This window comes from Macaca fascicularis, chromosome 1 (assembly GCF_037993035.2).
Source record: "Macaca fascicularis isolate 582-1 chromosome 1, T2T-MFA8v1.1".
NCBI lineage: Eukaryota > Metazoa > Chordata > Mammalia > Primates > Cercopithecidae > Macaca > Macaca fascicularis.
Window position 1 is genome coordinate 202,382,999 of NC_088375.1, and position 143,870 is coordinate 202,526,868.

At 45.1% G+C, this 143,870-nt stretch overlaps 2 protein-coding genes across 33 annotated transcripts in view; one reads left to right on the top strand and one right to left on the bottom strand.

Annotated features, from left to right (window-relative positions):
* The window catches only part of ZBTB8OS (zinc finger and BTB domain containing 8 opposite strand), a 46,506-nt gene extending 19,218 nt beyond the window's left edge, over positions 1-27,288 (top strand). For 3 of the 18 annotated variants that reach the window (XR_010582976.1, XR_012423240.1, XR_012423242.1), the window contains 7 exons: positions 581-702; positions 932-1,014; positions 2,793-2,845; positions 7,646-7,682; positions 13,890-14,007; positions 15,430-15,526; positions 26,455-27,288. Coding sequence is in view for 10 of the 18 variants with exons in the window: in XM_065534312.2 (XP_065390384.1) it covers positions 581-702; positions 932-1,014; positions 2,793-2,845; positions 7,646-7,682; positions 13,890-14,007; positions 15,430-15,452 (436 nt within the window). In the remaining 8 variants the exon portion in view is untranslated. Of the gene's footprint in view, positions 1-580; positions 703-931; positions 1,015-2,792; positions 2,846-7,645; positions 7,683-12,722; positions 13,831-13,889; positions 14,008-15,429; positions 15,713-16,196; positions 16,614-26,454 lie in introns of those variants that run through there. The other 15 variants (XM_045375579.3, XM_005544089.5, XM_045375587.3 and 12 more) reach the window with 11 other exon arrangements.
* Positions 27,289-34,184: 6,896 nt separating this feature from the next.
* On the bottom strand, positions 34,185-102,042 carry ZBTB8A (zinc finger and BTB domain containing 8A). 15 transcript variants are annotated; one of them, XM_045375522.3, is made up of 7 exons: positions 101,611-101,742; positions 88,664-88,745; positions 83,720-83,771; positions 47,503-47,559; positions 46,736-47,103; positions 41,693-41,862; positions 34,185-35,438 (listed from the first exon to the last, which is right to left on the bottom strand). In XM_045375522.3, exons 4-7 carry the CDS (start codon positions 47,556-47,558, stop codon positions 35,106-35,108), a joined length of 927 nt encoding a protein of 308 aa, XP_045231457.1. In that variant the 5' UTR covers position 47,559; positions 83,720-83,771; positions 88,664-88,745; positions 101,611-101,742; the 3' UTR covers positions 34,185-35,105. The 15 variants fall into 15 exon arrangements, with proteins under 15 accessions (XP_045231457.1, XP_065390354.1, XP_045231427.1 ...); XM_065534282.2 differs by having other exon boundaries at positions 83,656-83,771; XM_045375492.3 differs by lacking the exon at positions 83,720-83,771 and adding an exon at positions 101,971-102,042 and having other exon boundaries at positions 46,736-47,559; positions 101,611-101,711.
* Positions 102,043-143,870: the final 41,828 nt, after the last annotated feature.

Consider the following 143,870-nt stretch of genomic DNA (forward strand, 5'->3'; position numbering starts at 1 on the left):
CACAATATGAAAATCGTGGTTTAAAAGCACCCAGTTTTGCAGGGTTCAGTGGCTCAGTGAGCCAAGATCACACCACTGCACTCCAGCCTGGGTGACAGAGAGAGACCCCATCTCAAAAAATAAAAATAAGGCTGGGCACAGTGGCTCACGCCTATAATCCCAGCACTTTGGGAGGCTGAGGCAGACGGATCATGAGGTCAGGAGTTCGAGACCAGCCTGACCAACATGGTAAAACCCCGTCTCTACTAAAAATACAAAAATTAGCCAGGCGTGGTGGTGTGCGCCTGTAATCCCAGCTACTTGTGAGGCTGAGGCAGGAGAATCGCTTGAACCGAGGAGGCGGGGGTTGCAGTCACCCAAGATCGTACCACTGCACTCCAGCTTGGGCGACAGAGTGAGACTCAGTCTAAAAAACATAAATAAATAATAAAAATAAAAGCACCCAGTTGCAGTGCCATTAAATTGATTGAGGCCTTAAAATTTGTATTTATCATACTGAATTTATTTTGACTTTGCTTGCTATCAAGTTTTCTTTCTCACGGTGGATTATATTACACCGAGCATGAATATGCTTCTTTAGGTTACACGCGTGGGGAGATACTCTGGAGGAAGCATTCGAGCAATGTGCAATGGCCATGTTTGGTTACATGACAGATACTGGGACAGTGGAGCCCCTCCAAACAGTAGAAGTAGAAACCCAAGGTAAATGATTTATTCACAAGGAAGAAATTGTTATACAGTATTGTATACAATTGTGCAGTATTTTACATAATATGAGTATTATTTTCACAAAAAGAACCAGAAAATTAATGATGAGTCTTTTCTTTCTCTTTCAACTGACCTAGACATTTATTGCACTTTTAAATTCAAGTATGTTTTTAGAGACCAGAATTATTAAACATACTATTATGGCTGTTTTGATCCTGTGTAGGAGATGACTTACAGTCTCTTCTGTTTCACTTTTTGGATGAATGGCTTTATAAGTTCAGTGCTGATGAATTCTTCATACCCCGGGTAAGCAAAGGTTTTTCTTTTTTATTGAGCAAATGGATTCTTAGTTCATATTTTAAAATAGAACAGATGATTTAAAATAGGACATGTGAAACAAAACAAATCCATACAAATAAGACGATACTAATTTGCAGAAATCATAATGACCACGGGTACTTCCTGGTTAACCTGCATTTGCCTATGTGTGAACATTTTGTATTTAGATCTCATGTATTTGTCACTAATCAGGATTGTGTGATAAAAAGGTACCTACAGTTTTCATGCACGTTTTTTTCTGTTTTTGTTTTTGATAGAGACAGGGTGTTGCTATGTCACGGAGGCTGGTCTTGAACTCCTAGCCTCCAGCAATCCTCCTGTCTCAATTTTGCAAAGTGGTGGGACTACAGGTGTGAGCATTGCATGCAGCCTCATCCACACTTTTTATATGTCCCAAGTTTGAGCTATATTTATGTCCATCCATTGTTCCTTTTGTTCATTTGAAATGTAGTAGCCCTGTCACATTGGCCTAAGTTAAACAATTGCAGCTTTTAGTTTTCCTTAACATGAAAAAAGGAAAAGCCAAATGGAGATTGCTTGCTGCTGTCATCCTTTAGAAGGGAACACATCTGCAATGTCATTGTTATTTAACAGAGATGGCACTCTCTGCTTTTATAATTCCTCCATTCTCTGCTTTACCAGCTTCACTGCTTATACTCACTCTATCAACTGATTCACTCACCCTACAGAGTTCAAGTGCCTACCAGTATTTTATTAGGCTCAGAGTGATTGAAATCCTATGTCCTCCTCCACCATATATCTATTTTCCCCCAGCGTTAAACAACAGCTTTTATTGAAGTGGCAGTGTACAGCAGCAGTGGAGGTACTGCCCCCTGCAGAGCAGGGCTACCCTATAGGCAGTGTGTCCAGAGTAGTCCTCTAACATATATCTTGCAGAGAAATTCTTTTGACTCATATTTTTGGATCTTACATCCTTCTAGAATGCCTCCCTTGAATATGTAAGAAAAAACTTATTTCCTTGAAATATATTTAATACTCAGCTTGGGCAACATGGCGAAACTCCCTCTCTGAAAACAAACAAACAAACAATAATAATCTGGTGGCACATGCCTGTGGTCCCATCTACTCCAGAAGCTGAGGTGGGAGGATTGCTTGAGCTTGGGAGGTGAAGGTTGCAGTGAGCCAAGATCATGCCAGGGCATTCCAGCCTGGGCAACAGAGCGAAACCTTGTCTCAAAAAAAACAAAAACTAAAAAACCCATATACATATATATCTCATTTGTTATCCTATTTAAGCTAATATTTTAATTTTCTTTGCTTCACAGAAGTTGTATGCTATTGTTTTCTAGAAAAGGTTGTAAAGGCCAGGCGTGGTGGCTCACGCCTGTAATCGCAGCACTTTGGGAAGCTGAGGTGGGTGGATCACCTGAGGTCAGGAGTTCAAGACCAGTCTGACCAATAAGGTGAAACCCCATCTCTACTAAAAATACAAAAAAAATGGATTGGCCGGGCGTGGTGGCAAGCACCTGTAGTCCCAGCTACTTGGCGGGCTGAGACAGGAGAATTGCTTGAACCTGGGAGGCGGATGTTGTAGTGAGCCGAGATCATGCCACTGCACTCCAGCCTGGGCGACAGAGTAAGACTCCGTCTCAGAAAAAAAAAAAAAAAAAAAGAGTTGTACAGGTTTTTAGTAGATGGTCCAAAAAAACAAAACAAAACAAAAAGATTTTTAGTAGATGGTCTATTATGAGCTTTTTTAATTAAAATTTTTTTTTCCTCTCTAGGAAGTGAAAGTACTTAGTATTGATCAAAGAAATTTCAAATTACGATCAATTGGGTAAGTTTTGAAAATCTTTTAAGTACCAAGTTAAAGTTATATTCTTCATTGAATTCAATGGGCAAGGAAACAGAGGGCCACTTGCAGATTGAGTTTTGTGGGATGCCTAAGGACTTGGAAGGACCAGAAACTTATCAAAATAAAGTTGATTTTAATTGTTAAATCTGATTCCCAATTTGTTGATTTTTAGGGAGAGAATACAAATAATTGCTAAATGGCACAGCATAAAGCCCAGCTTAGTGGATGGGAAACACTGACACATTTTTTTCTCATACATTCTCACTTTTAGACCTATTTAAATCAGTTCTTTCTACTAACAAATCGTACTTTTCTTTTCCTGCCAGAGTTTGCAAACAATTAGGTCACTTTGACTGGACTTGTCTCTCAGGTTTCTTTAGTCACTTAATTATATTTTTTAGGTTTTTAAATTTTTTTTTTTTAGATAACGTCTTGTTCTGTCACCCAGGCTGGAATACAGTGGTGCGGTCACGGCTCACTGCAGCTTCAGCCTCCTGGGCTCAAGGGATCCTCCCACCTCAGCCTCCTGAATAGCTGGGACCACCAAGTGCACCACTACGCCTGGCTGACTCTTTTGTTTTCTGAAGAGATGGGGTCTCCCCATGTTGCCCAGGCTGGTCTCAAACTCCTGGGCTCAGACTGTCCCCTGGCCTCAGCCTCCCAAAGTGCTGAGATAACAGGCATGAGCCACTGTTCCTGGCCCTCCTAGGTTACTTTTACATACAACTTTTAAATTTTATTTTCATTTATTTTTTATTTATTTGGTTTTTTTTGAGACAGAGTCTTGCTCTGTTGCTCAGGCTAGAGTGCAGTGGCGTGATCTCAGCTCACTGTAACCTCCACCTCCTGGGTTCAAGTGATTCTTCTGCCTCAGCTTCCCGAGTAGCTGAGATTATAGGCGCCTGCCACCATGCCCAGCTAATTTTTTGTATTTTTAGTATAGACAGTGTTTCACCATGTTGGCCAGACTGGTCTCAAACTCTTGACCTCAGGTGATCTGTCCACCTCGGCCCTCCCGAAGTGCTGAGATTACAGGCCTGAGCCACTGCGCCCGCCCTCATTTATTTTTTTAGAAATGGGTTCTCATTCACTATGTTGCCCAGGCGTCCTCCAACTCCTGGGCTCAAGTGATCCTCCTGTCTTGGCTTCCTGAGTAGCTGGGACAACAGGTGCACACTACCACACCTGGCTCAATTTAATTTATTGATTTATTTGAGACAGGGTCTTGCCCTGGCCCCCAGGCTGGAGTGCAGTAGTGTAATCATGGCTCACTGCAGCTTTGAACTCCTGGGCTCAAGTGATCTCCTTCCTTAGCCTCCCAAGTACCTGAAATTACAGGTGCGCACTACCGTGCCCAGCTAATTTGTTGTTGTTGTTGAGACAGAGTCTTGCTCTGTTGCCCAGGCTGGAGTGCGGTGCTGCAGTCTTGGCTCGATGCAACCTCTGCCTCCAGAGTTCAAGCGATTCTCCTGCCTTAGCCTCCTGAGTAGCTGGGATTACAGGCGCCTGCCACCATGCCTGGCTAATCTCAGCTAATTTTTTATTTTTTATAGAGATGGGGTCTTGCTGTGTTGCTAGGCTGGTCTCTAACTCCTGTGGCCCCATTTTATATTGAATTTCATTCACTTCTTTTTTGTAAAGTGAGATCTTTTATTATCTTCACCTCTGTGTTGTTGTTGTTGTTTAATGAGTAAAGAAACAGACTTGCTGGGGCCGGGCGCGGTGGCTCACGCCTGTAATCCCAGCACTTTGGGAGGCCGAGGCGGGCGGATCACAAGGTCAGGAGATCGAGACCACGGTGAAACCCCGTCTCTACTAAAAATACAAAAAATTAGCCGGGCGCGGTTGTGGGCGCCTGTAGTCCCAGCTACTCAGGAGGCTGAGGCAGGAGAATGGCGTGAACCCGGGAGGCGGAGCTTGCAGTGAGCCGAGATCGCGCCACTGCACTCCAGCCTGGGCGACAGAGCGAGACTCCGTCTCAAAAAAAAAAAAAAAAAAAAAGAAACAGACTTGCTGGGTGCGGTGGCTCACGCCTATAATACCAGCCCTTTGGGAGGCCAAGGCGGACGGATCACGAGGTCAAGAGATTGAGGCCATCCTAGTCAACATGGTGGAACCCCATCCCTACTAAAAATACAAAAATTAGCCAGGCGTGGTGGTGGGCACCTGTGACCTGAACTACTCAAGAGGCTGAGGCAGGAGAATCGCTTGAACCCAGGAGGTGGAGGTTGCAGTGAGCCAAGATCGTGCCTCTGCACTCCAGCCTGGCAACAGAGCGAGACTCCGGCTCAAAAAAAAAAAAAAGAAACAAGCTTGTCCAAAAGTACTAGCTAATATGTGTTTGAACAGAATTTTAAAACTTTGCTCTTTCTACTACACCACGTTGTGATCTTCAGTCACATTAGTGTCAAAGGCAGAGAGGAGACTGATCCCAAGTTCTAAATTACTTTTCTAGGGCCTTCTATATACAGATCATGGATACTTTTAGAAAAGTTGTAAAGTGCAAACCAAGTTTGGAGCGTATTATAGAGTCTAGTATTTTGCCTTTGGTACTCAGACTTGCTTTCTGCAATGGGAGGTATTATTTAATTAGTTTTTTTTTTTCTTTTTTGTTTCGTTTTTGTTGTTTTTGTTTTGAGAGAGGGTTTTGCTTTGTCTCTCAGCCTGGAGTGCAGTGGCATGATCATGGCTCACTACAACCGTGACCTTTTGGGCTCAAGCAGCCCTCCTACTTCAACCTCCCATGTAGCTAGGACTACAGATATATGCCACCATGCCTGGCTAATTATTATTATTATTTTTTAAACATTTTTTGTAGAGACAGGGTCTCACTACATTTCCCAGGCTGGTCTCTAACTCCTGAGCTCAAGCTATCTTCCTACCTCAGTCTCCCAAAGTGCCGAAATTACAGGTGTGAGCCACTGCACCCAGCCTACTTTAGTTTCATAACTCTGAGGATAGTAAAAATTTTGAATATGTTACTACTCTGTTTTGAAACAATATTTATTAAACAATGTTTATTGAGATTCCACCATAGGTACACTATATTGGGGCACATTTATTTTGAGATCAACTATCAACCTTTTTTAAAGTTTTTTTTTTTTTTTTTTTTGAGACAGAGTCTTGCTCTGTCGCCCAGGCTGGGGTGCAGTGGCCAGATCTCAGCTCACTGCAAGCTCCGCCTCCCGGGTTTAGACCATTCTCCTGCCTCAGCCTCCCGAGTAGCTGGGACTACAGGCGCCCGCCACCTCGCCCGGCTAGTTTTTTGTATTTTTTAGTAGAGACGGGGTTTCACCGTGTTAGCCAGGATGGTCTCGATCTCCTGACCTCGTGATCCGCCCGTCTCGGCCTCCCAAAGTGCTGGGATTACAGGCTTGAGCCACCGCGCCCGGCCAAAGTTTTTTAAATTAATTTTTTTGTTTGTTTTTTAGACAGTCTCACTCTGTTGCCCAGGCTGGGAGTACAATGGCATGATCTTGGTTCACTGAAATGTCCGCCTCCCAGATTGAAACCATTCTTGTGCCTCAGCCTCCCGAGTAGGTGGGGCCACAGGCACATACCACCATGCCTGCCTAATTTTTGTATTTTTAGTAGAGACGAGGTCTCACCATGTTGGCCAGGCTGGTTTTGAACTCCTGGATTCACCTACCTCTGCCTCTCAAAGTGCTGGGATTACAGGTGGGAGCCACCATAATTAAATTTTTTTTTTTTTTGAGACAGAGTCTCGCTCTGTTGCCCAGGCTGGAGTGCAGTGGCATGATCTCAGCTCACTGCAATCTCTGCCTCCTGGGTTCAAGCGATTCTCTTGCCTCAGCTTCCTGAGTAGTTCAGATTACAGGTGCCCACTACCATGCCTGGCTAATTTTTGTATTTTTAGTAGAGACGGAGTTTCACCATGTTGGCCAGGCTGGTCTTGAACTCCTGACCTCAGGTGATCTTCCCGCCTTCGCCACCTAAAGTACTGGGATTACAGGTATGAGCCACAGTGTATGACCTTCTTCGTTTTGCTCTGTTGCCTAGGCTGGAGTACAGTGGCGTGATCTCAGCTCACTGCAACCTCTGCCTCTTGGGTTGAAGCGATTACCTGCCTCAGCCTCCCAAGTAGCTGGGATTACAGACATGTGCCACCACACCTGGCTAATTTTGTATTTTTAGTAGAGACAGGGTTTCTCCATGTTGGTCAGGCTGGTCTCGATCTCCGGACCTCAGGTGATCCACCCACCTCAGTCTCCCAAAGTGCTGGGATTACAGGCGTGAGCCACCATGCCCAGCCTGTAATTAAAAATTTCTTTTGAGGCAGAGTGTTGCCCTGACACCCAGCCTAGAGTGCAGTGGTGCAATCACAGCTCACTGCAGCCTTGACTTCTGGGCTCAAGCAATCTTCCTGCCTCCTCCTCTTGAGTGGCTAGGACCACAGGCATGTGTCACCACACCCAACCAATTTTTTTTTTTTTTTTAATTTTATGTACAGATGAGGTCTCCCTATGTTGCTCAGGCTGTTCTCAAACTCCTGGGCTCAAGCGATCCTCCCTTTGGCCTCCCAAAGTGCCAGGATTATAGGTGTGAGCCACCACGCCCGGCCTTAACTATCAACCTTGAGAGCAAATAATGACCACTGCGCACACGTCCCTCAACAGCTGTATCTTCTGACACATCAAAGTGAAACAACAGCTCCCTGACCCCACCTGTCTCTTTTGGCTTTCTAGCATGTTAACCACATTTACAAGGCTTATATATAAAGAGAGAACAAATCTTAATCATGTTTTAATTTGTATTCTCAAGGTGGGGAGAAGAATTTTCATTGTCCAAGCACCCTCAGGTATGTTTTAAAATCCAGTCATTAAGAACATGAAAAATTTCCTTACTATAAAGTTCATGTATGTGACAGTCAACTTCAGTTAGTTCTAACTGGTGTAAAGTGATAAGTTTTTCTCAAAGTTCTCTGACCTGTCTGGATGTATTTTGTTAAAATACTGTGATTATACACACCTGATTTAGTGGATGAGTAGTCAGCATTGGGTTCTAGGGTCAGGTTTGTTCAGATTATTGTGGGATTTGAAATTCCCTTTGCCTTTTTGACCTTTGATTTCTTCTCCTATAATAAAGATGTTGGACTAGATGTTCTTTATTGTACCTTATACTTTCTGTGTGTCTCTAGATTCTGTATTTGCCGACCTGTATGGCGTCACTCTATGATAGGAAATCTATTGGAATAGGAGTTGGCAGGTTTTTTTTTCTGTAAAATGAACAGAAAATGAATGTTTTAAGATTTGTGGGCCAAGAATGACAGAAGAGCAGCTACTCAGTGCTTCTGTTGTAGAACCAAAGCAGCCATAGATAATACTTAAATGAATGAGTTCACTTGTATTCTAGTAAAACTTTTTTATGCCCATTGAAATTTGAATTTCTTACCATTTTCAAATGTAACAAAATGTCATTGTTTTGATTTTCCCCCCCAACCATTTAAAAATGTAAAAATCAGACCAGGCACGGTGGCTCAGACCTGTAATCCCAGCACTTTGGGAGGCCAAGGCAGGCAGATCGCTTGTGGTCAGGAGTTTGAGACCAGCCTGGCCAATATAGTGAAACCTAGCCTCTACTAAAAATACAAAAATTAGCTGGGCGTGGTGGCACGCACCTGTAATCCTAGCTGCTCAGGAGGCTGAGGCAGGAGAATCACTTGAACCTGGGTGGCAGAGGTTGCAGTGAGCTGAGATCATGCCACTGCACTCCAGCCTGGGTGACAGAGCAAGACTGGTCTCAAAAAAATAAAATAAAAATAAATAAATACAGATATAAATATCACTCTTACTTTATGGGACTGTAGAAAAAGAGGCGATTTGGCCTGTGAGCTATATATATTTTGCTGACCCCTGTGTTTAGGCCAGATACAGTCATAGGTCACTTAACTACTGGGATACATTCTGAGAAATGCATCTTTAGGTGATTACGTCATTGTGCAAACATCATAGAGTGTACTTACACAAACCTAGATGGTATAACCTATGCTATATGGTATAGCCTATCGCTCCTAGGCTACGAACCTGTACAACATGTTACTATACTGAATACTATGGGCAGTTGTTACACATTGGTAAATATTTGTGTGTTTATATTTCTAAATACCAAAAAAAGGTATAGTAAAATACAGTATTATAGGCTGGGTGTGGTGGCTCACGCCTGTAATCCCAACACTTTGGGAGGCCGAGGTGTGAATCACCTGAGGTCAGGAGTTGGAGACTAGCCTGGCCAACTTGGTGAAACCCTGTCTCTACTAAAAATACAAAAATTAGCTGGGTGTGGTGGTGGGTGCCTGTAATCCCAGCTATGTGGGAGGCTGAGGCAGGAGATTGAACCTGGGAGGCGGAGGTTGCAGTGAGCGGAGATCATGCCCTAGCACTCCAGCCTGGGCAACAAGAGTGAAATACCGTCTCAAAAAAAAAAAAAAAAAGGTATTATAATCTTCTCAGACCACCATCATATATGCAGTTAATCATTAACCAAAATGTTGTTATGCAGCACAAAACTGTATTCTAAATTCACACTTGCCATTGGAAGTATTCAGAATGAATCATGAGCAAATTAATTTCATTTACTCCTAAGAGTTTTTGTTTATGTGAGACAGTGCCTTGCTATGTTGCCCAGGCTGATCTGAAACTCCTAGGCTCAAGCAATCCCCCCACTTCAGTCTCCTGAATAGCTGAGCTTATAGGTACATACCACCAATTCCAGCTTGGTACTCCTAACAGTTTTTTTTTTTTTTTTTTTTTTTGAGACGGAGTCTCATGCTATTGCCCAAGCTGGAGTGCAGTGGCACGATCTCGGCTCACTGCAACCTTTGCCTCCCAGGTTCAAGCAATTCTCCTGCCTCAGCTTCCCGAGTAGCTGGGATTACAGGCACATGCCACCATACCTGGATAAGTTTTTGTATTTTTAGTAGAGATGGGGTTTCACCATGTTGGCCAGGCTAGTCTCGAACTCCTGACCTCGGGTGATTCACCTGCCTCAGCCTCCCAAAGGAGGCATGAGCCATCACGCCCAGCCAACAGTTTTTATTATTTCTTTTTTTCGAGACAGTCTCACCCTGTCACCCAGGAGGGAGTGCAGTGACACAATCTCTGCTTACTTCACCCTCCCCCTCCTGGGTTCAAGGGCTTCTCGTGTCTCAGCCTCCCGAGTAGCTGGGATTACAGGCGCATGCAACTATGCCCGACTAATTTTTGTATTTTAGTAGAGATGGGGTTTCACCATGTTGGCCGGGCTGGTTTCAAACTCCCGACCTCAGGTGATCTACCCACCTCGGCCACCCAAAGTACTGGGATTATAGGCGTGAGCCACCGCACCTAGCTACTTCCTATTTTTTGAATGAATGAATAATCAAATAACTTTTTTTTGTGAGATAGAATCTCACTCTGTTGCCCAGGCTGGAGTGCAGTAGCGCAATCTCAGCTCACTGCAACCTCCGCCTGCCAGGTTCAAGTGATTCTCCTGTCTTAGCCTCCTGAATAGCTGGGATTACAGGTGCACGCCACCACGCCCTGCTAATTTTTGTATTTTTAGTAGAGGCGGGGTTTCACCATGTTGGTCAGGCTGGTCTCAAACACCTGACTTCAGGTGATCCGCCTGCCTTGGCCTCCCAAAGTGCTGGGATTACAGGCATGAGCCACTGTGCCCAGCCAATCAAACAACTTTTCAAAACCAAAAGGAATATTTTACAAATAGCTTATTAAAACATCTGGTTCCTGGAATATTTCTTGGTTTAAAAATACCTTCCTGGTTTTAATATTGTCTTTACCTTCTCTCCATGAATCCATATTCCATTCATCCATGAGTTTATGCATGCATTCAGCAAATGTTGAATCAAGTGCCTCTAGTGTTTCAGACATTTTTTTACGCACTCAAGGTAGAAATGTAATAGGATAAGTGAAGTCTCTGCCCTCACTGAGTTTAAAACGTAGTGGATGGAATAAGTGAGCCAGACAAACATGTAAACACATAATTTCAGATAGTGACCAGTGCCATCAGGATAAGGCAAGAGAGATAAGTGAGCATAAATATGGAAGAACTTTCCAGGTGAAGAAACAGGTGTAAAGGCCCTGAAATGAGATAGGTTGTGTTCACGGAACAGCAAGCTGGAGCTGAGAGTGAAGGTGTAATAGTAGCAGATAAGGTTGTAGAGATAGGGCCACAGCCTCTTTGGTAAAATTTGGTAAGGCGGGTATAGGATCGAATACTCATGTATAGAAGTTGGCCTTCTGATGGGAGCAGGGACAAGCCATTCATTGCAGCCAGGGAGGCTAAGGTGAGTACAGATACAGCATGATGGTAGATTTGGTGGTAGGAAGATGCGTCAGTTCTTACTGAGTTGCTCTTACTTTCTCTAGGAAGCACAATTGATTCAGAGTGAGAATGAGGGAGGAATGATCACTAGAGGAGAAGGGAAAGAATTGTCTCAGAGAGTGAAAAAGGGAATTTATTGGTAATTGTAAGATTTTACTGCAAGTGCTGAATTCCTGTTTGAGATGTGTAGACATACACTCAGGGTGATACCAATTAGCATGGTGTGTGCTGCCATAAGCAGACAGTTGAACTTGAATTAGGTTGTGGTTTTGCCAGGTGATTGTGGCAGAGGAGAAAAAGCAGCGGCACTGCCACTTATATCCTTCTGTGAAATCTTCCTTTTTTTGTGTGGTGTACAGCTAGCAAATGTCATTTACGTATTGCTGGATACATTTTATGGTGCACAGAATTACTGTAGATTCCTTTTGGAGCTGGAAAGAACCTAAGAGAACATCTAATTCTGTGGTCTTAAACTGGGGCAGGGTTGGGCAGTGTCATGTATCAGAGACGTGTGGAGAGCTTTTGACCTGGGAAAGTGTATCTTACTCTTCAGCTAGACTTGGAAAGAGAAGAGTCCCAAGAGGTGAAGTGAGTGTTGGCAGCTGAGGAAAAGAGAATAGGTTGAGTTCCTAAGGCCTAGGTCAGAGTATAAGGAGGTGGTTTGGGTTTCAGAAGGAGCCCCGAGCCAAATAGTAGAAAAGCTTGTGTTGTTTGATTCAACCCATTTTTTTTTTTTTAATCATCCTCAAAAGCTTTTTACTTTTTTTCTTTCCAACTTTTATTTTTAGGTTCATGGGGTGCACATGCAAGTTTGTTACATGGGTACATTGCATGTTGTGGAGGTTTAGTGTACAGATAATTTTTCACCCAGGTAATCAGCGTAATACCTGATAGGCAGTTTTTCAATCAGCAGACCCGGTGTCTTGTTTCCCTCTTTGTGTTCATGTGTACTCAATGTTTGTGTCCCTCTTAAATATATGGAAACGTGGTATTGGTTTTTTGTTCCTGCACGAATTCACTTAGGATTATGGCCTCCAGCTCCATCCATGTTGTTGCAAAGGACATGATCTCATTCTTTTTTATGGCTGTGTAGTATTCCATGGTGTATATGTATCACATTTTCTTTATCCAGTCTACCATTGATGGGCATGTGGGTTGATTCTATGTCTTTGCTATTGTGAATAGTACTGCAGTGAACATACCTATGGATGTGTCTTTATGTGATTTAACCCATTTTATCAATGAAAAACTGATGTCCAGATAGGCCAGACAATTTCTATACCCAGCTGGAAACAAAGCCAGGATTAGAGTTCCATGTCCCAACTCCGTTGTGCGTGTGTTGCCTCTCATTTTTCTTGGATCCCTGTATACTATGCTAATTTCATAACGAATTGTTTCATGTGAGTTTTTCATTTTCAAAATACCAAAATTTTTACTTTCTGCCGATTGTTGCTAGAATTAATGATTATGATTTCAATATCCTATTTTCCTATTTTTTTTTCTCTAACCCCAACTTTAGGGAACAGAAGTCAAAGCAATAACATATTCAGCAATGCAGGTGTATGACGAAGAGAAGCCAGAAGTTTTTGTGATCATTGACATTTAAGACACCAAAAAAGAAAAGACTCCTATGAATAACTGCTTTTTTTTTTCCTTTTGAGAAGACACTATGAATTAAATTCTACAGCGTCTTTTGATACGTGGAAATTTGTAGAACAGAAATGTTTTAGTTAAAATGTGACTTTCAGAAAGGGAAAATCAGGGTACAGCCTTAGTCTGTGTTCCCCAAATAATCAGACTTTAAAGAATTCTTCAATCCCCAAGGGACAGTTATGGTCCTTTGATTCTCTGCTGTGGCAGTAGGTGCCTCATGCCCTTTCAGTGCAATGCAAGCCCTCCAGCCTCACCCCCGCGAGGATGTCAGCAGCAGCCTGAGGCTAAATCCAGGTTGAAAAAAGAGTAACTTGAAAAAATATATTTGCACACACAGAATTTTGTTTTTCTTCCAAGTTGGTTAAGACATATATTTTCTTTCTTTCTTTCTTTTTTGTTTTTGAGTTGGTCTTGCTCTGTAGCCCAGGCTGAAGCGCAGTGGCATGATCTCGGCTCACTTCAAGCTCCGCCTCCTGAGTTCACGTCATTCTCCTGCCTCAGCCTTATAGGTAGCTGGGACTATAGGCGCCCGCCACCATGCCCAGCTAATTTTTGTATTTTTAGTAGAGACGGTTTCACCGTGTTAGCCAGGATGGTCTCCATCTCCTGACCTCATGATTCACCCCCCTTGGCCTCCCAAAGTGCTGAGATTACAGGCATAAGCCACTGCGCCTGGCTACAAGACATATATTTTCTATATGTACATCAAGGGAGGTTGTGTTTTAGGTTGCTATAGGACAGGTATCCTGTATTCCAGTTGGTTTTTATAGAGAAACAATTAGACTTCTCTAGATAGAGCCCTGATTTTCTCTTACGCTTTCACTTTTTTAAAAGCACTGATGATATTTCCTATTTTCTCATAAGAAAACGTCAATACTATGCCTTACAAAGAGGCTTTTCCTTCTAATGTAGAATTTTATTTGAAAGTGAGTATATGTGTATAACTAGAGAATAAAAGGAGAATTTTTGAAAAATTTATTTATTGTTGTTGTTTAACTACCTAAGTTATTCGTCCTTTTTTTTTTTGAGACAGGATCTTGTTCTGTCTCCCAGGCTGGAATGCAGTGGTGCAATCATAGCTTACTGTGACCTCAAACTGCTGGGCTCAAGCAGTCCTTCCAACTCAGCCTCCCAAATAGCTGGAACTACAGGTATGCACCACCATACCTGGCTAAGTTTTAAAATTTTTTTGTAGAGATGCGGTCTCACTATGTTGTCTTGAACTGGTCTTGAACTCCTGGGCTCAAGTGATCTACCTTGGCCTCCCAAAGTGCTGGGATTACAGGTGTGAGCCACTGCACCTGGCCTAACTATTTGTCTTTAAGGAGACATGAGGCCAGGAAAACAACCTTAAAATGATCTGAACTCTTAAAGTAGAAGACTTTTTATAAATGAAATTTAGTTTGATTCACAACTTTTTTCTTGTTTCTATTGATACAGGTACTATCTTTTGGGATCAAGAGTTTGCAAAATTGCTATTTATTCACAAGAACATAAAAAAATTGCCACTGGGTGGTGCTGAATATCCTCACAGTATGGCAAACTTGAACTAAAAGGAACGGATTAGCAACTATTTTTCTATGAGTGTTTAACAGAAAATAGGGTTAATGAAAGCCGGGCACAGTGTGGCTCACACCTGTAATCCCAGCACTTTGGGAGGCTGAGGCAGGTGGATCACCTGAGATCAGGAGTTCAGCCCAGCCTGGCCAACATGGCAAAACCCTATCTCTACTAAAAATACAAAATATTAGCCTGGTGTGGTGGCAGGCGCCTGTTATCCCAGCTACTTGAAAGCCTGAGGCAATGAGAATCGCTTGAACCCAGGAGGTGGAGGTTGCAGTGAGCTGAGATTGTGCCACTGAATTGCAGCTTAGGTGACAGGGTGAGACTCCATCTTAAAACAGAAAAAGAAAATAGGGTTAATGAAGAATAGGCCAAGAGCCTGTGGTTTGAAAAGCAGCTCTTCAAATGAATATATAGCAGGAACACTGGGTAGTGCTTTTTAACCTTCTTTGTACTCAGGCACCTTTTACAGATTTGAATTGTAACTCTTCAAGCCAAAAACATCCCTCAGAACCCTTTTGTTTTTTTGAGACGGAGTCTGGCTCTGTCGCCCAGGCTGGAGTGCAGTGGCGCGGTCTCGGCTCACTGCAAGCTCTGCCTCCCAGGTTCACGCCATTCTCCTGCCTCAGCCTCCCGAGTAGCTGGGACTACAGGTACCCACCACCATGCCCGGCTAATTTTTTTCATATTTTTAGTAGAGACGGGGTTTCACTGTGTTAGCCAGAATGGTCTAGATCTCCTGACCTCGTGATCCGCCCGCCTCGGCCTCCCAAAGTGCTGGGATTACAGGCGTGAGCCACCGGGCCCGTCCAAATTTTATGTATTTTTAGTAGAGATGGGGTTTCACCGTGTTAGCCAGGATGGTCTCAGTCTCCTGACCTTGTGATCCACCCGCCTCGGCCTCCCAGAGTGCTGGGATTACAGGAGTGAGCCACCACGCCCGGTCTAGAACCCTTTTACCTTTTATTAGGATTGATTGCCAGGCTGAGATGGGGCTCTTTTTTTCACAGAACCTTTGCATATCGTGGGCTAATTGGAGCTTGATCGTGAAAATGAACAATGGAAGACCAGGAAGGCAATGAAGGCCAAATCCAGAATAAGAAGAGGGTGAGAGCTGGAATATATTAAAACCAAGTAGAGCTGGGCATGGTGGCTCGTACCTGTAATCCCAGCACTTTGGGAGGCCGAGGTGGGTGGATCACTTGAGCCCAGGAGTTTGAGACCAGCCTGGGCAACATGGTGAAACCCCATCTCTACTAAAATACAAAAATTAGCCATGTGTGGTGGCATGCACTGGTAGTCCCAGCTACTTGGGAGGCTGAGGCAGGAGAATCTCTTGAACCCAGGAGGCAGAGGTTGCAGTGAGCCAAGATCGTGCCACTGCACTCCAGCCTGGGCGACAGGAATAAAACCCTGTCTCAAACAAAACAAAAACTACATGGGGCACAGACTTGCCCAGGACAAAAAGCATGTGAGGCAACTATATTGTTACCCGTGAAAGGTCTTGCTTGACTATGAGTTGACAGGTTCTTGGCATTTTGAACAAATAATTGGACAAAACGCACAAACAAAGCAAAAAAATGAAGCAATGAAAGCACAAATTTATTGAAACAAAAAGAACACTCCATAGAGTGTGAGCAGGCTCAAGCAAGGGCTCAAGAGCGCTGGTTACAGGATTTTCTGGGGTTTAAATACCCTCTAGAGGTTTCCCATTTCTTACTTGGTTATATTCTATGTAAATTAAGGAGTGGCCCATGACCAGTGTGATTGGTTGTAGGAGGTGACCAATCAGAGGCTGAAGTAAAGTTCCCACTGAAGACTGGGGAGCCAAAGGGAGTACCATCTGATCTTCTTGATTCAGTTCTAGGAAGTCAGCGCACATCTGCCTTAGGTTCCCTGCCTGCAGACCCTATTCTGCCTCAATATTGCTTACCACCAGTACTACATAATGGAGTTAAGTAAAAACAAGTGAGATGTAATTATGCAATACAAATTATAATGTATGATAAACTTATAATCTATTTATTTTAATGTCAATTTCAAATTTTAATATGAGTTTTTGGCCGGGCACAGTGCCTCATGCCTGTAATCCCAGCACTTTGGGAGGCTGAGGCGGGCGCATCACTTGTGGTTGGGAGTTCCAGACCAGCCTGACCAACATGGAGAAACTCTGTCTCTACTAAAAAATACAGAATTAGCCACACGTAGTGGCACATGCCTGTAGTCCCAGCTACTTGGGAGGCTGAGGCAGGAGAATCGCTTGAACCTGGGAGACAGAGGTTGCAGTGAGCCGAGATCGTGCCATTGCACTCCAGCCTGGGCAACAAGAGCGAAACTCCATCTCCAAAAAGAAAAAAAAATGTATGTTAGTTTTTAAATATGCCAAAATGAAGGTAATCAATAGAAGGAAATTGAGTATGTCACCCATTATATAGAAAATTGGCATCTTTAGTCCATCAGCAGCAATGCACAGTTTATTTTGGTTTATTTATTGAAATGGTTGCACTGGCTGTCACCAGATTCTTCTGCTAGTTTCAAATACGTGTTTTGGTCTAGGGAGCAGATTGTCCCCCACAGCAGAGCTAATTGGTTTAAATGGGGAGTGAACCTTATCCTCACATGAAAACTCTGTTCTAGTTATAAGTGTCTCAACATTATCTCTCACCTCATGACATACCCACTCATCTTCACTTTTCTGTCCAATTCTCCTTTTTGGGCTGCCTTTATCCTTCCTCCTAAAGTAAGGGAAGCAAACCCACTGCCCAAGGAGCCAGGTGGGTAATGGAATTGGCTGTAAGTGTTGAGCCCAGGGATTATAGTGTCTGAGAGGTCAGCTGCCTCAGCGACAATCCTTGTCGGTAGTAGGAATACAAGCTGAGTGTCGTAGTTTTTCATGACACCTCAAAAATTGGGATTTTTATGTGAAAGCTCCCAATTTTTTTGGGGGGGGAAAAACTACTATGGTAATCACAATGAGGGGCAAACATCTTGCAAGTTCTGCGTTAAAGTCCACATCAGGCCTGGCGTGGTGGCTAACGCCTGTAATCCCAGAACTTTGGGAGGCCGAGGCAAGTGGGTCACAAGGTCAGGAGTTCAAGACCAGCCTGGCCAAGATGGTGAAACTCATCTCTACTAAAAATACAAAAACTAGCTGGGTATGGTGTTGGGCACCTGTAATTCCAGCTACACGGGAAGCTGAGGCAGAGAATTGCTTGAACCTAGGAGGCGGAGGTTGCAGTGAGCCAAGATTGTGCCACTGCACTGCAGCCTGGGCGACAGAGCGAGGCTCCACCTCAAAAATAAAAAGTAAATAAATAAATAAATAAATAAAGTTCACGTCAAAGCCTGTCACCAAGAAACCTTGCCAACCATTTCAGCCATCAGTGGTCTTCTCTGAATTGTGCCTGTCTAGTTAGTTTTAAAGATTTGCCAGCTTAGTCAATTTTATAATTGTCGAATGTTTTCTAGTTTTGTCTCTCTGAAGAGAAAGCAAGCCCCCAGATCACATAATAGATGGTCATTGACTACTTAATGATCAATGGATTAAGTGTTTTAGGGCTACCTAAAACTCTTAGGCAGAGACTGCGGGTCAACTTCTTGAACAAATCTCAAGAGTTTAAGAATCTCAAGTCCGGCTGGGTACGATGGCTCATGTCGGTAATCCCAATAATTTGGGAGGCCAACACAGGTGGATCGCTTGAGCCTAGGAGTTTGAGACTAGCCTGGGCAACATGCTGAAACCCCACCTCTACAAAAATACAGGAAAATAGCCGGGGATGGTGGCACAGGCCTGTAGTCCCAAATTGGGCAGCTGAGGTGGGAGAATCACCTGAGTCCAGGAAGTCTAGACTGCAGTGAGCCATGATGACACCACTGCACTCCAGCCTGGGTGAGAGTGAGATCTTGTCTCCAAAAAAAAAAAAAAAAAGGAATCTTAATTCACAAGCCTTGATTCTTAATCCTTGCTCTATTGATGACCTTGGACGTACTTCCTTATCTATGTGTTATGGGTAACAGTGTATGTATGTACTATGGGTAACAATAGTGGTATGATTTTTTTTTTTTTTTTTTAGATGGAGTCTCGCTCTGTTGCCCAGCGTGGAGTACAGTGATGTGATCTTGGCTCACTGCAAGCTCCACCTCCTAGGTTCACGCCATTCTCCTGCCTCAGACTCCCTAGTAGCTGGGACTACAGGTGCCCGCCACCACGCCCTGCTAATTTTTGTGTGTGTGTGTAGTTTTAGTAGAGACGGGGTTTCACCATGTTAGCCAGGATGGTCTTGATCTCCTGACCTTGTGATCTGCCCGCCTTGGCCTCCCAAAGTGCTGGGATTACAGGCATGAGCTACCGCGCCTGGCTGATGATCTTTTTAAACATTTTTATTTTTATTTTAGAGATGGGATGTTACTATGTTGCCCAGGCTTGTCTTGAACTTCAGGGATCAAGAGATCCTGTTGCCATGGCCTCCTAAAGTGCTAGGATAACAGGTGTGGCCCACCACACCCAGTAGATGATCTCTTATTACTGGTACCTCCCCATCTAAGATGGCTAAGTGGTTGTATCCACAGCCTCTTTTGCCAGTTCTCTCCAGTTTGGAAGAAAATGTTCAAGAAGAACCACTCATACCCTTCTCAAGATAGAAGTGCCATCATGAACTACTGGGGCTACCCCTCACCCAATCTGACATGCAGAAGGTTTGGGGATTACCAGATTCTGCCCAGTAAGAAGCCCTGAATGATCTCAACGATACTAGCTTTGCCACAGAGAAACTATGAGACTGAGAATTTAGTTTCCTCACTTCAGAAATGAGGATATTGGAAAAGATATCCTCCAAAAGCTCTTCCAGAGCAAACTGTTAGAATTTAGTGACTGTATTACTTTATCAGTATGATTTCCTAATGTACAATGTACATTTTTTTTGTTTACCTATAAGTGGCCTGGTACGATAGCTCATGCCTGTAATCACAGCACTTTGGGAGGCTGAGGTAGGTGGATCACCTGAGTTCAGGAGTTCGAGACAAGCCTGGCCAATGTGGTGAAACCCCATCTCTACTAAAAATGCAAAAATTAGCTGGCCATGGTGGCAGGCGCCTGTCATCCCACCTACTCTGGAGGCTGAGGCAGGAGAATCGCTTGAACTTGGGAGGCGGAGGTTGCAGTGAGCCAAGATCGCACCATTGCACTCCTACCTGGGTGACAAGAGCGAAACTCCGTTTCAAAAAAAAAAAAAATTACCTATAAGTAATTGCTTAATGTTAAATTCTGAACATGCAAGAGTGTGCTTTTAGAATGAACCAACATTATGGCCGGGTGCAGTGGCTCATGCCTGTAATCCCAGCACTTTGGGAGGCCGAGGTGGGTGGATCACCTTAGGTCGGGAGTTCGAGACCAGCCTGATCAACGTGGATAAACCCCGTCTCTACTAAAAGTACAAAATTAGCCGGTTGTGGTGGCGGGCGTCTGTAATCCCAGCTACTAGGGAGGCCGAGGCAGGAGAATTGCTCGAACCTGGGAGGCGGAGGTTGCAGTGAGCTGAGATCGCGCCACTGCACTCCAGCCTGGGCAATAAGAGTGAAACTCCATCTCAAAAAAAAAAAAAAAAGAACCAACATTTATTTTGTCATAAATGCATATCCAGGTCTCCACTGTACAAAACATTCTTCTAGGTGCTTCCAACTGGAAAATGTTACCCATTTGTCCTACAGCAATTTTACATGTAGTACATTTGTTCTACATTTTATTAATGAGGAAATTAGTGACAACTAATACTATCTGGCTATAAGAGGCAGACTTGAGACTTCAGACTGTAGTCAGTGTATTTACACAACATTCTTAACATTCTTTCTTTCTTTCTTTCTTTTTTTTTTTTTTTTTTTTTTTTTTTTTTTTTTTTTTTTTTTTTTTGAGACAGAGTCTCTGCTGCCAGGCTGGAGTGCAGTGGCGCGATCTTGGCTCATTGCAACCTCTGCTTCCCAGGTTTAAGTGATTCCCCTGCCTCAGCCTCCCGAGTAGCTAGGACTACAGGCATGAACCACCATACCTGGCTAATTTTTTCTATTTTTAGTAGAGATGGGGTTTCACCATGTTGGCCAGGATGGTCTCAATCTCCTGACCTCGTGATCCACATGCCTTGGCCTCCCAAACAGGCATGGTGGTGCGCACCTGTAATCCCAGCTACTCGGGAGACTGAGGCAGGAAAATCGCTGGGACCCAGGAGAGAGGTTGCAGTGATTCAAGATTGTGCCACTGCCCTCCAGCCTGGGCAACAGAGCGAGACTCCATCTCAAAAATTAAAGTAAAGCAAACTAAACTAAACTAAACTACCTCCCAGTATAAACACTAAAGACATTATAGTCATGGGCTCTGAGGACTAAGCTCTGATTTTTTTATCTTGCCCAAATTCCTGTCTAAGGGGTCTGGGGAATCATGCCCTACGAACCATACATTTTCATCAGATGAATTTTATTTAACCCTATATATCGTGACTTACTTTCCAATCTGACTCTGGCATAACATTTTGTTGTTGTTGTTGTTTTTGAGACAGAGTCTCAGTCTGTCACCCAGGCTGGAGTGCAGTGGTGTGATCTCGGCTCACTGCAGCCTCCACCTCCCAGGTTTAAATGATTCTTCCACCTCACCCTCCCAAGTAGCTGGGGCTACAGGCATGTGCCACTGCACCCGGGTAATTTTTGTATTTTTAGTAGAGAGGGGGTTTTGCCATGTTGGCCAGGCTGGTCTGGAACTCCTGGCCTCAGGTGATCTGCCTACCTCGGCTTCCCAAAGTGCTGGGATTACAGGTGTGAGCCACCGTGCCCAGCCTTCTTTTTAGAGAGAAAGTCTGGCTCTGTTGCTCAGAGTACAGTGGCATGATCATAGCTCACTGCAGCCTTAAACTCCTGGGCTCAGGTGATCATCCCGCCTCAGCCTCCTGAGTGGCTGGGACTACAGGCATGTGTCACCATGCCTGACTGCTATTTTTTTGGGAGACAGTGTAACTACCCAGTGGGTTCACCTTACCTGCTCTCTAGACAGAGCTGATTTATGAAGACAGGGGAATTGCAATAGGGAAAGAGTAATTCACGCAGAGCTGGCTCTGCGGGAGACCAGAGTTATATTATTACTAATTAAGTTTGCCCAGTATTTGGGGATCAGAGTTTTTAAGGACAACTTGGTGGATTGGGGGAAACCAGTGAGCCGGGAGTTCTAATTGGCCAGGTCAGAGATGAAATCGTAGAGAGTGGAAGCTGTCTTCTTGCGCTGAGTGAGTTCCTGGGTGCGGGGCCACAAGATCAGATGAGCCAGTTTATCGATCTGGGTGGTCCCAGCTGATTCAGCAAGTGCAGGGTCTGCAAAATATCTCAAGCACTGATCTTAGGGCAGTTTAGGGAAGGTCAAGATTTTGTAAACTCCAGCTGCATGAATCCTAAACCATAATTTCTAATCTTGTGGCTAATTTGTTAGTCCTACAAAGGCAGTCTAGTCCCCAGGCAAGGAGGTTTGTGTTGGGAAAGGGCTGTTATCATCTTTGTTTTAAACTGTAAACTGTAAGTTTCTCCTGAAGTTAGTTTAGCCTCCGCCCAGGAATGAAGAAGGACAGCTTGGAGGTTAGAGCCAAGATGGAGTCAGGTTAGATCTCTTTCCACTGTCTCAGTCATAATTTTGCAAAGGCAGTATGTTGCCCAGGCTAGTCTCAAACTCCTGCCCTCAAGCAATCCTCCCACTTCCTCCTCCCAAAGTGCTGGTATTACAGGCATCAGCCACTGTGCCCAGCCCCCTCTTTAATTCTAAAATGGGCCACAGTGCTTGGTAAAGGGGTGTCACCATTCTAGAGACAACCCTGGGAGCCTGTGCCATCTGCACAACTGACATGGTAGCTAGAATCTTAGTTTATTAAGCTGGGCAAGCTGAGTCACTCGTTTCTGCTTCTCCCTTTCCTTTCTCTTCTCCAGACTTATTTCCTTTCTCCTACTTATCTACTGTGGCTTTTTCCTGTGCTAATCTAGCTTGCTTTCTCCCATATCTTAGTTGAGCATCTATATTCAAAAGCCAGCACTTCAGGCCAGGCACGGTGGCTCACGCTTGTAATCCCAGCACTTTGAGATGCCGAGGTGGGGGGATCACATGAGGCCAGGAGTTCAAGACCAGTCTGGCCAATATGGTGAAACCCCGTCTCTAACAAAAATACAAAAAATTAGCCGGGTGTGTGGCGCACGCCTGTAATCTCAGCTACTGGGGAGGCTGAGGCAGGAAAATCGCTTCAACCCAGGAGGCAGAGGTCACAGTGAGCTGAGATCGCGCCACTGCACCCCAGCCTGGGCGACAGGACGTCAGTGAGATACCTCTGGCCAAATCCCACGGGAGTAGTTCCCTAGCATAGCAGGTCCAGGCTCCGTCCCGGGCCTTCTCGCGGCTCCCATTGGCTCGGCCGCAGACTCCTGGGGCGCCGACGCCTCCTACTGGCCGCCGCAGCGAGGCCCCAGAGCAGGGCACTGGCCAGTCCCAGCTGAGTTGGGGGGTGTCAGGGACGCAAGTGACTTCACAGAGGACAATGTCATAACCTTAAGTAACACCAAACAACTTTTCCTAAAGTGGGGATAAGAGGCTCGCTCTCTAGACTGCAGGTCTTAAGCACCTGCCGCGGCATCTGATCGCGCGGATTGGAGTCCCCGCCGCCCCTCAGTCGTGGCGTGGCTTCCAGGTTAGTCATTCCACAGCACAAACCCCCAAGTCCAACTATTTTAAATGATGGTGTGGATCTAGTCGGTGCATGGCAAATGTGGGTTTTTTATTTTTATTTTTTAATTAATTAATTTATTTATTTTCTGAGATGGAGTTTCGCTGTTTTTACCCAGGCTGGAGTGCGATGGCATGATCTCGGCTCATTGCAACCTCCGCCTCCCGGGTTCAAGTGATTCTTCTGCCTCAGCCTCCCGAGTAGCTGGGATTACAGGCGCCCACCACCCTGCTAGGCTAATTTTGTATTTTTAGTAGAGACGGGGTTTCACCATGTTGGCCAGACTGACCTGACCTCAGGTGATCCGCCGGCCTCGGCCTCCTAAAGTGCTGGAATTACAGGCGTGAGCCACCGCGCCGGGGCCAAAAGTGGACTTTTTATAAGGCGTCCACTACACACGACAGAAAAATGTCTATTTCCCTCTAACGCCCCTAGAGTCTAGCTAATCTAGCTTTAGAGGTGTCTGGTAAGTCCCGGGCCTCTCCAGTGGGGACGGTGGGGGAATGGGGGTCTAGCTGTTAGACTCTGAATAACTTTCCAGCAAAAGTAGTTGTGAGGAAAAACAGGACTGAAAAGGAAAAGTTTCTACCCCTTAATCTCGCTCACTGGCATAGTCATCCCTGAAAATAATACATAAAGTCAGGGTTTATAGAGGGGTCACTTGCTTGAACATGATATTCATTGTTTAGGGAGAGAAAATCCAGGCTTTCTTTTTCATTTATTTGTTACTTTTTAAATAGAGAGGGTCTCATAATGTGGCCCAGGCTGGAGTGCAGTGGCACAGTCATAGCTCACTGCAGTTTTGAACTCCTGGGCTCAAGCGATCCTCCAACCCCAGCTTCGCTTCCCGAATAGCTGGGACTACAGGACTGTGCCACCATGCCCACCAAATTTTAATTTTCTGGGTTTTTTTGGTGGAGGTAGGATGTCACTGATGCCCAGGCTGGCCTCGAACTCCGGGCCTCAAGTGATTCTCCCACCTCATCCTCCCAAAGCGCTGGAATTACAGGAGTGAGCCAATGTGGCCATATCTCAAGGCCTTCATTTTTTTAACATGTGGTGCTAATACTTTTAGGTGGGGTTTTCAACTCTTGGGTTTTTTGTGGATTTTTTCCTCAGTATATAGAAAAAGTTTATTTATTTATTTATTTATTTTTTGAGACGGAGTCTCGCTCTGTCGCCCAGGCTGGAGTGCAGTGGCCCGATCTCCACTCACTGCAAGCTCCGCCTCCCGGGTTCACGCCATTCTCCTGCCTCAGCCTCCCGTGTAGCTGGGACTACAGGCGCCCGCCACTGAGCCCAGCTAGTTTTTGTATTTTTAGTAGAGATGGGGTTTCACCGTGTTAGCCAGGATGGTCTAGATCTCCTGACCTCGTGATCTGCCCGTCTCGGCCTCCCAAAGTGCTGGGATTACAGGCTTGAGCCACCGCGCCCGGCCAGAAAGTTTTAAATCAGTTCAGATAGGCAACAAAAGGCACAGTATCTTTTGTTTTTTAAGAAGTTTCATTCCTGTTGCCCAGGCTGGAGTGCAGTGGCGCAATCTCAGCTCACTGCAACCTCCACCTCCTGGGTTCAAGCAATTCTCCTGCCTCAACCTCCCAAGTAGCTGGGATAACAGGTGTGTGCCAACATGCCAAGCTAATTTTTATATTTTTGGTAGAGACGGGGTTTCACCATGTTGGTCAGGCTGGTCTTGGACTCCTGACCTCAAGTGATCCACCGGCCTTGGCCTCCCATAGTGCTGGAATTACAGGTGTGAGCCACCGCGCCTGGACTCGGCATATAACCTTTTAAAATTATGCAAGAAAATAAAAAGACAAAAAATTACGGGCCAGTTGTGGTGGATCATGCCTGTAATCCTAGCACTTTGGGAGGCCAAGGCTGGCGGATCATCTGAGGTCAGGAGTTTGAGACCAGTCGGACCAGTATGGCGAAACTCTTGTCTCTACTAAAAATACAAAAATTAGCCGGGTATGGTGGCGCATGCCTATAATCCCAACTACTCTGGAGGCTGAGGCAGGAGAATCGCTTGAACCTGGGAGGCGGAGGAATGAGCTGAGATCACGCCATTGCACTCCAGCCTGGGTGACAGAGCGAGACTCCGTCTCAAAAAAAAAAAAAAAAAAATTATGCAAGAAAGTACCATTTTGTCATTGGAAGAAATTCTTTTTTGTAGGAGACTGAAGAGATATACTTGTCCTGAATGGATTGCAAACATAACCTTCAAGGTGGGAATGAGGATGGTACTCTATCCAAAAGTTGTGTTTTAAGTTATTTTCAAAGCTTTTTTTTTTTTTTTAGATGGAATCTTGCTTTTTTGCCCAGGCTGGAGTACAGTGGCCCGATCTCGGCTCACTGCAACCTCTGCCTCCCGGGTTCAAGCAATTCTCCTGCCTCAGTCTGCTGAGTAGCTGGGATTACAGGCGCCCGCCACCACGCCCAGCTAATTTTTGTATTTTTAGTAGAGATGGGGTTTCACCATGTTGGTCAGGCTGGTCTCGAACCCCTGACCTCAGTGATCCACCCACCTCGGCCTCCCAAAGTGCTGGGATTACAGGCGTGAGCCACCACGCCTGACTTTAATGGTAATTCTTGAAGAAATAAAGCAAAAGAGAAATTTGCTGTTTCCAAATTCGTCTGAAGTCTTCTTTAAATAATGCAGTAATATTTTCCTGCCTCTCTAGGATTCCATTTAACTGGAACTAAAGAATGACTTAATTCAATTATTTTATGGAATTCTAATGTGTAGCAATTGAGCTTTTACAGTGCTTGGAGTGTTCTGATTCCTTTTTTTAAAAAGAAAATATTAATGCTTGTAAAATTTCAGTATGTAGTATTTCAGTCACGTATTTATTATACAGTATAGTTCTTTTATTGGTTTGAAGTACTGTGTGAATTCCCAGAATACAATACCCGTAATCAAATAAAATTCAAATGCATCCCAAAATAAAAATGGGGTATTTTAAGACTACTCATTATTTTATTAGAGTGTCGATATTACTAGTCCCTATTAAAAACCTTAGATAATGGAACATGCAGTGTGTCTTGAAATTTCACAAAAATAAATATTTTCCTGGACTGGGCACCTCTATTTTTAAAATTTTCCTTAATGATACAGTTGAGAATCAGTGGACTGGAAGGTCAAATGGTCCTACTCCTTCTCCCTGGCATCTATATGGGGAGGACACAGCGAAACCTTGAATGGGCCCTATTTTGCATGTCACAAACATTGGGAAGCTTTTAATTATTTATTTATTTATTTATTTATTTATTTATTTATTTATTTATTTTTATCTTTAGAGCCAAGATCTTGCTGTATCATCCAGGCTGAAGTGCAGTGGCACCATCATAGCTCACTGCATCCTTCATTCAGTGATCCTGAGGCTCAAGTGATCCTCCCATCTGAGCCTCCTGAGTAGGTGAGACTACAGGCATGTGCCACCACACCCACCTAATTTTTCAATTTTTTGCTGAGACTGCGTCTTGTTATGTTGCCCAGGCTGGTCTCAAACTCCTGGGCTCAAGCAGTCCTCCTACCTCAGTCTCCCAAAGTGTGGGGATTACGGGCATGAGCCACTGTACCCAGCCTAGTTTTTTTTTTTTTTTTTTTGAGACGGAGTCTTGTTCTGTCGCCAGGAGTGTAGTGGTGTGATCTCAGCTCACTGCAACCTCTGCCTCCCGGGTTCAAGCAATTCTCCTGCCTCAGCCTCCTAAGTAGCTGGGACTAAAGGCTCGTGCCACCACACTCAGCTAATTTTTGTATTTTTAGTAGAGATGGGGTTTCACCACATTGGCCGGGATGGTCTCGATCTCTTGACCTCCTGATCCACTCTCCTTGGCCTCCCAAAGTGCTGGGATTATGGACATGAGCCACCATGCCCAGCCAACCTAGCTTGCAAAAATACTTACACCCAAGCCCCACCTGCCAGAGATTCCGATTTGCCTAGGCATCTACATTTTAAAAGCTCCACAGGTGATTCTAATGTGCAATCGAAGTTGAGGATCTCTGGTCTAGGCAGAAATGTTCCCTTTTCTCCCTTATGGGCTGAATAAAAATAAGTTTCTCTTTAATAAAGAAAATAAGTAGCTGTAAGTAATATCAACAAGGAAATAAATGATTTTCCCAATGTATAATGGAATTGTGTATCTGGAAATCTGAAAGAGCAAGGCAGGCAAAGTATAAAATCATGCTTGCAAATGATCTAGCTAAGTGCAAAGGTAAAGGGCTTTTCCCTGGTCTCTGGTTTCCTTTTTTTTTTTTTTTTTTTTTTTGAGACAGAGTCTTGCTCTGTCACCCAGGCTGGAGTGCAGTGGTGTGATCTCGGCTCCCTGCAACCTCCACCTCCCAGGTTCAAGCAATTCTTGTGCCTCTGTCTCCCGAGTAGCTGGGATCACAGGCGTGCGGCACCACGCCCGACTAATTTTTGTACTTTTTATAGAGACGGGGTTTTACCATGTTGGCCAGGCTGGTCTTGAACTCTTGGCCTCAAATGATCTGTCCACCTCAGCCTCCCAAAGTGCTGGGATTACAGGCGTAAGCCACTTTACCCAGTCTCTGGTTTCCTAGTTAAAGGTGATAAAGTATGCAATGGATTTTGATGGTTTGGAAAAAAAAAAAAGAGCAGGGAAAAGTGTTATACTATTTCAGTAACTGCAAAATATTTTGACTTCAAGAGTCCCTTTGCTTCTCTTGCTTCTCTTGCTGTATATGTTACTTATACTTCACAATATATAAAACAGCTGGCTATATACTACCATTTCTGTGATAACCTAAATTTTATCATTAAAACTCTTGTAACTAAAGGCATCGGTGGCCCATCTGTAACAGCCGCTGCCGCGATGCCAGCTGCAGTGGGGGAAACGCAGCTGAGGCTCACGGCTCCAGGGAGCCCGCAGGAGCTGGCTACAGGCAGGAACCCTGCCCCTACTGAGTTGGCAGGGCTGGAGTCCCACACTCGTGGGCACAGCTGCAGCTATCCAGCTGCGGCTCCAGACCTGGGCATCCCTGCACTCTTCAGGGCTTGGGAAGCTTCCGGCCCCCACAGGCTCAGAAGTGCCTGCTCCCATTCCCTGGCCTGTTTCTGCTCCCGGCACCTGCTCTGTTGCAGAGCAAAGTTGTGGCCAAACCTAGGTGTTGTCGTGACCTGGCCAGGTTCAGCATGCCTGAGGTGGCACTGACACGCCAGCCCCCTGCCACCTCGGCCCCCTCTAAACTTTGGGCACCCATGTGCATGGAAGGGAGGCCAGCCAGGGGGGTATGAGGGTGACTCAGTTCAGGCCAGCAGTGCCCTGTGGCACAAACAGCGTGGGCACCATGGAGGGCATGTTGATGGTAGGAAGCCGATAGGTTCCTGGGTGGAAAAAGGTGAGTTCCCAGTGAAATCCCACTTTCAAGCCAGTGAATGCCTGAAGCCTGGGGGCTGAGCTGGCAGTTCCAGGTGGAGTCCAGGGCTGGGGTAAGAACTTGTGGTGTTTTCTGGGCTGCCCATGGATACCCATGGACCAAGCAGCATGCACTTCCTCCCTTCTGAGCCCATAAAAACCCCTGGACTCAGCCAGACTCAGCCGACTGTCAGGACTACCAGCTGTGGGAAGGAGCTACCCACTTCGGTCTCCTTAAAAGGACCTGCCTGCAGGTCTCCTCTTGGGTGAGAGCTGGTCATCTGGACACTCATCAGGTCGACCTGCCTGTGGAAAGGAGCTATCCACTTTGGGACTCCTGAGAGCTGTTCTGTTGCTCAGTGAAGCTCCTTTCCGCCTTGCTCACTCTCCAGTTGTCTGCGTACCTCATTCTTCTTGGATGCAGGAAAAGAACTCGGGCCCCACTGAAGGGTGGACCGAAAGAGCTGTAACACAAGCAGGGCTCAAACACGCCCCCTGCTCACCACGTTGGGGGCGACAAGAAGGAGAAGAGCTGCAGCCCTTCTGGCAGCCCAGACCTCGAGGCTCCCTGAGCCAGGGCTGTGACATGCTGTAACACCCTCTTTGGGGCTCTGCAGTTCCTTGCATCTCTGAGCTTTCGGGCACCACTGCATTCCCCTTGTCCAGATGCTGGTGCCCGCAGTGGAAGCCGCTTTTGGTACATCTGGTCTCGCTGCAGCCTCGCATGGAGCTGGTGCCTGTGCCAGCGCTGAGAGCTGTCCACCCCACTGCAGCCAGTGTGCCTGGTTGTGTGCAGTGGCAGGACCCCACGCTCACTCACTCACACACCCATCACTCCGTGCCTGGCTCACCCTTGGCAGACATGGGATCCAGGCCGGTACCACCAGTGGAGCACAGCCTGCCAGGCCACATGGGTGGAATGAGCCCAACAGGCACAAGCAAAATCCAAGCAGAGGTGCCACCGGCCAAGAAGTTTCTGGATCCTGTGAGATAACTAAAGTCATGTCCTTTACATAACATTTATTCTATATAGAATGTATCCACATACAATGATGTCAGCTTTAAAACAATCACTTGTATAAAATCATCTATAAAATAGAGTGATACATAATACACCTCAGTGAATTACGCTGATGGTCTAGGATTCAGAAAATGTGATCATTCTATTTTCTATTTTTTTGGCCACCATTTCACTGGGTTGTCTTAGGTTCCTTTTTTTTTTTTTAATGGAATCTCGCTCTGCCACCCAGCCTGGAGTGCAGTGCCGTGATCTTGGCTCACTGCAACCTCCGCCTCCTGAGTTCAAGCAATTCTCCTGTCTCAGTCCCCAGAGTAGCTGGGATTACAGATGCCCGCCGCCATGCCTGGCTAATTTTTGTATTTTTAGTAGAGAAGGGGTTTCACAATATTGCCCAGGCTGGTCTCCAACTCTTGACCTAAAGTGATCCACCTGCCTCGGCCTCCCAAAGTGCTGGGATTACAGGTGTGAGCCACCGTGCCTGACCTTTAGGTTTTTTTACTGTTCTGTGCCTCAATTTATTTACCTTTCATGTGGGATAACTGTCCTATTTCACAGATATGTAAAGAATAACATAAAATTATTAAACACTTTGCAAATATAAAATGCTATATAAACGATAAATAGTAATACTGATACACTCATATAAAATAACATAAAACTTTGTTTATAATCTAAAGTTTGGTCCTCCTGTACCTATTTTTCTTTTTTTTTTTTTTTTTTGAGTCAGAGTCTTGCTCTGTTGCCCAGACTGGAGTGCAGTGGCATGATCTTGGCTCACTGCAACCTCTGCCTCCTGGGTTTAAGCAATTCTCCTGCCTCAGTCTCTGGAGTAGCTGGGATTACAGGTGCACGCCACCATATCCGGCTGATTTTTTTTTTTTTTTTTTTTTTTGTATTTTTAGTAGAGATGGGGTTTCACCATGTTGGCCAGGCTGGTCTCTAACTCCTGACCTCATGATCCGCCCACCTCGGCCTCCCAAAGTGCTGGGATTACAGGCATGAGCCACCGCGCCCCGCCTCCTGTACCTATTATTATCGCCCTTCCCAGTTAAACACATCTTATGCTACACTGCTTTTAGTGATTTTCCATACTTATTTAATTTTAGGACTAAAAAAATTTTTTGAAAACCAATATGAGTGGAAATTTCAATAAATCTTGGCATGACCTGGCAAAATAACTTAATAATTGAGTTCTGAGCTCATAAATAATTGAAGCACCAAACTTCTTTCATCCATTAGTCAGTACTTAGCCATATAGAAAACAGTAACTATGCTTATTTTGATTGCATTACTGAAAATATAATATTGAAAAATTTGGCCGGGCGCGGTGGCTCAAGCCTGTAATCCCAGCACTTTGGGAGGCCGAGACGGGCGGATCACGAGGTCAGGAGATCGAGACCATCTTGGCTAACACGGTGAAACCCCGTCTCTACTAAAAAATACAAAAAACTAGCCGGGCGAGGTGGCGGGCGCCTGTAGTCCCAGCTACTCGGGAGGCTGAGACAGGAGAATGGCGTAAACCCGGGAGGCGGAGCTTGCAGTGAGCCGAGATCGCAGCCACTGCACTCCAGCCTGGGTGACAGAGCCAGACTCCGTCTCAAAAAAAAAAAAAAAATTGAAAAATTTGTTCCTAAATTTTAAAAAGTCTTAAGATCTGATACCCATAGAAGGAACATCATGTGCTAAGGATGTGATTTGCTTCACTAAGAGACCATAGGGTTACCTGCTTATAAGCACAGTGAGTAATAGGAGTTACGAAATGAGGCTGCAGTGCTCAAAGGGAATTCAAGAAGTTGTCTAATTCCATGGTTTTCAACGTTGTGCACCTGAGTTCTGCAGAGGTGTCTGGGGAAAGGTTTGTGGGGGGCTTTAACCAGAGCAGCTCTGATTTTAGAGTTCATCCCTTAAATTTGAGCATCTCTAGGAAATAATTCATTTGAAGAGTTTCTCAGGTTAAAAAATTACTTTAAACTGCAGATCTAGTCCATTTTGTTTCTTCCAGACACTAGGCATGACTGCAGTGGTGCTTTCTTTTTGTAATGCTTCATCCTATACCCAGACACTCTTGAGAGTAATGGAGTTAGAAGGGCATTCAGAAGTTGATAAATGGCATTCCTGCAAGAGCAAACTTTGGTCTAACCAAGTCTTGATATTAAAAAAAAAAAATCCTTGGCATAAATAAAGCTTATTTAAACAGATTATACCCCTATGTAACATTTGCCCACATGTAAAAACCAAAGAATTCAATTTTCTCAAATCATCAATAGACAGTTTCACTGTAGAAAATAACCGGTCTCTAATGTCTTAGATATATATGATATGATAACTGGAGGCATTATTTACAACTTACAGACATGTCTTAAATGTTCTTTTATGATGTTAAAATGATACAACAGATTTGTCTAGTTTGGTGAACTCGATCGTTGTTTTGTGGGGATCCTTTGATGCTTGTTATAAACAATTATGAGAAAGCATTATTTCTGAAAAGGCAATAACAAGTGCTGGTGGCAGTGTGTTCAGTGAATGTTGCTGATATTCATGCTGATGTATGTAAAGTTTGCATGCAGAAGATAATAGCATAAAAGGACATTTAGATCATAGACTAAATAAAGTGCATTAGAGTATACACATGCAAGCACTACTTCATTGATATGAATGAAGTTCAAATCAGCCATTTTTCCTATTGGCTCCAACAACTAAAGAATCAGGTTTTAATTTCAAAAGGTGTCAGTATTACTCTGGTAAGACTAGAGAATGACAAGCATTTCCTTCCTCATTCAGATACACTTTAATTGTTAAGAATCCTGATTTAGGCTGGGCATGGTGGCTCACGCCTGTAATCCCAGCACTTTGGGAGGCTGGGGCGGGGGCGGGGATCACGAGGTCAGGAGTTCGAGACCAGCCTGGCCAACATAGTGAAACCCCATCTCTACTAAAAATACAAAAATTAGCCTGACATGGTGGCACGTGCCTGTAGTTCCAGCTACTCAGGAGGCTGAGGCAGGAGAATCATTTGAACCCGGGAGGCGGAGGTTGAGGTGAGCTGAGATCACGCCATTGCACTCCAGCTTGGGCAACAGAGCGAGACTCCGTCTCAAAAAAAAAACAGAATCCTGATTTAGGAACAGCCATGTTGGGAGAACAGAGAACTCAATGCCTATCATCCAGTCTTGAAGCAACTGGAAATGTGCCATCAAGGGAATCTTGAAAAAGTCTCAGTTAAGTACCATGAAACAAATGGTTATTCATCTATTTTTAAAATTTTTAAAAGAAAGTAACCAATTTAGCCTAGAAATCGGTATCAAGGACAATAATTAATGAAAGAACAAGAGAAGATAATAACATAAAAAGTATCATTTTGAGGTATGTCATTTAAAAATGGCATTTAAAAATACAGTAAAATAGACGGTACCTCTCCATATACAATGAAATTCTATCAAGCTCCACTGTGATAACTTGCAGAAGAGACCTTTATGAAGTTCAGCTCTTTACTTCAGATATTTAGATTTTACCTTTAGAACTAAAACAATGCTTCTCTAATTTAGCTGTAATTTTGGAATGTTTCATAATTCAGGCAGGGGAGAAGTTTTTTGGTTTTTTAATTTTTTGTTTTTTGTTTTTTGTGACAGAGTTTCACGCTTGCTGCCCAGGCTGGAGTGCAATGGCACAATCTCAGTCCACTGCAACCTCTGCCTCCTGGGTTCAAGTGATTCTCCTGCCTCAGCCTTCCGAGTAGCTGGGATTACAGGCATGCACCACCACGTCGGGCTAATTCTGTATTTTTAGTAGAGATGGGGTTTCTCCATGTTGGTCAGCCTGGTCTCGAACTCCTGACCTCAGGAGATCCACCCGCCTCAGCCTCCCAAAGTGCTGGGATTACAGGTGTGAGCCACCGTGCCCAGCCCAAAGGGGAGAAGTTTAAACTTTGTATATTAGGAGAAAATTTGTCTTGAAAATATATAAACAAGAGAAGCAAAAATGTTCAATGTACTTAAGTGAATAATTTGTTCAAATAGTTTTATACTTTATATTTACATATAAATAACTTGACATAAAAACATACCAATAGGTACTGTAGGGACATTACTTAGCACTATTTGAAAATCTCTAGATCAAGATATTATATGTTGTTGAAAATGATTCAATTCCTCCTTTCATACTTTCTAATTCTGATTGGCTTATTTTTATAATTACTGCCAACTGGTGAGGTTTGACTTCTATTCTTTGCCATTTCAGGAGACATACAGGGAGAGAATGTTGAAAGAGGATTGTTTAAAATCAGACCCTGTCCAGTCATCAGCTTTCTCTCTCAAACTTTCTGACCTTAATTTCCTCATTTGTAAATCGGAGATAGTATCCACCTCACTGATTGAGAAAATATGTGAGAGAGTACTGTATAAATAATATAGCACTACATAATATTAGAAATCACTCAAATATGGTAAGAACCTCCTAGTTTATTTTCCTTTTTTTTTTGGGGGGGGGGTTTCTCTCTTGTTGCCCAGGCTGGAGTGCAATGGTATGATCTTGGCTCACTGCAACCTCTGCCTCCCAGGTTCAAGTAATTCTCCTGCCTCAGCCTCCCGAGTAGCTGAGATTATAGGCATGCGCCACCATGCCCGGCTAATTTTATATTTTTTAGTAGAGATGAGGTTTCACCATGTTGGCCAGGCTGGTTTTAAACTCCTGACCTCAAGTGATACGCCTGCGTTGGCCTCTCAAAGTATTGGGATTATAGGCGTGAGCCACCGCGCCTGGCCTGTTTTTCTTTAGAGAGATGGATAACCATATTGACAGATCGTCTTCACAAACTGCCTTGACTTTTAGGCAACATTAGTTTCCTGCTTTAAGAAAATATCTGCATTTAATCTTTGGTCAGCCTCTACTTTCATTTTTTTTATTGTTTGTTTTGTTTTTAACAATACTGAGAGTAATTTTAACCTAATGATAAAAATGTCAAATATGAATGATTTCAAACATTTTAGTCTTCTTCCATAATCCTTAAACGTTCAGGATATCAGAGTAATGACAGATTGTTTCAGATCTCAAATTAATACAAAGACTAATTTGTCTAGTCAGGTGGGTTGCCAGATCTTTAAATGTGCTCTTAACTGGTTTCCTGTGAAATTAAACATTGGTTGTATATGTGTTTTTGAAACACCTTGAAATTGTCTTACATAAAGTTTGGATGTGGTGAATTTATTTAAAGTATTTTCTTTGAAAAAAGTTTGCTAAGTAGATCTTCCAATATTAAAAGAAAAAGGGTATCTCTGTAATAAAGAGGATTGTAATGAAAGTAAGAGGATAATTGTTCATCCATCATGCCAACTCAAGCTAGTTCTTTCTTTCCAGTGCAGCAACACATTTTAGGGCAACAAAGTTCAGAATAGATACAATGGCCTGTTCAGAAAGCATGCAAGTTATATCAGATCATTTCTTTAAAGTCAGTATGATAAATTTGTTAACTAGACTCTGACCACAGAAAGAGAGAGATACAGGAAGTCAATGTAAATTGCAGACATGCCAGCTCTGTTGGTTCACATTACAGCTACCTAATGTTGGGCTTAATTTCTTTTTCTTCTTCTTCTTCACTATCATCAACCTGTTGGATGACCAGATCAGCAGACCCATCTTCTACAATCTCCACATAGGATCTATTCTCATCTTCACTCAAGTGCCATCTGGAATCCTTATCTCCATCTGATGGGGACATAAGATGTTGTTCAGCTTCCAAGTCAATGGGGAGGCTGTCTATGCCAAATTCTGCAAGACACTCATTACACAGTCTGTAGCGCCTGGTTCCCTCCTGTACCACTTGCCCTGTTAGATCTGTCACATGACGTTTACATTTTCTGCAGATGAGTTTACATGCCTGGTGAATCTGTGTAGAGATTTAAATAGTGATAAAAGTGATTTTTCAAAAGCAGGACAGTTTGATATTTTAGGTACCAGTTCATAAACTTAAGATGTTCAAAGCCATGCATTAAACTCAACATCTATTATTAGAAAAAGATCAAGGGTTTTAGTGGCAAATTGATGTCACAGAAAAACATCAGCTTTCTCTAAATAGTGGCTATCATGTTTTTTATTATTAATATTACATAATAATTTCACTTATCCCTTAATCCAATAGCATTTGGGTATCTGAGGTAACAACAGGATACTTCCTATGATAATAATAATTGCAAACACTTACATGCACCATGCACTTATTTATTTTTATTATTTATTTATTTATTTATTTTTGAGACAGCATCTTACTCTGTCGCCCAGGCTGGAGTGCAATAGCGCAATGTCAGCTTGCTACAACTTCCGCCTCCCGGGCTCAAGCAATTCTCTTACTTCTGCCTCCTGAGTAGCTGGTATTACAGGCACACGCCACCATGCCCAGCTAATTTTTGTATTTTTAGTAGAGATAGGTCATGTTGGTCAGGCTGGTCTTGAACTCCTGACCTTGTCATCCATCTGCCTCGGATGCCCACAGTGCTGGGATTACAGGCGTGAGCCACTGTGTCCAGCATACTTTTTATTTTTAAGATAGGGTCTCCCTCTGTCACCCAGGCTAGGGTGTTGTGGTGACCATAGCTCACTGCAGCCTCAACCTCCCAGGCTCAAGCAATCCTCCCATCCCAACCTACCAAGGAGCTGGGATTACAGATGCATGCCACCACACCTGGCTAATTAAAAGAAATTGGCCGGGCGCTGTGGCTCAAGCCTGTAATCCCAGCACTTTGGGAGGCCGAGACGGGCGGATCACGAGGTCAGGAGATCGAGACCATCTTGGCTAACATGGAGAAACCCAGTCTCTACTAAAAAATACAAAAACCTAGCCGGGCGAGGTGGCGGGCGTCTATAGTCCCAGCTACTCGTGAGGCTGAGGCAGGAGAATGGCGTGAACCCGGGAGGCGGAGCCTGCAGTGAGCTGAGATCCGGCCACTGCACTCCAGTCTGGGCGACAAAGCGAGACTCTGTCTCAACAAAAAAAAAAAAAAAAAAAAAAAAAGTTTTTTAGAGAAAGGGTCTTGCTATGTTGTCCAGTCTGAACATATCTTAATTTGAGGTGGTGGTGGGGGTGGAATCTCTCTTGTTTTGTGTATTAATTTTTTGTTATTTTACTAGAGAAAGATAAATATTGTAAAAATTTAAATGTATCAATATTTTAGATAGAAGGAGTACTTGCCATTTTTATTAATAAAAGATCTGCTGGAGAGAGGACCACACAGGGATTGGAAGGCTTGGGGTTCTAGTCATTTACTATCTTCGTCACTTACTAACCATGTATCTTGGAGCAAGTAATTTAAAACATTATATAAACTTGCTTTAGGGTGACAGTTAAAATATTTAACTGGTAAGATATGGGCACCACCCAGACAGATGAGAAACCTGACTAATTCTACTGGACACTCGTCATAAACAACTACTATGGTGCTGGTTCTACGTATCAGCGTAGTATTATCTTTGCTTGCTTCCTGTGGCTAATGGGAATACCACTCACAGGGCTAACATGAGGACCAAATGAGTTAACGTGTAAAATGCCTTGGTAAACAGCTGTAGTTGAGGAATAATTAGGTATTATAATTAGTAATAAACAACTTTGTTCAACAGCTGTCAGAACAGTAGATTATGGGTTCTAATCTAAAAATTATAAAAATTAATTGTATAGGCCGGGCACGGTGGCTCACGCCTGTAATCCCAGCACTTTGGGAGGCCGAGGCGGGCGGGTCGCTTGAGGTCAAGAGATCGAGACCATCCTGGCTAACACGGTGAAACCCCGTCTCTACTAAAAATCAAAAAAAAAAAAAAAAAATTAGCCAGGCCTGGTGGCGGGTGCCTGTAGTACCAGCTACTCAGGAGGCTGAGGCAGGAGAATGGCGTGAACCCGGGAGGTGGAACTTGCAGTGAGCTAAGATTGCACCACTGTGCTCCAGCCTGGGCAACAGAGCAAGACTCCATCTCAAAAATAAATAAATAAATAAATAAATAAATAAATAAATAAATAAAGTCAGGACAGTGTAGAAGTAGGCCACCAAACACAGTAAAAATACCCAAGAAGCTGGACACGGTGGTCCACACCTGTAATTCCAGCACTTTGGGAGGCCAAGGTGGTTGGATCACTTCAGGTCAGGAGTTTGAGACCAGCCTGGCTAACATGGTAAAACTCCATTTTTACTAAAAAAAAAATACAAAAATTAGCTGGGCATGGTGGCACACGTCTGTAATCCCAGCTATGCAGGAGGCTGAGGAAGGAGAATCACTTGAGCCTGGGAGGCGAAGGTTGCAGTAAGCTGAGATCGTGCCACTACACTCCAGCTTAGATGACAGAGTGAGACTCCATCTCAAAAAAAAAAAATCCAAGAAAGCTAATATAGCCTGGTAAAATATGTAGGAAAGCGTATGTAACTACCACTAGTACAGTTATTATCCTGTGCATAACTGTTGACATATTAATCAGTAAACACTGAAAGTACACGATTTGAATGAATCCTGATTTCTCCTGAGATAGTAATATTATGTCTACTAGATTGGGCGTGGTGACTCACACCTGTAATCCCAGCACTTTGGGAGGTGGAGGTGGGTGGATCACTTGAGGCCAGGAGTTCAAGACCAGCCTGGCCAACATGGTAAAACCCCGTCTCTACTAAAAATTAAAAAAAAAAAAAAAAAAAAAAGTAGCTGGGTATGGTGGTGTGTGCTTGTAATCCCAGCTACTCGGGAGGCCAAGGCAGGAGAATCTCTTGAACTCAGCAGGTGGAGGTTGTGGTGAGCTGAGATCATGCCACTGTACTCCAGCCTGGATGACAGAGCGAGACTCTGTCTCAAAAACAAAACAAAACAAAAAACTATGGGTATCAAATGTGGTATTGTTTTTGTTACAAGCTCTGATACAGATTCATGTCCATCCCTCCAAAACATATATCTTCTAACTCCATCCACTGAAATAGTGTAAAAGAAACGACACCTCCATAACAATGATTGCCCAGACTTTGAGCTCTAATTTCACTTTCCATTAAAGGAAACGGATTGAGAAATGGCTGGTTCCAGCTCTGTTGTAGGGAAAGTACAAAGTGAGTCTTGGCCTCTTTTGGAGTCAGAGAACAAGGACACTTTCAAAATTTAATGGAGTTGTGACAAAAGGAGACAAGAGCCAGTGTCAAGGTAGAGACTGTTCACTGGATAAAACTGAAAATTTGAGTATCAAAAAGAATAATAATTGTGGATCCAGACATAATAAACCAATACAAATTCCTGAGACCATCGGATATCTAAAAATATAAGACCAGCAGGTGTGGTGGCTCATGCCTGTAATCCCAGTACTTTGGGAGGCCGAGGTGGATGGATCACTCAAGGTCAGGAATTCAAGACCAGCTTGGCCAACATGGTGAAACCCCACCTCTACTAAACATACAAAAACTGGCCAGGTGCGGTGGCTCAAGCCTGCAATCCCAGCACTTTGGGAGGCCGAGACGGGCGGATCACGAGGTCAGGAGATCGAGACCATCCTGGCTAACACGGTGAAACCCCGTCTCTACTAAAAAATACAAAAAACTAGCCGGGCGAGGTGGCGGGCGCCTGTAGTCCCAGCTACTCGGGAGGCTGAGACAGGAGAATGGCGTAAACCCGGGAGGCGGAGCTTGCAGTGAGCCGAGATCGCAGCCACTGCACTCCAGCCTGGGTGACAGAGCCAGACTCCGTCTCAAAAAAGAGAAAAAAAAAAAAAATACAAAAACTAGGTGGGCACCTGTAGTCCCAACTACTTGGGAGGCTGAGGCAGGAGAATTGCTTGAATCTGGGAGGCAGAGGTTGCAGTGGGCCAAGATCACACCATTACATTCCAGCCTGGGCAACAGAGCAAGACTCTGTCTCCAAAAAAAAAAAAGAAAGAAAGCAGGTATAGTGAAGACCCTCTCTGGTTGGACAGCAGCAACTAGACTGAGATCCTTCCAGACAAGGATTCAGTAATCACTGGTAGATGCTGAGTATCTGCAGTGGTGATTCTGACCTAGACACTTAAAACATTTATACAGTTTACATTATCTTTGGCTCTGAACAGACCGGTATATAAAAACATGTTAGACTAAGTGAATTAAAATGGAAATATAAAACTATTTACCATGAAAAGAATATACACCACTTCAAGGTCTAAAAGGACAATAAAATCAATATATATAATTATGCTTTATGTGCAAAGTAAAAACACTAAGTTGGAGAAATTTTAAATATGGTAGAGTTGTGTGAAAATATTTCCCTCAGCAAATGAGATGATCCTAAAGCCCATAAATGTACATTTTTTTTTTTTTTTTTTTTTTTTGAGACAGAGTCTCACGCTGTTGCCCAGGCTGGAGTGCAGTGGCGCGATCTCGGCTCACTGCAAGCTCCGCCTCCTGGGTTCACGCCATTCTCCTGCCTCAGCCTCCTGAGTAGCTAGGACTACAGGCGCCCGCCACCGCGCCCGGCTAATTTTTTGTATTTTTAGTAGAGACGGGGTTTCACTGTGGTCTCGATCTCCTGACCTTGTGATCCGCCCTCCTCGGCCTCCCAAAGTGCTGGGATTACAGGCTTGAGCCACCGCGCCCGGCCATTTTTTTTTTTTTTTTTTTTTTTAACACAGGGTCTCACTGTGTCATCCAGGCTGGAGTGCAGTGGCTTGATCTTAGCTCACTGTAACCTCCACTTCCTGGGTTCAGGCGATTCTTGTGCCTCAGCCTCCTGAGTAGCTGGGATTACAGGTGTGAGCTACCACACCACACTAATTTTTGTATTTTTGGTGGATGGGGTTTCACCATTTTAGCCAGGCTGGTCTTGAACTGAACTGGCCTCAAGCCATCTGCCCGCCTTGGCCTCCCAAAGTGCTGGGATTACTGGTGTGAGCCACTGCGCCTGGCCAAATGTACATATTTCTTAAGAAGTAAAATGATGGGTCAGGTGTGATGGCTCACACCTGTAACCCTACCATTTTGGGAGGCCGAGGCAGGTGGATCACTTGACCCCAGGAGTTCAAGACCAGCCTGGGCAACATGATGAAATCCCATCTCTACAAAAAATACAAAAATACAAAAATTAGCCGGGCGCGGTGGCTCAAGCCTGTAATCCCAGCACTTTGGGAGGCCGAGATGGGCGGATCACGAGGTCAGGAGATCGAGACCATCCTGGCTAACATGGTGAAACCCCGTCTCTACTAAAAAATATAAAAAATAAAAACTAGCCGGGCGAGGTGGCGGGCGCCTGTAGTCCCAGCTACTCGGGAGGCTGAGGCAGGAGAATGGCGTAAACCCGGGAGGCGGAGCTTGCAGTGAGCTGAGATCCGGCCACTGCACTCCAGCCTGGGCGACAGAGCAAGACTCCGTCTCAAAAAAAAAAAAAATACAAAAATTAGCCCGGCGTGTTGGTGCAGGCCTGTAGTCCCAGCTACTCAGGAGGCTGAGGAGGAAGGATAATTTGAGCCTGAGAAGTTGTGGCTGCAGTGAGCTGAGATGGTGCCACTGCACTCCAGCCTGGGCGATAGAGAGAGACCCTGTCTCAAACAAAACAAAACAAAACAAAACAAAACAAAACAAAACAAAACAAAACAAGGCCGAGCGTGGTGGCTCATGCCTGTAATCCCAGCACTTTTGGGAGGCGAAAGCAGGTGAATCACCTGAGGTCAGGTGTTGGAGACCAGCCAGGCCAATGTAGTGAAACCCCATCTCTACTAAAAATACAAAAATTAGCCGGGCGTGGCACACCCCTGTAATCCCAACTACTCGAGAGGCTGAGGCGGGAGAATTGCTTGAACCCGGGAGGCAGAGGTTGCAGTGAGCTGAGATTGTTGGCTGGGCAACGAGTGAAACTCCATCTCAAGAAAACAAAAACTCCATCTTAGCTAACACAGTGAAACCCTGTCCCTACTAAAAATCCAAAAAAAAAAAAAAAAAAAAAAAGAAATTAGCTGGGCGTGGTGGCAGGCACCTGTAGTCCCAGCTATTAGGGAAGCTGAGGCAGGAGAATGGCGTGAACCCAGGAGGCAGAGGTTGCAGTGAGCCGAGATCGCGCCACTACACTCTAGCTTGGGCGACAGAGCGAGACTCCATCTCAAAACAAACAAACAAAGAAAACAAAAAAGAATTAGTAAAACGATGAAAAAAAAATAATACATACTGTTCGAAAATGGCTACTTAGATGGTCTAGTCTGCTAAATCTTTTTCCGCAGGCTTGACATGGATAGGGCTTTTCTCCTGTATGACAGCGAAGGTGGCGCTTTAGGTCTGCCTTCCGCTTCACCACATGTGGGCAGTACGGGCACTTGAATCGCATCCGGGGCAGATCATCTGTCAAGAGACGCTTTGATTAAATCATTGGAAAGTTTGTGGGGAAAAGAAAGAGATCAGCCTGTTACTGTGTCTATATAGAAAGAAGTAGACATAAGAGACTCCATTTTGTTCTGTATTTGAGATGCTGTTAATCTGTGACCCTACCCCCAACCTTGTCCTTACGAGAGACATGTGCTGTGGTAACTCAAGGTTTAATGGATTTGGGGCGGGCAGGGTGTGTCTTTGTTCCTAGAAAAGCTAGGTATTGTCCAAGGTTTATCCCCATGTGATAGGATGAAACAATGTTGCTAAAAGGTTTATCTCAAGGCACAGGATTTTCCTTTAAACTTATTCATGTCACAGAGATCCTTGTTCTTATGTCTTACTGCTAATTTCCTCCCTAAAAACGATCCTATTGTCCTGCCACTCCCTTATCTTTAAGATGGTAAAGATAATTATCTATAAATACTAAGGGAACTCAGAGGCCGGTGCCGGCGTGGGTCCTCTGTAAGCTGAGCGCCGGTCCCCTGGGCCCCTGCTTTTCTTTCTCTATACTTTGTCTCTGTGTCTTATTTTTCTCAAGTCTCTCGTTCCACCTAACGAGAAACACCCACAGGTGTGGAGGGGCAGGCCACCCCTTCAAAGTTCATAATAACAATTCTAATAACAGAAAGAATCCAATCCAATCCCACTGGAAACAAGAAAAAAATAAACTTAAAAAAAATTATGAAATAAAAAGAATGCACAAAGAGTTGGTGAGCCCAAAAAATAACAGATGAAAGAAATTTTATTAAGACTAGATTGTCAATGTAATTCTAAGTATAGAACTTTAACTTCAGTATTTGATATATTTAGAAAGTTGGGTAAATTCGGCTGGGCATGGTGGCTCATGCCTGTAATCCCAGCACTATGGGAGGCCAAGGCGGGCAGATCACGAGATCAGGAGATCGAGACCATCCTGGCTAACCCAGTGAAACCCCTTCTCTGCTAAAAAATACAAAAAATTAGCCGGGCATGGTGGCAGGCGCCTGTAGTCCCACCTACTCGGGAGGCTGAGGCAGGAGAATGGTGTGAACCCAGGAGGTAGAACTTGCAGTGAGCTGAGATGGCGCCACTGCACTCCAGCCTGGGCGACAGAGCGAGACTCCGTCTAAAAAAATAAATAAATAAAAAATAAAAAAAAGCAGCCGGGCGCAGTGGCTCAAGCCTGTAATCCCAGCACTTTGGGAGGCCGAGACGGGCGGATCACGAGGTCAGGAGATCGAGACCATCCTGGGTAACACAGTGAAACCCCGTCTCTACTAAAAAAAAAATACAAAAACTTAGCCAGGCGAGGTGGCAGGCGCCTGTAGTCCCAGCTACTCGGGAGGCTGAGGCAGGAGAATGGCGTGAACCCGGGAGGCGGAGCTTGCAGTGAGCTGAGATCCGGCCACTGCACTCCAGCCTGGGTGACAGAGCGAGACTCCGTCTCAAAAAAATAAATAAATAAATAAATAAAAAATAAAAATAAAAAAAAGCAAGTTGGGTAAATTCAGACTGATACAGACTGCCATGCTTTTTTTTTTTTTTTTTTGGGATGGAGTTTCACTCTCGCCCAGGCTGGAGTGCAAGACGCAATCTCTGCTCACTGCAACCTCCACCTCCTGGGTTCAAGCAATTCTCTTGCCTCAGTCTCTTGAGTAGCTGGGATTATAGACACGCACCAGAACGCCTAGCTAATTTTTGTGTTTTTAGTAGAGACAGGGTTTCACCATGTTGGTCAGGCTGGTCTCGAACTCCTGACCTCGTGATCCGCCCGCCTCTACCTCCCAAAGTACTGGGATTACAGGCGTAAGCCACTGTGCCTGGCCTGCCGTGCCTTTTTTTTTTTTTTTAATTTAATGCATTAGGGTCATTAGATTTTAAATGTAAAATAGTACTATATTTTAAAACTGTACACAATTTCAAAGTAAAAGTATTTAATATTTAAGCTTTTTTCTTGGAGGAAAATCACTTGAGGTCAGGGGCTTGAGACCAGCTTGGCCAACATGGTAAAACCCCATCTCTACCAAAAGTAAAAAAAAAAATAGCCAGGTGTGGTGGCGCATGCCTGTAATCCCAGCGTTTTGGGAGGCTGAGGTGGTAGAATCGCTTGAACCCGTGAGGTGAAAGTTGCAGTGAGCCAAGATTGTGCCACTGCACTCCAGTCTAGGCAACAGTGTGAGACCCTGTCTCAAAAAAAAATAAAAAAATAAATAAATAAATAAATAAATAATTATTGTTCAATTTTGGTATGACAATAGTATTGTAGTTTTTTCCTATACTATTTTAAGGACACATTCTGAACGATTTACAAGTGAAAACATATGATGTCTGAGATTGGTTTAAAAGTAATAAAGGGAGTGGGTTAGGGATAAGGATACAGACATGAGACAGGCCATGAGTTAGAGGTTGTGGGACTAGGTCATGGATGCATGGAGGTTAATTATACCATTCTCTTTTTACTTTTGTATATGTTTGAAACTTTTATAAAATAAAAATCAGGCTGGACACAGTGGCTCATTCCTGTAATCCCAGCACTCTGGGAGGCTGAGGTGGGAGGATCATTTCAGGCCAGGAGTTCAAGACCAGCCTGGGAAATATAATGAGACCCACCATCTCTACAAAATAGCAAAATAAAATAAAATAAATATGTAATTTGTATCTTACAACCTTGAGGAGTTTCATTTTAATATAATTTTCCTTTAAATTTACATGGAAACTATTAGGCAAATTTGTTAACTGATTAACTGGGGGGAAAATTGTATGATACGCATTTCTTATCCCTATTCTCTACTTCCAGAGTGAGGGAGGATTATTCTGAAACTGTCAATTTACATGATCTTTCTGCGTTTTACTATTATCATGAAAATGAGATGTCTCATGTTGCACATTGGTCCACTGTAGACTTACAGGACCAGTGTCATGGGTTGTATGTGAGGTGTTCTTTTTTGGGTGGGAGATGGGCTCTATGTTTCCTCTGCTGGTCTTTTAACTCCTGGGCTCAAGTGATGCTCTGCCTTAGCCTCCCCAGTAGCTAGGACTACAGGCATTCCTTAAAAAAAAAAAAATGATGTGTTGGGCGCAGCGGCTCATGCCTGTAATCCCAGCACTTTGGGAGGCCGAGGAGGTCAGATCACCTGAGGTCAGGAGTTCAAGACCAGCCTGGGAAACGTGCAGAAACCCCGTCTCTACTAAAAATACAAAAAATTAGCTGGGCGTGGTGGCAGACGCCTGTAATCCCAGCTATTCCGGAGGCTGAGGCAGGAGAATTGCTTGAACCCGGGAGGCAGAGGTTGCGGTGAGCCGAGATTGCGCATTGCACTCCAGCCTGGGCAACAAGAACAAAATTCCGTCTCAAAAAAAGAAGAAAAAAAATGTATTTGTATCTTTTTTTTTTTTTTTGAAATGGAATCTCCCTCTGTCACCCAGGCTGGAGTACAGTGGCGTGATCTCAGCTCACCACAACCTCCACCTCCCGGGTTCAAGCAATTTTCCTGCCTCAGCCTCCTGAGTAGCTGGTATTACAGGCGTGTGCCACGCCCAGCTTATTTATTTTGTATTTTTAGTAGAGACAGGGTTTCACCATATTGGCCAGGCTGGTCTTGAACTCCTGACTTTGTGATCTGCCTGCCTCATCCTCCCAAAGTGCTGGGATTACAGGCGTGAGCCACCACGCCCAACCTGTGTTTGTATCTTAATAAGCTAAATATTCCTCTGAGTAAATACACAGAAAAAAAAAAGACTATTTAAAAGTGAAAATATCGGCCGGGCGCGGTGGCTCAAGCCTGTAATCCCAGCACTTTGGGAGGCCGAGACGGGCGGATCACGAGGTCAGGAGATCTAGACCATCCTGGCTAACACGGTGAAACCCCGTCTCTACTAAAAAATACAAAAAACTAGCCGGGCGAGGTGGCGGGCGCCTGTAGTCCCAGCTACTCGGGAGGCTGAGGCAGGAGAATGGTCTAAACCCGGGAGGCGGAGCTTGCAATGAGCTGAGATCTGGCCACTGCACCCCAGCCTGGGCAGAGCAAGACTCTGTCTCAAAAAAAAAAAAAAAAAAAGTGAAAATATGTGTCTTAGAGATTGAACTATTTAGAAAAGAGCTTTAAACATTTAAGAGTAATCTAACCACCCACAGATACAGGTTTGAAAAATCATGGGTTCTGACCCTTAGTACTCTTATTATTTGGATTGTCATTATATTTATTCAATATTATTTTGAATAAATCCACGTTTTATGAAACAAATTTCTTCTTCCTTTTTTTTTGAGACACAGTCTCGTTCTATTGCCCAGGATGGAGTGCAGTGGTGCAATCCCAGCTCACTGCAACCTCTGCCTCCCAGGCTCAAGTGATTCTCCTGCCTCAGCCTCCTGAGTAGCTGAGACTACAGGTGTGCACCACTATGCCTGGCTAATTTTTTTTGTTTTTTGAGAAGGACTCCTGCTCTGTCACCCAGGCTGGAGGGCAGTGGCGCAATCTCAGCTCCCTGCAACCTCCGCCTCCTGGGTTCAGGTGATTCTCCTGCCTCAGCCTCCTGAATAGCTGGGATTACAGGCACATGCCACCATGCCCCGCTCATTTTTTTGTACTTTTAGTAGAGATGGGGTTTTGCCATGTTGACCAGGCTGGTCTTGAACTCCTGACCTCAGGTGATCTGCCCACCTCAGCCTCCCAAACTGCTGGAATCACAGGCGTGAGCCACCACGCCTGTCGTTACTAAATAAATTTCATTACAGAAATAGAACTTTTGAAAAAAATCAGTTGCTTCAACTGCTTAGAGCACCTGAAACTAAGGGTGTTTTGACAGAAGACCGATTTATATAGCACTTTGGAACCTAGAGGAGGGGACTTATGCCCTTCTTGGGTACCTGGAAAACTTTTGGATGTGACATCAGATCCTTGACCGTACTGATAGCCAACAGGAGGAGAGTCCATTTCAGCATCAATCTGTGCTTGTTCTTCAGACTGGGAAACATGGCTGGAAGAATCAGATGTTCGTGCTTCTCGTTTGCTTGACTTATAATGAGTAACTTCAGAAGGCTGTGACATTCTCAAATGTTTGGTCTTTTTAATGGACTCTTTCCTTGGTTCACGCTTGGCCAAGGGTTGTTGAGTATTCTTCTGGGAGGCTGGATGATAATTATACTTATTCCAAGATTTTCCACTTATTATACCTGCTCCTTGCTCTGGGCTTAGGTGAGAACGTGGAGAACTGCTTCCTTCTTGCCAGCCACCACTATAAAAAGAGGAACGTTCTACACCATTAGAATTGGCATCTTTATCTGAGAGACTGAAATAGCGATCTTTTTCTTTCTCACTAATGTCTAAGGAAGATTTAATAAAAGTCTTACATACACTTATGACATCAGTCATCTGAAGGAAGCTAGCAGCCGACATTACTTCTATGACATTCTGACCAGTAAGAGACAGTTTGCCAGAATATACGAAGTCCAAGATAACTGTAAAAGTGTCAGGGGAGAAAGCCTGAAATGTAGCTGTGGTTGGCTGACTTGTCTCTTTTGAATTCTGAGAAAGAAGCATTTTAAAGTAGCCGCTACTAGCAAATAATACATTTCGATGTGCTTTGAAGACCTTCCCTTCAACTAGAATACTGCAGTCACAAAATACATCTTGCCTGCGCTGCTCGTTCAGTTGCTGCAGGAGGTGAGACTGATGAGAGGAGATCTCCATTCTGAAGAGGAAAAGACACGTGTGGTTACCAAAACCTACATTACAATTATTTTATTTTGTTTTGAGACAGGATCTTGCTCTGTTGCCCAGGCTGCAGTGCAGTGGTGTGATCAAAGCTCACTGCGGCTGGGCACAGTGGCTCACTCCTGTAAGCCCAGCACTTTGGGAGGCTGAGGCGGGGGGATCACCTGAGGTCAGGAGTTCGAGGCCAGCCTGGACAACATGGTAAAACCCTGTCTCTACCAAAAATACAAAAATTAGCTGGGTGTGGTGGCGGATGCCTGTAATCCCAGCTACCTGGGAGGCTGAGGCAGACAAATTGCTTGAACCTGGGAGGCAGAGGTTGCAGTGAGCCAAGATTGCACCACTGCACTCGAGCCTGGGCCACAGAGCAAGACTCCATCTCAAAAAACAAACACCCAAAAAACAAACAAACAAAAAATGCTCACTGCAACCTTAAACTCCTGGTTTCAGTGATTCTCCTACCTCAGCCTCCAAGTAGCTGGGACTACAGGTGTGCACCACCATGCCTGGCTTTTTTTTTTTTTTTTAATAGAGATAAGGTCTCGCTATGTTACCCCAGCTGGTCTCTAACTCCTGGACTCAAGCAATCCTCCTGCCTCAGCCTCCCAAAGTGAACAATCCTTTTCTAAGGTGAGTCAACTAAAATAATAATCAGAAGCCTCTTTTATTCCATTAAGAACTCTTTCTTGTTGGAGAATATAATTGCCAAGACACAGAAGATAATAGGTTTCAACACATCACTTAATACTAGACTGTTATCACCTGGGCACGGTGGCTTATGCCTGTAATCCCAGTACGCTGGGAGGCTGAGGCGGGCAGATCACAAGGTCAAGAGCCAAAGATCATCCTGGCCAACATGATGAAACCCCGTCTCTACTAAAAATATGAAAATTAGCTGGGCGTGGTGGTGCACACCTGTAGTCCCAGCTGTTCAGGAGGCTGAGGCAGGAGAATCGCTTGAACCTGGGAGGTGGAGGTTGCAGTGAGCTGAGGTCGCAGCACTGCACTCCAGCCTGGCAATAGAGCAAGGCTCTGTCTCAAACAAAAACAAAAACAAAAAACCAAAAAAAAAAAAAAAAAAAAAAACCTGAGACTAGTTTTTTAGAAAATTACTTGTTTTATTAGCAAAATTTATTGAGCATCTTCTTCTTTATTTATTTATTTTTTTTGAGACAGAGTCTTGCTCTGTAACCCAGGCTACAGTGCAGTGGCGCGATCTCAGCTTACTGCAACCTCCACCTCCCAGGTTCAAGCGATTATCCTGCCTCAGCCTCCCGAGTAGCTGGGATTACAGGCACCCGCCATCGCGCCCGCGATCGTGCCTGGCTAATTTTTGTATTTTTAGTAGAGATGGGGTTTCACCATCTGGCCAGGCTGGTCTTGAACTCCTAACCTCGTGATCCACCCGCCTTGGACTCCCAAAGTGCTGGGATTACAGGCGTGAGGCACCGTGCCCAGCCTTCTTTCATTTTTTAAATATAGAGATGAGGTCTCACTATGTTGCCCAAGCTGGTCTTGAACTCCTAGGCTCAAGAGATCCTCTGGCCTCAGCATCCCAAAATACTAGGATTACAGGCATGAGCATGTTCAATAAATCAGGCCTTTTGCTATATGTTGAGCCAACACATTTGATTTTTGCCTTCATGTTGTTTTCAATCTAAAACGGTTATCAGACATTAAACAAAGACTCCAGCCCAGGGTGGTAGCTCATGCCTGTAATCCCAGCACTTTGGGAGACAGAGGCAGGAGGATAGCTTGAGCCTAGGAGTGAAAGAATAGGCTATTCAACATAGCAAGACCCTATCTCTACAAAAAAAAAATATATATATATATATTTTTAATATATATTTAGCTATTTAGGAGGCTGAGGCAGGAGGATCACTTGAATCCAGGGGGTGGAGGCTGCAGTGAGCCATGATCACAACACTCACTGCACACCAGCCTGGGCCACAGAGACTCTGTCTCTGAAAAAGTTAAATTATAGGTGGCTCACACCTGTAATACCAGCACTTTGGAAGGCTGAGGCAGGTGGATCACTTGAGGTCAGGAGTTCAAGACCAGCCTGGCCAACATGGCGAAACCCCATTTCTACTTAAAAAAAAAAAAAAAAAAAAAAAAAAGGTCGGGCATCATGGCGCACACCTGTAATCCCAGTTACTTGGGAGGCTGAGGCAGGAGAATTGCTTGAACCCAGGAAGTGAAGGTTGCAGTGAGCCGAGATTGCACCACTGCACTCCAGCATGGGCGACAGAGTGAGATTCCATATATGTGTGTGTGTGTGTGTGTGTGTGTGTGTGTGTGTGTGTGTGTGTGTGTGGTTAAATTTAATTAAATTCAACAAAGACTTGCATGAAGTTACAATGACAAGTTAAGTGCTAAGAAAGAAAGAAGGTGCTATGAGTAGTATAAAGGGGCTATGAGTAGTATCCTAGCTTAGACTGAGATGGAGAAGGTTGGGGATACCTCTTTAGAAGTAACATTTAAACTGAGACCTCAAAGGTGAGCAGGAATTAGCCAGGTAGAGTGAGGAGAAAAATTTCTGGTTCCAGCAAAATAGTGGTGAAAACTTTTCTGCCACAAATCCCTAGAGATGCTGGATAAAATACAGCTGAAGTTTTTTAAAGGTGTGGCTGAGCTTGCAAGAAAGATGTAGAAATCCCTAGACGCCAGCTAAGCGGAGGCAGCACAGCCTGAGCTGTGTGAGCCAGTAATGGCTAAGGGACTAGGTCCTTACCAGTACCAAACTCTGATCTATTAGAGCTGACAGCTGGGAAGTTAGAACCCTCTGAGGACCACAACCTTAGTGAAAAGGGACTAAAAATTCTGACTAAGTCCAATGAGAAGGTAAAGAAAGTTTGTCTTTGCAGGGCCCTGGGTAGGGAAAAAAAGGCCCTAGGTGAAATACTGAAGCCCAGTGGTTTGCCTTGTGAGATTCTGGAGGCCAGATTTACTTTACCTGCTTGGTGTGGGAAATCTCAACCAGAAAAATTAACATAGGCCGGACACAGTGGCTCATGCCTGTAATCACAGCACTTTGGGAGGCTGAGACGGGCAGATCGCTTGAGCCCGGGAGTTCGAGATCAGCCTGGGCAACATGGTAAGCTCCCCATCTCTATAAAAATAAATAAATAAAGTTTAAAAAAAGAAAAATTAACCTGAAAATTGATCCCGGGCTGGTAGTGCCTTCAGGGCACCTTGCAGAAGCAAATGTGACATTGCTCAGGAAGGGTGGGTCTCTGAACGCAAGACAGGCAGAAATAAGCTGTGCTTAAGCTGAATTCAAAATCATTCCCCTCTGTACACAAAGTGGGTAATTGCAAATATTGTACAAACATGGTATCAAGTATCTCCTATCTTAAAAACAGAGGCCGGGCGTGGTGGCTCACGCCTGTAATCCCAGCACTTTGGGAGGCCGAGGCGGGCAGATCACCTGAGGTTAGGAGTTCAAGACCAGCCTGGCCAGCATGGTGAAACCCCATCTCTACTAAAAGTACCAAAAAATCAGCCGGGCATGGTGGAGCATACCTGTAATCCCAGCTACTCAGAAGGCTGACGTAGGAGATTTGCTTGACCCTGGGCGGTGGAGGTTGTAGTGAGAAGAGATTGCGCCACTGCACTCCAGTCTGGGCAACAGAGTGAGACTGCACCTCAAACAAACAGGCCGGGCGCGGTGCCTCACACCTGTAATCCCAGCACTTTGGGAGGCTGAGGCGGGCGGATCACTTGATGTCAGGATTTCTAGACCAGCCTGACCAACATGATGAAGCCCCATCTCTACTAAAAATACAAAAATCAGCTGGGTATGGTGGTGGGCGCCTGTAATCTCAGCTACTCAGGAGGGTGAGGCAGGAGAATCGCTTGAACCTGGGAGGCAGAAGCTGCAGTGAGCCGAGATTGCGACACTGCACTCCAGCCTAGGCGACAGAGCAAGACTGTAACTCAAAAACAAACAAACAGATGTGCCAACAAAAACTTCCCCTTTGGCCTGGGTGACACGAGACTCCGTCTCAAAAACAAAAAACCAAAAAAACTTCCCCTTGATTTCACACCTACATTTTGGCTTCTATTCCATTTTTCTTTTCAACTCCCTTTACACAAAATTCATTGAAATAGTTTTGTTCTGTTTTGTTTGTATTTGCTGTCTCCCTGTCTCTCTTGAACCCATTCCAGTCAGGTTTTCATCACCATCCATCAAAACCACTCTTTTTTTTTGAGTTAGAGTCTCACTCTATCACCTAGGCTAGAGTGCAGTGGCGTGATCTCGGCTTACTGCAACCTCTGCCTCCCGGGTTCAAGAGATTCTCCTGCCTCAGCCTCCTGAGTAGTTGGGATTACAGATGCGTGCTACCACACCCAGCTAATTTTTGTATTTTTGGTAGAGATGAGGTTTCACCATGTTGGCCAGGCTGGTCTCGAACTCCTGACTTCAGGTGATCTGCCTGCTTCGGCCTCCCAAAGTGCTGGGATTACAGGCGTTAGCCATCGGGACTGGCCAAAACCATCCTTTTTATGGTTATTAGTAACTTGCGTGTTGTCAAATCCAATGATCATTTCTTTGTCTTCATTTTGCCTACACAGTTGGTCATTGTCTTCATCCTAAAACACTTTTTTCACTTGACCACCAGGACACTACTCCTTCATGGCTCTCCTACCTCACCGGCTACTCCTTCTCAGTCTCCTTTGCTGGTTCTTCTCCATTTTCCTAATCTCCAAATTTTGGAATGTACAGGGTCTCAGGCCTCAAACATCTTCTCTACCTATATCGTTCCCTAGGGAGTATTTAGGATCCCATCCAGGCTCATAGTTTCAAACATCAAGCAAGCAATCAGTCCTGCACTGACACCAGCAAGTTGTCCTGTAATTCAATTCAATTCTAACACTATGTAACTGGAGAGAGCATCAGATCCCAGAGGTTGAAGGCTCAGTCCCAGAAGGCATCCCCCAACTTCTGATGCCAATTGCAGGCCCCAGCTTGTTTTATGTGTGCTTCTGACTAGCCAGCTATAAACTGGGGTTCCCATAATGCCCTCCTTAAGTTTGATTAATTTGCTAGAGTAGCTCACAGAACTTAGGAAAACACTTAAGTTTCTTGGTTTCTTATAAAAGATATTACAAAGGATATAGATGAAGAGATGCATAGGGCAAGGCACGTGGGAAGGCGCTTGGAGCTTCCACGCCCCCACCAAGTGCACCACCCTCCAGGAACCTCCACATGTTCAGCTATCTGGAAGCACTCCAAACCCAGGCCTTTTGGGTTTTATGGAAACTTCGTTATGTAGGCATGAATGATGATATCATTCGCCATTGGTGATCAAATTAACTTTTAGCCTCTCTCTCCTCCCCAGAGGCTGGGGGTGGGCTGAAAGTCCTACTTCTCTACTCCTGCTTGACCTTTCTGGTGACCAGCCCCAAACCTGAAGCTACCTAGAGGCTGCCAGTCAGCCAGCAGTCAATTCATGAGCATACAAAAAGACACCACTTTGGAGATTCTAAGGATTTTAGTTGTATGCCAGGAAAGAGGGATGAAGACCAAACACATATTTCATAATATGATAGCATCTTTTTAAAAAAATTATTTATTTTAAATAAATAGAGACACAGTCTCACTATGTTGCCCAGCTTGGTCTCAAACTGGTGGGCTGAAGCAATCCTCCTGCCTTGGCCTCCCTAAATGCTGGGATTACAGGCATGAGCCACCACGCCCAGCAAATCACAGCATCTTAACATGTGCAAAACCATACTTTTTGTTCACCTCCATCCTAAATCTACCTTTCCTACACTCTTATCCATCTTAGGAAACGTAACCTCCATTCTACCAGCTGTTTAGATCAAAGCCATTGTGTCATCTTTGACTCCATGTTGTTGGTTTCACCTTCAGAATAGCAAAATCCCACCACTTCTCTCCATGGCTGCTGCTGCCACCTTGATCCAAGTCACCATCACTTATCATCTAGAGGCTATTTGTTGAGATGGAGTTTTGCTCTTGTTGCCCCAGCTGGAGTGCAGTGGCGCAATCTCAGCTCACTGAAACCTCCGCTTTCAGAGTTCAAGTGATTCTCCTACCTCAGCCTCCCAAGTGGCTGGGATTACAGGCGCCCACCACCACGCCCAGCTAACTTTTGTATTTTTGTATTTTTTTATTTTTTTTGAGATGGAGTCTCGTTTTGTTGCCCAGGCTGGAGTGCAGTGACAAAATCTCGGCTCACTGCAAGCTCCGCCTCCCTGGTTCACGCCATTCTCCTGCCTCAGCCTCCCGAGTATCTGGGACTACAGCCGTCTGCAACCACACCTGGCTAATTTTTTTGTATTTTTAGTAGAGGCGGGGTTTCACCGTGTTAGCCAGCATGGTCTTGATCTCCTGACCTCGTGATCCGTCTGCCTCGGCCTCCCAAAGTGCTGGGATTACAGGCGTGAGCCACCGTGCCTGGCCTAATTTTTGTACTTTAAGTAGAGACAGATCTTGCCATGTTGGCCAGGCTGCTCTCAAACTCCTGACCTCAGCCGCCCTCCTCGGCCTCCCAAAGTGGCACCTGGCCCTAAAGGCTATTTTAATAGCCTCCTTGCAACTTCAGTCTAGTTTGAATACAGCAGCCAGAATGATCCTTCTAAAACATAAGTGAAATCACATTACTCCTCTACACAAAACTTTCCAATGGTTTATCATCCAACTCCAAAGTTCTCATAAGCTAAAATGCCCTATATGATCTGCATGCTTCCCATCCCAGTACTTCCACCATGCCTGGCTAATTTTTGTATTTTTATTATGTATTTATTTATTTTTCTTGAGACAGAGTCTTGCTTTGTCTCCCAGGCTGGAGTGCAGTGGCACAATCTCGGCTCACTGCAACCTCGGCCTCCTGGGTTTGTGCAGTTCTCCTACCTCAGCCTCCCAAGTAGCTGGGATTACAGGCGCCTGGCTAATTTTTGTATTTTTAGTAGAGATGGGGTTTCACCATGTTGGCCAGGCTGGTCTCAAACTCCTGACCTCGGGTGGTCAGCCCACCTTGGCTTCTCAAAGTGCTGGGATTACAGGCGTGGGTCACCACACCCAGTACCGATTTTAGTTTTAATACAGTCAAATTTATCAATCAGTTAGTGGTATGCTTCTTCTGTATTTTAAGAAATCCTTCCCTATCTCAAGGACATAAAGAATTTTTTTTTTTTTTTTTTTTTTTTTTTTTTTTTTTTTTTTTTTTTTGAGACGGAGTCTTGCTCTGTCACCCAGGCTGGAGTGCAGTGGCCGGATCTCAGCTCACTGCAAGCTCCACCTCCCGGGTTTACGCCGTTCTCCTGCCTCAGCCTCCCGAGTAGCTGGGACTACAGGCGCCCGCCACCTCGCCCGGCTAGTTTTTTTTGTATTTTTTAGTAGAGACGGGGTTTCACCGTGTTAGCCGGGATCGTCTCTCGATCTCCTGGCCTCGTGATCCGCCCGTCTCAGCCTCCCAAAGTGCTGGGATTACAGGCTTGAGCCACCGCGCCCGGCTAAGAATTTTTTAAAGTTCTGTTTTTCACTTTTAGGGCTTTAATTTACTTCAATTTATTTTGTACATAGTATTCTAATTTTTTTTTCCATATAAACAACTTTTCTTGGCCGGGCGCGGTGGCTCAAGCCTGTAATCCCAGCACTTTGGGAGGCCGAGACGGGCGGATCACGAGGTCAGGAGATCGAGACCATCCTGGCTGACACAGTGAAACCCCGTCTCTACTAAAAAAAAAATACAAAAAAACTAGCCGGGCGAGGTGGCGGGCGCCTGTAGTCCCAGCTACTCGGGAGGCTGAGGCAGGAGAATGGCGTGAACCCAGGAGGCGGAGCTTGCAGTGAGCCAAGATCACGCCACTGCACTCCAGCCTGGGCGGCAGAGCGAGACTCTGTCTCAAAAAAAAAAAACAAAAAAAAAAAACAAAAAAAACCCACAACTTTTCTGGCACCATTTATTGAAAAGTTTATCCTTTCCCCACTATTTTGTTGTTGTTGTTTTATTTTATTTTATTTTATTTTTTTGAGACGGAGTCTTGCGCTGTCGCCCAGGCAGTGGCGCGATCTCGGCTCACTGCAAGCTCCGCCTCCCGGGTTCACGCCATTCTCCTGCCTCAGCCTCCTGAGTAGCTGGGACTACAGGCGCCTGCCACCGCGCCCGGCTAATTTTTTGTATTTTTAGTAGAGACGGGGTTTCACCGTGGTCTCGATCTCCTGACCTTGTGATCCGCCCACCTCGGCCTCCCAAAGTGCTGGGATTACAGGCGTGAGCCACCGCGCCCGGCCTGTTGTTGTTTTAAATAAGAGACAAGGTCTCACCATGTTGCCCAGGCTGGTCTCAAACTCCTGAGCTCAAGTGATCCGCCCACCTTGGCCTCCCAAAATGCGGGGATTACAGGCATGAGCCTCCACACCCAGCCTTCCCCACTAATTTGTAATGGTACTACTGTTATACATCTGGAGTCCATAATTTATGGATCTATTGATGAGATTTTTATTCAGTTCACTTTCTCAATTTGCCTGTCTCTGCACCAACACTTCACAGTATTACCAAAACTTTAAAATGAGTTGCCCCACCGCCTCAAGTTTTTTTTTTTTTTGAGATGGAGTCACTCTCTGTTGCCCAGGCTGGTGTGCAGTGGTACAATCTCGGCTCACTGCATCCTCCAACCTCCAAAGTTCAAGCGATTTTCCTGCCTCAGCCTCCTGAGTAGCTGGGATTACAGACACACGCCACCATGCCTGGCTAATTTTTGTATTTTTAGTAGAGATGGGGTTTCACTATGTTGGCCAGGCTGGTCTCGAACTTCTGACCTCGTGATCCACCCGCCTTTGCCTCCCAAAGTGCTGGGATTACAGGTGTTGAGCCACCAGGCATGGCATCAAGTAACATTTTTTTCAAAAATGCTGTTGACCCTTCTACCTCATAAATATTAGCATCAGTTTGACAAGCTTCATTATTGTATTGAACTTCTAGATTAATTTAGGGGAGAATTCACATCTTTACAATGTTGAGTCTCACCATCCATGAACATGGTATAATTCTCCATTTATTCAGGTCTTTCATACTCTTCAATGTTATTTTCTCTGTTAAGATCTTACATATTTTTGTTAGATTTATTCCTACTGCTCATAGATTTTATTGCTATAATGAATGGGCACTTTTTTTCCTACTGCATTATTACTGGTTTATAGGCATACTATTCATATTTGTATATTAATCTGGTATGTAGCAACCTCTCTTATTAGCTAAAGTCTCTTATTATTCTAATGGTTTATCCAAAGATTTTCTGAGTCCAAGTGCTATAGCTCATATCTATAATCCCAGCACTTTGGGAGAACAAGTTGGGAGAATCACTTGAGCCCAGGAGTTCAAGAGTGGCCTGAGCAACACAGGGAGACTCTGTCTCTACAAAAATAAGAAAATAGCACATATCTGTGGTCTTGGCTACTTGGGAGGCTGAGGTAGGATTGCTTGAGCCCAGGAGGTTGAGGCTGCAGTAAGTTACTGCACTTCAGCCTGAGCCTCAGAGCAAGACCCTTCTCAAAAAAAAAAAAACAAAAAACAAAAAAACCACCCAAAGATTTTCTGAAACATTCTTCGTAGATAATTATGTGTCTGCAAATAAGGAGTTTTATTTCATGTAGTTCCATTTTTCTGCCTCATTTCTTTCTTTTTTTTTTTTTGAGACGGAGTCTTGCTCTGTCCCCCAGGCTGGAGTGCAGTGGCGCGATCTCGGCTCACTGCAAGCTCCGCCTCCTGGGTTTACGCCATTCTCCTGCCTCAGCCTCCCGAGTAGCTGGGACTACAGGCGCCCGCTACCTCGCCCGGCTAGTTTTTTTGTATTTTTAGTAGAGACGGGGTTTCACCGTGTTAGCCAGGATGGTCTCGATCTCCTGACCTTGTGATCCGCCCGCCTCGGCCTCCCAAAGTGCTGAGATTACAGGCTTGAGCCACCGCGCCCGGCCTCTGCCTCATTTCTTATATTTGTCCTACTGCATGGGCTAGGATCTCCCATAAAGTGTGGAACAGAGGCCATGACAGCAGGTGTCACTTGCTGAATGGAAACACTGCTAAAATTTAACTACTAATAATGATGCTTAGGCTGGGCATGGTGGCTTACATCTCTAATTTGGGCACTTTGGGAGGCCAAGGCAGGAGGATCACTTGAGGCCAGGAGTTTAAGATTTGAGACCAGCCTAGGCAACAAAGTGAGATCCTGTCTCTAGAAACAAAACAAAACAAAACAAAAATTAGCTGGGCATGGTAGCGTGCACCTGTGGTCCCAGCTACATGGTATGCTGAGGTGGTAGGATCCCTTGAGCCCAGGAGGTCAAGGTTGCAGTGATCCTTGTTTGTGCCACTGCACTCCAGCCTGGGTAACAGAGACAGACTCTATCTCAAAAAAAAAAAAAAAAAAAAAGAATGACGACGTTTAATATAGGAGTTTGATTGGTACCCTTTGTTTTCAATCTGCTAAAACTTAAAAAATCATAAATTAGAGTTAAAATGTATTAAATGTTTATTCTGCATTTATACGTTTTCCCCTCTTTGTATATTAGTTTCCTAGGGCTGCCATTAACAAAGTACCACAAACTAGGTAACTTAAAAAAATATAATTTTATTGTCTTGCAATCTGGAGGCTAGAAATCCAAAATTAAATTGTCAACAGGATCATGTGTTTTCTGAAACCTGTAAGGGAGGAATCCTTCTTTATTTCATTCTATCTTCTGGTGGCCCTAGGTGTTCCTTGGTTTGAAGCAGCTTATCCCCAATCTCTGCCTCTGTCTTCATATGGCCATCTTCTCCCTCCATGTGTGTCTCTCTATCATTACAAAGTATTCTGTCCTCCTTGGTCAGGTGTGGTGACTCACACCTGTAATCCCAGCACTACCTTGGAGTAGTAGGCCTACCTCGGAGGCCGAGGTAGGTAGATCACTTAAGGTCAAGAGTTCGAGACCAACATGGTCACCATGGTAAGATCAACATGGTGAAAACCTCTCTTTAGTAAAAATACAAAAATTAGCTGGGTATGGTGGCAGGCGCCTATAATTCCAGTTACTTGGGAGGTTGACAGAGGAGAATCGCTTGAACCTGGGTGGCAGAGGTTGCAGTGAGCCAAGATCCCGCCACTGCACTCCAGCCTGCGTAACAGAGTGAGACTCCGTTTCAAAAACAAAACAAAACAAAACCCAAAGTATTCTCTCCTCACATCTTCACACTGTCTTCTCATAGGGACACCAGTGATACTGGATTAAGGGTCCACCCTACCCTAGTGACCATATTAATTACATCTTCAATGGCCTTATTTCCAAATAAAAGACTGTAGATTAGGACTTAATCATATTATTTTGGGAGAACAAATTTAACCCAAAACAACCTGTTAAAATGGTATATTACATTAATGGATTTCTTGGATGATGAATGACCTTTGTATTACTGGAATAATCTAATCCAGTCTTTACCTATGAGTAAGACTATATTAATGCCTCACCATCTGAACTCCCACCCCAGACCACCACCAGATTCAGTCACTTAACCTGATTTTTTTTTTTTTTTTTTTTCAGACAGGGTCTCACTCTGTCACCCAGACTGGAGTGCCACTGGCACAATCTTGGCTCACTATAACCTCTGTTTCCCAGGTTCAAGCAATCCTCCCACCTCAGCCTCTAGAGTACCTAGGACTACAGGCGTGCACCACCATGCCTGGCTAATTTTTTGTATTTTTAGTAGCAATGGGGTTTCACTATGTTTCCCAGGCTGGTCCCAAATTCCTGGGCTCAAGCAATCCACCTGCCTCAGTCTCCCAAAGCGGTGGGATTACAGGAGTGAGCCACTGCACCCGGCCTGAGCGGTTATTTTACAAATACATTAACTACTACTCAGTACTGTATGAAAGTTATAAACATGAACATATATAGAGATGAAGACCCTATAATGAATTAGTTCCCAAGAGTTCTGTCTATAATGAAGTTTCTTCCATGTTTAATATAGGCCAGGTTCTACTAGTAATGGGCTTCGAAATCCCAAATCTCCCAGAAATTATTAAATAAAAAAGACTGAGTCACTTAGCTAGGGATTGGACCTTCACATTATCATTATGTGCCCCAAGATTCAGCTTTTGCTGAGTGCTTATATGACCTTGTTTCTGGAGTACAGACAAACCCAGGATACTGTGCTAACAGAGACATAACATATGCGTGGTTATGTCGGACAACTGCGAAACAAGACATCTGGGAATATTGCTACAGAAGAATTAAATCAGTGCCTAATCTTTTACAGGTTGAGTATCCTTTTTTGTTTTTGGAGATAGTTTCGCTCTTGTTACCCAGGCTAGAGTGCAATGGCACAATCTCATCTCAACATCCGCCTCCTGGGTTCAAGCGATTCTCCTGTCTCAGTCTCCCGAGCAGCTGGGATTACAGGAATGCGCCACCATGCCCAGCTAACTTTTGTAGTTTTAGTAGAGACAGGGTTTCTTCATGTTGGTCAGGTTGGTCTCGAACTCCTGACCTCAGGCAATCTGCCCGCCTCAGCCTCCCAAAATGCTGGGATTACAGGCGTGAGCCACCGCGCCCGGCCAGGTTGAGTATCCTTTATCTAAAATGCTTGGGACTAGAAGCATTTTGAATTTCATATTTTTTTTTTATTTTAGAATATTTGCATTATACTTAGGTTCAGCATCCCTAATTGGAAAATCCAAAATCCAAAATGCTTCAATGAGCATTTCCTTTGAGCATCAGGTTAGTACTCAATAAGTTTTAGATTTTGGAGCATTTCAGATTTCGAATTTTCGGGTTAGGGATACTCAACCTGTATTAGCATATCCCCTCAGTTAAAATATAGTAATTCCTCTGTTCTCTTTGAAACAAGGTAGTTGGGTCATGACTACATTTTTTTGATACGATAAATAATGCTTAATATGGTCTGGCTGTGTCCCCACCCAAAATCTCATCTGGAATTGTAATGCTCATGGGTGGCACCAGGTGGAGGTAATTGAATCATAGGCGCAGTTTCCCCCATGCTGTTCTCATGACAATGAGTGAGTCTCACGAGATTTGATGGTGTTATAAGCATCTGGCATTTCCTCTGCTGGTACTCACTCCATCCTGATGCCCTATAAAGAAGATGCCTGCTTCTCCTTCACCTTCTGCCATGATTGTAAGTTTCCTGAGACCTCCCCAGCAATGAAGAACTGAGTCAATTAAACCTCTTTCTTTTATGAATTACCCAGTCTCGGGTACTTCTTTGGATCAGTGTGAGAACAGACTAATACAATGCTGCAACAAATATTTTTGCAGGCCAGGCACGGCGGCTCACGCCTGTAATCCCAGCACTTTGGGAGGCCGAGACGGGTGGATCACCTGAGGTCAGGAGTTTGAGACCAGCCTGGCCAATGTGGCAAAACCCCGTCTCTACTAAAAATACAAAAATTAGCCGGATGTATTGGCGTGAGCCTGTAATCCCAGCTACTCTGGGATAGACTGAGGTAGAAGAATCACTTGAACCTGGGGGGCTGGAGGTTGCAGTGAGCTGAGATCTCACCATTGCACTCCAGCTTGGGCAACAAGAGGGAAACTCTATCTCAAAAAAAAAAAAAAAAAAAAAAAAATTTTTTTTTTTTTGCATATACATCCTTGAGCATTGTTATGGTTTTAATGTCGCTACAAACTCATGGAACAGTATTAAGAGGTAGATTAAAGAGGTTATTAGGTCACGTGGGCACCTTATTCATGCATGGATTAATGCCGTTATCTCGGAAGTGGGTTAGTTAGCATGGGAGTGGGCTCCTGCTAAGAGTTTGGCCCCCTTGTTGTCTCTCTGTGTTGCTCCTGTACTTCCTTGCCATGGGATGCCTTCCACCATCTGATGATCCTTGCCAGATGCTGGCATCAGATCTGTGAGTCAAATAAACTTCTGTTCTTTATAAATTACGCAGTCTGTGGTATTCTGTTATAGCAACAGAAACAGACTAAGACAAGCATTAAGGACATAATTTGATTCCTAGAAGTCCAGTTGTTAAGTGGGTACTGACAAACGGCCTTCCAAAAACACTATCAATTTGTATCTCCGTCAACACCATAGGACAGTGCCCTTTTCCCCAGTATTTTCATTAACCCTGAAAATTCTCTTGCTCTCTTTTTTTATTTTTTCAAACAGAGTCTTACTCTGCTGCCCAGGCTGGAGTACAGCGGTGCGATCTTGGCTCACTACAACCTCTGCCTCCCAGGTTCAAGCGATTCTTGTGCCTCAAGCCTCCTTACTAGCTGGGACTACAGGCATGTGCCACCGCGCCCAGCTAATTTTTTGTATTTTTAGTAGAGACGGAGTTTCGCCATGTTGGCCAGGCTTGTCTCAAACTCCTGGACTCAAGTGTTCTGCCTGCCTCCCAAAGTGCTGGGATTATATACAGGCATGAGCCACTGTGCCCAGTCAATGCTCTCTTAAAATTTTTTGTTTGTTTTTTTCTGTTTGTTTTTTGTTTTTTTGAGACGGAGTCTCACTCTGTAGCCCAAGCTGGAATGCAATGGCGCGATCTTGGCTCACTGCAATGTCCACCTCACAGGCTCAAGCGATTCTTCGATCCACCCACCTGGGCTTCCCCAAGTTCTGGGATTATAGGCGTGAGCCACCATGCCCCGCCTCCCTTTAAAATGCTGTCCCATCTACCCTTACAGAAAAATACCAGGAAATATCAATACTATTATTTAACATTGTCCTGGAAGTACTAGCCAATGAATTAGACAAGATAACTAACTACAATGTGTGAATATTAGAAAGAATGAATTATTATTACTGCAGGTGATACTGTGTATCTATAAAGTAAAATCAGAAAACCACAAAAATAAAATTCTTTTCCCATGTTGGAGTAACTGGTACTAGACTTGGCCTTCTGCTATAAACAATTAGAAAAACCGAACAAAATACATGAAAAAAATTATTTTCAGACAATGAAATCAGGGAGTATGGGACTGTGATCCCTGAGAGAATGGCACCAAGTGAGGTATGTCCTACTATTACTTTGGCTTTCTGGACTGGAATACAGGAAGAGAAAAATCACACTGAATGGAGCAGAGATCAGTGTTTAGGAGCATGAGGTGCCTGGAAGTTTGAGGCAAAGTACCAGAGAAGCAGCAACTATGCAAAGAGATCAATAACTCTTCACAGGAGTCCTGAGTTTCTACGAGCAGAAAAATTCCCAGAGCTCACACACAGAGAGTTGGAAGATATTTAAGTTGTTGGTTTTTTTTTCTTTTCCCCCCCACTTTTTTTTTGTTTTTGAGATGGAATCTTGCTGTGTTGCCCAGGCTGGAATGCAATGGTGTGATCTCAGCTCATTGCAGCCCTCTGCCTCCCAGGTTGAAGTGATTCTCCTGCTTCAGCCTGCTGAGTAGCTGGGATTACAGGCGCCTGCCACCACACCTGGCTAATTTTTGTATTTTTAGTAGAGATGGGGTTTCACCATGTTGGTCAGGCTGGTCTTGAACTCCTGACCTCAGGTGATCCACCCGCCTCAGCCTCCCAAAGTGCTGGGATTTTAGGTGTGAGCCAGTGTGCCTGGCTGATATTTAAGTTTTGACCAGTCAGAGTAAACATTGTTTGCTGAAGCTGAACATCCAGGGCATAAAGTAGAGACCCTGGAAGAGTAATATCTTAGTAAAAGGACTAACCTAACACAACAGTAAAGATAACTCTAGAACTGCCCCAAAGCTTAAAAACAAGCCTCAAAAATCAAGCTGATTCATTAACAAATTAACAAGTAAACCAAAATTCAATTAAGACAGACAACAAAAACCAGATACTCAAAAATATATATTTATAGTGTCCATCATTCCATAACAAAATGATTAGTCACAATGGCGTGAGGCTGTAGTCCCACCTACTTGAAAAGCTAAGGCAGCAGGATTGCTTGAGTCCAGGAGTCAGAGGCTGCAGTACGCTATGATCACACCTGTAAATAGCCACTGCACTCCAGCCTGGATAACATAGTGAGAGCCTGTCTCCATAAATAAATAAATAAATAAATAAAACATTTTTTTTTAATCAGAAGGAAAATTAGTCGATAGAAACAGATCTAGAAAGAGATGCTAGAGTTAGCAAAGAAGGATGTAAAAGCATTAACTATACATATACTCAAATATTTTTTTAAAAATGAACATATTGAAAGATATAAAAATAGTCAAATAAAATTTCTAGAAATTAGGGCCGGCCCAGTGGCTCACATCTGTAATCTCAGCACTTTGGGAGGCCGAGGCGGGCAGATCACTTGAGGTCAGGAGATGGAGACCAGACTGGCCAACATGGTGAAACCCCATCTCTACTAAAAATACAAAAATTAGACTGGATGTGGTAGCTCAGGCCTGTAATCCCAGCACTTTGGGAGGCCGAGGCAGGCAGATCACCTGCGGTCAGGAGTTTAAGAGCAGCCTGCCCAACATGGCAAAATCCTATCTCTACAAAAACACACACTCACACACACACACAAAATTAGCCAGGAGTGGTGGCATGCTCCTGTAATCTCAGCTACTTGGGAGGCTGAGGCAGAAGAATTGCTTGAACCCAGGAGGTGGAGGTTGCAGTGAGCCGGGGTTGTGCCAGCCTGGGCGACAGAGCGAGACTCCATCTCAAAAAAAAAAAAAAATTAGCCGGGCACGGTGGCATGTAAGTGTAATTCCATAATCCCAGCTGCTGGGGAGACTGAGGCAGGAGAATCACTTGAACCAGGAGGCAGAGGTTGCAGTGAGCTGAGCTCACACCACTGCACTCCAGCCTGGGCAATAGAGCAACACTCCCTTTCAAAAAAAAGAAAAAAAAATTATAGAAATTAAAAAATACAATATCTGGGCTAAGTGAAGTGGCTCATGCCTGTAATCCCAGTACTTTGGAAGGCTGAAGCAGGCAGATTACTTGAGGCCTGGAGTTTGAGACCGGTCTGGTCAATTTGGTGAAACCCCCTCTCTACCAAAAGTATAAAAATTTTAGCAGGGATGGTGGCCAACACCTGTAATCCCAGCTACTCGGGAGGCTAGGGCATGAGAATCATTTGAACCTGGGAGGTGGAGGCTACAATGAGCTGAGATTGTGCCACTACACCGCAGCCTGGGTGACAGAGAAAGACTCTGTCTCAAAAAAAAAAAAAAAAAAAAAAGGAAAAGAATACAGTATCTGAAATTAAAAATGCACTAGATGGGCTTACTAACGGATTATAAACTGCAGAAGACAATTCCATGAATTTGAAGACATACAGTGGAAATTATCTGAACTAAAGTTAAAAAAAAAAAGACTAACGGGAGAGCTCAGTGGCTCAAGCCTATAATCCCAGTACTTTGGGAGGCTAAGGCAAGTGAATTGCCTGAGCTCAAGAGTTCAAGACCAGCCTGGGCAACATAGTGAAACACACCTGTAATCCCAGCTACTGAGGAGGCTGAGGCGTGAGAATCGCTTGAACCTGGAAGGCAAAGATTGCAGTGAGCTGAGATTGTGCCACTGCACTCCAGCCTGGGCAACAGAGCAAGACTCTCTCAAAAAGAAAACAAAAAAGGACAAAAAATGAACAGAGGCCAGGCATGGCTCACATCTGTAATCCCAGCACTTTGGGAGGCCAAGGCGGGCAGATCACCTGAGGTCAAGAGTCGAGACCAGCCTGGTCAACATGGTGAAACCCTGTCTTTACTAAAAAATACAAAAAATTAGCCTGGCGTCTTGGTGCACACCTGTAATCCCAGCTACTAGGGAGGCTTAGCCAGGAGAATCGCTTGGACCTAGAAGGTGGAGGTTGCAGTTAGCTGAGATCATGCCACTGTACTCCAGCCTGGATAACACAGCGAGACTCCATCTCAAAAAAAAAAAAAAAGAAAAAAGAAAAAAGACTGGGCATGGTGGCTCATGCCTGTAATCCCAGCACTTTGACAGGCTAAGGCGGGCGGATCACTTGAGGTTAGGAGACGGAGATCAAACTGGCCAACATAGTGAAACCCTGTGTCTACTAAACATACAAAAATTTGGCTGGTTGTGGTGGCTCAGGCCTATAATCCCAGCACTTTGGGAGGCCAAGGCAGGCAGATCACCTGAGGTCAGGAGTTTGAGACCAGCCTGGCCAACATAGTGAGACCCCGTCTCTACTAAAAACACAACAATTAGCCAGGTATGGTGGTGGGCACCTGTAGTTCCAGCTACTCAGGAGGCTGAGGCAGAAGAATTGCTTGAACCCGGGAGGCAGAGGTTGCAGTGAGCCAAGACTGCGCCATGGCACTGCAGCCTGGGCAACAAGAGCGAAACTGTCTCAAAAAAAGAAAAAAAAAGAAAAAGAAAAAAAAAGAAAAGAAAAAAAAAGAACAGAGCTTTAGTGAAATGTGGAACAATATCAAATAGTCTAATATATTTGTAACTGAGGTTCCAGAAAAGGTGGGGACAGAAAAAATATTTGAAGGAAGTGAAAAACAGAAATATACCACTGTAAGTTTCTTATAATAAACATGAGAAGTTGGCAAACTTTTACTTAAAACGCCACACAGTAAATACTTTTGGCTTTACAGGCTATGTGGCCTCCATTGCAACTACTCAACTCTGTCCTTACAGCACAAAATGTGTCATATTTATGTAGACATTTTGGACTTGATGAAAAAATATGTAATTGAATGACCATGGCTATGTTCCCATAACACTTTATTTACAAAAGCAGGTAGGTATTCAGGCTTGGCTTGAAGGCTGTAGTTTGTGAAACCTGCTATATATGAAGCTCTATAATATGTGATGAGTAATAAGTGAAGTGCATATTGTGATGAGGGAAAATGTGTATTAAAACCCTGAGAACAACTACTAAAAATAAGACAGAGATTAAGTTAATAAGCCCATAGTGGAGATGAAACAGAATACTAAAAAAGTGCTCAATATTCTTTTTGTTTGTTTGTTTCCGGGATAGAGTCTCAGTTTGTTGTCCAGGTTGGAGTGCAGTGGCATGATTATAGCTTTACTGTAACCTTCAACTCCTGGCCTCAGCTCCTGAGTGATCCTCCCACCTCAGCCCCCTGAGTAGCTGGGACTACGGGAGACCACCATCATGCCTAACTAATTTTTTAAAAAATTTCTTGCAGAGATGGGGTCCTGCTATGTTGCCCAGGCTGGTGTTGAATTCCTGGCCCTAAGCGATCCTCCCACCACAGACCCTCAAAAGTATTGGGATTATAGGCGTGAACCACCTCAATATTCTTTCGCTGAGGCAAGATAAAGAAAAGAAAAAGAACAAAAGATGGGCCGGGCGTGGTGGTTCACGCCTGTAATCCCAGCACTTTGGGAGGCTGAGGCAGGCAGATTACGAGGAGAGGAGTTCGAGACCAGCCTGGCCAACACGGTGAAACCCCATCTCTACTAAAAATACAAAAATTAGCCAGGTGTGGTGGCGAGCGCCTGTAATCTCATCTACTCAGGAGGCTGGAGCAGGAGAATCACTTGAAACCAGAAGGCAGAGGTTGCAGTGAGCTGATATTGTGCCACTGCACTCCAGCCTGGGCGAAAGAGCGAAACTCTGTCTCAAAAAAAAAAAAAAAAAGAAGAGAAAAGGAACAAAAGACATTTAAAAAGTTGGCATAAATAGAAAACAAATAGCAAGATAGTACACTTAAATCCAACTATATTAATAATTATATTAAATATTAATAGTCTGAGCTCCATTTAAAAAGGACATTATCAGGCCAGGCATGGTGGCTCATGCCTGTAATCCCAGCACTATGAGAGGCCAAAGTGGGAGAACTACTTGAGGGCAGGAGTTCAAGACCAGCCTGGGCAAAACAGAGAGACAACCATCTCTACAAAATATGTAAAAATTAGCTGGGCATGGCGGCATGCACCTGTGGTCCCAGCTACTGATGGGGCTGAGTTGTGAGGATCACTTGTGTTTAGGAGGTCAAGTCTGCAGTGAACCATGTTATTACCACTGCAACTCTAGCCTGGGTGACAGAGTGAGATCCTGTCTCAAAATAATAATAATAAATTAAATAAAACACTTGAGCAATACTATCAACCAACTTGGACAAATTTACATTTATAGCACACTCTATACAACAAAAGCAATATATACATTCTTTTTAAGTATGTAGCAAACATTAATCAAGATAGACCATACCCTGGCCGGGCGCGGTGGCTCAAGCCTGTAATCCCAGCACTTTGGGAGGCCGAGACAGGCGGATCACGAGTTCAGGAGATCGAGACCATCCTGGCTAACACGGTGAAACCCCGTCTCTACTAAAATACAAAAAAAATTAGCCGGGCGAGGTGGCGGGCGCCTGTACTCCCAGCTACTCGGGAGGCTGAGGCAGGAGAATGGCGTGAACCCGGGAGGCGGGGCTTGCAGTGAGCTGAGATCCGGCCACTGCACTCCAGCCTGGGCAACAGAGCTAGACTCCGTCTCAAAAAAAAAAAAAAAAAAGATAGACCATACCCTGAGCCATAAAACATGTTATAATTTTTAAAAAATTTTTTTATTTTTTAATTTTAGAGACAGGGTCTTGCTCCGTCATTCAGTCTGGAGTGCAGGACTGCAATCATAGCTCACTATAACCTCAAACTTCTGGGCTCATGCAATCCTCCAGCCTCATCTTCCCAAGTAACTAGGACCACAGGTGCGCGCCACCACACTTGGCTAATTTTTAAGGCTTTTATAGAGTCAGGGGTCTGCTTACATTGCCCAGGCTGGTCTCAAACTCCTGGCCTCAAGTTATCCTCCTGCCTCAGCCTCAGGGATTACAGGCATAAGCCACCACACCTAGCCCAAGTTTTTAGAACATTTAAAGGATTAAAATCACACAGAGTATGTTCTCTGACCATATGGAATCAAACTAGAAGTCTGACTCTAGTTTTTTTTTTTTTTAATATAAGAATTTAAAACTATACATTTTCCGGGCCGGGTTCAGTGGCTCACACCTGTAATCCCAGCACTTTGGGAGGCCGAGACGGGCGGGTCAACTGAGGTCGAGAGTTCGAGACTAACCTGGCCAACACGGTGAAATCCCATCTCTACTAAAAATCCAAAAAATTAGCCGGGCATGGTGGTGCATGCCTGTAATCCCAGTTACTTGGGAGGCTGAGGCAGAAGAATCGCTTGAACCCGGGAGGTGGAGGTTGCAGTGAGCTGAGATTGCACCATTGCACTCCAGCCTGGGCAACAAGAGTGAAAACTATGTCTCAAAAAATAAAAAATAAAATAAAAAATAAAATATACATTTTCCTCTAAACTGCTTGAACTGCAAACAACAAAGTTTGATTTGTGTGGAGTGTTCTATAAATGTCTATTTATTTAGAAGTTTAATGTTTAATTTCCAAGTATTTTAGGATTTTCATGTGCCGAAATCCCATCTCTACTAAAAACACACAAAATATTAGCTGGGCATGGTGGCACACACCTGTAATCCCACCTACTCAGGAGGCTGAGGCAGGAGAATCACTTGAACCCGGGATGGGGAGGTTGCAGTAAGCCGAGATCAAGCCACTGCACTCCAGCTTGGGTGACAGAGGGAGACCCAGTCTCAAAAAAAAAAAAAAAAAAGAATCCAGAGAAAAGGAGATCAAATTAAATTAAACCCAATGTACGTAGAAGGAAGGAAATAATAAAGACAAGATCAGAAATGAACAAAATAGAAACCAAGAAATGATAGAGAAAAATCAATGAAACCAAAAGCTGGTTATCTATATCAATGTCAATAAATTAATCATTATCAATAAAGATTGATTAACCTTTAGCTAGACCAAGAAAAAAAAAAAGAAGACATAAATTACCAGTATTAGGAATGAAGCATCACTACAGATTCTACAAACATTGAAAGAATAAAAAGAAACTATTATGAACTCTATGCTAATATATTCAACAAATTAAATGAAATAGATGAATTCCCTGAGTGCTATAAGTGATCAAAACTAGTACAAGAAGCCAGGCATAGTGGCTCAGGCCTGTAATCCCAGCACTTTGGGAGATAAGGCGGGTGGATTACCCAAGGTCAGGAGTTTTGAGACTAGCCTAGCCAACATGGTGAAACTCCATCTCTACTAAAAATACAAAAATTAGCCAGGTGTGGTGGTGTGTACCTATAATTTTAGCTACTCAGGAGACTAAGACACGAGAATCACTTGAACCCAGGAGGCGGAGGTTGCAGTAAGGTGAGATCACACCACTGTACTCCAGCCTGGGCAACAGAGTGAGGCTCTGTCTCAAAAAAAAAAAACAAAAAACCTAGTATGAGAAAAAAATTAAAAATCTGAATAGCCATATATCAAACTTAAAAATTAAATTGTATTAAATCAATTTAAAATATAATTTTAAAACTGCCCACAAAGAAAACTCCAGACCCAAATGTCCTCAGTGTTGAATTCTATCAAACATTTAAGAAAGACATAATACTCATCTATACAAACACTTTCATAAAATAGACAAGGAGAAAAACTTTCAACTCATTTTATGAGGCCAGTATTACTCTGATTCCTAAACCAAAGACATTATAAGGAAATAAAACTACAAGGCCGGGTGTGGCGGCTCATGCCTGTAATCCCAGCACTTTGGGAGGCCGAGGCAGGCGGATCACCTGAGGTCAGGAGTTCGAGACCAGCCTGACCAACATGGAGAAACCCTGTCTCTACTAAAAATACAAAATTAGCTAGGCGTGGTGGCACATGCCTGTAATCCCAGCTACTTGGGAAGCTGAGGCAGGAGAATTGCTTGAACCTGGGAGGCAAATGTTGCAGTGAGCTGAGATCGTGCCACTGCACTCCAGCTTGGGCAATAGCATGAGACTCCGTCTCAAAAAAAAAAAAAAAAAAAAAGAAAAGAAAAAAAGAAAAGAAACCTACAGACCAATATCCCTTGTAAACATGGACACAAAAATCCTAAATTAGCTGGGCGTGGTGGCGTGCACCTGTAGTCCCAGCTACTCAGGAGGCTGAGACAGGAGAATCACTTGAACCTGGGAGGCAGAGGTTGCAGAGAGCCAAGATTGTTCAAACGCACTCTACCCAGGTGACAGAGTGAGACTCTGTCTCAAAACAACAACAACAACAAAAAAACCAACTTAATATTATATCTGTGGCCAGGTGCAGTAGCTCACACTTGTAATCCCATCACTTTGGGAGGCCAAGGTGGTTGGATCACCTGAGGTCAGGAGTTCGAGATCAGCCTGGCCAACATGGCAAAACGCCATCTCTACTAAAAGTACCAAAAAATTAGCTGGGTGTGGTGGCAGACGCCTGTAATCCCATCTATTTGGGAGGCTGAGGCAGGAGAATTGCTTGAACCCAGGAGGCGGAGGTTGCAGTGAGTCAAGATCGCACCATTGCACTTCAGCCTGGGTGACAGCGAGACTTTGTCTCAAAAAAAAAAAGAAAAAATTGTAAATCAAATATATATGAAAGGATAATACCAAGTGCAGTTCATCACTGGAATTACAAGATGTTTAACAGTTGAAAGTCAATCAGCACCACATTAACAGAACAACAATAAAAAATAAGGCTATCTCAACAGACACAGAACAGACATCTGAAAAATCCAACACTTATTCATAGTAAAAACTCTAGTGAAATAGAAATAGAAGGAAATTTCCTCAGCTGCTAAAGGTCATCTACAAAAAGCCAACTGCTAATACCTTACTTAACTTAAAGATCAAGTGCTTTCCCCCTAAGACAGGGAACAGGGCAAGATTTGTGCTCTCAGCTATTTCCATCCAGCACTGTCCTGGAGGTGCTGGTCAGTGCAATAAGAGATGTTAAAGAAATAACAGGCATAGGCTGGGCACAGTGTCTCACGCCTGTAATCCCAGCACTTTGGGAGGCCGAGGCGGGCCGATCATGAGGTCAGGACTTCGAGAGCAGCCTGATCAACATGGTGAAACCCCATCTCTACTAAAAACACAAAAATAAGCTGGGCACGATGGTGGGCACCTGTAATCCCAGCTACTCAGGAGGTTGAGGCAGGAGAATCGCTTGAACCCAGGAGGCGGAGGCTGCAGTGAGCCGAGATTGCGCCATAACACTCTAGCCAGGGTGACACAGCGAGACTCTGTCTCAAAAAAAAAAAATACATAAATAAATAACAGGCATAAAGAGTAAAAAGGAAAAACTTCTTGTTTACAGGTGATACAATCATGTACACAGAAAAGGAAAAACTGTTATTGTTTATAGATATAATCATGTACACAGAAAATCCTCTAAAGAATCTTCTTGGGCCGGGCGCGGTGGCTCATGCCTGTAATTCCAGCACTTTGGGAGGCCGAGGCAGGTGGATCACGAGGTCAGGAGATCGAGACCATCCTGGCTAACACGGTGAAACCCCATCTCTACTAAAAATACAAAAAATTAGCCGGGCGTGGTGGGAGGTGCCTGCAGTCCCAGCTGCTTGGGAGGCTGAGGCAGGAGAATGGCATGAACCCGGGAGGCGGAGCTTGCAGTGAGCCAATATTGAGCCACTGAACTCCAGCCTGGGCGACAGAGCAAGACTCTGTCTCAAAAAAAAAAAAAAAGAAAAGAAAAGAAAAAAGAAAAATTCAACAATAGGAACTCAACAATAGGACAAACAACCCATGGGCGAATGATTTGAACAGACACTTCATAATAGAAAACAAACAAAATTAGCATATGAAAAGATGTCACTGGTCATCAAGGAAATGCAAATTAAAACCATGAGGAAATGTCATTACACACCCACCATCATGGCCAAAAACAAAATGACTGACAACACCAAATCTTGGCAAGGATGTGGAGAAGTTAGTTCTCTCATGCATTGCTGGTGGAAATGTAAAATGCTACAGTCACTTTGGAAAACTATTTAGCAGTTCTACTAAAGTTATACCTACTCTAAGACCCGGCAATTCCACTCCTAGGTATTTATCCAAAAGAAATGAAAACACATGACTACAAAAAGACTTATACAAGAATTTTTCATAGCAGCTTTGTTCATATTAGCCCCAAATTGGAAAGAAAATGTGCATCTGATGGTGAATAAATAAATTGTAGTATATCCATACCATGGAATACTACTGAACAATACAGCAAACAAACCTCTGACACAAGCAATGATGTGAATGACTCTCAAAATCATTAGGCTCAATGAAAGGAGCCAGAAACCAAAGAACACCTACTGTGTGAGTCCAGTTATATGAAATCTTAGAATAGGCAGAACTAATCTATAGTCACATAAGGGAGATTACAATTGCCTGAAACTCAGAACGAAATAGGAGGCTCTACTACAAAATGGCATAAGAAAAAAAAGGCATGAGGGAAATTTTAGGTGATGAAAATGTTTCATGTATTATTTATGGTGATTATTACATATGACTATATGTCAAACATTAAATTGTACATTTACAATTGGGGCATTTTATTGCATGTAAATTATATCTTAATTTTTTCTCGAGACAGAGTCTTGCTCTGTTGCCCAGGCTGGAGTGCAGTGGCGTGATCTCAGCTCACTGCAACCTCTGCCTCCCAGGTTCAATCAATTCTCCTGCCTCGGCCTCCCTAGTAGCTGGGATTACAAGTGCGTGTCACCATACCTGGCTAATTTTTGTGTATTATTAGTAGAGACGGGGTTTCACCATGTTAGCCAGGCTGGTCTCAAACTCCTGACCTCATGATCCGCCTGCCTCGGCCTCCCAAAATGCTGGGATTACAGGCGTGAGCCACCACGCCCAGTCTAACTTATATCTTAATAAAGCCAATTAAATAAACCTAGAAACAAAAGAATTTGGTAAAAGAGCCAGTTTATGATAAAATTAATACACAAAAATAGCTAGGTGGCAGATACGAGAGAAGATCCCTGATATGGTTTGGATCTGCATCTCATGTTGAATTGTAATCCCCAAGGTTAGAGAGGGGACCTGGTGGAAGGTGACTGGATCATGGGCGCAGATTTCCCTCTTGCTATTCTTGTGATAGTGAGTGAGGTCTCACGAGATCTGGTTGTTTAAAAGTGTGTAGCACCTCCTCCTTCACTCTCTTCCTCCCGCTTCAGACATGTAGGATGGGCCTGCTTCCCCTTTGCCTTTTGCCATCACTGTAAGTTTCCTGAGGCCTGCCCAGTCATGCTTCCTTTACAGCCTGTGGAACTGTGAGCCAATGAAATTACCCAGTCTTAGGGAGTTCTTTATAGCAATGCGAGAATGGACTAATAAAATCCCTTTCACAAAAATAAATGAAGTTAAATACTTTAACCTCCAGTGGTTCCCATCTCACAGAGTAAGAATCCAAAGTCTTTACCCTGGTCTAAAAGTGCTGCCAGATCTCCGAAAGATCTCCCCTACCTGCAGCTCTCACCTTACTGCTTTTGATGCCTCCCAAGGTGCCAAGCTCATTCCTGACGTCCCTTGTGTCTGGAACATTCCTCACCCAGGAGTGAAGGATCTTCACATAACTTGTTCCCCAAATCTACACAAGTCTTTACTTAAATGTCACTTCAACAGAGGTTTCCTTGACAAGCCCATCTTTAGTATGGGGAGCTTTAGTTAATCACTATGGCTCAATAGCTATTGTTACAGAAACTACATCATATGAGGCATAGATTAGGAAACGTGATAGTTGTCTTCCAATACTGAAAGGCAATTATGTCGAAGAACTAGAATTATTTTGTTTTTATTATTATGTATTTATTATTATTAAGTTTGAGACAGAGTCTTGCTCTGTTGCCTAAGCTGGAGTGCAGTGGCACTATCACGGCTCACTGCCGTCTTGACTTCCCAGGCTCAGGTGACCCTCCCACCTCAGCCTCCTGAGTAACTGGGACTAGAGGTATGCGCCACCATGCCCAGCTAATTTTTTCTTTCTTTTTCTTCTTTTTGTAGAGATAGGGTCTCATTATTTTGCCTACACTGGTCTCAAACCCCTGGGCTCAAGTGATCCGCCTACCTTGGCCTCCCAAAGTGCTGGGATTATAGGCATGAGCCACTGTGCCCAGCTGTAGAATTATTCTTTTTTTTTTGGAGATGGAGTCTTGCTCTGTCGCCCAGGCTGGAGTGCAGTGGCACAGTCTCGGCTCACTACAAGCTCCGCTTTTTGGGTTCACGACATTCTCCTGCCTCAGCCTCACGAGTAGCTGGGACTACAGGTGCCCACCACCATGCCCGGCTACTTTTCTTGTATTTTTAGTAGAGACGGGGTTTCATTGTGTCAGCCAGGATGGTCTCGATCTCCTGACCTTGTGATCCGCCTGCCTCAGCCTCCCAAAGTGCTGGGATTACAGGCATGAGCCACCGTGCCCGGCCAGAATTATTCTCTTTTTTTTTTTTTTTTTTTTTTTTGAGACGGAGTCTCGCTGTGTCTCCCAGGCTGGAGTGCAGTGGCCGGATCTCAGCTCACTGCAAGCTCTGCCTCCCGGGTTTTTACGCCATTCTCCTGCCTCAGCCTCCCGAGTAGCCGGGACTACAGGCGCCCGCCACCTCGCCCGGCTAGTTTTTTGTATTTTTTAGTAGAGACGGGGTTTCACCGTGTTAGCCAGGATGGTCTCGAACTCCTGACCTCGTGATCCGCCCGTCTCGGCCTCCCAAAGTGCTGGGATTACAGGCTTGAGCCACCGCGCCCGGCCAGAATTATTCTCTTAATAGGTCTAGTAGACTAGGCTTCTAGACTAAGAAGTAGAGTCTAAGCTCCAAAAGCTCTAAGTCTCTGTTTTTTCCACCTCAGCATCCCTAGCACAGTGCATAATGTCTAGCACATAAGTGCTCAGTCAGCATTTATTCAATGAATAAATATTCACTAAAATGCAAATGGACCAAAATATAGGACTAAAGGGAAATGAATGAATTTGAGCTCATACAGAACAGCTATTTATTTTTAATTAAAAAAATTTTTTTTAAAAGATGGTCTCAATCTGTCATCCAGGTTGGACTACAGTAGGTGATCACAGTTTACTGCAGCCTCAGACTCCTGGGCTCAAGAGGTCCTCTGGCCTCAGCCTCCTGAGTAGCTGGGGTTACAGGGCACGCCACCATGCCCAGCTAATTTTTTAAATTGTTTTGTAGAGACACGGTCTTGCTCTGTTGCTTAGGTTGATCTTTAACTCCCAGCCTCAAGCGATCCTCCAGTCTCGGCCTCCCAAAATGCAGGGATTATGGGCAGGCATGACCCACTGTGCCAAGCCTTAAAAGGGATTTCTTTTTTTCTTCTCTTTTTTTTGGAGGAGGGGATAGGTTCTTGCCCTGTCGCCCAGCCCGGAGTGCAATGGCCTGATCACCGCTCACTGCAGCCTCAACGTCCTGGGTTCAAGCCATCTTCCAACCTCAGTCTCCCAAGCAGCTGGGACTACAGGCACATGCCACCACGCCTGGCTAATTTTTGTGTTTTTTTTGTAAAGATGGGGTTTTGTCATCTTACCCAGGCAGTCTTGAACTACTGAGCTCAAGCAATCAACTCACCTTGGCTTCCCAAAGTGTTGGGATTACAGGCATAAACCACAGTGCCCAGCAAAAATGTATTTCTTACTGTGGGTTTCCGTAAGACAAATTTGAACACTGGGCTAAACTGATTAACAACAGTATCAGTCACTTTGCAAAGTAACACTTTCTATGCTACCATTGTAGCAGAGGCAGAATGTCATTGATTTAGGGTGACTGCATTTGGTAGGAGGTGGGACTGCATGATCTCTCAGGATTGTTCAAACTTCAACATTTTTAAACTATTTTGTTGCAGTTAAATTATATACTACATATGTTTGTGTTTCTTACAATGAAATCCTGAAATAAATCAAGTTATACTATAAAATGCCAGCATAAATTGTTGCGGTTTTTTTTTTTTTTTTTTTTTTTAGATACTCTAAAAATGAGAAACTATTGGTTTACTTGATGTATTAATTGTTTTAGGTATATTTTGCTATGCAACATGTGCACTTAATTATTTGGTATTTTGGTGGAAGATTAGAGACAGAGAGATGAATCCTTTTCCCTAAAGAGGTTATAGGTCAAAGGCTGAGGGTAGAGAATTTGTATCCCTAAATTCTAGAGAGGGAATTTATTCTGCTTTTAAAGAGTAATTCTGTTAAAAACAGGCTACTGGCTTCCATTACCCAGACATCTGTGTTACATTTTCACTTACCTAATAAAGCTTCAGACTTCTTTTCAATGTGAAATCATAAAAGCTCCAGACTTAAAGTGGCCAAAAAGTATTATGGTTTTATCACAGCTTATAAAGTAAAAATTCTAATATATCAATCACACTAGAAAAACACTGAAACTTGGCACTGGGATGGAGTAAAAATTGCAAAATACCAATCACATAGCGTTCTTAGGGATGAGTTATTCTAGCGCACTATTTTCTAGGGAATGAGTAATAAAGCAGTAATGTCCTTTGAGATCCTAAGGTAAAAAAGCCATAGAAATCTGGTGTGTCCTTTTCTGAGTGCTGTCACTTCTCACCATTCAAATACTGCAATGTCCTCAGGACCAGTGACAGCATGCTGACTGCTCACTGTGCCCATGGTTTCAAATTAGCTGTTGCAAAACTGAGATGAAATGACCTTGCTGGCATCTCAGTATCAATAACATTATTAAGAAGTGAGTTGTACTCCCCATCCTCTTTAATGTTTTGTCTCAGAGGCCGTTCCACCTAGAGATGACCAGGTTCTATCATGGGGCTTCCTCAACCCCTCTGGCTTGAGGGTGAGATGACTGGGGAAGAAGAACCTGTCTCAAATAAATTATCCTTAGGAAGAAGGTGGCTAGGTTTGGTGGTTTATGCCTGTGATCTCAGCACTTTGGGAGGCCAAGGTGGGCAGATCACCTGAGGTCAGGAGTTTGAAACCAGCCTGGCCAAGACGATGAAACCCCATCTCTACTAAAAAGACAAAAAAAAAAAAAAAATTAGCTGGGTGTGGTGGTGGGGGCCTGTAATTCCAGCTACTTGGGAGGCTGAGGCAAGAGAACTGCTTGAACCCAGGAGGCAGAGGCTGCAGTGAGCTGAGATCATGCCATTGTACTCCAGCCTGGGTGACAAAGTGAGACCCCATTTCAAAAAAAGAAAAAGAAAGAAAGAAAAAGACAAAGAAGGTGTCAGCCCTAGAGGGGAAAAGGAGAGAAGTCCTGTAGGGCTGGGAATCAGGTCTTATAAACTTTTCCTCATTAACTCCCTTTCCTTGGCGTCATAGCTGACTGTGACCTCAAAATCCTGGGCCCACAGGATCCTCCCACCTTGGCCTCCCAAACTGCTGGGATGACAGGGCGAGCCATCGTGCCTGGTTTTGCTTCTCTTAATGTCTTCCCACCCCCAACCTCATTCTAACCTGATTCCATCAGGGAGCCTCTGGCAGTAGATGATTTGCCTCTGGGGGAAATGCAAACAACTAATAATCCCTGAAAAAGAGAACTAATCCTATAAGAAACAGAAAATAAGAGTTAAAACAATAAAGTACCTTGTAAGGATATAAAATAAAGAATGAGGTACTCAGTATACCTACTTTAAAAATGTACCCTTGTTTGATATGAAACCTAAATGCAGTATATAACTCTGTGGACATGTCTTATAACATAAATGATTTACATTTTATAACACCAAAATAACAGTTTATACATAAAAATATTTCAGTACTTAAAAATAGCTCGGGGCTGGGTGTGGTGGCTCAAGCCCGTAATCCTAGCACTTTGGGAAGCCGAGGTGGGTGGATCACTTGAGGTCAGGAGTCTGAAAGGAGCCTGGCCAACATGGTGAAACCCCATCTCTACTAAAGTACAAAAAAATGAGCTGGGTGTGGTGGTGGGTGTCTATAATCCCAACTACTCGGGAGGCTGAGGCAAGGCAGGAGAATTGCTTGAATCAGGGAGGCAGAGACTGCAGTGAGCTGAGATCTCGCCATTGCACTCCAGCCTGGGCGACAGAGAGAGACTCCGTCTCACAAAAGAAAAGAAAAAAGAAAAATAAAAAGCCGCACGCGGTGGCTCAGGCCTATAATCCCAGCACTTTGGGAGGACGAGGCAGGCGGATCACCTGAGGTCAGGAGTTCGAGACCAACCTGACCAACATGGGGAAACCCCATCTCTACTAAAAATACAAAATTAGCTGGGCGTGGTGGTGCATGCCTGTAATCCCAGCTACTCGGGAGTCTGAGGCAGGAGAACTGCTTGAACCCAGGAGGCGGGGGTTGCAGTGAGCTGATTGCACCATTGCACTCCAGCCTAGGCAACAAGAGTGAAACTCCACCTAAAAAAATAAAAATTAAAAAATAGCTCTCATGCCTATAATCCCAACACTTTGGGAGACTGAGGCAGAAGGACTGCTTGAGCCCAGGAGTTCAAGACCAGCCTGAACAACATAGTGAGACCCTGTTTCTATAAAGAAAAAAAAATTTAAAAATTAGCTGGGTATGGTGGCCTCCTATAGTTTGGAGGCTGAGGCAGGAGATTCATGTGAGCCCAGGAGTTCGAGGCTGCAGTGAGCCATGATCACATCACTGCACTCCAGCCTGGGTGGCAGAGTGAGACTGTGTCTCAAATAAAAATAAAAAATAAATAAAAGAGTATGTACCACCTCCTTCCACTCTCTCTTGCTCTTGCTCCTGCATGTGAGACATGGGGTTGAGTTGTGCCCCCCAAAATTATATGCTGAAGTCTTAAACCCTGGTACCTACCTACACAGGAGACCTTAATTTGGAAATAGGGTCTTTGCAGATACAATCAAGTTAAGATGAGGTCATCCTGGATTAGGGTGGTATCATTATAAGGAAAGATCTGGAGAAAGTAGGACACTGAGAAGACACACACAGGGGCTGGATGCGGTGTCTCCCACCTCTAATCCTAGCGCTTTGGGAGGCCAAGGAAAGGCAGATTGCTTGAGGCCAGGAGTTTAAGACCAACCTAGGCAACAGGCTAGTCTCAAAAACAAAAATGGAAACAAAACCACACACAGAGAAGGAAGAACACTACATGAAGACAGAAGCAGAGGCTGGAATTATGGAGCTACAACAGAAGGAATGCCAAGGATTGCTGGCACCCACCAGAAGCTAGGAAGAGGCAAGGAAGGACTCTGCCCTACAACCTTCAGAGGACGCATGGCCCTGTCAACACCCTGATTTCAGACTTAGCCTCCAGAACTGTGGGAGAAGACTCAACGTACTTTGCTTCGTAGGTGATATAATGCTAGGGTAGATGCTTGAAAGGCAAGTAGGTTTTCACTCAGAAAAAAAAAAAAAAAAAAAGAGAAACGCATTCTAGGCAGAAGATAGAGTTTGAGCCAAGGCACGGACTGGTATAATAAGAAAATAGGAAGTAAGGGCCGGGCGCGGTGGCTCAAGCCTGTAATCCCAGCACTTTGGGAGGCCGAGGTGGGTGGATCACGAGGTCAGGAGATCGAGACTATCCTGGCTAACATGGTGAAACCCCGTCTCTACTAAAAATACAAAAAACTAGCTGGGCGTGGTGGCGGGTGCCTGTAGTCCCAGCTACTTGGGAAGCTGAGGCGGGAGAATGGCGTGAACCCAGGAGGCGGAGCTTGCAGTGAGCCGAGATCATGCCACTGCACTCCAGCCTGGGAGACACAGCAAGACTCCATCTCAAAAAAAAAAAAAGAAAATAGAAAGTAAGTTGTTCAATATGGCTGGAGCACAGGGTGCAAAAGAGATGGTGAGAGATGGATGGAGCACCTTATTTGCTTTATTAAAGAGTTTGGGGCCGGGCGTGGGGGCTCACACCTACAATTCCAGCCCTTTGGGAGGATGAGGCAGGCAGATCACGAGGTCATGAGATCAAGACCATCCTGGCTAACATGGTAAAACCCTGTCTCTACTAAAAATACAAAAAAAATTAGCTGGGCATGGTGGCAGGCGCCTGTAGTCCCAGCTACTCAGGAGGCTGAGGCAGGAGAATGGCGTGAACCCAGGAGGTGGAGATTGCAGTGAGCCGAGATCACAGCACTGCACTCCAGCCTGGGCAACTGAGCAAGACTCGTCTCAAAAAAAAAAAAAAAAAAAGAGTTTGGATTAGACCCTGTAAGCACTGGGGCAGGGGTGGGGGGGACATTAAGGGGTTTAATGCAAAGGAGAGAGGTGATTTAGTATTTGATCAAATCAGAGAGCAGTAAGAATGTCATCGGCAGTGAGATCAGGCAGGAGGCAGTTGTAATCTAGACAAAATGGTAGGGGTAGAAATGGAAGTGGTTGGGCTGCCGCATGGTGGCTCATGCCTGTAATCCCAGCACTTTGGGAGGCCAAGGTGGGCAGATCACTTGAGGTCAGGAGTTTGAGACCAGCCTGGTCAACATGGTGAAACCCTATCTCTACTAAAAATACAAAATTTAGCCAGGCATGGTGACATGTGCCTCCTGTAATCCCAGCTACTCAGGAGGCTGAGGTGGGAGAATTGCTTGAACCTGGGAGGCAGAGGTTGCAATGAGCTGAAGTTGCACCACTGAACTTCTCCAGCCTGGGTGACAGAGTGAGACTGCATCTCAAAAACAACAAGAAGAAGAAGAAAAAAAAAAAAGAATGGAAGTAGTTGTGGGTAGTGGTAGGGTGGTATGAGTCTGTTTTCTGTTACTTATAACAACAACAACAAAAAGCTGAAACTGGGTGATTTATAAAGAAAAAGAAAAAAAGAAAAAATAACATCATGAAAAAGATAAAGGAAAAAAAGACAAATAAATGAAATTTATGTATTACAGTTCTGAAGGCTGAGACATCCCAGGTCAAGGGTCTACACCTGGTGAGGGCCTTCTTGCTCTTGCAGACTCTTTGCAGAGTCCTGGGACAGTGCAGAAGGATCGGTAGTGATACGGTTTGAATCTGTGTCCCTGGCCAAATCTCATGTAGAATTGTAATCCCCAGTGTTGGAGGTGGGGACTGACGGGAAGTGAATGGATCATGGAGGCAGAGTTCTCATGAATGGTTTAGCACCATCCCCACCTTGATGCTGTATAGTGAGTGAGTTCTCATGAGATCTCGTTGTGTGAAAGTGTGTGGCACCTCTCTTCCTCCTACTCCAGCCATGTGAAGATGCCTGCTCCTCCTATGCCTTCCATCATAACTGGAAGCTTCCTGAGGCCTCCCCAGAAGCAGAAGCTACTATGCTTCCTGTACAGCCTGCAGAACTGTGAGCCAATTAAACCTCTATTCTTTATAAATTACCCAGTCTCAGGTATTTCTTTATAGCAATGCAAGAACGGACTAGTACAGGTGGCAAGGGGCTGAGCGTGCTCACATCTCCCTTCCTCTTCTTATAAAACCACCAGTTCCCCCCATGATAACCCATTAATCCTTCATAACCCAATCACCTCTTAACGGCCACACCTCTCAATACTGCCACATTGCGCCATGCATGGTGGCTCACGCTTGTAATCCCAGCACTTTGAGAGGCCAAGGCAGGCAAATCACTTGAGCCCTGGAGTTGGAGACCAGCCTGGGCAACATGGTGAAACCCTATCACTACAAAAAATACAAAGATTAGCCAGGCATGGTGGCATGCATCTGTAGTCTCAGCTACTCAGGAGGGTGAGGTAGGAGGATCACCTGAGCTTGGGGAGGTTGAGGCTGCAGTGAGCTGTGATCGTGCCACTGCACTCCATCCAGCCTGGGTGACACAATGAGACCCTGTCTCAAAAAAAAAAAAAAAAAAAAAAAAAATTTAAATTGAGGATTAAGTTTCAAAATGAGTTTTGAAGGGACCAACATTTAAACCACAGTAGTGGTGATGAAAATAAGTAGACAAGGCCAAGGCAGGTGGCTCAATGGAGACCAGCCTGGCCAACTTGGTGAAACCCCATCTCTACTAAAAATAGAAAAATTAGCCAGGTCCAGTGGTGGCGGGTGCCTGTATTTGCAGCTACTCGGGAGGCTGAGGCACAAAAAAGGCTTGAACCGGCGGGCTGAGGTTGCAGTAAGCCAAGATCACGCCACTGCACTCCAGCCTGGGTGACAAAGCCAGACACCGTCTCAAACAAAAACAAACAAACAAACAAAGAAAAGAAAGAAAGAAAGAAAGAAAGAAAGAAAGAAAGAAAGAAAGAAAGAAAGAAAGAAAGAAAGAAAGAAAAGAAGTAGATAGAGATAAGCCAAAGAGGTAGAATCAGCAAGACTTGGAAGCAGCATAAATAACAGTGGGTAAACACATGGGCTATGCCATTAAAGTGAATCTAAGCCCCGGCTCTGCTGTGGTTTACACACCTATTTCCTCACCTATAAATGGGGGTTTATAAGAGTGCAGTACCTACTTCATGGAATTGTAGATTCAATGCGACATTGCAAATGTCAAGAACTCTGCAGGTGCCTGGGACACTGTAGCTGCTCAATAATATATGAGCCGCTGTTATAATTCTTATCATCATTGTTGTTACCCATCACCAGTTAGATACAGAAGATAACCTCAAACTTACTGAATTCCAAACTTACTATTGCTGCCTTTTCTTAACCCGTGAAATTTACTCCTTCATCTGTGTCTCCTTTCTTGGGAATTAATACCACTATCTCCCTATAGTGCCTAATCCAGGACCCAGGAACTGTCCCAGGCCAAACCTTTCCCTTCTCAGCCTCATATCTACATCCTTCAGACTTGGAGACTAATAAACGAATAAGTAAATGAATGGCACATGTTGAAAGTTCCCTACATGATTTGTTTTCAGTGTGTTCTACTCTCAGGATATCTTCCCTCCTCCAGATGTCTGATGAATATTTACTTCCATTTGCTTGTGTGTGTGTGTGTGTAATACTTCTCTTCTAGAATGTATTTGGTGTACTGTGTGATGAGAAGACCTAAATTTTTCCCTAAGTAGCTAACTACTGTAGATAAGAAGGAGGGAGGGGTGAGCAAGGAAGAAAATGGCCAGCTGGCTAGGTGCTAAGATAAATGATTGGCAGCATTTACATTGTTACCTCTTATTTAAAGTTTGATTTTTCAGAAACTCATCAGAAATGTGATTTGGTCCACAAAAAGATGATCTGTTTCTTACAGGCAAATGCCTTCCTACTTCCCTCCTTTTCCCCCATCCTCTGTCTTTAATCAAGCTCACAGAGTTTGTACATAGGTCTATATATGTTATATATGTGTATGTGATATGTCAGATATACCATATATACAAAAGAGACACAAGGCCATTTTATAAATTATGATGAAAAATGTAAACATCAAAGGGACAGATATTTGTTTTCCACTGACCAACATATTCTCCTTTCCTTATGAGGAGGTGATATGGAAAGTCAGTCATCAAAATGTTGCTCACCGAGCATGAAGTCAGTATAAGGATGTCTGGATATACGCTCAGGAAATCTAGGCTGGAGATAAAGATTTAGAAGTCATCAACAGAGGGTGGCATTGGAAAGTTTTAATAACTGATGATAAGAGTTTGGTAAAATGGACTGGGCGCAGTGGCTCACACCTATAATCCCAGCACTTTGGGAGACTGAAGCAGGTAGATGTTTGAGCTCAGGAGTTTGAGACTAGCCTGGGCAACATGGTGAAACCTCATCTCTATAAAAAATTATAAAAACTAGCTGGGTATGGTGGCATGGGCCTGTAGTCCCAGCTATTTGGGTTCTGAGGTGGGAGGATCACCTAGCCCAGGAGTTGGAGGCTGCAGTGAGTTCGGATTATGCCACTGCCCTTTAGCCTCAGGGACAGAGCAAGCAACATTTTATTTAAATTAAACAAAATGTTAATGAGATGGTTTCTATACATTTACATTTAGCATTATTTGCCCTGGAATCCAAGGCAAAACAAAAACAAACAAAAACAAAATCCTAGAGAAACACAAATTATTTATATAGTTCTCACATCATTTTTTTGAGACAGTCTGGCGCTGTCACCCAGGCTGGAGTGCAATGGCATCATCTCAGCTCTGCAACCTCTGCCTCCCAGGTTCAAGTGATTCTCCTGTCTCAGCTTCCCAAGTAGCTGGGACTACAGGAGCGCACCACAACACCCGGCTAATTTTTGTATTTTTAGTAGAGACGGGGTTTCACCATGTTGGCCTGGCTGTTCTTGAACTCCTGACCTCAAGTGATCCACCTGCCTTGGCCTCCCAAAGTGCTGGGATTACAGGTGTGAGCCACCGCAACACTGATCTTTTCCCCTTCCCTTTCACCCTTGAATGCGTACGATTCAAAAATAAGAAAACACTCTACTGATATGGAAAGTTAAGAAAGTTAAGTTCCCGGCCGGGCGCGGTGGCTCAAGCCTGTAATCCCAGCACTTTGGGAGGCCGAGACGGGCGGATCACAAGGTCAGGAGATCGAGACCATCCTGGCGAACACGGTGAAACCCCATCTCTACTAAAAAGTACAAAAAAAAAAAAACTAGCCGGGCGAGGTGGCGGGCGCCTGTAGTCCCAGCTACTCGGGAGGCTGAGGCAGGAGAATGGCGTGAACCCGGGAGGCGGAGCTTGCAGTGAGCCGAGATCTGGCCACTGCACTCCAGCCTACGCAACAGAGCGAGACTCCGTCTCAAAAAAAAAAAAAAAAAAAAAGAAAGTTAAGTTCCCTTGTATCATACACATTGGTCTCTACCTTGCTTTTTCTTTTTTCTGTTTTTGAGACAGAGTCTTGCTCTGTCACCAGGCTGAAGTGCAGAGGCACAATCTTGGTTCACTGCAACCTCCGCCTCCCAGGTTCAAATGATTCTCCTCCCTCAGCCTCCCAAGTAGCTGGGACTACAGGCACCTGCCACCACACCTGGCTAATTTTTGTATTTTTAGTAGAGACTGGGTTTCACCATGCTGGCCAGGATTGTCTTGATATCTTGACCTCATGATCCACCTGCCTCGGCCTCCCAAAATGCTGGGATTACAGGCGTGAGCCACGGTGCCCGGTCCTATACCTTGCTTTTTCTTAAATTAAGTTTGAGACCAGGATGGCAAAATAGATTTTTAAAAATTAGTTGGGCATGATGGTGCATGCCTGTGGTCCCAGCTACTTGGGAAGCAGAGGCAGTGGATTGCTTAGGCCCAGGAGTTGGAGGCTGCAGTGAGCTATGGTAATACCACTGTACGTCGGCCTGGGCAACAGAGCAAGACCCTGTCTCTAAAAAATAAAAAATTGTGGCCGGGCGCAGTAGCTCACACCTGTCATCCTAGCACTTTGGGAGGCCGAGGCAGGTGGATCATGAGGTCAGGAGTTCAAGACTAGCCTGACCAACATGGTGAAACCCTGTCTCTACTAAAACTACAAAAATTAGCCAGGCGCAGTGGTACACACCTGTAATCCTAGCTACCCAGGAGGCTGAGGCAGGAGAATCATTTGAACCCAGTAGGTGGAGGTTGCAGTGAGCTGAGATCACATCACTGCACTCCAGCCTGGGGGACATAGCAAGATTCTGTCTCAGAAAAATAAATAAATAAATAAAAATAAAAAATTGCATGTGCCTGTAGTCCCAGCTACTTGGGAGGCTGAGGTGGGAGGGTCACTTTAGCCCGGGAGGTTGAGGCTACAGTGAGCAACAGTGATTGCACCGCTGCACTCCAGCCTGGGCACACAGATGCTGTCTCAAAAAAAAAAAAAAAATTAAAATTAAAAATTTTTTTTTAAATTTGAAACAAGAAATTGGGAAGTCCAGAGTCCAGAGAAATAACTGGTTTAGAAGAAAAGCAATGACTTTGGTTTTATGTATGCTGGATTTGAGAGGAATGGGAAATCAGATAGATATGGCCAGGAGGCCACTGGAAATGCTGGTCTGAAGTTCACAGGGACACTCAGACTTGAAGATAGAGGAGCAAGAGAATCTGCAAATAGCGATTAAGTTGTTAGCAGAAATGAAGGGGCTCAGAGGAAACAAGGGCTGAGAGGGGAACCTGGAGGATTGCCCATGATTGTGGAGCAGGATGGGGAAAAGAAGCCAGTGTTACAGATAAGGAATTACAGGGAGAATTAAGAGAGCTTCGTGACACATTAGCCAAGGGTGGAGAATTTCAAGAAAGATGCAGTGAAGGGGTTAAAGGGCCAACAGGCAGTATTAAAGTAACTACCTGCATTGTCTCATTTAATCCTTACATGCAACCTATAGGGGAAATGGTATTATTATTATTATTATTTTTGAGACGGATTGTTGCTCTGTCGCCCAGGCTGGAGTGCAGTGGCACAATCTCGGCTCACTGCAAGCTCCGCTTCCTGGGTTCATGCCATTCTCCTGCCTCAGCCTCCCGAGTAGCTGGCACTACAGGCGCCCGCCACCACACCCAGCTAATTTTTTGTATTTTTAGTAAAGACAGGATTTCACTGTGTTAGCCAGGATAGTCTCAATCTCCTGACCTCGTGATCCACCCGTCTCGGCCTCCCAAAGTGCTGGGATTACAGGCGTGAGCCACTGTGCCTTGCCAGGAGATGGTATTATTATCTCCATTTTACAGAAAAGGGAGTTAACCCAGACAGTTACTCCAAGGCTGCATGATGCAGCTGTGGGAGGCCAGAATTCTGACACTGGTTCTACCACTAAATTAGTATTATGTCCATGGGCAAGTAACTTAAGTTTCTAGGCTTAACATCCTTCTCTGCAAATTAAAAGGACTGGTCTAGATAATCTCCAGTTCTTAATAATACAAGTATGTGGATCAAGCTAGAATGGGAGAAATATATACACAAGAGAGGCAATGAATTAAAAAATGTAGTTCCATACAATTGCCTGGATCCCAGTTTAAAAAAAAGATAAAAACCAGGTGTGGTGGCTCAGGTCTGTAACCCCAGCATTTTGGGAGGCCAAGGCGGGTGGATCACCTGAGGTCAGGAGTTCGAGACCAGCCTGACCAACATGGTGAAACCCCATCTCTACCAAAAATACAAAAATTAGCCAGGAGTGGTGGCGGGTGCCTGTAATCCCAGCTACTCTAGAGGCTGAGGCAGAAGTGCTTGAACCCGGGAGGCGGAGGTTGCCTCTGCACTCCAGTCTAGCCGACACAGCAAGACTCCATCTCAAAAAAATAAAAAATAAATAAATAAATAAGTAAAAGATTAAAATGTAATTCAAATATGTATCCTGGATGTTAAAAAAAAAAAAAAAAAAGAATTCGGCCCACATTCACAAGGATACACTACACTTCCTTAAGAGAGAATTAGGCCGGGCGCGGTGGCTCAAGCCTGTAATCCCAGCACTTTGGGAGGCCGAGACGGGCGGATCACGAGGTCAGGAGATCGAGACCATCCTGGCTAACACGGTGAAACCCCGTCTCTACTAAAAAATACAAAAAATTAGCTGGGCGAGGTGGCAGGCGCCTGTAGTCCCAGCTACTCAGGAGGCTGAGGCAGAAGAATGGACTAAACCTGGGAGGCGGAGCTTGCAGCGAGCTGAGATCCGGCCACTGCACTCCAGCCTGGGGACAGAGCGAGACTCCATCTCAAAAAAAAAAAAAAAAAGAGAGAGAATTCAAAATAAAGATGTCATTTAAAAAAATTAGCAATCAGTGAACAGGGAGACCAAAAGGATCAGAACACTGAACATCTTAGACAGTGAATTTCCAAGAAATAAATCCATTCTCTAATATATAATATCTACAACTACAAAATTTTACCTTTTTTTTTTTTTTTTTTTGAGACAGAGTCTTGCTCTGTTGCCCAGGCTGGAGTGCACTGGCGTGATCTCGGCTCATTGCAACATCTGCTGCCTGGGTTCAAGTGATTCTCCTGCCTCAGCCTCACAAGCGCTGAGATTACAGGCACCCAGCACCACGCCTGGCTAATTTTTGTATTTTTAATAGAGATGGGGTTTCGCCATGTTGACCAGATTGGTCTCGAACTCCTGACCTCAGGATATCTGCCTGCCTTGGCCTCCCAAAATGCTGGGATTACACGCATGAGCTACCGCACCCAGCCCAAAATTCTACTTTTTTTTTTTTTGAGATGGACTTTCAATCTTGTTGCCCAGACTGGAGTGCAATGGCGGCATCTCGGCTCACCGCAACCTCTGCCTCCCAGGTTCAAGGAATTCTCCTGCCTCAGCCTCCCGAGTAGCTGGGATTACAGGCATGTGCCACCACGCCCGGCTGATTTTGTATTTTCAGTAGAGACAGGGTTTCTTCATGTTGGTCATGCTGGTCTCGAACTCCCGACCTCAGGTGATCTGTCTACCTTGGCCTCCCAAAGTGCTGGGATTACAGGCATGAGCCACAGCACCCGGCCCCAGAATTTTACTTTTTAATCTATGCATTTAAGTGAGGTAGATCAAGAATTAAAATTTGTCATACCTGGAAATTTATGAATGCTGCTCTTGAATGGAGTAAAAAAGAGAAGATTCTAAGTCAAACAGTCTGTGTTTGCAGGATTGTCCTGTAGAGAGAGAAAAGAGATATTTATAATGTACTTTTGTAATAAGAGGTAGAAAAATCTGCTAAGGTTCATAATATTTATTTAAATAAATTATATAAGGGCCAGGCACGGCAGCTCACGCCTGTAATCCCACCACTTTGGGAGGCCAAGGCAGGCAGATAACCTGAGGTCAGGAGTTTGAGACCAGCCTGGCCAACATGGTGAAACCCCATCTCTACTAAGTATACAAAAATCAGCCGGGCATGGTGGCAGGTCCCTGTAATCCCAGCTACTCGGGAGGCTGAGGAGGGAGAATTGCTTGAACCCGGGAGGCGGAGGCTGCAGTGAGCCAAGATCGTGCCACTGCACGCCAGCATGGGTAACAGAGCGAGACTCTGTCTCAAAACAAACAAACAAACAAAAATTATATAAGAGCCGCTGTCAGATATCTTTTTTTTTTTTTTTTTTTTTTTGAGACAGAGTCTTGCTCTGTCCCCCAGGCTGGAGTGCAGTGGCGCGATCTCAGCTCACTGTAAGCTCCGCCTCCCGGGTTCACGCCATTCTCCTGCCTCAGTCTCCCGAGTAGCTGGGACTACAGGCGCCTGCCACCATGCCCGGCTAATTTTTTTGTATTTTTAGTAGAGACGGGGTTTCACCGTGTTAGCCAGGATGGTCTTGATCTCCTGACCTCGTGATCCGCCCACCTCAGCCTCCCAAAGTGCTGGGCTTACAGGCTTGAGTCACCGTGCCTGGCCAGATATCATTTTTAACATATAAAAATAGATTATCTGGCACAGATTATTATTAATAGTTAATAGAAAACCATTAATAATTAATATTGATAATATATAATACATAACAAATATGTAATATAATATACAATGATATAAAATATACAACATAAATAAATCATTAATATTAATAATAGAAAAATCATTTGGCTTCAAATTGGCTTGGAACTCTTTTTAAAGAACTACATTTTATATACATATTTTTTTTTTTTTTTTTTTTTTTGAGACGGAGTCTCGCTCTGTCACCCAGGCTGGAGTGCTGTGGCCGGATCTCAGCTCACTGCAAGCTCCGCCTCCCGGGTTCCCGCCATTCTCCTGCCTCAGCCTCCCGAGTAGCCGGGACTACAGGCGCCCGCCACCTCGCCCGGCTAGTTTTTTTTTTTGTATTTTTTAGTAGAGACGGGGTTTCACCATGTTAGCCAGGATGGTCTCGATCTCCTGACCTCGTGATCCGCCCGTCTCGGCCTCCCAAAGTGCTGGGATTACAGGCTTGAGCCACCGCGCCCGGCTATATACATATTTTTATGTTTTATATATATATCTTTTTAACCTCAATCTTTTTTTTTTTTTTTGAGACAGAGTCTCGCTCTGTCGCCCAGGCTGGAGTGCAATGGCGCGATCTCGGCTCACTGCAAGCTCCGCCTCCCGGGTTTACGCCATTCTCCTGCCTCAGCCTCCCGAGTAGCTGGGACTACAGGCGCCCGCCGCCTCGCCCGGCTAATTTTTTGCATTTTTAGTAGAGACAGGGTTTCACCGTGTTAGCCAGGATGGTCTCGATCTCCTGACCTCGTGATCCGCCCGTCTCGGCCTCCCAAAGTGCTGGGATTACAGGCGTGAGCCACCGCGCCCGGCCTAACCTCAATCTTTATAAGAGATTTCCGGCCGGGCGCGGTGGCTCAAGCCTGTAATCCCAGCACTTTGGGAGGCCGAGACGGGCGGATCACGAGGTCAGGAGATCGAGACCATCCTGGCTAACACGGTGAAACTCCGTCTCTACTGAAAAATACAAAAAAAACCTAGCCGGGCGAGGTGGCAGGCGCCTGTAGTCCCAGCTACTCGGGAGGCTGAGGCAGGAGAATGGCGTGAACCCGGGAGGCGGAGCTTGCAGTGAGCCGAGATCCGGTCACTGCACTCCAGCCTGGGCCACAGCGCAAGACTCCATCTCAAAAAAAAAAAAAAAAAAAAGAGATTTCCAATATTAAAATATATTATGGCAAATCAAAAGCAATCCTTTTTTTGTTTTGTTTTGGTTTTTTTGAGATGGAGTCCCACTCTGTCGCCCAGGCTGGAGTGAAGTGGTGTGATCTTGGCTCAATGCAACCTCCGCCTCCCTGGTTCCAGCAATTCCCCTGCCTCAGCCTCCCGAGTAGCTGGGATTACCGGCACACACCACCACACATAGCTAATTTTTTTGTATTTTTAGTTGAGACAGAGTTTTTCCATGTTGGCCAGATTGGTCTCAAAATCCTGACCGACCTCAGGCAATCCGCCCGCCTGGGCCTCCCAAAATGCTGGGATTATAGGCATGAGCCACTGCGCCTGGCCATTTGGTTTATTTTTTAAGACAGTCTCACTTTGTCACTCAGGCTAGAGTGCAGTGGCACAATCACAGCTCACTGCAGCCTTGATCTCCCAGGCTTATGCGATTCTCCCTCTTCAGTCTCCCAAGTAGTTGGGACTACAAGTACCCATCACCAAGTTTGGCTAATTTTTGTATTTTTTAGAAAGACGAGGTTTTGTCATGCTGCCCAGGTTGGTCTCCAACTCTTGGGCTCAAGTGATCCCCCCACTTCCGCCTCCAAAAATGCTGGAATTATAGGCATGAGCCACTGTCCCCAACCCAAACATACTTTTTAACTTTGACAAGAAAATAAATTTAAGACAACACTATTCAAAGGCAGGACAGTAGATGATACCAAGATAGTAAGTCCTATTGCTCTTTTCCTCCAAATGTCATCAATGTGTTTTGGAAGAAAACTGAACACAACAGCTTTAAAAATTCAACATATCTTGAAAAAAAAAAAAAAGAAAATACAGGCAAATATAAAGAAGAGGAGCTGGGCCCAGTGGCTCACGCCTGTAATCCCAGCATTTCAGGAGGCAGAGGCATGAAGGTCACTTGAAGCCAGGAATTCCAGACCAGCGTAGGGAGCATAGTGAGACCTCTCTCTAAATAAATAAGAAAACAAACTGAAATAACTTTTTTCTTTTTTTTGAGATGGAGTTTCGCTCTTGTTGCCCAGGTTGGATGCAATGGTGAGACCTCTGCTCACCACCAACTCTGCCTCCCAGGTTCAAGTGATTCTCCTGCCTCAGCCTCCCGAGTAGCTGGGATTACAGGTATGCACCACCACACCCGGCTCATTTTCTGTTTTCGGTAGAGACGGGATCTCTCCATGTTAGTCAGGCTGGTCTCAAACTCCCGATCTCAGGTGATCCGCCCGCCTCAGCCTCCCGGGTGCTGGGATTACAGGCGTGAGCCACCGTGCCCAGCTTGTTTTTTTTTTTTTTTTGAGACAGTCTCACTCTGTCACTCAGGCTGGAATGCAGTGGTGTGACCATGGCTCATTGTGGACCTGACCTCTCAGGCTCAAGTGATCCTCCAGCCTTAGCCTTCTAAGTAGCTGAGACTACAGGTTTACCAGGCTAAATTTTGTATTTTTGTAGAGACGGGGTTTTGCCATGTTGCCCAGGCTGGTCTTGAAATCCTAGGCTCAAGTGATCCTCCCACCTTGTTGGAATAATAGGCATGAGCCACTGTGCCTGGCCCAAAATTAATAGTTTTTGAGAACAAGTCGTTGCCACACTAAAAGCTCATCTGTCACCTAGCCCTAATGAGTTAGAAGGGCATTCAGAGAATGGCATTTACTTGGATTGCTTCACTGTTTCAACATTGCCACTAAAGGGCATATTAACTACTGTCCAGTGTACAAGTACAGTGGTAACTTGTGGCTTTTTTTTTTTTGAGACGGAGTCTCTCTCCTGTTGCCCAGGCTGGAGTGCAATGGCACGATCTTGGCTCACTGCAACTTCTGCCTGCCGGGTTCCAGCGATTCTCCTGCCTCAGCCTCCTGAGTAGCTGGGACTGCAGGAGCCCACCACCACGCCCGGCTAATTTCTGTATTTTTAGTAGAGGCGGGGTTTCACCATATTGGCCAAGCTGGTCTCGAACTCCTGACCCTGTGATCCACCTGCCTCGGCCTCCCAAAGTGCTGGGATTACAGGTGTGAGCCACCGTGCCCGGCCTAATATTCTAATTAATATTCTAATTAATATAAAGCCCAGCTTTTTAAGAGAACTGCTTTCTTTTTTCTTTTTCTTTTTCTTTTTTTTTTTTGTTGCGGCAGGGTCTCATTCTCACCCAGGCTGGAGTACAGAGGCACGATCTTGGCTCACTGCAACCTCTGCCTCCCAGGTTCAGGGATGCCTACATGTCAGCCTCCCGAGGAGCCGGGACCAGAGACGTGTACCACCACACCCAGCTAATTTTTTTGTATTTTTTGTAGAGATGGGGTCTCGCCACGTTGCCCAGGGTGGTCTCGAACTCCCGGACTCAAGCAATCCACCCACCATACTGGCCTCCAAAGAGTTGGGATTACAGGCATGAGACACCGCATCTGGTCAAAAGAACTGATTTCTGAGCACAGTCTGTGCCCTCAACAGTTTTTACATACTGATGGAATGCTATTTTTTCAGATAACCACCAAGGTCCACTCCAGCAGATATTAGAGTAGATCTGTGGATGAACACTCTGAACACTCACGATCCTTTTTTTTTTTTTTTTTTTTTTTTTTTAAGGGTCTCAATATATTGCCCAGGCTGGTCTTGAACTCCTGGGCTCAAGAGATCCGCCCACCTCGGCCTCCCAAAGTGCTAAGATTACAGGCATGAGCCACCACGCCCAGCATCAGCATCCTTTCTAACTTCCTTCTGGAAAACTAAAAAGTACATTTCCCAGACTCCTTTACAATTCAGTTTCCCCATGTGAAATGTGGCCCATCAGTGGGATGTTGTGAGATCTGGAAGGCAGAAATGAGGTGGGAACCATCTTTCTTCTGTTTTGGCTGTTAATGCAGGCAAGCACATTTATGGAAACATTGTATTTTTTTCTCATAGCAGCATTCCAGTGTCAAAAGCTTCATGATTGGCAAGAGACAAACATGGTGAAGACAGGAATCACTATTTGGTAGGAGTTCAGGGGAAGTTCAGGGGTAGCAGGGTTGTTTCCTTTTATTTAGTTATTTTCAGAGGCAAGGTCTCACTCTGTCATCCAGGATGAAGTGCTGAAGTGCAGTGGTGCAATCATAGCTCACTGTAAACTTGAACTCCTGGGCTCAAGGGGATCCTCCCACTTTGGCCTCTCAAAGTGCTAGATTACACAGCACACTGCCTATAGCAGTTAGTTGACCTTAAATTACACTAGCAATGTCATTGGGAGCCTCCTGATTCCCTCCCTGGGGCGCCTGTTAGGCAGTCTTTTTTTTTGAGACGGAGTTTTACTCGTTGCCCAGGCTGGAGTGCAATGGTGTGATCTCAGCTTACTGCAACCTCCACTTCTCGGGTTCAAGCCACTTTCCTGCCTCAGCCTCCCAAGTAGCTAGGATTACAGGAACGCGCCACCACACCTGGCTAATTTTTATATTTTTAGTAGAGACGGGGTTTTACCATGTTGGCCAGGCTGGTCTCGAACTCTTGACCTCAGGTGATCCACCCGCCTCTGCTTCCCAAAGTGCTGAGACTACAGGCGTAAGCCACAGCACCCGGTCAGGTGTTTTTTGTTTTGTTTTGTTTTGAGACGGAGTCTCACTCTGTCCTCCAGGCTGGAGTGCAGTGACGTGATCTCGGCTCACTGCAACCTCTGCCTTCCGGGTTCAAGCGATTCTGTCTCTGCCTCTGGAGTAGCTGGAACTGCAGGTGCGGGCCACCACAGCTGGCTAATTTTTATATTTTCAGTAGAGATGAAGTTTCCCCATATTGGCCAGGGTGGTCTCGAACTCCTGACCTCAAGATCCACCTGCCTTGGCCTCCCAAAGTGCTGGGATTACAGGTATGAGCCACGGTGCCTGGCCCCGGCCAGGTATTTCTTTTTCTTTTTCTTCTTTTTTTTTGAGATGGAGTCTCGCTCTCTCGCCCAGGCTGGAGTGCAGTGGCCGGATCTCAGCTCACTGCAAGCTCCGCCTCCCAGGTTTACACCATTCTCCTGCCTCAGCCTTCCGAGTAGCTGGGACTATAGACACCCGCCACCTCACCCGGCTAGTTTTTTGTATTTTTTAGTAGAGACGGGGTTTCACCGTGTTAGCCAGAATGGTCTCGGCCTCCCAAAGTGCTGGGATTACAGGCTTGAGCCACCGTGCCTGGCCAGGTATTTCTTTTTATCAATGTGAGCATGGACTAATACAGGGATAATAATAATACCTATAGCTTATAGAGCTGTGAGATGGAGAAAATCAGAAGATAATCCAAGCAACATGCTTATAACAGTGCCTGGTTTATAACAAGCCCTTGATAAATGTCAGCTATTATTATTATTGTTAATTATCTAAACATTTAAAAACACTGCTTTCACTGAGTATAAAATGTAAACATTTTAGAATTTTATTACAACACATTTTCTTGTCTTATACAAATGTGGATACAGAAGGCCAGGTGGGGTGGCTCAAGCCTGTAATCCTAGCACTTTGGGAGGCTGAGGCGGTTTATCACCTGAGGTCAGGAGTTCAAGACCAGTCTGGCCAACATGGCGAAACCTTTCCTGTGTGTGTTTATTTATTTATTTTTGGAGACAAAGTCTTGCTCTATCCCCCAGGCTGGAGTGCAGTAGCACGATCTTGGGTCACTGCAACCTCTGCCTCCTGGGTTCAAGCAGTTCTCCTGCCTCAGCCTCCTGAGTAGCCAGGATTACAGGCGTCCACCACCATGCCGGGCTAATTTTTGTATTTTTAGTAGAGACGGGGTTTTGCCATGTTGGCCAGGCTTGTCTTGAACTCCTGACCTTGGGTGATCCACCCACTTTGGCCTCCCAAAGTGCTGGGATTACAGGCGTGAGCCACCGTGCCCAGCTTTCCTGTGTTTAGATATGTTTAGATACACAAATACTTACCATTGTTTTTTTTTTTTTTTTTTTTTTTGAGACGGAGTCTCGCTCTGTCGCCCAGGCTGGAGTGCAGTGGCGCGATCTCGGCTCACTGCAAGCTCCGCCTCCCGGGTTCACGCCATTCTCCTGCCTCAGCCTCCCGAGTAGCTGGGACTACAGGCGCCCACAACCGCGCCCGGCTAATTTTTTGTATTTTTAGTAGAGACGGGGTTTCACCGTGGTCTCGATCTCCTGACCTTGTGATCCGCCCGCCTCGGCCTCCCAAAGTGCTGGGATTACAGGCGTGAGCCACCGCGCCCGGCTACCATTGTTTTAAAAATGCCTATAATAGGCCGGGCGCGGTGGCTCAAGCCTGTAATCCCAGCACTTTGGGAGGCCGAGGCGGGTGGATCACGAGGTCAGGAGATCGAGACCATCCTGGCTAACATGGTGAAACCCCGTCTCTACTAAAAATACAAAAAACTAGCCGGGCGTGGTGGCGGGCGCCTGTAGTCCCAGCTACTCGGAGGCTGAGGCAGGAGAATGGCGTGAACCTGGGAGGCGGAGCTTGCAGTGAGCCGAGATCGCGCCACTGCACTCCAGCCTGGGTGACACAGCGCGAGACTCCGTCTCAAAAAAATAAAATAAAATAAAATAAAAATAAAATAAAATAAAATAAAAATGCCTATAATATTATGCTATACAGGATTGTAGCCTAGGAGCTATAGACTATACCATACAGCCTAGGTGTATAGTAGGCTATTCCAGCTAGGTTTGTGTAAGCACATTCTATGATGTTCACACAGTGACAAAAATCACCTAACAACACATTTCTCAGAACATATCCCCATCATTAAGTGACATATGACTGTATATACTACAACATGGGTGAACCTTAGAAACCTCATGCTGGCTGGGAACAGTGGTGTGAGCCTGCAGTCCCAGCTACTTGGAAGGCTGAGGCAGAGGACTGGTTGAGCCCAGGAGGTCAAGGATGTAGTGAACTAGGATTACGCCACCACAATCCAGTGTGGGTGACAGTGAGATCCTGTCTCTAAAAAACAAACAAGGCCAGGTATGGTGGCTCACGCCTGTAATCCCAGCACTTTGGGAGGCCGAGGTGGGCGGATCACAAGGACAGGAGATCGAGACCACCCTGGCCAACATGGTGAACCCTGTCTCTACTAAAAATACAAAAAATTAGCCGGGCGTGGTGGCCGGCGCCTGTAGTCCCAGCTACTCGGGAGGCTGAGGCAGGAGAATGGAGTGAACCCGGGAGGCGGAGCTTGCAGTGAGCTGAGATTGTGCCACTGCACTCCAGCCTGGGTGACAGAGCGAGACTCTGTCTCAAAAAAAACAAAAAACAAAAAACAAAAAAAACCCCTCATGCTAAGTTACAGAAACTAGTCATATAAAAAACAGATTTTATTCACATGAAATACCCAGAATGGGTAGATCCACATAGGAAGTAGATGAGGGGTTATCAGGAGCTAGGGAGACATGGGAGTGGGGAGTGACTATTAACAAGCATGGGGTTTCTTTATGCAAGTGATGAAAATATTCTGGAGTTAAGAGGGTCATGATGGTTGCACAATTTTGTAACCATATTAAAAAACTGAATTGTACACTTTAAAAGGGGTAAATTTTATGGTATAAGAGTTATATCTCAGGCCAGGCGCAGTGGCTCACACCTGTATTCCCAGCACTTTGGAAAGCCGAGGTGGGTGGATCACCTGAGGTCAGGAGTTCAAGACCAGCCTGACCAACATGGTGAACCCTCATCTCTATTAAAGTACAAAAAATGAGCTGAGCATGCTGGCAGGCTCCTGTAATCCCAGCTACTTGGGAGGCTGAGGCAAGAGAATTGCTTGACCCTGGGAGGTGAGGTTGCAGTGAGCCCAGATCGCACCATTGCACTTCAGCCTGGGAAAGAACAGCGAAACTCCGTCTCAAAAAAAACCAGTTATATCTCGAAAAAAAATAGGAATTGTCCTATACATTGGGGTCAGTTACAACTTGATATTCACATTGAAAGGATTTTAACGTAACACGCATTCATAGCCGTACTCTTGAGTCATCAAAAAAGGTTTATTTTCAGAATTATGTGATTAGGTCATGGAAATGGGTAATACATTTCAGATTTTCTTCTTCCAGTAGAGTGAGTTTATACGTTGAAACAGCAAGTTAGATCAATTTATATGGGACATCCAAAATCCAAATGGAAACATTTTAAATATCTGTAAGAGTTAAATATTATAATAGTCCCAAGAATATAACAGAATTCAAGACTTCCATCAAGTTCAATGATCTTTAAAAAGGTGGTTGGGAAAGACAATTACACATTTTAGGAACCATTAAGTTCGAAGGTCTTTGGAATAGAAGCAAAAGACATGTATTTCTATGAGTAGACAGAAGATTTAGGTAGCAAGTGTAACTTGAACTAAGGTTGTGGTTGAGAAGATCAACTCTCTCTTTTTTTTTTTTTTTTTTGAGACAGAGTCTTGCTCTGTCACCCAGGCTAGAGTGCAGTGGCGCGATCTTGGTTCACTGCAATCTCTGCCTCCCGGGTTCAAGCCATTCTCCTGCTTCAGCCTCCCAAGTAGTTGTGATTACAGGTGCCTGCCACTGCGCCCTGCTAATTTTTGTATTTTTAGTAAAGATGGGGTTTCACCATCTTGTCCAGGCTGGTCTCGAACTCCTGACCTCGTGATTCACCCCCCCCCCACCCTCCACACCCCAACCTCCCAAAGTGTTGGGATTACAGGCACGAGCCACCACACCCGGCTGAGAGGATCAACTCTTTTAAGATACAGAGTCATTAATCTAAAATTTAATGTGTCCCACCAATGTCAGCAAAACTAATCTTGTTAGCCTGCTTAGCAAACATTCCTGAGTCATAAAGAACTTCACCTAACTAGGGTGGTAATTGTATTCCTTGATGGATAAACGATCCTTTAGCTTTGGGAAGATTTAGAATTAAGTACAGATGCTCCTCAACTTATGATGGGGATACATCCCAATAAACCTATTTTAAGTTGAAAACACTGTAAGTTTAAAATGCCTTTAATACCCCATTAAACCCACTGTAAAGTCAAAAAATCATAAGTTAAGCCATTGTAAGTCAGTGATCGTCTGTATTAAAAACATTTAACAGCGGTGGTTTGAACATTTGTATCCCCTCCAAAATTCATGTTGAAACTTCATCCCCAAGGCCGGGCACGGTGGCTCACGCCTGTAATACCAGCACTTTGGGAGGCCAAGGCAGGCGGATCAGAGGTCAGGAGATCAAGACCATCCTGGCTAACACGGTGAAACCCCATCTCTACTAAAAAATACAAAAAAATTAGCCAGGCGTGGTGGTGGGCGCCTGTAGTCCCAGCTACTGGAGAGGCTGAAGCAGGAGAATGGCGTGAACCCGGGAGGCGGAGCTTGCAGTGAGTCGAGACAGCCCCACTGCACTCCAGCCTGGGCGACAGAGCAAGACTCTGTCTCAAAAAAGAAAAAAAAAAAAAAAAAAACAACTCATCCCTATTGCAACAGTATCACCTTTAGGAGGTGATTGGGCCACGAAGGCTCCGCCCTCATGGATGGAATTAACGCCCTTATAAAAGGACCTGACGGAGTGAGTTTGGCCCCTCTTGCCCTTCTATCCCTTCTGCCACGTGAAGACACAGCAGTCCTCCCATCCAGAGGATGCAGCAACGCGGTGCCATCTTGGAAGCAAAGAGCAGCCCTCACTAGGCACCAAACTGCCTGGACTTCCCAGCCTCCAGAAGTGTGAGAAATAAATTTCTGTTCTGTGTAATTACCCAGTCCCAAAGTATTTTTATAGCTGCACAAATGGCATGAGACAGAAAAGATTTAGAATAAAAACACTTAAGAGAATCAAAACTATAGTTGGGGAAAGCCTCATTGAGAAGATGGTATTTGGGTAAAGTCCAAAGGAAGTAAGAGTCATGTGGGTGTCTGGGGAAACAGTATTTCAGGCAAAGGGAAAAGCAAGCGCAAAGGCCCTGAGGTGAGCAGCGGGGAAGCAATGGGATATGAAGTCAGAAAGGGAAAGCAAATCATGAGAGAAGTAGGACATAGTGAGACCAGATGCTGTAAGGCTGCATAGACTATTATGGAGCTTTTGGCTTTTAAACTGCGTAAGATGGGGAACCACTGACCAATTTTGAGCACAAAAGTAACAAAAGCTTCATTCAAGGGAATCAAACACATCAAATCCTTTAAATATGATTAACATATCATTGTGTCACTGAGTTAAATCTATTAGACATAGTTGTATCTAAAAATTATATTTAAATGATACAGGATGAATCAATATTACTCTATCTTACAAAGTTTTTCATGGCCTCAAATCATTATCAACAGCAAAGCTGGTGATTTCAGGGCTTGGAGATAAGGGTTAGTGGCTTGGCCTCCTTCCTGGAGTCCCTACTCATTATGCCTCCTGCTGACATTTTTGAGCACAATCCACCCAGACACCCATTTGGTCAAGGGCCCTAAGCCAGATTCTCACTTCCCAGTTGCCACTTGTGTGGCCAGAGAGGTTCCCAGGAATAAAGACATCTGATCCCTGCTTATCAGTGAGGGGCTCTTGCTCCAGTCCACAAATGCATCCATACCTGAGGCATGGAGGAGATTAAGACTGGAGCAGAAGCTTGCTGGGGATTTTGGAGGCTTTCCTGAAAAAGATCAGTTAAGGTTTTCAGTGCAGGGAAGCGCTGTGTAAGATTGGCCCTTCTAAAGACTCCTCTGGAGGTACCTTAGGAGGGAAGGCAGGACGGGAACAGGAGGTCCTGGGTGGCTATGTCACCCTGGCCTAGAGGTGAAACGCCATGCTTCACACGTGTTCCCTCATTTGCAAAGTGGAATTACCGTCAGCCTAAGTGGTTGTTTTATGTGAAATTAAGTGAAATAATTCATATAGGTGAAAGCAATCCATTTAAAGTTGTGCAAATATAAAGGTTTATCAAGCATAGTGATACTGACGTGTGGTTAGAAGCCCACCAGGTGTGTGTGTAAATCTACCGCTTCCAAACGCGTCTCAGAATGATGTGGAGTAGGGCCATTGGAACAATCAGCGATAAATAAGCGCATCTGAAGGGGAAGGGAACAAGCCGCTGACTAACTCACAAAAGAGGCGGTCAGCATGGGTAGAGATGAGCATGTACGGTTCCGTCCAGAAGCAAATAGTTGGAGCTCAACATTGGTTAGGCGCGGTGAGTTAGCCCTCGGTTTTCTAAGCCCCGATGTCGCATCTTGACATAAAACCAAGGATGGAGGCTGTACCGAGAAATTCGGGCTACTGCCCTGGGAGCCAGGCTCACCGGCAGCGCCCCTGGCCGCGCCCGCAGAGGCTCCGGCTCCGGCCCCGGCCCTGCCCTCCTCGCGCGCCCCCCCGGCGGCCGCCCGTTTTTGCGCCGCGCAGCCCGAGCCCCTCCGGAGTCCGCGGCGCTCGACGGCTCCAGACACGCCCGGCGCCGTCCCCGCCGCCTTCCCGCCGCCGCCGCCAGGAGGCTCCGCGCGCCTTCCCGCCTTTCCCCGGGCCGGGCCGGGCGGCTAGGCGGGCGCGGGCGGCGACGGCGCGGCCATTGTCCCGCAGCCCCTCCCGGGCGCGCAGGAGGGGCCGGCCTGGCGGGCTGGGCGGCGCGGCCGGGCGCGGGGAGGGGCGGCCGGGAGCCGGTGCCCACCAACGCCCGCCGCCGCCCCGGGCTCGGCCCGCCGCCGCCGCCCGCGCGTCCTCCGTGGCCGCCCACAGCCCCTCGGAGCCGGCGCCGCCGCCGCCGCCGCCGCTGCGCCCCGGGCTGCAAATGGCGCCCGCTCGCCTCGGCGCCTCCCGCCGCGCTCCCGGCCCGGGGACGTCTTGGGGAGGCGCGCCCAGGGCCCGCATCTCAGCACCGCCGCCGCCCGGGCCGTGAGAGCCCGCGGCGCCTCCGCCCGCGGCCAGGCTCGCGGCGGGTCCCGGGCAGCCCCGACGCCCGCCCGCCCTCCGCCGGCGCCGCGCGCCGCCACTTACCGCGGGCCGCGGCGCACCGGCCGGTCGCGCGCGCGGGCCGGGGGAAGATTCTTGGTTCTCGGCTGGGGAAGGACCCCCTTTCGAGGCCGTTCCTTTGCGCCCTAAAACAAGTAGCCCCAACGTGAGAGAAACAAAAGGTATTTGCTGACGTGGGCGTTGGACAGAAACGCCCGAGGGCTGGGGACACAATTAAAGGGGCAACGCACAGATTTCAGGCACCAACCAGCAGCTTCGCCCACTCCCCCTGCCCTTGCCCACACCCGCTGCACGCTCCAGAGGCACCGGGGTGCCCAGATTCTCTAGCAGTTGACTGCGGATCATGATTTTAGTCAGGAGCTGAAATTTAAAATTGTACTTTACGTTGGGAAAGGCGCCTCCGGAGGGCAGAAGGGCTGGATTTCTAGGATCTGGGGAATTTGGTTTAGGAAAGAGGGAGGGACTTAGGCGTGCCCACAATTACTGTATAAGTACATGTGACATTATTGTACTTAAGTTTAGCAACGTCAAATGCAAAAGATTTCCACAGAATTTTCCCTTGTATTGAAGCAGTTATTTTAGTTGAGGATAACCTTTTCTAAACCTCTACAGGTCAGAAGCATTTCATTTGAAGAGGAAAACCCAGAGAAGCTAAGAGAACATAATTCCTAGTTTAAGTCCAGAGAAATACAAAATTAGTAAAAACAGCAAGTTCCGTCTTTTCCAATACAAGCATTCATTGTATACCAAGCTTCCTCTGACAAATTTACATCTCTAATATTTAGAGTACAGATATCAGATTATACATTTGCTAAAATAGTAAATCAGTGGATTTTCACTGTTACTATAGAAGCATTACTTCTATAAATTAGTTTCCTAGTTCCTTATGCTGGGGTCAGGTACTGAAAAGTACTGTGTTATAGTAAAACTGGAGGAAAAAGGTTCAAATTATCAAAACTTGGGTTTAGCTTTTAATGGATTCCTCTCCTGTTCATAATCAGTCATATTGGACAGTCTGTAACTTTGATTTCAGGAATAATTATGCATTTTGAGGATGCAAGATCTTCACAATTGTCTCTTAATGTCACTTCTGTGTCACTGCAGAGGTGCTTTGCTATTTAGTTGTGTTTCCTTGCCTTCTGAACAGGTAAGTAGAAACATATTTGAAAACCATTAGGTATCAGGTATATTGGATGTACTCAGATTACTCTGCTAGCGCCCCCCATTGAGAATTCCCCCAGAAAGACCTGGACATGGTTATAGCCAAAGGTTTGATTTTAGCCTTAATTAAAGATTAATGCAAAAGAGTTCCACAAACTTATTCCTCAAGAGAGCACATCAGGTTGGTGATAAACTCTTCGTTGTGGCCGGGCGCGGTGGCTCTCGCCTGTAATCTCAGCACTTTGGTAGGCCAAGGCAGGCGGATCACGAGGTCAGGAGTTCGAGACCAGCCTGGCCAACATGGTGCAACCCTGTTTCTACTAAATATAAAAAGTAGCTGGGCATAGTGGTGCGTGCCTGTAATCCGAGCTACTGGGGCAGCTGAACCAGGAGAATGGCTTGAATCCAGGAGGTGGAGGTTGCAGTGAGCCGAGATCGTGCCACCGCACTCCAGCATGGGTGACAGAGCAAGACTCCATCTCAAACAAACAAACAAACAAACAAAAAACTTTGTTGCAAGGAAGAGGTAATGACAGTTTTGTCCCTCATCTTCATTCTGCTAGCTTTGGGAGCTTGTTTCTCTATGTTGGGGCTCCATCATTAACCAGTGCTAGTCTCTTAAACTCTGACTGCTTGGCCGGGCGCGGTGGCTCACGCCTGTAATCCCAGCACTTTGGAAGGCCGAGGCGGGCGGATCACAAGGTCAGGAGATCGAGACCATGGTGAAACCCCGTCTCTACTAAAAATAGAAAAAAATTAGCCGGGCGCAGTGGCGGGCGCCAGTAGTCCCAGCTACTCGGGAGGCTGAGGCCGGAGAATGGCGTGAACCCGGGAGGCGGAGCTTGCAGTGAGCCGAGATTGCGCCACTGCACTCCAGCCTGGGCGACAGAGCGAGACTCTGTCTCAAAAAAAAAAAAAACTCTGACTGCCACCCTACCCCACCCCCATCCCTGTTTCCACCTCTTCAGTTCAAATCTTGAGGAAGATAATCCATTCCAATTTTTTTTTTTTTTTTTTTTTTTTTTTTGAGACAGAGTCTCCCTCTGTTGCCCAGGCTGGAGTACAGTGGCAGGATCTCGGCTCACTGCAACCTCCGCCTCCCAGGTTCAAACAATTCTGTGCCTCAGCCTCCTGAGTAGCTGGAATTACAGGTGTCCACCACCACGCCCGGCTAATTTTTGTATTTTTAGTAGAGACGGTTTCCCCAGGTTGCCAGGCTGGTCTTGAGCTCCTGACCTCATGATCCACCCGGGTCGGCCTCCCAAAATGCTGGGATTACAGGCTTGAGCCACTGCGCCCGGCCCCATTCCAATTTTAACAGTGCCTGCTAAGGGTAAAGTTTTTGCTCTAGGCTCTTGGAATGCAGTGGTGAGTAAAAAATTCACCAAGTCCCTGCTTTTATGGGATTTGCAGTCTAGTGGGGGAGACAGATGGTAATCAAATAAATGTATAATTTGAAAATTGTATAAGTCTGAAGGAAAGGTATGTTGTGTGATGAGAATATTGATGAAGTGGGGACCCGTCTCATGAGGGAGGGGGTTTGTACAAGGAGGGCTTCCTTGAGGTTATCTTGACTGGAAATCTGGAGTAGGAATTAATAGGCAAGCGTGTGAGTGGTCAGGAGCATTCCAGATAGAGGGAGCAAAATGGTGCTTGGTAGATGGGAATATGGCATAAAAGGCTGATGAGGCTGGAGTACAAGGTGAGGGGGACAGACAAGAGATAAGATGGGAGAGGGAGGCAGGGGTCAGACCATCAGGGCCTTATGGGGCCAGGTTAAGAACTTCGGGAGCCATTAATGTGTTTTAAGCTGCATGGGGCGTGTGTGCTATGATGAGGTAAGCGTTTTGAAAAGATGACTGTGGAAGATGATTTAGAGGGAAGGAAGAGTGGATCACAGTGGCCCAGCTAAGAGACGGTGGAATCTTGAACTAGACTGGAGGTAGAGGAGGCAGGTAGAAGTGGGGATATCAAGTGAGGTGGAGAGTTAAATATTAGAGATAATAGGTTGACTCTGGGAAATGAGGGAGAAGGCAGAGTCAAAGACAACTCCCAGCCTTTCGGAACTGGACAGATGGTGGTTCTGTTCACTGAGAGAGAAAGGACTAGAAGGCCAGAATTTAAAAAATTTTTAAATTAAAAAAACAATTCCTACTTGAACCCAGGAGGTGGAGGTTGCAGACAGCCGAGATCATGCCACTGTACTCCAGCCTGGGCAACAGAGTGAGACTCCGTCTAAAAAAAAAAGAAAAAAGAAATTTCATCATCCAAGTCATATAGGTGGGACAGGAATTAAAACCATGGATATGGATAGAGAATATAAAATGAGAAGAAAAGAAGGCTTAGGACCAAACATTGAGCTATTTCCTCATCTAGTGGGTGGTTAGAGGAAGGTGAAATTGCAAATGAGTGTGAGAAGACTGGAAAGGAAGGAAGAGACCTGGGATAATGTGGTGGCATAAAAACTAAGAGAAGAGTCTGGACACAGTGGCTCATTCCTGTAATGCCAGCACTTTGGGAAGCTGAGGCAGGAGGTTGGCTTGAGGCCAGGAGTTCCAGACCAGCCTGGGCGATATAACGAGACTCAGTCTCTACAAAAAAATCAAATAAATTGGCTGGGCTTGGTTGTTTGTGCCTGTAGTCTTAGCTACTTGGGAGGCTGAGGTGGGAGGATCGCTTGAGTCCAAGAGCTTTAGGCTGCAGTGAGCCATGATGGCATCACTGCACTCCAGCCTGGGTGACAGAGCGAGAACTCAACTATGAAAATAAGAAAAAAAGGAAGAATTGGGTAGTAGTGCTAAATATTGCTAAGAGAACAAATCTAAAAGAAAATTACGGCCGGGCGCAGTGGCTCAAGCCTGTAATCCCAGCACTTTGGGAGGCCGAGACGGGCGGATCACGAGGTCAGGAGATCGAGACCATCCTGGCGAACACGGTGAAACCCCGTCTCTACTAAAAAATACAAAAAACTAGCCGGGCGAGGCGGCGGGCGCCTGTAGTCCCAGCTACTCGGGAGGCTGAGGCAGGAGAATGGCATAAACCCGGGGGGCGGAGCTTGCAGTGAGCTGAGATCCGGCCACTGCATTCCAGCCTGGGTGACAGAGCCAGACTCCGTCTCAAAAAAAAAAAAAAAAAAAAAAAAAAAAAGAAAATTACGTTTGATTACATTTGACAAGTTGGAGATCATTGACATTTGACAAGTTGACACTGACAAGTCAATTTGAGATCATTGACTTTAGAGAACATGATTAAGCTTAAAAGATGGGGTGGATATCCAGATTAGAGGAATAAGTGGAGGATGAAGGAATAGAGATGATGAGAACAGACAAGTCCTCTCAGAAACTGGTTTATAAAGGGGATGTTCCAGTTATTTTTACTGTGTAATAAACCAAACCAAACGTACTAGTAGAAAACCGAAACGGTTTTATCATGCTCCTGGATTCTATGGGTCAGGTCACAGCAGGGGTGGCTTGTTTTTTTTTCCTCTGTTGTCTGGAGCCTTAGCTGGGAAGACTTAAATGACTGGGGGTGACTTGAACTACTAAGAACTGGAATCATCTGCAGGTTTCTTCGCTCAAAGTTTTGGCACCTAGGCTGGGATCACTGGAAGGTTGGCTCAGCTGAGATTGTCATCTAGAGCACCTACCCTTGACCTCTCTGTGGGGCTGGGGCTTCCTGCAGCATGGCAGCTGGGTTCTGAGAGAGTGTGTCCAAGACAGGTAGGAGGGAGCTGCATGACTTTTTCTGCCTGTCTGTGGAAGTTGTCACAGCCTACTAAGATTCAAGCAGAAGGGGGACATAGTTGCTATCTCTAATGGAAAGAATGTCAGATAATTTTGGGTAATGTTTTAGAATTATTACAGGCAAAGAGAGACGGTGGTAGCTAGACGGGGATATGTGTAAAAGAATATATATATTTTTTGAGACAGCTGTCACTCAGGCTAGAGTGCGATGACATGAACACGGCTCACCGCAGCCTTGACCTCCCAGGCTCAAGCAATCTTCCTGCCTCAGCCTCCCAAGTAGCTGGGACTACAGGTGCACACCACCATGCCTGATTTTTTAATTTTATGTAGAGATGGGGATCTCCCTATGTTGCCCAGGCTGGTCCCAAACTCCTGGGCTCAAGTGATCCTCTCACCTCAGCCTCCTGATGTGCTGGGATTACAGGTGTGAGCCACCAAGCCCAGCCAGTAATTTATTATACAGCAATAGATCACTTATACAGATTATGGTAGCTAGAAGTGCTGCCATAACAAAAACCTGAAAATATGACTTTGGAACTAGACAGTAGGTGGAAGGGCTTTGAGGTGTTAATGAAAGCTTGAAGAATCTTCTAAAAAAAATAGGCAACTTCTTGCTGGGTGCAGTGGCTCACGCCTGTAATCCCAGCACTTTGGGAGGCCAAGATGGGTGGATCACTCGAGGTCAGGAGTTCAAGACCTGCCTGGCCAACGTGGTGAAACCCCATCTCTACCAAAAATACAAAAATTAGCCAGGCGTGCTGGCAGGTGCCTGTAACCCCAGGTACTTGGGAGGCTGAGGCAGGAGAATCGCTTGAAGCCAGGAGGCGGAGGTTGCAGTGAGCTGAGATTGTGCCATTGCACTCCAGCCTTGATGACAGAGTGAGACTCCATTTAAAAAAAAAAATGGCGGGGTACAGTGGCTCAAGCCTGTAATCCCAGCACTTTAGGAGGCTGAGACGGGCGGATCACAAGGTCAGGAGATCGAGACCATCCTGGCTAACATGGTGAAACTCCATCTCTACTAAAAAATACAAAAAAACTAGCTGGGCGAGGTGGCAGGTGCCTGTAGTCCCAGCTACTTGGGAGGCTGAGGCGGGAGAATGGCGTAAACCTGGGAGGCGGAGCTTGCAGTGAGCCGAGATCCGGCCACTGCACTCCAGCCTGGGCAACAGAGCCAGACTCCGTCTCAAAAAAAAAAAAAAAAAGACAAATTCTAATGGTCTTTGAGGAAGATTCAAGTGAGGGATTACAGAAAAATCTATAAATCTTATTGAAAACTGGAGGAAAGGGAGTCCTTGATAGGTATTGGTTGGGGATGCGGGGGGAAGCAACACAGTTGTCTATAATAAGGTGAAAAGTAGAAAATATTTGAACTTGGTGATCTAGCTATAAAGCTTCCCCCCAGAGTGTTGAAGGAAACAGGTGGTTTCTCCTTGCTGCTTATAGTAAAATGTGAGAGGAGAGAGATAAGCTAAAGGAAGGACTGTTAGACAAAGGGAAGCCAAAGTTTGCTGGCTTGGAAAATTCCCAAGCTCTTAAGGTGGCAAATGATGGTATGATTAAGAAATGACTTCTGAGCAAAGTTTAAATTCAAGGTAATGTCAGCAAAATAAGTCTAAAGATGAAGTCAAGGATGTGGCTGTAAGATCCTTCGTTAAGTTTTCAAAAAGATCATAGATGGTACTTTAGAATACCATTCAGTTAGACAAAAAGTTATCTGAAGAATTTAAGAGACTGGGTGCGGTGACTCACACCTGTAATCTCACACTTTGGGAGGCCGAGGCAGGACGATTGCTTGAGTCTAGGAGTTTGAGACCAGCCTAGGCAACACAGTGAGACCTCGTCTCCACAAAAAAATTTAAAATTTTAAATAAATAAAAATAAAGAATGTAAGCATGTGACTTATAGATCATCTCAAACAGTAGAGCTTCTAAGAAGCTTAAGGGGGCTGGGCACAGTGGCTCACGCCTGTAATCTCAGCACTTTGGGAGGCCAAGGCAGGCAGATTGCTTGAGGCCAGGAGTTGGAGACTAGCCTGAGCAACATAGTGAGGCCCTGTCTCTACAAAACAAACAAAAAAAATCAGCGGGACCTGGTGGCTCATGCCTGTAGTCCCAGCTACTCAGGAGGCTTGAGGCTTGAGCCCAGGCCAGCTTAAGGGCTATTCCTCAGTGGAGGCCCAAGATAGAGAAGAGCTTATCTTGAAGATATTTTTGGGAGTGTCTTTTGTCTAATCGAGTGAACCCCAAGAAGATTCACAAGACACCTACTATGTTTCAAAGAGAGTGTTCGGGACTGGATATGGTGGCTCTTGCCTGTAATCCCAGCACTTTGGGAGGCCAAGGCAGGAGGATCATTTGAGCCCAAGAGGTCAAGACCAGCCTGAGCAACATAATGAGACCTCATCTCTACAAAAAATAAAAAATAAAGAACAATTAGCCAGGCATGGTAGCATGCACCTGTGGTCCCAGCTACTCCAGAGGCCGAGGCAGGAGGTCAAGGCTGCAGTAAACCGTGATCACACCACTGCACACCAGCTTGGGTGACAGAGTGAGACCCTGTCTCAAACAAACAAACAAATAAAATAACAATAAAGGAAGTGTTCCGAGGAACACTGTCAGGTTGGACTGAAATGGCCAGAGGCACTACAAAATGGTAGAAAATGGACCCAAAAAATTCTGGCAGAATACAATCTGTGAAAACTGCACAACTGTAAATATGGGCCACCTTTCTTTTTTTTGTTGTTGTTGTTTTAATTTGAGACACAGTTTCACTCTTGTTGCCCAGGCTGGAGTGCAATGGCGCGACCTCAGCTCATTGCAACCTCCGCCTCCTGGGTTCAAGCGATTCTCCTGCCTCAGCCTCCTGAGTAGCTGGGATTACAGGCGCCCGCCACTACACCTGGTTAAAGTGGTTTTTTTTGTTTATTTGTTTCTCTTTTTTTGTATTTTTAGTAGAGATGGAGTTTCTCCGTGTTGGTCAGGCTGGTCTCAATCTCCTGCCTCAGGTGATCCAAAATATGGGCCACCTTTCACGCAAAAGGAAGGGTGATTCAGAGGGCAGAAATAAGAGCCCAGAAGATAGAACCAAAAGTCAGGAATAATTATTCCCAGGCCCTGGATCTTTTTATTTTATTTTATTTTATTTTATTTTATTTTTTGAGACGGAGTTTTGCTCTTGTTGCCCAGGCTTGAGTGCAATGGCGCGATCTCTGCTCACTGCAACCTCTGCCTCCCAGGTTCAAGTGATTCTCCTGCCTCAGCCTCCCGAGTAGCTGGGATTACAGGCATGTGCCACCACGCCCAGCTAGTTTTGTATTTTTAGTAGAGACGGGGTTTCTCCATGTTGGTCAGGCTGGTCTCAAACTCCCGACCTGAGGTGATCCACCTGCCTTGGCCTCCCAAAGTGCTGGGATTACAGGCGTGAGCCACTGCACCTGGACCAGGCCCTGGATCTTAATCAAGGATTTCCAACACTTGCCCAGTTGGATTTCAGAATTGCTATGGACCAGTGCTTCATTTGTGCCTGCGTTTCCCTCCATTTTGAAGATTAATGTCTATTTTTTTTTACTTTATTTATTTATTTGAGACAGAGTCTTACTCTTGTTGCCCAGGCTGGAGTGCAATGGTGTGATCTCTGCTCACTGTAACCTCTGCCTCCCAGGTTCAAGTGATTCTCCTGCCTCAACCTCCCAAATACCTGGGATTGCAGGCACACGCCACCACGCCCGGCTAATTTTTGTATTTTTAGTAGAGACAGGGATTCACCATGTTGGCCAGGCTGGTCTTGAACTCCTGACCTCAGTTGTTCCACCCACCTTTGCCTCCCAAAGCGCTGGGATTACAGGTGTAAGCCACCGCACCTGGCCTTGTTTTGTTTTGTTTTTTTAAATATAGAGGGTCTCACTATGATGCGTAGGCTGATCTTGGACTCCTAGCCTCAAGTGATCCTCCTGCCCTAGCCTCCCAAAGTGCTGGGATTACAGGTGTGAACCCTTGTACCTGGCCTGGATTCTTTTTTATATTTACCCATTATATATTTTTTATCCTTCTGTTTTCAACTTTTCTATTTCTTTTTGTTTTAAATATCTTTTGATAAATCATATTGTTGGAATTTAAAAAAATCTGTTCTAAGCTGGGCACAGTGGTTCACACCTGTAATCCCGACATTCTGGGAGGCTGAAGCAGGAGGATTGCTTGAGCCTAGGAGTTCAAGACCCACCTGGGCAACATAGGGAGACCTTGTCTCTACAAAAAAAATTAAAAAATTAGCTGAGTATGGTGGTGTATGCCTGTGATCCCAGCTACTTGGAAGGCTGAGGTTGGAGGATTGCTTAAGCCCAGGAATTCAAGGCTACAGTAAGCCATGACTGCACCACTGCACTCCAGCCTGGGCAACAGAGTAAGAACCTATCTCAAAAAAAAAAAAAAAAAAAAAAAAAAAAAAAATTTCTGGCCGGTGCAGTAGCTCATGCCTATAATCCAAGCACTTTGGGAGGCTGAGGCAGGTGGATCACAAGGTCAGGAGTTCAAGACCAGCCTATCCAAGATGATGAAACTCCGTCTCTACTAAAAATACAAAAATTAGTTGGGTGCGGTGGCAGGCGCCTGTAATCCCAACTACTTAGGAGGCTGAGGCAGGAGAATCACCTGAACCTGGGGGGCGGAGGTTGCAGTGAGCCAAGATGCCACCACTGCCCTCCAGGCTGGGTGACAGAGTGAGACTCCGTCTCACAAAAAAAAAAAAAAAAATCAGTCCTGAGAGGCTCTGCTTTTTAGTTTTAAATTTAACCCAATTGTATTATTGTATTTACAATTAATTTTAAATTTACTTCCAACCAGTATTTTATATTGGTTGTTTTATTGCTTTTGTGTTGTTCTTCCTTGTAGTCCACTGGCTAGATTTTCTTCTGCTATACATTTATATTTTGCTGATTGTAGTTGCCTTTATTACTCATACTCATGGTTTTTGCCTTTCTGGATATAACAAATGCATTGATATCTATTTCTTCCCCTTAATAAGAATATACTTAAGGCTGTGCACAGTGGCTCACACCTGTAATCCCAGCACTGTGGGAGGCCGAGGCAGGTGGATCACCTGAGGTCAAGAGTTCGAGACCAGCCTGGCCAACATGGTAAAACCCTGTCTCTACTAAAAATACAAAAATTAGCCAGGCCTGGTGGCACGTGCCTGTAATCTCAGCTACTTGGGAGACTGAGGCAGGAGAATCGCTTGAATCCAGGAGGCAAAGGTTGCTGTGAGCCGAGATCGCATCATTGCACTCCAGCCTGGGCAGCAAGAATGAAACTCTGTCTCAAAAAAAAATAAAAATAAAAATAAAATATATTTTTATACTTAAGCATATATACTTAAGCATATCTTCATGTCTCTTCTCCATCCCCTCCAGTATAGGTATTACTTGTTGTTAATGTATTTTTCCTTTTTTTCTTTTCTTTTTTTTTTTTTTTTGAGATAGAGTCTTGCTCTGTTGCCTAGGCTGGAGTGTAGTGGCATAATCTTGACTCACTGCAACCTCCACCTCCTGGGTTCAAGCAATTCTCCTGGCTCAGCCTCCCGAGTAGCAAGGATTACAGGTGCCCAGCCTCCATGCCCAGCTAATTTTTGTATGTTTAGTAGAGACAGGGTTTCACCATGTTGGCCAGGATGGTCTCAAACTCCTGACCTCAAGTGATCCACCCGCCTCAGCCTCCAAAAGCGCTGGGATCATAGGTATAAGCCAACCCTCCTGGCCCCTTTTATTTTCTTTAACAGAAACCTTTTTATTTAACAACAAAGATGGGCTGGGCACAGTGGCTTACACAGTGGCTCACACCAACATGGCGAAACCCTACCTCTACCAAAAATACAAAAATTAGCCAGGCGTGGTTGCATGTGCCTGCAATCCCAGCTACTTGGGAGGCTGAGGCATGAGAATTGCTTGAACTCGGAAGGTGAAGGTTGCAGTGAGCCGAGATCATGCCACTGCACTCCAGCCTGGGGGACGAAGCAAGATGCTGTCAGAAAAAAAAAAAAAGAAAGAAAAGAAAGAAAGAGCAAATACGGACAAGAACAAACTTTACCAAAGTATTTGAACACTTTTATTTTTCCTCCCTTGCAGCATCTCCTGGATGTGTTTCTCATCTTGAGTACTCTCTTCAAGGTTGTCTTCAATGTTTGTCTTTGTGTAACAAAGCTTACAAGGCATTGTGTGCTGGAGAATATTTTTATTATGCTCTAACATTTGAATGAACAATTTGAATGGATATAAAACTCTAGATTCGGCCGGGCGCGGTGGCTCAAGCCTGTAATCCCAGCACTTTGGGAGGCCGAGACGGGCGGATCACGAGGTCAGGAGATCAAGACCATCCTGGCTAACACGGTGAAACCCCGTCTCTACTAAAAAATATAAAAAAAACTAGCCGGGCGAGGTGGCGGTTGCCTGTAGTCCCAGCTACTCGGGAGGCTGAGGCAGGAGAATGGCATAAACCCGGGAGGCGGAGCTTGCAGTGAGCTGAGATCAGGCCACTGCACTCCAGCCTGGGTGACAGAGCGAGACTCCGTCTCAAAAAAAAAAAAAAAAAAAAAAAAAAAACTCTAGATTCAAAAACAAAAAATTCTAGATTCAACGTGCTCTTTGATACTTTAAAACATATTGCTCTACTGTAGAAGTGTTCTGCCAAAACCAAAAACAAAACAGAAAAACCATATGGCTCTATTTTTATCTTGCATCCAGTGTTGCTATTGAGTAGTGTGGTATCAATTTGCTATTTCTATATGAGCCTATAGGATGTTCTCTTTGTCTTTGTCTTTGACGTTCTTTTTTTTTTTTTTTGTGAGACGGAGTCTTGCTCTCTCTCCTAGGCTGGAGTGCAATGGCGCAATCTCGGCTCACTGCAACCTCTGCCTCCTGGGTACAAGCGATTCTCCTGCCTCAGTCTCCTGAGTAGCTGGGATTATAGGCGCCTGCCACCGCGCCCGGCTAATTTTTGTAATTTTTAGTAGAGACAGGGTTTCGCCATGTTGGCCAGGTTGGTCATGAACTCCTGACCTCGGGTGATCCACCCACCTCGGCCTCCCAAAGTGTCGGGATTACAGGTGTGAGCCACCACACCTGGCTGTCTTTGACATTCTTACATTTTGTATTTGCTATTCTTACATTTTGAATAGCAAATTTGAATATGTAAAATTACATATTCGTAATTTTACTAAGTGTAGATTTTTTCTTAACTATCCTGTTTGGCAGCCTATGGGCACTTTTTTGTTTTGTGATGGGGTTTTCCTCTGTTGCCCAGGCTGGAGTGCAGTGGCATGATCATAGCTCACTGCAGTCTCAACCTCCTGGGCTCAAGTGTTGCTCCCACTTCAGCCTCCTAAGTAACTAGTACTGCAGGCACATGTCATCATGCCCGGCTAATTTTTGTATTTTTTTGTAGAAATTAGATTACACCATGTCGCCCAGGCTGGTCTCAAACTCCTGGGCTCTAGAGATCTGTCTGCCTTGGCCTCCGAAAGTTCTGGCATTACAGACATGAGCCACTGCACCTAGCTGGGATTTATTTTTATATTCTCTAGTTCTTTGTCCTTTCCTGCTGTCTTCTGGGAAAGGTCCTAAATATAATATTGAAATTTACTAATTTGTTATTCAACTATATCCATCCTGCCATTATTCTATCTCTGTTCTTTCTTTCCTCTCTTCAATTCTAATATTTATTCTTGGTTATTTTTTACAATTTCTCATTATTGCCTCAGATTGTCAACATAATCTCTTCTTTAAGTATATCTTTTGTTTTTTTTTTCCTGATATAGTGTCTTGCTCTGTCGCCCAGGCTCGATCTCAGCTCACTGCAACCTCTGCTTCCTGGGTTCAAGCGATTCTCCTGCCTCATCCTCCCAAGTAGCGGGATTACAGGTGCCCACCACCACACATGGCTAATTTTTGTATTTTTAGTAGAGATGAGGTTTCACATATTGGCTAGGCTAGTCTGGAACTCCTGACCTCAGGTGATCTGCTCGCCTCAGCATCCTAAAGTGCTGGGATTACAGGTGTGAGCCGTCGCGCCCGGCTGAGTATATCATTCTTATTTTACATTTTTGATCCTTCTATTCTAATAATTCTTAGATTATATATCTATGTATATAATAATAATATACTACACTATACATTGTGTGTATGTGTACGTGTAATTTAGCTTACCCTTTTAATTTTTTTTTTTTTTTTTTTGAGACAGGGTCTAACTCTGTCACCTGGGCTAGAGTGCAATAGTGCAATTATGGCTCACTGCCGCCTTGATCGCCCAGGCTCAAGCGATCCTACTGCCTCAGCCTCCTGTGTAGCTGGGACCACAGGCGTACACCACCACTCATGGCTAATTTTTTTTTTTTTTTTTTGAGACGGAGTTCGTTCTTGTTGCCAAGGCTGGAGTGCAATGGCGCGATCTCGGCTCACCACAACCTCCGCCTCCTGGGTTCAAGTGCTTCTCCTGCCTCAGCTTCCCGAGTAGCTGGGATTACCGTCATGTGCCACCATGCCTGGCTAATTTTGTGGTTTTAGTAGAGGCAGGGTTTCTCCATGTTGGTCAGGCTGGTCTCGAACTCTCGACCTCAGGTGATCCGCCCGCCTGGGCCTCCCAAAGTGCTGCAACTACAGGCATGAGCCACCATGCCTGGCCTTTTTTTTTTTTTTTTTTTTTAAATAGAGACAGGGTCTCATGTTGTTGCCCAGGCTGCTGTCTTAACTCCTGAGCTCAAGCCATCCTCCCGCCTCAGCCTCCCAAAGTGCTGGAATTATAGGCATGAGACACCTTGCCTGGCCTATTTTTATTTTTTGTAGAGACAGTGTCTTGTTTTGTTACCTAGGCTGGTCTTGTACTCGTCGCCTCAAGTGATCCTCCCACCTCAGCCTCCCAAAATGTTGGGTTTACAAGCATGAGCCACTGTGCCTGGCCAGCTTACCCTTTTTCTCATGGTGATTGTATTTTGTCCTGTAAAGTCATGCATGTTCCCTGGAGTATTGGCTACTCTGTCTGCTAATGTGGCGTTTTTGTGGTAAAGAACCAGATTATTTTTGTTCCCAACCTCTTGAGGGCCTATTTATTGCAGCAATATCAAATTGCTATAAAACTTTTAAAATGCTTGCTCTCAGGCCGGGCGCGGTGGCTCAAGCCTGTAATCCCAGCACTTTAGGAGGCCGAGACGGGCGGATCACGAGGTCAGGAGATCGAGACCATCCTGGCTAACACGGTGAAACCCCGTCTCTACTAAAAAATACAAAAAACTAGCCGGGCGAGGTGGCGGGCGCCTGTAGTCCCAGCTACTCGGGAGGCTGAGGCAGGAGAATGGTCTAAACCCGGGAGGCGGAGCTTGCAGTGAGCTGAGATCCGGCCACTGCACCCCAGCCTGGGCGACAGAGCAAGACTGTCTCAAAAAAATAAATAAATAAATAAAATAAAATAAAATAAAATGCTTGCTCTCACTTTCTGTATTCACCATAGACCATGTACATCATTCCTTGGACCACACTTTGACTAGTATTGTCCTAATGTGTGTTGGGAGAAGGTGTTATTCAGGATGGTATACTGTATTACTCTTTCCAAATGTTCCCTCCTTCACCCCGAGAGGATTATACATTTCCACCCATTGCTATGACTTTCAATGACTCTCTGTAGGCAGAGTGCAGTTCCCTGCCCCAGTGGCTGGCTTGGCCTTGGGACCTGCTTGGGCCAATGGAATGTAAGCGGTGACAACATGCCAGCTCTGAGCAGGAGCTTTAAGAGGCATGATGCATTTTCACCAGCAATCTTGTTCTTCCTCTCTGCTGCAAAAACATGACCCAAGTAGGGGCTGCTCTTGCAGCTCAGCCTAGGTCGTGGGGTGAGCATGGAAGCTGCCCTGTAGTCACCAACATGTAATGTAAGCAAGAAATAGATGGTTTTTGTAAAGCAAGGGTTGCCAAATTACAGTCTATGGGCTGAACCCAGTCTACTCTCTGTTTTTGTAAGATCTGCAAGCTAAGAATGTTTGTTTGTTTGTTTGCTTTTTGTGTGTGTGTGTGAGACAGGGTCTCGCTCCACTGCCCAGGCTGGAGTGCAATTGTGCAATCACTGCTCACTGCAGCCTGAACCTGCTGGGCTCAAGCGGTCTTCCCATGTCAGCCTCTCAAGTAGCTGAGACTATAGGTGCATGCTGCCATGCCTAGCTAATTTTTTAAATTTTTCTGTAGACATGGGGTTTCGCCATGTTGCCCAGACTAGTCTCAAAGTCCTGAGCTCAAGTGATCCTCCAGCCTAGGCCTCCCAAAATGCTGGATTACAGGCATGAGCAGCCACACCTGGCCTTTTTTTTTTTTTTCCATTTTTGTAGGTTGGAAAAGTAATCAAAAGAAGAATATTTTGAGATATTAAAACTGTATGAAATTCAAATTGTTAGTATTCATAAATAAAGTTTTATTGGAACACAGCCATGCTCATTCATTTATATATTGTCTGTGGCTGCTTTCACGCTATAACTGCAGAGCTGAGTAGTTGCAACAGAGACGATATGCCTATCCCACAGAGCCCAAGGTATTTACTGTTTGGCCTTTTACAGAAAACATTTGCTGGCCTCTGTTGTAAGCCAAAGAGATTTTGAGGTTGGTTGTTACCTCAGCAAAGATGACTAATGTAGTCAAGACAAATTTAAGGAGAGAGAGGGAGTAGCCCCAGAGAAGGGAGCGCCAGGCACCACAAAACCACTCTGGCTCACTCCCGTTGGCCCTCACTGTGGTCAGGTGGCCCTTCTGAGCTCTTACCTTTAAACTCCTCGGAGGAAGTAGCATTGGGATGAGGCAGTCTCTTGGCTTGTAATTCCTTAGCCTTCGGTATTTGGAGGAGAGGCTGGCAGTGAATGCCCACCTGCTTACACTCACACTTTCCCCATTCTTTCCAGCAGGACTTTACTGTCAGTGCTGGCAGCCTGGGCTTTACTCCCTCTCCCTCTCTCTTTTAAGTTTAATTGGAGCCTCTTCTTGGCTCTGTTTTTTTCCCTTTTGTTATTTTTTTATTGATATGTAATAGATGTACATACTTTTGGGATGCATATGATAATTTGATATATGTGTGTAACGTAAAGATTGAGTCAGGATAATCAGGATAGCCATTCTCTTAATTAATTAATTAATTAATTATTTAGACAGAGTTTCATTCTTGTCACCCAGGCTGCAGTGCAATGGCGCTATCTCGGCTCACTGCAACCTCCACCTCCTGGGTTCAAGTGATTCTCCTGCCTCAGCCTGCTAAGTAGCTGGGATTACAGGTGCCTGCCACCACGCCCGGCCCTCGTATGTTTTTTTATTTTGTTTTTTAAAGAGACAGAGTTGGCTGGGTGCGGTGGCTCACACCTGTAATCCCAACACTTTGGGAGGCTGAGGCAGGCGGATCACCTGAGGTCAGGAGTTCAAGACCAGACTGGCCAATCTGTCTCTACTAAAAATACAAAAATATTAGCTGGGCGTGGTGGTGTGTGCCTGTAATCCCAGCTACTCAGGAGGCTGAGGCAGGAGAATCGCTTGAACCTAGGAGGCAGAGGTTGCAGTGAGCTGAGATTGCACCACTGTGCTCCAGCCTGGGCAATAGAGCAAGGCCGTCTCAAAAAAAATAAATAAATAAATAAGCCGGGTGCGGTAGCTCACGCCTGTAATTCTAGCACATTGGGAAGTCGAGGTGTGTGGATCACCTGAGGTCAGGAGTTCGAGACCAGACTGGCCAACATGGCGAAACCCCATCTCTACTAAAAATACAAAAATTAGGCAGGCGTGGTGGCATGCATTTGTAATCCCAGCTACTCGGGAGGCTGAGGCAGGAGAATTGCTCGAACCTGGGAGGCAGAGGTTGCAGTGAGCAGAGATCGTGCCACTGCACTCCAGCCTGGGCGACAGCGAGACTGCGTCTCAAAACAACAAAAACAAAAAACATGCTAGGTCTTATTTTTTCTAACTATATATTTGTATCCTTTTTTTTTTCTTTTTCTTTTTTTTTTTCTTTTTTGAGACGGAGTCTCGCTCTTTGACCAGGCTGGAGTACAATGGTCCAATCTCGGCTCACTGCAACCTTTGCCTCCAAGGTTCAAGCAATTCTTGTGCCTCAGCCTCCTGAGTAGCTGGGATTACAGGCATGTGCCACCACACCTGGTTAATCTTTGTATTTTCAGTAGAGACAGGGTTTACCATGTTGGCCAGGTTGGTGTGAAACTCGACCTCAGGTGATCCGCCCGCCTCAGAAGTCCAAAGTGCTGGGATTACAGGCGTGAGCCACCATGCCTGGCCAGGAAAACTCCTATTTTTCCTTCATTATTTAGTTCAGACATCAACTCTCCTGGGAAGCCTTACGGCATCCCTCCTCTCTGCTTCTGGAGGGCTCTAAACAAACATCTCCACTACTGTTCTTATGAAAAACGTTCTTGACTTTTCCTCTGTCCATTTCTTCAACTGTGGAGGACAGGCATTTCTTCTTAGTTTGCTGAAGTCACATGTATGTGCCCTGTGTCAAGTCCACTGCTGATGTCAGTAGTGTACAGCCCAGAGACATAAACCATGCCACGAATTTGAACATAGAAACTTTAATATAAAGAATTATACTAAATTAGCCAGGTGTGGTGGTGGATACCTGTAATCCCAACTACTCGGGAGGCTGAGGTGGGATTATCAGTTAAACCCAGGAGATGGTAGTGGCAGTGAGCCAAGATTGTGCCACTGCACTCCAGCCTGGGCGACAAGACTCCATCTCAATAAAACAGAAAAAAGAAAAAAAGAGGCCAGCTGTGGTGGCTCACACCTGTATTCCCAGCATTTTGGGAGGCCAAGTCAGGTGGATCACCTGAGGTCAGGAGTTCAAGACCAGCCTGGCCAACATGGTGAAACCCTGTCTCTACTAAAAACACAAAAATTAGCCAGGCATGGTGGCACGTGGCTATAGTCCCAGCTGCTTGGGAGGCTGAGACAGAGAATCGTTTGAACCTGGGAGGCAGAGGTTACAGTGAGCCAAGATCACACCACTACACTCTAACCTGGGCGACAGAGTGAGACTCTGTCTCGGGGAGGCGGGCGCGGGGTGGGAAGAAAAACATTATTATTTTCATTCTTATTTTTTTGAGATGGAGTCTCGCTTAGTCACCAGGCTGGAATACAGTGGCTCAATCTCAGCTCACTGCAACCTCTGCCTCCTGGGTCCAAGTGATTCTCCTGCCTTAGCCTCCCTTGTAGCTGGGACTACAGGTGCACAGCACCAAGCCCAGCTAATTTTTGTTTTTTTAGTAGAAATGGGATTTCACCATGTTGGCCAGGATGGTCTCGATCTCTTGACCTCGTGATCTGCCCACTTCGGCCTCTCAAAGTGCTGGGATTACAGGCATGAGCCACCGTGCCCAGTCTAGAAAAAAAGAATTATTAACTAGTAAAAGGTGGGGAGGGGGAGTTTTTTGTTTTTTGTTTTGTTTTGTTTTTTGTTTTTTGTTTTTTTTTTTGAGACGGAGTCTCACTGTGTCACCCAGGCTGGAGTGCAGTGGCGCGATCTCGGCTCACTGCAAGCTCCGCCTCCCGGGTTTACGCCATTCTCCTGCCTCAGCCTCCGAGTAGCTGGGACTACAGGCGCCCGCCACCATGCCCGGCTAGTTTTTTGTATTTTTAGTAGAGACGGGGTTTCACCATGTTAGCCAGGATGGTCTCGATCTCCTGACTTCGTGATCCACCCGCCTCGGCCTCCCAAAGTACTGGGATTACAGGCTTGAGCCACCGCGCCCGGCCTTGTTTTGTTTTTTGAGACGGAGTTTTACTCTTGTCACCCAGGCTGGAGTGCGATGGTGCAATCTTGGCTCACTGCAACCTCCGCCTCCCAGGTTCAAGTGATTCTCCAGCCTCAGCTTCCCAAGTAACTGGGATTACAGGTGCCCACCACCATGCCCAGCTAATTTTTGTATTTTTAGTAGAGACGGGGTTTCACCATATTGGCCAGGCTGGTCTCAAACTCCTGACCTCAGGTGATCTGCCTACCTCTACCTCCCAAAGTGCTGGGATTACAGGCATGAGCCACCACACCCAGCCAAAAGAGATTTCTTATAAGGAATTGGCTCATGTGATTATGGAGGCTCACAAATCCAAATCTGCAGTGTGGGCAGGCTGGAGACATAGGAGAGCTGACAGTACAATTCTAGTCCACAGAGTCTGCTGGAGAATCCCCTCAGGAAGGTTGCTCTTTGTGGTCTATTTGGGACTTGAGCTGATTGGATGAGTCCCACCCATGTTATGGAAGGCAATCTGTTTTACTCAGAGTTCACAGATTTAAATGTTAATCTCATCAAAACACCCTCCAATTTGACACACAAAATTGACCAGCACAAGTAGTTATCTACTAAAATGGAAACAGAGCTCCAAAGAAAACAAGAATACAGCCAGGCATGGTGGCTCATGCCTGTAATCCCAGCACTTTGGGAGGCCGATGTGGGAGGATCACTTGAGCGCAGGAGTTTGAGACCAGCCTGGTCAACAAATTAGCCAGGCATGGTGGTGCATGCCTGTAATCCCAGTTACTCAGGAGGCTGAGGCAGGAGGATCACCTGAGCCTGGGAGTTGAGGCTGCCATGAGCCATGATTGCACTACTGCACTCCAGCCTGAGGGACAGAGTGAGACCCTGTCTCAAATAAATGAACAAACAGAAATAGCAAATGTAGCAAATGGCAAAGAAAACAGGACCAGCTATTGCCTTTAAGTTTGAAGGAGAGTACTCAAAGAAAGAAGAAACTCGCAAGAGGACTTCCTTTCCCATGCCCCACCAAGACTGAGATTTAGACCTCTTCAGAGAGGATATGTCTACAGCCTGCTGGATGGTGAAGTTCGTTGAGGTGCCACAGGTGTGGGCTGGAACATCTGTGGCCACCCACCAGGGTGCCAGCAAACTCACTGCAGGGTGGGCACCATTCCCCATGGAGCTGCACTGTAGGATCAAGAAGAAAGTTACACTGAAACCGGGCATGGTAGCTCAAGCCTGTGATCACCGCACTTTGGGAGGCTGAGGCGGGTGGATTGCCTGAGGTCAGGAGTTGGAGACAAGCCTGGCCAACATGGTGAAACCCCGCCTCTACTAAAAATACAAAAATTAGCTGGGCATGGTAGCGGGCGCCTGTAGTCTCAGCTACTTGGGAGGCTGAGACAGAAGAATTGCTTGAACCCAGGAGGCAGAGGTTGCAGTAAGCCGAGACCACGCCATTGCACTCCAGCCTAGGCAACAGAGAGTGAAACTGTCTCCAAAAAAAAAAAAAAAAAAGTTAACACTGAAACCGCTAAGCCCCTGCCTCTGCTATTGCAGTCTCCCTCTGGCGCCCTCTATTGACAGGGCCTAACACTGCTCTAGCTAGGAAAGAAGAAATGTATAGAGTCAGTCAACTGATTGCACAAAGCAGAGCAAAAAAGCTTAAGTTTGAAGTTAAGAGATAAATTGATAACTTGCATACATTTGAGGAATAAATGAATGTGTTCATCACCAAAACTGTAACCACAAGGATCATCGGTTATCTGAGATATTCAAATGAGAAAAACATTTAAATTTGATGAAGATGTGGGACTCTTCATTGGAAGAAAAGGGGAAAATAGGCTGTTGGACAAACCGCTGGTGACCAGGGAAATAAAAGACTAATAGAAAGCAAAGAGGGGGGGCCTGGTGTGATGGCTTGCACTTGTAATCTCGGCACTTTGGGAGGCCAAGGCAGGAGATCGCTTGAGCTCAGGAGTTTGAGACCAGCTTGACCAACATGGCAAAACCCTTTCTCTACAAAAAGTACAAAAAATTAACCACGGGTGTGGTGGTACACACCCATGGTCCCAGCTACTCGGGAGGACTGCTTGAGCCTGGGAGGCAGAAGTTGCAGTGAGCCAAGATCATGGCACTGCACTCCAGCCTGGGCAACAGAGTGAGACCCTCTCAAAAAAAAAAAAAAAAAAAGGCAAGCAAAGAGGAAACGAAGCTAGAACAGATACCTGTGAATTTGTACCAGCTCCTTAACAAATGTAATGATCTTACTCATCTCAGAATTAGAAACCTATACTTTATATGTTTATTATTCCAGTGACCATAGTTCCCCATACCACAATTCAAAACACATCATCTAACAATAACTGCAGTCATGCACCGCATAATGACATTTTGGTCAACAATAGACTGCATATACAACAGTGGTCCCCTAAGATTATAATGGAGCTGAAAACTTCCTATTGCTTAGTGATGTCGTAGCTGCGGTAGCATCCTAGAACTGTGGTGACACTGGTGTAAACAAATCTGTGCTGCCAGTCATACAAAAGTCTAGAACACATAATTATGTACAGTGCAGAATACTTGATAATAAATGACTATGGGCCGGGCACGGTGGTTGTCGCCTGTAATCCCAACACTTTGGGAGGCTGAGGTGGAAGGATCATGAGGTCAGGAGTTCAAGATCAGCCAGGCCAACATGGTGAAACCCCGTCTCTACTAAAAATGCAAAATTAGCCAGGCATGGTGGCACGCGCCTGTAATCCCAGCTACTTGGGAGGCTGAGGCAGGAGAATCACTTTAACCCGGGAGACAGAAGCTGCAGTGAGCTGAGATCGGGCCACTGCACTCTAGCCTGGGCAACAGAGCAAGACCCCATCTCAAAAAAAAAAATGTTACTGGTTTGTGTGTTTAAATACTATACTATTTATCATTATTTTGGAATGTACTCCTTCTAGTTATATTTTTAAAAATTTTCTGTAAAACAGCCTCAGGCAGGTCCTTCAGGAGAAATTCCAGAAGAAGATACTGTGATCATAGGAGATGGCAGCTCCATGTGTGTTATTACCCCTGAAGACCTTCCAGTGGGACAAGATGTATAGATAGAAAACAGTGATATTGGTAATCCTGACCTTGTGTAGGCCTAGTCTACTCTAGTGTATGTGTGTGTTGGTGTGTGTGTGTGTGTCTTAGTTTTTCACAAAAAAAGTTTAAAAAGTAAAAAAATTAGCTGAGTGAGGTGGCTCACACCTGTAATCCCAGCGACTCTGAGAGGATAAGGTGGGCAAATTGCTTCAGCTCAGGAGTTCAAGACCAGCCTGGGCAACATGGTGAAATCCTGTCTCTACAAAAAAAGCACAAAAATTAGCCAGTCATGGTGTTTCAAAAAAATTTTTTAAATAGGAAAATGCTTATAGAATAAGGATATAAAGAAAGAAAATATTTTTGTACCGCTGTAGAATGTGTGTTTTAAGCTAAGTGTTATTACAAAAGAGTTAAAAGTGGAGTTTTTTGTTTTTTGTCTTCTATTTTGAGACAAGGTCTCCCTCTGTCATTCAGGCTGGAATGCAGTAGCTTGATCATGGCTCACTGCAGCCTCAAACTCCCAGGCTCAAGTGATCCTCCCCACTCAGCCTCCAGAGTAACTGGGACTATGGGCGCTACCACGCCCAGCTTATTTTTTATTTTTTGTGGAGATGGGATCTCACTAAGTTGTTTAGGCTGGTCTTAACTCCTAGGCTTATGCAATTCTCCTGCCTCAGCCGCCCAGAGTGTTGGAATTATGGGCATGAGTCACCACACCTGGCCTAAAAAGTTATTATTATTTTTATTTAGTTTCTTTTTTTTTGAGATGGAGTCTCGCTCTGTCGCCCAGGCTGGAGTGCAGTGGCACGATCTCGGCTCACTGCAAGCTCCGCCTCCCGGGTTCACGCCATTCTCCTGCCTCAGCCTCCCAAGTAAGTGGGACTACAGGACCCGCCACCACGCCCAGCTAATTTTTTGTATTTTTAGTAGAGACAGGGTTTCACTGTGTTAGGATGGTCTCAATCTCCTGACCTCTTGATCCGCCCGCCTCGGTCTCCCAAAGTGGTGGGTTTACAGGCATGAGCCACCACACCCGGCCATAAAAGTTTTTTAAAAATTGAAAAGTGTATAAAGTAAAAATGTTAGAGCAGGCTAAAGTTAATTCACTATTGAAGAAAGAAATTTTAAAAAATAAATTTAGCCGGCTGGGCGCAGTGGCTCAGGCCTGTAATCTTAGCACTTTGGGAGGCTGAGGTGGGCAGATCACATGAGGTCAGGAGTTCAAGACCAGCCTGGCCAACATGGTGAAACCACGTCTCTACTAAGAATACAAAAATTAGCTGGGCATGGTGGCATGTGCCTGTAGTCCCAGCTACCCAGGAGGCTGAGGTTGCAGTGAGCTGAGATCGTGCCACTGCACTCCATCCTGGGCAACAGAGTGAGATTCTGTCTGAAAATAAATATATTTAGCCTAGGTGTACAGTGTTTATAAAGTCTACAGTAGTGTACAATAATGTCCTAGGCCTTCACATTCAGTTACCACTCACTCACTGGCCCTTCTAGAGCAACTTCCAGTCCTGCAAGCTCCATTTATAGTAAGTGCCATTAGTTGTACCATTATAGGTGTACCATTTTGTTAATTTTTGATACTACATTTTTTTTTTTTTTTTTGAGACAGCATTTCAGTCTTGTTTCCCAGGCTGGAGTGCAGTGGCACAATCTCTGCTCACTGCAACCTCTGCCCTCCTGGGTCCAAGCGAGTCTCCTGCCTCAACCTCCCGAGTAGCTGGAATTACAGACTCACGCCACCACACCCGGCTAAGTTTTGTAATTTTAGTAGAGAGAGAGTTTCACCATGTTAGCCAGGCTGGTCTCGAACTCCTGACAGGTGATCCACCCACCTCAGCCTCCCAAAGTTCTGGGATTACAGGCGTGAACCACCACGCCCAGCCAATACTACATTTTTATTGTACCTTTTCTATGTTTCGGTATAGAAATACCATTGTGTTGCCTGGGTGCGGTGGTTCACGCCTGTAATCCCAGCACTTTGGGAGGCTGAGGCAGGTGGATCACCTGAGGTCCAGAGTTCAAGACCAGCCTGGCCAAGATGGTGAAACCCCATCTCTACTAAAAATTAAAAAATTAGCCAGGCGTGGTGGTGGGCACCTGTAATCCCAGGTACTTGGGAGGCTGAGGCAGAGAACTGGTTGAACCCGGGAGACGGAGTTTGCAGTGAACCAAGATAGCACCACTGCACTCCAACCTGGGCAGAGCAAGACTCCGTCAAATACATATATACATAAATACATGCATGCATACATACATACATACCATTGTGTTACAGTTGCCTACAGTTTTCAATACAGTAACATGCTGCACAAGTTTGTAGTCTAGGATCAATAGGCTGTAGTAGCGGTCCCCAACCTTTTTGGCACCAGGGACCAGTTTTGTGGAAGACAGTTTTTCCATGGAAGGCGGGGACGGAAATGGTTTTGGGATGAAACTGCTCCACCTCAGATAATTGGGCATTAGATTCTCATAAGGAGCGCACAACCTAGATCCCTCACACGCGCAGTTCACAGTAGGGTTCCCACTCCTATGAGAATCTAATGTCACCGCTGATCTGGCAGGAGGTGGAGCTCAGCCATTTACTCCTGTGCAGCCCGATTCCTAATAGACCAGGGACTGGTACCAGTCTGTGCCCCAGGGGTTGTGGACCCCTGGGCCATAGCATATAGCCTAGTTGTATAATAGACTATATTATCTACGTTTGTGTAAGTACATTCTATGATGTTCATGCAAAGATGAAATTACTTAATGATGCATTTCTCAGAATGTATCCCATTGTTAAATGATAATAGACTGTATTTTCCTTTTTTTTTTTTTTGGACAGGTTTTTGCTCTATCACCCAGGGTGGAGTGCAGTGGCATGATCATGGCTCACTGCAGCCTCAACCACCTGGGCTCAAGCGATCTCCTCACCTCAGCCTGCAAAGTAGCTGGGGCTACAAGCATGTGCCACCATGCCTGACGATTTTTTATTTTTTTGAGACAGAGTCTCGTTCTATCACCCAGGCTGGAGTACAGTGGCATGATCTCGGCTCACTCAGGAGCCTCCATCTCCTGGGTTCAAGCGATTCTCCTGCCTCAGCCTCCCAAGTAGCTATTTTGTGTATTTTTAGTAGAGACGAGGTTTCACTATGTTGGCCAGGCTGGTCTGGAAGTCCTGACCTCAAGTGATCCGCCTGCCTCAGCCTCCCAAAGTGCTGGGATTACAGGTGTGAGCCACCACACCCAGCTGGTAGAATATACATTCTCATATATATATACACATATATATCTGGCCTTAAATTTTTTTTTGTAGAGATAGGGTCTTAACTATGTTTCCAGGGTGGCAGTGAGATCTGTGCTGCCTATAGACTCTTCAGAGAGTCACCTCCAACAAGAACTCCTGGGCTCAAGTGATCCTCCCACCTTGGCCTCCCAAAGGGCTGGAATTACAGGTGTGAGCTACCGTACCCAGCCTATATTTATTTTCATGAAAACTTTCACAAAGGGAATCACATTAAATGTCACTTCGTTTCATCTAATGTTGTTTTAGCTAAAATATCTTGCCCAAAATTATTGGTAATGTAATATTAGGCTAGTGTTTCCACAATTCATTTTATTTATTTCTATACTATATTGGTTACAAAGTATTACACAACAACTATTATGTTTCTGTTTTATTGTTGTTGTGTTTTTTCTTTTTTCTTTTTTTTTTCTTTGAAGTGCAGTCTTGCTTTGTCGCCCAGGTTGGAGTACAGTGGCTCAATTGCAGCTCACTGCAACCTCTGCCTCCCAGGTTCAAGTGATTCTCCTGCCTCAGCCTCCCAAGTAGCTGGGATTACAAGCGCCCACCACCACATCTGGCTAATTTTTGTATTTTTAGTAGAGACAGGGTTTCACTAAGTTGGCCAGGCTGGTCTCGAACTCCTGACCTTAGGTGATCTGCCCGCCTCAACCTCCCAAAGTGCTGGGATTACAGGCGTGAGTTTGTTTTATCTCATATCTGTCTATCACTCTGTCCATTCATCCATTCATTTTCCTTTTTGATGCATTGTAAATTTGACACAATTTGATGCAAAGCAAATTGCAGGCATCAGTATACTTCCCCCTTAAAAAAGGCACATATATAATTAATTAAAGTTCAATGTTTATATATTTTCTTTCAAGGTAAAATTTACATACAATGACATGCACACATCTTAAGTCAACTTTTGCTGAGTTTTTAAAAATCCATATACCCGTATAACCAAAACCTCTATGAAGACACAGAACCTTTTATTGATTGATTGACTGATTGAGACAGAGTCTTGCTCTGTTGCCCAGGCTGGAGTGCATGGCAGAATCATGACTCACTGCAGCCTTGACCTCCTGGGTTCAACAGACTCTTGTGTCTCAGCCTCCCATTAGCTGGGATTACAGGCATGTGCCACCATGCCTGGCTCTTTTTTTTTTTTTTTTTTTGTAGAGACAGAGTTTTGCCATGTTGGCCAGGATGGTCTTGAACTCCTGGCTTCAAGCAGTCCTCCTGCCTCGACCTCCCAAAGTGCTGGGATTTGAAGAAGTGGCCTGCCCCTCCACACCTGTGGGTGTTTCTCGTTAGGTGGAACGAGAGACTTGAGAAAAGAAATAAGACACAGAGACAAAGTATAGAGAAAAGCCGGGGCCCAGAGGACCAGCGCTCAGCTTACAGAGGACCCACTCCGGCACCGGTCTCTGAGTTCCCTTAGTATTTATTGATAATTATCTTTACCATCTTAAAGATAAGGGAGTGGCAGGACAACAGGATCATTGTAGGGAGGAAATCGGCAGTAAGACATATGAACAAAAACCTCTGTGACATGAATAAGTTTAAAGGAAAATGCTGTGCCTTGAGATGCATATGCAAACATCTCCATAAACCTTTTAGCATTATTTCAGCCTATCACATGGGGAGAAACCTTGGACAATACCTAGCTTTCCTAGGCAGAGGTCCCTGCGACCTTTGGCCGTGTACGTGTCCCTGGGTAGTTGAAATTAAGAGAATGGTGATGACTTTTAACCAGCAAGCTGCCTTCAGGCACTTGTTTAACAAAGACACATCCTGCACAGCCCAAAATCCATTAAACCTTGAGTCACCGCAGCACATGTCTCTTGCAAGGACAAGGTTGGGGGTAGGGTCACAGATTAACAGCATCTCAAATACAGAACAAAATGGAGTCTCTTATGTCTACTTCTTTCTATATAGACACAGTAACAGGCTGATCTCTTTCTTTTCCCCACAGGATTACAGATGGGAGCTACTACACCTAGCCCAGAACTTTATCATCACCCCAGCAAATTCCCTCATGCCCCACCAGGTCTTTCCTTAACTTCCTATAGGCAAACACTGTTCAACTTTGATTCCACAAAGTTTAGTTTTTGCCTGTTCTAGAACTTCATATAAATGGAACTATAAAACATGTTTTGTTTTGTTTTTTTTTGGGACAGAGTCTCACTGTGTTACCCAGGCTGGAGTGCCGTGGTGTGATCTTGGCTCACTGCAACTTCTGTTATGCCCAGACCGTTTGTTCCCCAAAGAAGACCACCAGAGTCCAGAGTCAAAGCCAAGCGGCAAGGATCTTTTACTGCAAGTTCGAACTTGGTCCCTCCATTCCACAGCATACAAGAGGGCCCCGAACAATGCGAGTGCTTGCCTTTTATAGCCCGAGGTAAATAGGATAGTAAAGTTACAGGGGAACAAGGGAATTCTTTTGGTTACAGCATTACAATTGGTTTACATTTTAAGTTATACATTTACTAGTTTTTCTATTGGTTCCCGCGCTTTCAGTAAAACTACAAACGGCTCTGTCCTTATCGGGGATTTTCCAGGTGGTGTTTGTACTGGGCTCAGGAAATTGAGAGATATATGGTGGGATGTGTTTGTACTGGGCTCAGGAAGTTGAGAGATATATGGTGTTTGTACTGGGCTCAGGAAATTGAGAGATATATGGTGGGATGTGTTTGTACTGGGCCTGTTTGTGTCGAGCCCGGGGCTGAGGAATGTGCCTGATTTCTTTCACTTCCACCTCCTGGGTTCAAGCAATTCTCCTACCTCAGTCTCCCTGGGATTACAGGCGCCCACCACCATGCCCGGGTTTTTGTATTTTTAGTAGCAATGGGGTTTCACTATGTTGGCCAGGCTGGTCTTGAACTCCTGACTTCAAGTGATCTGCCCGCCTCAGCCTCCCAAAGTGCTGGGATTACAGATGTGAGTCACTGCACCTGGCCAAACATGCTCTCTTTTGTGTAAAGATTATTTTACTCAGTGTAATGTTTTTGAGAATCATCCCTGTTGTTGCTTGTAGCTGTAGTTCATTCATTTACATTGTTGAGTATTCCATTGTATGAATATACAAGATTATATATATTCTATTGATGGACATCTGATCTGCTTCCAGGTTTTAGCTATTATGAAGAGAGCTGCTATGCACTTTTCTGTACAAGTGTTTTTATGCATGCATATTTTCATTTTTCTTGAGTAAATATCTAAGAGTGGAATTGCTGGTTCATAGAGTAGGCATATGTTTAGTTTTATAAGAAACTGCCACATTAAAAAAAAAGCCAAAAAAAAAAAAAAAAAAAGAAACTGCCACATTTCTTCCCCCAAAGTGGCTGTACCATTTTACACTTAAAAAAAGAAAAAGAAAAAAAAGTACCAGTTACTACACATTTTTTCCAAATTTGGTGTTGTCAGTTTTATTCATTTTAGCCATTGTGGTAGGTGTGTAGTCATGTTCATTTTAAAGGCAGATCTAGGCTGAGCATGGTGGCTCATGTCTGTAATCCCAGCACTTTGGGAGGCCGAGGCAAGTGGATTGCTTGAGCCCAGGAGTTTGAGATCACCCTGGGCAACATGGTGCGAAACTCCATCTCTACAAAAACATACAAAAATTTAGCCGGGCATAGTGGTGTACACCTGTAGTCCCAGCTACTCAGGAAGTTGAGGTGGTAGGATCACCTGAACCCCAGAGGTTGAGGCTGCAGTGATCACTGCTCTCCAGCCTGGGCATCAGAATGAGACCATCTCAAAAAAAAAAAAAAAAAAAAAAGCTGATCTCATTCATTGTAAAGTCTGCATAGTATTTCATAGTATGCAGTGTGTGTGTGCGCGCATACCATATCATTCCATAGTATGGAATATATTTATATCATAGTGTATATATATACATAGGATATATTTACCATAGGATTCCATAGTATGCATTGTGTGTGTGTGTGTGTGTATACCATACACTATAATTTTCTTGACTATTCCCCTATCAGTGGACATTAAAGCTATTTCTTATTTTTCCTATTACGAACAATGATGAATGGACATGTATCTGCACATACATTCAATTTGCAGTGCATCAACTTGGCTGGACTAAATGACATTTCCCAGAATTTCCTTTCTTGCATGTTTCCTTTAGGGTGGACCATAAGGGAGGTCTAGGGGATATTTGAAGGGCAGAAAATCTGCTGACTCACATCCTTTGGATATGAAGCAGCAGCTGGACCTGAAACTTCTCTACCTTCTCCTAGATCCTCCTTCAGCTTCTCTGACTCATGAGCCAGGTGAACATGTTTTGCTCTACGACAAAGGGCCCTGACTTCTGTGAGACACCCACATTAGCAAGGTTGGATTGGAAGCAGTGTAAACTGACATGGGTTCCAGTCCATCTCGGTGGGGTTCCCACTTGCACCTGTGGGTCCCAGCCTGCTCCTCATCTCCCCACTTACATCCATCCTCCCTGCCTCATTGCCTGCCTGTGTTTCTTTTTCTTTTCTTTTCTTTTTTGAGATGGAGTCTTGCTCTGTCACCCAGGCTGGAGCACAGTAGCATGATCTCGGCTCACTGTAACCTCCACCTCCCAGGTTCAAGGGGTTCTCCTGCCTCAGCCTCCCAAGCAGCTGGGATTACAGGTGCATACCACTATTCCCAGCTAATTTTTGTGTTTTGTTGTGGTTTTTTTTTTTTTTTTTTTTTTTTTTTAAGACGGAGTCTCACGCTGTTGCCCGGGCTGGAGTGCAGTGGCGTGATCTCGGCTCACTGCAAGCTCCGCCTCCTGGGTTCACGCCATTCTCCTGCCTCAGCCTCCTGAGTAGCTAGGACTACAGGCGCCCGCCACCGCGCCCGGCTAATTTTTTGTATTTTTAGTAGAGACGGGGTTTCACTGTGGTCTCGATCTCCTGACCTTGTGATCCGCCCGCCTCGGCCTCCCAAAGTGCTGGGATTACAGGCTTGAGCCACCGCGCCCGGCCATGTTTTGTTTTTTGAGACAGAGTCTTCCTGTGTTGCCCAGGCTGGAGTGAAGTGGCATGATCTCAACTCACTGCAACCTCTGCCTCCCGGGTTCAATCAGTTCTCGTGCCCCAGCCTCTTGAGTATCTGGGATCACAGGTGCACACCACCATGCGCAGCTAATTTTTGTATTTTTAGTAGAGATGGGTTTTCCCACGTTGACCAGGCTGGACTCAAACTCCTGGCCTCAAGTGATCCACATGCTTCTGCCTCCCAAAGTGATGGGATTACAGGCATGAGCCACTGCGCCCAGCTGCCTGCCTGCATTTCTGCAGAAGAGACTCACTAGAAGTATAATTGCTAGGTCAAAAGGGATTTATATTTTAAATTTTGACATACTGTGCTAACAATTTTTTTTTTTTTTTGGCAGGGGACAGGGTCTCCCGTCACCCAGGCTGGAGTGCACTGGTGTAAACATGGCTCACTGGCCGGGTGCGGTGGCACACGCCTTTAATCCCAGCACTTTAGGAGGCCGAGGCGGGTAGATCACGAGGTCAGGAGATCGAGACTATCCTGGCTAACACAGTGAAACCCCATCTCTACTAAAAATACAAAAAATTATCTGGGCATGGTGGTGGGTGCCTGTAGTCCCAGCTACTTGGGAGGCTGAGGCAGGAGAATGGCGTGAACGCTGGAAGCAGAGCTTGCAGTGAGCCAAGATCACACCACTGCACTCCAGCCTGGGCAACAGAGCGAGACTCTGTCTCAAAAAAAAAAACAAAAAAACCCCGGCTCACTGTAGCCTCTACTGCTCGGGCTCAGGCGATTTTCCATGTCAGCCTCCCAAGTAGTGGGGACTATGGGTGTGTGCCACCACACCCAGCTATTGTATTTTTAGCAGAGACGAGGTTTTGCCATATTGCCATGGTGTCGAACTCCTGGCCTTGAGTGATCTGCCTGCCTCGGCCTCCCAAAGTGCTGGGATTGCAAGCATGAGCCACCTCACTTGGCCAACAAATTGCCTTTTAAAATATTCTACCGGGGCTGGGTGTAGTGGCTCACACCTGTAATCCCAGCACTTTGGGAGGTTGAGGCAGGTGGATCACCTGAGGTTGGGAGTTGGAGACCAGCCTGACTAACATGGAGAAACCCCGTCTCTACTAAAAATACAAAATTAGCTGGGAGTGGTGGTGCATGCCTGTAATCCCAGCTACTCAGGAGGCTGAGGCAGGAGAATCGCTTGAACCCAGGAGGCAGAGGCTGTGGTGAGCCGAGATCTCACCATTGCACTCCAGCCTGGGCAACAAGAGTGAAACTCCATCTCAAAAAAAAAAAAAAAAAAAAAAAATATATATATATATATATGTGTATATATACATATTCATATTCTACCAGCTGGGTGTGGTAGCTCATGCCTGTAATGCCAGCACTTTGGCAGGTCGAGGCAGGTGGATCATTTGAAGTCAGGAGTTTGAGACCAACCTGACCAACATGGTGAAACCTCATCTCTACTAAAAATACACCACGGGCATAGTGGCGGGTGGCTGTAGTCCTAGCTACTCAGGAGGCTGAGGCAGGAGAATCACTTGAACCTAGGAGGCCGGGGTTGCTGTGAGCTGAGATCGCACCATTGCATTCAAACCTCGGTGACAGAGTGAGGCTCTGTCTCAAAAAAAAAAAAAAAAAAAAAAACTACAAACAAACAAAAAACCTCTTCCTAATACCTTATCAACTGGATATTATGAATCATTTTAATTGTTGCTAATTTGATTGGTTAAAAAATAGCAACTATCTATTGTTTTGCCTTGCATCCTCCCCTCACTAGTGAGGCTGAACATCTCATATGTTATTGGGTATTAGGTGTTCATTTCTTCTCCTGTAAATTCCTGTCAATAGCCTTTGTCTTTTGTTGTTGTTGTTGTTGTTGTTATTTGGAGTTTTTCTTTTCTTTTCTTTTCTTTTTTTTTGAGACGGAGTCTTGCTCTGTCGCCCAGGCTGGAGTGCAGTGGCGCGATCTCGGCTCACTGCAAGCTCCGCCCCCCGGGTTCACGCCATTCTCCTGCCTCAGCTTCCCAAGGAGCTGGGATTACAGGCGCCCGCCACTACAGCCGGCTAATTTTTTGTATTTTTAGTAGAGACGGGGTTTCACCGTGTTAGGCAGGATGGTCTCGATCTCCTAACCTTGTGATCCGCCTGCCTCGGCCTCCCAAAGTGCTGGGATTAGAGGCGTGAGCCACCACGCCCGGACTTCTTTTCTTTTTTTAGACGAAGTCTCGCTGTGTCACTCAGGCTGGAGTGCAATGGTGCGATCTCTGCTCGCTGCAACCTCCGCCTCCTGGGCTCAAGCAATTCTCCTGCCTCAGGCTCCCAAGTAGCTGGGATTACAGGTGTGGGCTACCACGCCCGATAATTTTTGTTTATTTAGTAGAGACAGGGTTTCACCTCGTTGGCCAAGCTGGTCTCAAACTCCTGACCTCAAATGATCCACCCACCTCCGCCTCCCAAAGTGCTGGGATTACAGGCATGAGCCACCACCCCGCGTCTTGGGCTTTTTCTTAAGGAACTCTTTACGTATTATCAATATCAACTCTCTCCATTATATGTTTGACAAATATATGACTCCAATCTTTTTTCTTTTTTTTTTTTTTTTTTTTTTTTGAGACAGAGTCTCGCTCTGTAGCCCGGGCTGGAGTGCAGTGGCCGGATCTCAGCTCCGCCTCCCAGGTTTACGCCATTCTCCTGCCTCAGCCTCCCGAGTAGCTGGGACTACAGGCGCCCACCACCTCGCCCGGCTAGTTTTTTGTATTTTTTAGTAGAGACGGGGTTTCACGGTGTTCGCCAGGATGGTCTCGATCTCCTGACCTCGTGATCCACCCGTCTCGGCCTCCCAAAGTGCTGGGATTACAGGCTTGAGCCACCGCGCCCGGCAACTCCAATCTTTTTTCATCTTTTAACTTTGTTTATAATATCTTTCATGTTACAAAATATTTTGTATTGACCCAGTAAACCTTACTTTTTCTTTTCTTCTATGGTCTCTGGGTTTTATGTTTTTTCTTAGGAAATATTTTCTCACATCAAGTTTATGTTACCTGTTATTTTCTTTTAATATGTTAATGTTTTTTAATGTTTAAGACTCTTATCCATCTAAATGTTATTTTGCTGTATATGATCTAATTTTTTTTTTCCAATATAGCTACCCAATTGTCCCAACAATGTTTATTTAATAAGGCACCCTTTCCTTCAGATTTAAAAAGCCACTTTTTCCAGATATTAAATTTACATATAAGCCAGGTGTAGAGGCTGGCACCTGTAGTCCTTGCTACTTGGGATACTGAAGCAAGAGGATCACTTGAGGCCAGGAGGTCAGGGATGTAGCCCATTATGATTGTGCCTGTAAAGTAGCCACTGCACTCCAGCCTGGGCAACAGAGTGAGACCCTGCCTCTTAAAAAAAAAAACAAAAAAAAACAAAAAAAAACTTACATATATTCAAGAGTCTTTTTCGCTGGGCGTAGTAGCTCATGCCTGTAATCCCAGCACTTTGGGAGGCTGAGGTGGGCGGATCACGAGGTCAAGACCATCCTGGCTAACACGGTGAAACCCCATCTCTACTAAAAATAATAATAAAAAAAATTAGCTGTGCATTGTGGCGGGCACCTGTATAGCCCCAGCTACTCGGGAAGCTGAGGCAGGAGAATGGCGTGAACCCAGGAGGCGGAGTTTGTGGTGAGCTGAGATCGCGCCATGCACTCCAGCCTGGGCGACAGCGGGAGACTCCGTCTTAAAAAAAAAAAAAAGAAGAAAACAGTGTTGGGGGCCCACTGTACAAAGAATAAGACCCAGTTCCTGCCCTACCAAGCAGGGATTTCAGGAAAAGGAAGCCTATGGAGACTTAGGCTCAAAGGAGAAGTCAGTTTTCACCAGGGTGAAGTATGGAGTGAGGAAGAGATAAGAGGGCAGAAGACGGCTGGGTGCGGTGGCTCACGCCTGTAATCTCAACACTTTGGGAGGCTGAGGTGGATCACCTGAGGTCAGGAGTTTGAGACCAGCCTGGCCAACATGGTAAAACCCCATCTCTACTAAAAATACAAAAATTAATATTTTTATACCTTTTCCTTATGATTGTTTACAGATTTTTTTTAAGTCTGATAATTTTAAGTAGTGTATTCTTGTTTTTTTTTTTGTTTGTTTTTTGAGATGGAGTCTTGCTCTTGTCACCAAGGCTGGAGTGCAGTGGCGAGATCTCAGCTCACTTCAACCTCCACCTCCTGGGTTCAAATGTTTCTCCTGCCTCAGGCTCCTGAGTAGCTGGAATTACAGGCGGCTACCACCGTGCCTGACTAATTTTTGTATTTTTGGTAGAGATGGGGTTTCATCATGTTGGCCATGCTGGTCTCAAACTCCTGACCTGAGGTGATCCGCCTGCCTTGGCCTCCCAAAGTGCTGGGATTATAGGTGTGAGCCACCGCGCCCGGCTTAAGTAGTATATTCTACTTGGTTGGAAAATTTTACCCTGTATTTGATGATTGTTGCTCAAGGCTGGAAACATCTTACTTTTTTTCCAATCATGATCTAGACGTGTACTGTCCTGTATGATAGTCTCTAGTCACATGTGGCTACTGAGCACTTGAAATGTGGCTAGCATAAATTAAGATGTCCTGTAAATATAAAATACACACCAAATTCTCAAGACTTAGTACAAAGAAAAGAATGTAAGATAGCTCATTCGTAATTTCTTATACTGATTACAATTGAAATGACCACATTTCAAATACATTAAGTAAAATATACTAAACTATTCCATTAATTTTAATATCAACAGTCTTTTTTTCTTTTCAAATATAGCCACTATAAATTTTTATTTTTTACTATTTAACTTATATACAGTAAAATTCACTTTTTGGTGTATAGTTCTGTGAATTTTGACAAAGGCATAGAGTTGTGTAACCAATACCACAATCACGATACAGAACAATTATCTTACCCACAGCCCCCCAAAAACCTCCCTTGTGCTGAACCTTAGTAGTTAGCCTCCTTTACACTCTCCCATCCCGTGGCAACCATTTTCACCACCACTAGATATTCTTTTGAGTCTGGTTTCTCTCAGTTAACATAATGCACTAAAGATTCATACTATTGTTGCATGTAACAATTTTTTTTCTTTTGTATTGCTGAGTAATATTCCATTGTGTGGATGTTTATTTGCCAGTTGAAGAACGTTTTGATTGCTTCTTTTGGGGAATTTATGCAAAAAGCTACTCTAAACATTCATATCTAGACTTTTGTATAAATGTAAGTTTTCATTTCTCTTGGGTAAATACTTAGGAGTGGGATTTCTGGGTCATATGCTAAGTATACACTTAAATTTGTAAGAAATGGCCAGGTGGTGGCTTATATCTTTTTTTTTTTTTTTTTTTTTTTTTTTTTTTGAGACGGAGTCTCACGCTGTTGCCCAGGCTGGAGTGCAGTGGTGCGATCTCGGCTCACTGCAAGCTCCGCCTCCTGGGTTCACGCCATTCTCCTGCCTCAGCCTCCTGAGTAGCTAGGACTACAGGCGCCCGCCACCGCGCCCGGCTAATTTTTTGTATTTTTAGTAGAGACGGGGTTTCACTGTGGTCTCGATCTCCTGACCTTGTGATCCGCCCGCCTCGGCCTCCCAAAGTGCTGGGATTACAGGCTTGAGCCACCGCGCCCGGCGGTGGCTTATATCTATAATCCCATCACTTTGGGAGGCTGAGGCAGGAGGATGAGTTGAGCCCAGCAGTTCGAGACCAGCCTGGGCAACATAGGGAGACCCCACGTCTACAAAAAATAAAAAATTAGCTGGGTGTGGTTGTGCATGCATATAGTCAAAGGTACTCGGGAGGCTTAGGTGGGAGGATTGCTTGAATCCTTGGGAGGTCACAGCTACAGTGAGCCGTGTTCATACCACTACTCTGCAGCCTGGGTGGCAGAGTGAGACCTTGTCATTCATTCACGCATTCATTCATTCATTCATAAATAAATAAGAAATTGCCAAACTGTTTCCCAAAGTAACTGTATAATTTTGCTTTCCTATCAGCAATTTGTGAGAGTTCCGTTGTTTTGAATCCTTGCCAGTGCTTGCTACTGCTGGTTTTTGTTTTGTTTTTTGTTTTTTAGCCTTTCTAGTAGGTATGGTGGTTTTATTTTGCTTTGCTGTTTCAGTTTACATTTTCCCAATCATTAATGCTATCTTTGTCATCCATATATCTTGTTTGGTGAAGTTCAAATCTTTTGCGCTTTTTTTTTTTTTTTCTTTTTTGAGACAGGGTTGCCCATGCAACCTTGAGAGGCCGAGGCAGGTGGATCACCTGAGGTCGGGAGTTCGAGACCAGCCTGGCCAACATGGTGAAACCCCATCTCTACTAGAAATACAAAAATTAGCTAGGCATGGTGATGCACACCTGTAATCCCAGCTACTCGGGAGGCTGAGGCAGGAGAACCCCTTGAACCCGGGAGGTGGAGGTTGGAGTGAGCCGAGATCGCGCTACTGCACTCCAGCCTGGGCGACAGAGCGAGACTCCATCTCAAAAAATAAAAATAAAATAAAATAAATGACAGCAACATATTATAACCTAACAGCCAGGCCCAGTGTTGTGCCTGTAATGCCAAGTTATGCCAGAGGCTAAGGCAGCAGTCCAGGAGTTCAAGACCAGCTGGGCAATATAATGAGAACTCCTCATTAGCTAAAAAAAAAAAAAAAAAAAAAGAAAAGAAAAGAAGAAAAAGAAAGAAAGAAAAAGAAAACCATGTGTCCGTAAGTATGAAAAAAATAAATGGGCCGGGTATGGTGGCTCACACCAGTAATCCTAGCACTTTGGGAGGCCAAAGCCGGCGGCATCCGCGTAGTCCCAGCTACTCAGGGGACTGAAGTGGGAGTTGAATCCGGAGGTTGAGGCTGCAGTGAACCGTAATCGCATCACTGCACTCCAGCCTGGGTGCCAGAGCGACACCTTATCTCAAAAACAAAAATAAAGTTGAAAACGTTTGATGAGAAATGGGTGATTCATGAAATTTCAAAGTACCACCCTACAAAATACTTTTATTATAACTGCAAAGTGAGCGTGACCTTACAGCGGAGAAGCCTACAGTCAGCATCTTAAAGATAAAACTGAGCATCATCAGTGATGAGACAAATTGACAAGTTGAAATCGTGTGCCACTTGACGTGCTGCGTTAAGATCGCAGCAGCCCTTCTGTGACAGTCCTGTCTAGGATGCAGAACCTGAATCCAGTCGAAATGAGACAAAGCCCAACTGAGGGAAGTTCTGCAAATCCGCTGGCCCGCGCCCCGCCCCCGGCGGCTGCTGTCCTTGCGCTGCGCAGACCAATCCTCCCCGGAGTCCGCGGCGCCGGACGGCTCCAGACGCTCCCGCCGCCGCCAGCAGGAGGCTCCGCGCGCTTTCCCGCCTTTCCCCGGGCAGGGCCGGGCGGCGACGGCGGCGCGGCCATTGTTCCGCAGCCCCTCTCGGGTGCGCAGGAGGGGCCGGGGGCGGGGAGGGGCGGCCAGGAGCCAGTGCCCGCTAACGCCCACCGCCGCCGCCCGCGCCGCCTCCTTGGCGGCTCCCAACCCCTCGGAGCCGGCGCTGTAGCTGCTGCGCCCCAGGCTGCAAATGGCGCCCGCTCGCCTTGGCGTCTCCCGCTTTGCTCCCGGCCGGGATAAGTCTGGGGGCCGACCTCCCGTGGCCCGCATCCCAACGCCGCCGCCGCCGCCCGCTGCCAGGCTGGTTGCAGGTCCCGGGCAGCCCCGACGCCCTCCCGCCCTCAGCCAGCTCTGCGCGCAGCCACAATCATTCCCCCTCCACCCCTCCTGCCAGGGGGACCTACGGGCGTCCCAAGAACAATAATTAGATTATTTTAAAATTGTAAAATACGTAACAATATCATTTAAAAATACAACTTAGGGACATTAAAGATATTCATGGTGTGCAACCATCACTACTATATAGTTCCAAAACTTTCTCATCGCCCCAAAGGCACCGGCACCCATGAGCAGTCAGTCATTCCCCATTCCCTCCTTCCCTCAGCCTCCAGCAACCGCCACTGGGCTTTTTGTCTTCATGGATTTGCCTATTCAGGATCTTTCTCCTTCTCTTCCTTCTTTCTCTTCTTCTCTCTTCCCTTTCTTCCTCCCTTCCTCCCTTCCTCCCTTCTTTTTCTTTTCTTTTCTTTTTTTTTTTTTTTTTGACGGAGTCTTGCTCTGTCGCCAGGCTGGAGTGCAATGGCGCGATTTCGGGTCACTGCAATCTCCGCCTCCCTGGTTCAATCGATTCTCCTGCCTCAGCCTCCCAAGTAGCTGGGATTACGGGCGCTCGCCCCCAGGCCCCGCTAAATTTGTTAATTTTTAGTAGACTATGTTGGCCAGGCTGGTCTCAAATTCCTGACTTTGTGATCCGCCCGCTTCGGCCTCCCAAAGTGCTGGGATTGCAGGCGTGAGCCAGCGCACCCGGCCAGGATATTTCATATAAATGGAATCAAACAATATGTGGTCCTTTGTGACTGGCTTCTCTCACCTGAAGCAATGTTTTAAAGGTTCCTCCATGTTGTAGCAGGCATCAGAACTTCCTTTTAATGGATGAATAATATTCCACGTGTGTGTGTGTGTGTGTGTGTGTGTGTGTGTGTGTGTGTGTGTGTGGCGCTTTTGTTTATCCAATCATTAGTTGATGGACATTTGGATATTTCCACCTTTAGGCTATTGTGAACAGAGCTGCTATGAACCTTTGTATACAAGTTTCTGTTTGAACACCTGTTTTCAAATAACTAAATACACTTTACTCCCCTTCTAATGGAAAACCCTACAGCCACCTGCAGTTTTTTCCCCCATTAATTCTGGGAGCTCCTGGAAGTATATCATGTGCATTCCTCTCAAATTTCCTGCCAGGCATGATTTTATTTATTTAGGAGACACGCAGGTCAACTTTCCTGTCCCTCTCCAGGGCCGCTTCTCAGGGGACCTGTCCCCATGGCCACCACTTATCCTCAGTCAGAGCCCCCTGCTTCCTGACCCAAGGGGTGCCATGTGTGATCTGAGGGAACCAGTCTTTTGCTGGGCAGAAACTCAGGTGTTTTCCTTTGGAAGATTTGGACTGAAGGACAGGACAGTGATTAGGTCAGGGTTGGGCAGCACTTTTGAGCTGAGGAATGGGTGGGAGAAAGGTGGTCTTCTGAGAGTGGCCAGGGACCCCACACAGGCACAAAGAGAAGTGGATAGGAAACATGGGCAAGGCACATGACTGATCAGGAGCAGCCTCACCGCTGCTTTCCAATTCCAGGTCATCTGCTGAGTTCCTCTCCCAGAATGTTCATAAAGTCACTCACTTTAATTAGAAACAAATCCTCTTAAAACTATTCTCGGCCGGGCGCGGTGGCTCCTGTAATCCCAGCAGTTTGTAAGGCCAAAGCAGGTGGATCACTTGAGGCCAGGAGTTCAAAACCAGCCTGGCCAACTTGGCGAAACTGTCTCTACTAAAAATACAAAAATCAGCCAGGCATGGTGGTGGGCACCTGTAATCCCAGCTCTGTGGGAGGCTGAGTCAGAAGAATCACTTGAACCCAGGAGGCAGAGGTTGCAGGGAGCCAAGATCATGCCACTGCATTCCAGCCTGGGTGACAGAGCGAGACCCTGTCTCAAAAAAATACATTAAAAAGTAAAAACTATTCTCAAAGCTTTTTTTTTTTTTTTTTTTTTGAGACGTAGTCTCGCTCTGTAGCCCAGGCTGGAGTGCAGTGGCCGGATCTCAGCTCACTGCAAGCTCCGCCTCCCGGGTTCACGCCATTCTCCGGCCTCAGCCTCCCGAGTAGCTGGGACTACAGGCGCCCGCCACCTCGCCCGGCTATTTTTTGTATTTCTTAGTAGAGATGGGGTTTCACCGTGTTAGCCAGGATGGTCTCAATCTCCTGACCTCGTGATCCGCCCATCTCGGCCTCCCAAAGTGCTGGGATTACAGGCTTGAGCCACCGCGCCCGGCCTCAAAGCTTTTTTTAAATTTAAATTTTATTTTTTATTTATTTTTTTGAGACACAGTCTTGCTCTGTTGCCCAGGCTGGAGTACAATGGCGCATTCCTGGCTCACTTCAACCTCTGCCTCTCGGGTTCAAGTGATTCTCCTGCCTCAGTCTCCCAAGTACCTGGGATTACAGGCTCCTGCCACCATGTCCAGCTAATTTTTTTGTATTTTTAATAGAGACGGGATTTCATCAGGTTAGCCAGGCTGGTCTCGAACTCCTGATTTCAGGTGATCCACCCGCCTCGGCCTCCCAAAGTGCTGGGATTACAGGCATGAACCACCGCGCCCAGCCTTATTTTTAGTTTTTGAGACAGGATCTCACTTTGTTGTCCAGGCTAGAGTGTGGTGGCACAATCATGGCTCACTGCAGCCTCGACTTCTCGGGCTCAAGCGAGCCTCCCACCTCAGCCTCCAGAGTAGCTGTGACTACAAGCACGTGCCACCACACCCAGCTAATTTTTATATTTTTTGTAGAGGCGGGGTTTCACCATGTTGTCCAGGCTGGTCTTGAACTGGTGAGCTCATGCAATCAGGCTGCCTCGGCCTCCCAAAGTACTGGGATTCAGGCATGAGCCACTGTGTCCAGCCTATTCTCAAACTTTAGTTTGCATCAGAATCTCCCTGGATGATGCCGATGCTGCTGGTTCCGAGACCACACTTTATGAATCATTGCTTTAAGCTTGTTTGAGTGTCTGTTCCTTGAAGCCAAATGTGCCCTGACCAAGACAGGTTCTCTGGATTCCGTCTGTGAGGTTTGGTGCTGAATTGCAGGTGTCAGGAAAACTGAAATCCTAGCTGCCTCTAGTGTTCACCCTTAGAGCCCATCCAGCAGGGACTCAACCTCTCTTGCCCCTGCCTGGGCCACACCTCTACTGAGAACACCTTGAGGACATGCAGTGTTGCGGAAGTGCAGGGCAATGCCCCTGCCCTCCCACCTGGCATCAGGTGTTTAAAGCAGTGCAGCAGTATTAAAAAAAAAAAAGCAGTACAGTTTGACCTCCCAGCATGTCACCAAGATTATATAGGTCATGCTCAGTTTCTGCATATAGCTCTCAAATGGAAGGCTCAGGCATACTTCCTTGGAGCTGAACCAAGTGACCATCTTTCTCCTGACCAGATCCTTCTAGTGACTTCTCTAAAAAAACTTCATACAGATCAGTCGTGCCCGCTACACTGACCTTCATACATACCAGACATATTTAAATCCTAGTGATGCTCACAGATTGGTCCAAAGTAGGGACTTACTGTACCTCCATCATCCCTACGAAGGAATAAAAGATCTCCTGTCCCATGCAACATCATAGGTAGGCAACTCTCTGTGAGGGGCCAGATAGTAAATATGTCAGGCTTTGTGGATAAAAGTGTCTGTAGCAACCACTCAACTTCGTCAATGACAGCATAAACAATGACAAAAAGGAATGGATGTGCCTGTCTTCCAATATAACTTTATTTACCAAAAAAAAAAAAAAAAAAAAAAACAGGCAGCAAGCAGGATTTAGCCTAACCCCTGTTCTACCTAATAGCTTTTTTCCCTATTACTAAATGAAGTTAATGAGTCTTTAACCAGATGGAAAACATATTTAGTGTTAGCAGTTCTATATTATTATGGGAATCTTTTAAAAATTTATAGGCTATACATGTTTTTCTTAAGAGCAGGCAGCGAGCCCAGCTAATCTTAAATAAACCCAGCCTCAACATTTAAAAAAATGTAGAATTTTATCAATACATTGCTGAAACTAAACCAACTTTCTGTCTTCAAAAGAGAAATATTTGAAACTGTTGTTTAAGCAGAAATAATTTTTAAAATAAAAATATGCGCATATGTCTTAAAGATTTATATAAAAAATGGAATGCCAAACAACCGAAAGAGAAATCAGATTTAGATTATATCCGTGAATTTCTTCTCTCGTAATTTTAGTTCTTTATATATAAAAAAGTAAAAACAGCAAAACAATACAAGCTGGGCAACACTGACCTATATAAACAGACCTGGTACATCGCCACTTTAACGTAAAAACCATTTCAATTCCAAAACGCAGAAGCTTTCTTGCTTCTTAAACAAGGTATCAGTTGCTATTTTTTTAATGGTCAAGATGATTTCCAACTCTGGCTTCTCTTTTTAATAAATATGTTTTGACAAGTGCCTTTGTAATGAACTAATCCATTTGCAAACTTGGCAGGCAAAGATAAAGTCCGTTTCTATTTTTCTTCCAAGAGTTGTTGGACAGCGTGCAACTGTAGAGCTCAGCACGTAGAATGGCTGC

Bases quoted from the DNA above. Each gene is read 5' to 3' on its own strand.
- ZBTB8A (XM_045375492.3), bottom strand. From the start codon at position 47,558: ATGGAGATCTCCTCTCATCAGTCTCACCTCCTGCAGCAACTGAACGAG. The intron at 41,863-46,735 runs GTACCCAAGAAG...GTCTCTTGACAG, and splicing joins CACATCCAAAAGTTTTCCAG to ATGATCTGCCCCGGATGCGA. The intron at 35,439-41,692 runs GTATGTATTATT...ATCTCTACACAG, and splicing joins TAAGTAGCCATTTTCGAACA to ATTCACCAGGCATGTAAACT.